The 142,473-nt window shown below is 51.0% G+C and overlaps 2 protein-coding genes and 1 long non-coding RNA gene across 4 annotated transcripts; all 3 read left to right on the forward strand.

Moving 5' to 3' along the window:
* Positions 1–27,176: 27,176 nt before the first annotated feature.
* LOC308641703 (guanylate cyclase D-like) lies at positions 27,177–59,995 on the forward strand (the record flags this gene model as incomplete). The annotated part of the gene is made up of 18 exons (XM_081280318.1): positions 27,177–27,897; positions 31,973–32,268; positions 33,089–33,443; positions 35,952–36,036; positions 36,648–36,744; positions 36,830–36,958; positions 38,098–38,178; positions 40,544–40,720; positions 40,935–41,085; positions 41,363–41,512; positions 44,627–44,775; positions 46,110–46,273; positions 46,920–47,112; positions 51,303–51,477; positions 52,417–52,515; positions 53,830–53,924; positions 55,657–55,742; positions 59,733–59,995. The coding sequence occupies 18 exons, from the start codon at positions 27,177–27,179 to the stop codon at positions 59,839–59,841; spliced, it is 3,312 nt and encodes a 1,103-aa protein (XP_081136444.1). The 3' UTR covers positions 59,842–59,995.
* A 14,191-nt stretch (positions 59,996–74,186) lies between these two features.
* On the forward strand, positions 74,187–85,658 carry LRRC32 (leucine rich repeat containing 32). 2 transcript variants are annotated; one of them, XM_081281569.1, is made up of 3 exons: positions 74,187–74,623; positions 78,936–79,026; positions 81,772–85,658. In XM_081281569.1, the coding sequence occupies exons 2-3, from the start codon at positions 78,940–78,942 to the stop codon at positions 83,674–83,676; spliced, it is 1,992 nt and encodes a 663-aa protein (XP_081137695.1). In that variant the 5' UTR covers positions 74,187–74,623; positions 78,936–78,939; the 3' UTR covers positions 83,677–85,658. The 2 variants fall into 2 exon arrangements, with proteins under 2 accessions (XP_081137695.1, XP_081137696.1); XM_081281570.1 differs by lacking the exon at positions 74,187–74,623 and adding an exon at positions 74,630–75,441.
* Positions 85,659–111,652: 25,994 nt separating this feature from the next.
* LOC308642000 lies at positions 111,653–121,945 on the forward strand. Its single transcript, XR_014020478.1, has 3 exons — positions 111,653–111,780; positions 120,405–120,495; positions 121,437–121,945. It is a non-coding gene; the product is annotated as an uncharacterized lncRNA (long non-coding RNA).
* Positions 121,946–142,473: the final 20,528 nt, after the last annotated feature.

A 142,473-nucleotide genomic window follows, 5' to 3' on the forward strand; every position in this document is an offset into this window, starting at 1 on the left:
GATCCCCACAGAGACAGGCTCCTCCCTGTGATGGGAACACAGCTGTGAGGCTGGCCCTTGGAAGCAGGTGGGGCCCAGCTGGCTGCCTCTGCCTCAAAGAAGGCTCGGAAAGTCACATGTGGCACTCAGATGGTAGAAATCCTGCCACAGCCCAAACCCAGAGAGTGGGCTTCGGCTCCACGACCAAGCCCACCCCGTGTGTGTGGGCACATGTCTCTGCACACACAGCTGGGCACCAGCTCTGGTGGTCAGCTCCCCTCAGGGATTGCTGCTGGCGTTCAGATTCACTGAAAGATGGCTTCCTTTCCTTGGAGCCTACTTCAGCCTTGATCGCGAGCTCCCAGCCCTGGGCTGGCTCTTGGAATGTCTCCATGTGGAGATGATCAACACTCCCAGGGAGAGAGTTCTGGCCCATGCACAGGTGAGGAGTTGCTTTAAACCCCATCAAGCCTGCAGATTCTGTGCCTTGCACTCTCCCCCCTCACCCCGTCCCATGCTTTCTAGAATTCAGACTTAGCAGACATTTGCTGGCATCCACGGGTGCCAGGTGATCCTGTCACTGTACACAAAACTCACAGCCTCCCCAGGAGGTGGGCACAGTTCTCCATTTCATAGGTGATATTTAGGTTCCTGAGGTCACAGGCCAGATAGAGGCACAGTCCAGCACAAGTCCAATCTGCCCATATTGTCCTCTGCCCACTGTGACAACTCAAGGTTGAAGAACTGGCAGTGGGGGTGCCAGGGGGCAGGGAGAAGCTGCTTTGGCCTGCAGAAGCAGACCGTTGGCAGCTGGTCCTGGAAAAGGCACAACAGAAATAAAGTACATCAGACTGCTGTTCCAGCAGGGACCAGGCGGAGTTCAAGGCCCGGCGTTTTCAGGGTGGGGCAGTGTGGCAGGCCTGACTCTGTAGGGTAAGAGTTGGAGGCACAGGCAAATCACAGGTAGCACAGCCCGGAGGAAGTGAGAAAGTCCCAAAGCCTGGTCCAAGAGGAAGCTGTGACAGGCCTCCCTTCTTGGAGGTGGCTGGATGGTGGTTTATCAGCACAGAGAAGGATCTGCCTCCTCCCTGGCTCACAGCCCAGGGCCTCTGGAGCACCACGTCAGGAAAGGCTCCTCTGGTCTCCAAACCCTGGAGTCCGCTCTGTGCCATCGCTCTTGCTCCCGGTCCATGGTGAGTTCTCAAACACTGTGCCAGGCCTCCCCTCGGGGGTCACTGGGGCCATGGAGAGTACTGGATAGCACTTCAGGCTGCAAACTGCCCCCTGAGCCTCCAGGACATTGGCAAGGGCCCATCTGACAAATGTGGCTCCTTTCTTATCACCACTGCTCAGGGTTTCTGGATTCCCCCATCTACTCCTTGCAGTTAGCCATTGACTCGGCGCAGTTGTTGCTTCTGTCTGGCTCCAGTTCCGATGTTCATCCGGGGATGGAGATGAAGTCGCAGAGGGGGTTTCATCCACCTGCACATGCATGAGGGTGGAGGGGCTGGAATTCACCAGACCAGGGATCCCTTCCAAAGCCTGTGACTCTCGTCTCCTGATGTGCCCCATCCTTTCCCGTCTTCAAAATCTCTGCCTTCCCTACCAAATTACAGCAGCACCTCATCTCATTGGCTTGAAAAATGCAGCAGGCACAGAGTAGAAGATCAGAGAATATGGAACCCACAGATGTGCAAAGGTGTGCATGTGACTAGTAAGCAGGATGCCCATCAAGGATGGACGGGAAGATCCTATTGAAGCCCAGGACTAGGAGCCTGGGTGTGAGCTGCTGGCAGAAGAGGCAGACCCTCCTGGTGGCAGAGGTGTTGGTTGGCTCAGTGGGGCTGTCGCAATACAGAGGTCTCAGGCTATAGCCTCTGCAGGAGAGGGTTTAGGCCAGGGCAGGTGTGGTCCTGTTCAACTCTACACTGGCCTGCAGCACCTGGGCATGTTCTGGACACTGACTGATGAGAGAAAAAAGGCTCACTGCAGGTACCTTCCCATGTGGGCCTTGCCCAGGCTGCAGACCTGCGCTCAGCATCCTGGGGACCAGCTCACCCCCGAAGCCTGACTGCTATTCTGTGTTCTGGGCTGGACACTCCTCTGGCTCAGCACAGCCAGTTACTTTGTGGCATCTTGAAGTTGTTTTTTTGTTGTTGTTGTTTATTTTGTTTTTTGAAGTTGTGTCTAATTGGGCTTTGCTTTCTGCAGGGTGCCCCCTGCCAATGAGGGCCCATCGAGGTCCCTCTGAAGCAATTGGACCCAAGCCTTGTCCCTGTGATAAATCCTGGCAGGGGTCAGGAGTGACAGTTATGCATAAAATCACCACCAAAGGGAATACGTGGCCTTTTACTGTCCTGTAAAGTGAGCAAATTCACACCCTGGGGAGGTGCAAGTTCAGTTCACATAAAATCTTCATTTCCCACATTACCAACTTGCACCTGGAGCTCCTCTGGGGCAGGGTGTGTTTGGTGTCTGCCCAGGTGGCAGGATGGTCTCACGTGTCTGCAGCATCTTCCCCAGCCTAAGAACAGCTCCCCAGACTGTCTTCCATCCCCAGGAACTACTTTCACTCAAATAGAGTTTTCTTGGTTCTCGGAAGATGGCGGCGATGGGAGTGCATCACCCCAGTACGCCGCGTCACTGTGCGGGAGAAAGACGAGGTGAAACGGCTGAAGGCTACCTTGTTGGGAATTTCCAGTGAAATTGAGGTGCTCCAGAATCGAGAGGACAGATTTACATCGCGCGGGGTTCGGCTGCAGGGGCTCGGTCGCAGGCGATTTCTCTGCACGGAGGGTAGCAGAGCCTGGTCGGCGGACCGCCCCGCGGATGGAGTCTGCGGCGCGCGCTGAGTAGCGGCGAGGTACAGGAGTGGGAGTACAGTGATGGGGATTCTGGGGGCTCCTGCCAGCGGTGCAATGGCCGTGCTTAGTGCTGAGTTCTGGCTTTGAGACAGAGGAGAGAAGCGGTCCAGTTCGGTTCTCGACACCGGTCGAACCACGGAGGAGGACAGCAACCGCCATCTTGGAGAGCTGATGTAATCATCCCTGTTTTCTACTGATCTCAGCTCATTCAGCTACGGAACAGGTGATTTCAGGCTGGTATTTGCCTGCATCTCGCAGACAGATCGCTCAGGCTCGGGGCTGGAGAACCTGAGGAGAATACTCTTCGGGGCTCGCTCCTGGCAAGGCGTGCGCCGGGCTCTGAGCGGCCGGATTCTGGTTCCCCGGGCTGCTTTGGCCCAGGGCAGGGGAACCTGCGGGGACTGCGTGCTGAGGCCAGCTCCAAGTGGAACGTGCGCTGAGGGGCGGCTGGGCTCTGACTCCCGGAACAGTTTTGGCCCGGGGCTGGGGAGCCCGCGGGGACTGCGTCTTTGGGCCTGCTCCTAGCGGAGCGTGCACCGAGCTGGGAGAGTTTGGAGCAGCCGGGCTCGGGCTCCCGGAGCTGCTTTGGCGTGGGGCTGGGGAACCCGCGGGTGTCGCTCTGTGGAGCCTGCTCCTAGCGGAGCGTGGCCGGGATCGGAGAGGCCGGGTTCTGGCTCCCGAAGCTGCTTTGGCCCAGGGCTGGGGAACCTGTGGGGACTGCTTCTCGGTCCGGGTCCTGCTGGGTGCTGTGGGGGCCTGGGGGGCAGAGTGGAGCTGCCGCCTGTGCCCAGAGCAGGCCAAGTGACCCGCCGGCGTGGTATCACGACACCCCAACTGCAGCTGGGGCCGAGGAGAGTAGCCGCCCACGCCTGGAACAGGACCAGCAACCCCACGGCGCGGTAGCCAAATCACCCCATTTGGAGTGGGGGCTGTGCAGAGCCGCCATCTGAGCCTGCAAGGTAGGCAGACCTGCGACCCACTGGCAGGACAGGCCCGGTAGCCTGCCAGTGTGGTGGACAAGTAGCACCAAGGCAGTCACGTCACACTGGTTGGAGTGGGGGTGGAGCAGAGCCACTGCCCGTGTCCGGAAAAGGCCCAGCGACCCGTTGGAGAGGCAGTCAGGTACCCCCACTGGGAGTGGGGGCTGAGCAGAACTGCTGCCCGAGCCCGCAAGGTAGGCAGAACTGCAACCCACCAGCGGAACAGGCTTAGAGGCCAACCAGCATGGTAGACACGTCACACCAATTGGAGTAGGGGCGGAGCAGAGCTGCCGCCCACATCCGGATCAGGACCAACGACCCGAGGGCGTGGTAGTTACGTCACCACAATTGGAGTGGGGGCAGAGCAGAGCTGCCACCTGCGCCCGCAGGGTGGGCAGACCTGCGACCAGCCAGCGTGGTAGATAGATCACCCTAATTAGAGGAGGAGCACAGCCACTACCCGCCCTGCAAGGGAGATCTCCCAAATATACAAGAACAATATAAATAAATAGGGGGAAAATTTCAAAAACACAACAGTTTCACCAAGCAGAAAGAAACGCGAGCAGTATGACCACAAGCAATGCAGGTCAACTCAACTTTAGAAGAGGTAATAGCTGCAACAGATGGAATGTCAGATAAAGAGTTCAGGATATACATGCTTCAGATGATCTGGAGTCTCAAGGAAGACATGAGACAGCAAAATCAGACAATGAAAGATCACTTTGAGAAGGAACTACATAAACAAATACAGGAAGTAAAAGATCAATTTCACAGGGAGATAGAGGTAATAAAAAACAAACAAATAGAAATCCTAGAAATGCAGGAAGCAATAAACCAACTTAAAAACTCAATTGACAATACTACCAGCAGAGTAGATCACTTAGAAGATAGAACATCAGACAATGAAGACAAAGTATTTCAACTTGAAAAGAACATAGACAGCTCAGCAAGTCTGCTAAGAAACCATGAGCAGAACATCCAAGAAATATGGGATAACATTAAAAGACCAAACTTAAGAGTCATTGGGATACAGGAAGGCACAGAGCTCCAAACCAAAGGAATAAACAATCTATTCAATGACATAATACGAGAAAACTTCCCAGACCTGAAGAATGAAACAGAATCCCAAATCCTAGAACAGGACGCCGAATGTGCAAAATCATAAGAGATCCACACCTAGACACATTATAATGAAGATGCCCAACATACAGAATAAGGAGAGAATTTTAAAAGCTACAAGAGAAAGGAAGCAGATTACATTTAGGGGTAAACCAATCAGGATAACAGCTGATCTCTCAACACAGACTCTGAAAGCTAGAAGATCCTGGAATAACATATTTCAAACACTGAAAGAAAATGGGTTCCAACCAAGAATCGTGTATCCGGCGAAATTAAGCTTCAGGATGGAAGATGAAATTAAAACCTTCCACGATAAACAAAAGTTAAAAGAATTTGCAGCTAGAAAACCATCTCTTCAAAAAATCCTTGGCAAAACATTACAGGAAGAGGAAATGGAAAATAACATTGAAAACCAACAGTGGGAGGTAGGACAGTAAAGGGGGGAAAGTAATCAAAGAGGAAAACAAATCAGGTTTAGTAACATTAATAAACAAATATGGCTGGAGGAACAAACCATATCTCATAATAACCCTAAATGTTAATGGCTTAAACTCACCAATTAAGAGACACAGGCTAGTTGAATGGATCACAAAACAAGACCCAACAATATGCTGCCTACAGGAGACGCATTTGATAGGAAAAGATATACATAGACTGAAGGTGAAAGGTTGGGAAAAATCATTCCACTCATATGGACTGCGGAAACAAGCAGGAGTGTCCATACTCATATCTAATAAAATAGATTTCAAGCCAAAGTTAATCAAAAGGGATAAAGAGGGACACTGCATACTGCTCAAGGGAACCATACACCAACAAGACATAACAATCATAAATATATATGCCCCAAACAATGGTGCAGCTATGTTCATCAAGCAAACTCTTCTCAAGTTCAAGAGTCTAATAGACCACCATACAATAATCATGGGAGACTTCAACACACCTCTCTCACCACTGGACAGATCTTCCAAACAAAAGTTAAATAAGGAAACTATAGAACTCAATAACACAATTAACAACCTAGACTTAATTGACATATATAGAATATACCACCCAACATCAAGTAGTTACACTTTTTTCTCAGCAGCACATGGATCCTTCTCAAAAATAGATCATATATTATGTCACAGGGCAACTCTTAGACAATATAAAGGAGTAGAGATAATACCATGCATCTTATCTGATCATAATGGAATGAAACTGAAAATCAACGATAAAAGAAGGAAGGAAAAATCTTGCATCACTTGGAGAATGAACAATAGGTTACTGAATGATCAATGGGTTATAGAAGACATTAAGGAGGAAATTAAAAACTTCTTAGAGTTAAATGAAAACACAGACACAACATATCGGAATCTATGGGACACATTGAAAGCAGTTCTAAGAGGAAAATTCATTGCTTGGAGCTCATTCCTTAAAAAAAGAAAAAACCAACAAATAAATGATCTCATACTTCATCTCAAAATCCTAGAAAAAGAAGAGCAAAACAACAGCAAAAGAAGTAGAAGGCAAGAAATAATTAAAATCAGAGCTGAAATTAATGAAATCGAAACAAAAGAAACAATTGAAAAAATTGACAAAACTAAAAGTTGGTTCTTTGAAAAAATAAATAAAATCGACAGACCCTTAGCCATGCTAACGAAGAGAAGAATAGAGAGAACCCAAATTACTAGCATACGGGATGAAAAAGGCAATATCACAACAGACACTTCAGAAATACAGAAGATAATCAGAAATTATTTTGAATCCTTATACTCCAATAAAATAGAAGATAGTGAAGGCATAGATAAATTTTTTAAGTCATATGATCTGCCCAGATTGAGTCAGGAAGATATAGACAACCTAAACAGACCAATAACAATAGAGGAAATAGAAGAAACCATCAAAAGACTACCAACTAAGAAAAGCCCAGGACCGGATGGGTATACAGCAGAGTTTTACAAAACCTTTAAAGAGGATCTAACACCAATACTTTTCAAGCTATTTCAGGAAATAGAAAAAGAGGGAGAACTTCCAAATACATTCTAGGAGGCCAACATCACCTTGATGCCTAAACCAGACAGAGACACTTCAAAGAAAGAAAACTACAGACCAATATCTCTAATGAACCTAGATGCAAAAATCCTCAATAAAATTCTGGCAAATCGGATTCAAAAACATATCAAAAAAATTATACACCATGATCAAGTAGGATTCATCCCTGGGATGCAAGGCTGTTTCAATATACAGAAATCAATAAATGTTATTCACCACATCAATAGACTTAAAAATAAGAACCATATGATCATCTCGATAGATGCAGAAAAAGCATTCGACAAAGTACAGCATCCCTTTATGTTCAAAACACTAGAAAAATTAGGGATAACAGGATCATACCTCAACATTGTAAAAGCAATCTATGATAAGCCACAGGCCAGCATCATTCTGAATGGAGAAAAATTGAAGGCATTCCCTCTAAGATCTGGTACAAGACAGGGATGCCCTCTCTCACCACTTCTGTTCAACATAGTCCTCGAAACACTTGCCAGAGCAATTAGACAGACGAAAGAAATTAAAGGCATAAAAATAGGAAAAGAAGAACTTAAATTATCACTATTTGCAGATGATATGATTCTATACCTAACAGACCCAAAAGGGTCTACAAAGAAACTATTAGAGCTAATAAATGAATTCAGCAAAGTGACAGGATATAAAATCAACACGCATAAATCAAATGCATTCCTGTATATCAGCGACAAATCCTCTGAAACGGAAATGAGGACAACTACTCCATTCACAATATCCCCCCAAAAAATAAAATACTTGGGAATCAACCTAACAAAAGAGGTGAAAGACCTATACAATGAAAACTACAGAACCCTAAAGAGAGATATAGAAGAAGACCTCAGAAGATGGAAAAATATACCCTGTTCATGGATAGGCAGAACTAACATCATCAAAATGGCGATATTACCAAAAGTTCTCTATAAGTTCAATGCTATGCCAATCAAAATCCCAACAGCATTTCTTGTAGAAATAGATAAAACAATCATGAAATTCATATGGAATAATAAAAGACCCAGAATAGCAAAAACAATGCTAAGCAGGAAGTGTGAATCAGGCGGTATAGCGATACCAGACTTCAAACTATACTACAGAGCAGTAGTAACAAAAACAGCATGGTACTGGTACCAAAACAGGCGGGTGGACCAATGGTACAGAATAGAGGACACAGTAACCAATCCACAAAACTACAACTATCTTATATTTGATAAAGGGGCTAAAAGCATGCAATGGAGGAAGGATAGCATCTTCAACAAATGGTGTTGGGAAAACTGGAAATTCATTTGCATCAAAATGAAACTGAATCCCTTTCTCTCGCCATGCACAAAAGTTAACTCAAAATGGATCAAGGAGCTTGATATTAAATCAGAGACACGGCGTCTGATAGAAGAAAAAGTTGGCTATGATCTACATACTGTGGGGTCCGGCTCCAAATTCCTCAATAGGACACCCATAGTGCAAGAGTTAACAACTAGAATCAACAAATGGGACTTACTCAAACTAAAAAGTTTTTTCTCAGCAAAAGAAACAATAAGAGAGATAAACAGGGAGCCTACATCCTGGGAACAAATCTTTACTCCACACACTTCAGATAGAGCCCTAATATCCAGAGTATACAAAGAACTCAAAAAATTAGACAATAAGATAACAAATAACCCAATCAACAAATGGGCCAAGGACCTGAACAGACACTTCTCAGAGGAGGACATACAATCAATCAATAAGTACATGAAAAAATGCTCACCATTGCTAGCAGTCAGAGAAATGCAAATCAAAACCACCCTAAGATACCATCTCACTCCAGTAAGATTGGCAGCCATTATGAAGTCCAACAACAACAAGTGCTGGAGAGGATGTGGGGAAAAGGGTACTCTTGTTCATTGTTGGTGGGACTGCAAATTGGTGCAGCCAATTTGGAAAGCAGTATGGAGATTTCTTGGAAAGCTGGGAATGGAACCACCATTTGACCCAGCTATTCCCCTTCTCGGTCTATTCCCTAAAGACCTAATAAGAGCATGCTACAGGGACACTGCTACATCGGTGTTCATAGCAGCACAATTCACGATAGCAAGATTGTGGAACCAACCTAGATGCCCTTCAATAGACGAATGGATAAAAAAAATGTGGCATTTATACACAATGGAGTATTACTCTGCTTTAAAAAATGACAAAATCATAGAATTTGGAGGGAAATGGATGGCATTAGAGCAGATTATGCTAAGTGAAGCTAGCCAATCCTTAAAAAACAAATTCTAAATGACTCATTTGATATAAGGGGAGTAACCAAGGACAGGGTAGGGACGAAGAGCTTGAGAAGAATATTAACATTAAACAGGGATGAGAGGTGGGAGGGAAAGGGAGTGAGAAGGGAAATTGCATGGAAATGGAAGGTGATCCTCAGGGTTATACAAAATTATATATAAGAGGAAAGGAGGGGTAAGAGAAAAATAATGCAAGTGGAAGAAATGATTTACAGTAGAGGGGGTAGAGAGAGAAAAGGGGAGGGGAGAGGAGGGGAGGGGAAGGGGGATAGTAGAGAATAGGATAGACAGCAGAATACATCAGACACTAGAATGGCAATATGTAAATCAATGGAAGTGTAACTGATGTGATACAGCAATCTGTATACGGGGTAAAAATGGGAGTTCATAACCCACTTGAATCAACTGTGAAATATGATATATTAAGAACTATGTAATGTTTTGAACGACCAACAATAAAAAAAAAAAAAAAAAAAAAAAAAAAAAACAAATAGAGTTTTCTTTATTCTCAAAGAAACTTCATTTGGATCCTCAGAGACTGATGCCTTTTCTTCTTACCTCGTGCTTTCTGGGTGCCCTGGGTGATGTCTCTGAGCCCCAAAGGCCTCACCTGTAAGTGTCATGGGCCTCCAGCAGACCAAGCACTGTCTACCATGTGTCCCATTTAGTCCTTGTGAGAACACAGAAGAAGGCGTGCTTATGTCCCTGGGCCCTGGGCAGGGAGTGTGCTCTCTGATGCCCCGAGTACAGGCAGCAGGTGTGGCTGTCTCTGAGCCTGCTTTTGATGACTTGCTCCTACACCCAGCAGACTCTGACTTGGTCTTCTGTGCCTTGAGACTTTCACCTGCCAGAGCTGCCAACAAAGGACAGGAGAAGCCCAGGTGTGCCCTCTTATAGGTAATGCCAAGAGACGCTAGCTGAGGCCAGTTACTTGGAGATTTGGTGCCCTCTGCTGGATAAAGACTAAAATGCTAAGAGGACACAACACTTTTTCAAAAGGGCATTTATTTCATCCATCAGCATCCTTCCATTAATCTTTCCACCTCTCCATCCAGCTACCATCCACACACCCACCCATCAATCCAACCAACCAACCATTTACCCATCCAGCCATTCCCAAGCCTATCCATCCTATTCATCCAAACACACACACACACACACACACACACGCACGCACGCACGCACGCACGCCAGTCTCACTCATGTCCTTTAGGCATCACCCACTTTCACAGGGTCTCCCATCGCAACACTCCCCAGCTCCTCCTCTGCACCAGGCCCTGCATAGGCTTCAGTGACAGAAAAGGAAGAAGGAAGGCCTTCATCTGTGTCTCTTTCCTATTTGCAGATCACCTTTAAACCCATTATATCTTCTGTCCCCGTAGTGTCCTTAAAGAGCCTAAAGATCCCAATTAACTGATGAAGAAACTGAAACCTCAGAGACCAAGTGGTATGGCAGAAACAGTCTGGGGACAGAGGGATCGGTTTCAAATCAGGGCTCTGTCACTTACTAATTCTGCCACCCTGGGCAAGTTTCTTAAGTTCTTCAAACCTTGATTCCTTATCTGTGAAGTAAGCTACTTTGACGTATATTTATTGTGTATATCTTAGATGCCAGACTTGGCTTTGGGGCACAGCAATGAATAAGGAGGGAGGGGCCCCTGCTCTTGTGAGCCTTACACTGGGCCATTATGGTAAAATTTATATGAGATGGGAACATCCTGCATTGTTATAGAAATGCCACTTATGTCATGTCTTTGTTACTACCTCTGTAAAGAACACAATCAGGTTAAGAGATGCTTTTGTGGGAAAAGAAAAGTTCAGGTAATGTTTTTAAAGAGCAGTACAGATAGGGGTCAGGAGCACAGACTTTGGAACCAGGCTGCTTGGTCTGAATCCCAGCTCTGCCCCCTGAGAAGCCTGTGACCTTCAGCTGGTAATAACCTCCTTGTGCTTTGGTTTTCTCATCAGCAGAATGAGGATAACAATTCAGCATGTGCTTTATCACATATCTAGCTTGTGCCAAGCACATAGGGGGGCCCAGTCATGAACAAGACGGGGAAGGCCCTTCCTATCTCAGGAGGGCAGAGAGTCACTGTGTGCCAAGCACCCAGTACAGCCTGAGACTCCCATGACTGTGTGCAAAGGCTCTTGTGGTGAAATTCACTAGTACTTCACTAGTTGCTGTTCCTTGGCTCCCTGGGGCTGATGGGAGGAACAGCAACCAGGGTGCAGAAGTCCCAGTCAACTAACAGATCAGAAGTGTCAACAGCCGAGCAGCCCCACAAGAGGGGCTGGTAAGTGGCTAAGCATGGAGGTGTGTGAGCAGGGTGGACATACAAACAGGCAGTGCTGCTCAGTTGGAGAGCTGGCACAGAGGCCTCTTAAAGCTCCTTCCTCAATCAAGAGGCTCCATTTTTCTGGGGGGACAGATGGAGTTGCTGTTAATACCCATGGGGAAGCCCCCAAGATGGAGAGGAAGCAGCCAGGATGGTACTGCCTCTTGGGGACACTCACCAGAGCATCTGCCTGACACCTTCTGGTCTCAACCCTGAGGCCCTCTGCTGTGGCTCAGTTTCTTCCAGGACCTAGGGAGACTGGTGGACAACCTGGGCACCCTTCCCAGGGACTGCCTCCTAGTCCTAGGCACACCCCCGATGTCAGGTGGATGTATATGACACTGAGACAAACCTTCCCAGCCTCCCCACAAATTGCAGATTCATGAACAAAGTAAATGATCCTTGTGTTAAGCCTTGAAGTTTGGGATGGATAACTAGACAGTTAGAGCATGCCCTGTACTCTGCTTAGCTCTCCAAGAATTCAAGGAGATAATGTGTTTCTAGAATATATGAATTATGTCACCTTGTGAAGTTACTTACCTGCCCTCAGTCTCTGTTTCTCATCTCTAAAATGGTGACAGGAATTGTAACATCTGGAAAAATGCACACAGAGTCACAGCAGTCTGTGTAAACACCCCTGATACCTGCCCCTTGTCTTCAGGGTGAAATCTAAACTGCCAAGCCTGGTATTTAAGGCCCTTTTCCATTTGGTCCTTGAAAATTTCTCCAGTCTCATCCCTTGCCATGTCCCCAGACTCAGGAATCTGGCATTGTCCATGCTCCCAGGCCACCAGACACCTGCTTCTGCTGGTCCCTGTCACCCAGGTGCTGTCTGCTCCTATCTGCCTGGGGAACTGCTGTGGATGCTCGAGGTATAGTCATTGACTGCTCCTCTTGAAGTCTTCCTTGACTCCACCTAGGCTCTGGGTACACCTGGTAGTTCCTTCTGTCAGGGCGGCCATTGCCTAGGACTTTCTGTGGAGACAGACACCAGACAGCAGCCCCTCTGGCTTGGGAGCCACGTCTGACATGGAGAATGGGACACTCAGGGAGAGCTGAGTAAAGGGCCCATTTGGTCAGTTGAGGCCTGGTGAGATCAGGGCCCAAAGGCCTTGGAGACTGGGTGAACAGCAGGGGGAAGTGTTGGGTGGGAGACCCGGCCAGGGTTATCGTCCCTGGGTGGACCACTTGGCTCTGGAGGTCTCTGAGTATCCAAAGGGGACAATGCCAAACCACAGAAATGGACAGATTCAGAAGTGGGATGCCTTTTTGATTAGCCCTGGAGATTTGGGCCCAGAGTCCGAGGCCAGGCCTGCCTGTCAGCTGTGAGTGTCCACATGGTCCTTCGAGGCAAGTAGCTGCCACATCTATGCACCTTGGATGCTCTGGTCTCTGCATGTTTGCTTTATGTCACTCCTTTCTCCTTAGATGTCCTCCTTCCAGCTGCTCCTGGGAAAGACCCCCCCCCTTCTTCAAGGCCTGGACAGACTAAATGCCACCCCTCCCCTGACTGCCACAGGGAAAGGTTATGCTGAGGTCTCCCACCAGCCCATCAATACCCACTCTTCACCTCACCTGCCTTTCCAGGTCCCAGGAGGCTGACCTGTGTGAACAATATCCATGAGGTCTCAAATCTTGAATTCTTGCTGGGTTTGATCAATAAGAAGCTCTAGCAGCTGACCAGAGGGCTGAAGGATGTGGTCTTGGGTTTCTACTTCCCTGAGTTCTCCTAGCAAGGATGCTGCAGATTGGTGTGTCCTTTCGTTGAGAGTCCCTGCTCCTTTCTTGGCAGCCAACTCTCTTCTTCTTGGCTCCTGGATGCCCTCCCTTCCACCCACTGGACCTGGGGAGGTTAACAGGGATGCAACCATTAGCCTTGGGCCGCTGCGATACTGGTACCCTGTTCCATCACAAGCATTTATGCACAAGATCTCCTTGGATGATCCCAATTTGACTGTGCATGGATTCTGACTAGGAGTGACCCTAGAAGGAAGACCCTCCAAACAGAATCGTGGAGTTAGAGTTGGTGCTATAGCTGTGCAATACAGGGATAATCTCTTTACTGGGGGAAGCAGAAAACTATCACTGGTTATAGCACAATGTGAAGTCTAAGCTGAGAGACCACAGTTTGGGATATCATGGGACTGTGGCACTTGGTCCCTGTGGCAATGATGCTGATTATAGAGATAGAGGAGGTATTTTCTGTTTCTTACAGACCCAGAGAGCATATTTACAGTCAGGAGTCACTTAGCAATGGGGACACATTGTGAGAAATGTGCTGTGTGAATCTCCTAGAATGTACTCACCTAGTCCTACATGGTACAGCCTGCTACATGCATAGGCTAGGCGGTATATACTGTTATGTAGGTAGTTTCTCACTGCTCATTATGCAGTGCATACTTGTATATAAGAAATATAAAATTATGACCACATAGGTGAGATCATGTGGACAACAGAAGGTTTCCACGATGCATGACCCAGTCCCTCGTGTCCTGCAGGTGTCGGGAAGATATAATGGGCCCAAACCCACGATCTGCTGGTCAAATTCCAGAGCCCTCTGATCTCCTACAATACAGGAGGGGCCCTGGTGGGGAGAGGGGGACACGGAGACAAGGGGAGGACATGGATGGGACCAAGAATTGTCCCCCTGAACCCCGTGTACCAGCAGAGGCAGCCCCTCTCCTTCTTTCTGAGCACCCCTTCTCTTTGGCATAAAAGCCTTTCAGTGGCTCCTGAACAGTCATTCAGTAGGAGCCAGTACCCATGCCCCTGAGGACACAGGCTGTGCCTTCAGGCCACAGCCAGGGTTCCAGCCCAGTCTGGCCTGGAGAAGTCTAAGGTCTACACCACATGTCAAGTAGATAGTCTGTAGTGCAAGACTCATAAGATCTCGTCAATCTGTATCACCAGGAGTCCAAGGGAGTGGATTAGATAGAGGGTTTAGACACAGTGGGGAGATTCTAAGTCACTCTTGGGCCACCTTCGCTGATATGGTGCTCCAGTGGATTTAGGGACGTTTTGACTTGGTCATTTAGGAGTAGTTTTAATCATCTTCTAGGTTGACTAACTGGAGTTCATACCCAGTGCGGGAGGCCCTCATTGAGTGAAGAGGAAGTGCCAGAATCTCCTTGGAATGGGGAGTGGAAGGCCCTGGAGGCTCAGGAAAGCTGACTAGTCTCTGCATCCTGCTGGCCCCTGGGGAAGCTGGGGATGCTGCCTCCAGCAGAGCAGTAAGGAGTGCACATATGGGTGGGGACTTGGTCATGCTGAAGGACCCTCTAGTGGTGGTCCTCTGCAGGCTAGAGGTGGATGTTGTGGTGGAAGTGTCCTGGTGGGTGACAGGAGTCCAGACTGATGGCAGCACTCGACCATCAAAAACAAACAGCGGGGAGAATTACCAGAGGTGTGGAGTGGTTCTTGAAGGGTCTCAGGGATCCGTGGGGGATCGCTAACTAATTTTTCCCTAAAGGGAAAAATAGCTGGAAGCCTTCTAAGGTTATGCTTGAACATAGGAAGAAAAAATTTTAGGCTTGACACACATAAAAAGAACCCCATCTTGAGTCACTATAGTGCGGTGCACTGCCTCTTAGTTCCTAGTCGAGCGTTCTCAGGTTCTTGACTGGGGTGGTGTGGTGAGCCATTTTGCTGCGCTGCCTTGTGTGGGTGTTGGCTTAGTTCTTGGACAGTGACTCAGTTCCTTGTGGTCGGCCAGTTCCTGCAACAAGCCGATATGATAATGTACTGAGTGTTCTAAGAACCGGTAGAAACTGGTAAGAACCAGTTGACCTGTACTTCCTGGCTCTGGGCGCCAGTGCTGAATTCCTTGCCTTATTGTCTGCTGCTGTGTTGCTATGCGCTTTTGTCCAATCGCGTAAGACTTAGGCCGCGGCTCTAGTATATTAGGGGTGGTCTTTTCGGGCTTGGGGTCCTTTCTCTCAACGAACCATAATGGATGCTCCCAATAAAGCGTGCTAAAGAAGAATCCTGTTTTGTTGTCATCATTCCTGCTGGCGGGTAGACGCGACAGGGTGGGAGGTTCTAAGTCCCTTTGAGCAAAGTGCATGCCATGAATCTTCCTCCAAGGGGGAAATATGGCCTTCACCAGGGTGACCATCAAGTGTCCACACCATCCAGGAGGTTACTAGACACTGGCTCCATTCCCGGTGCCTGAAGAACCAGAATGCCCGGAGGGTCACAGGTAGAGGTAGGAAGTCTAGGTGGGATGTGTAGTCGGCCTGAAGACTTCTAAGAGAGGGTCTAGTGGAATCATGCACCATCCTGTGGTTATTTCTCCAGTTCCAGAGTGAAGGATAGGAGTAGAAATCCACAGAAACTAGTAGCATCCCCATATTTTGCTTCCCTGGCCTGCAGATTGAGGGTTCTATGAGAGAAAATGTCAACAAGAAACCCCCAAAATGCACCCCATAGCTTTCCTCTGCCCAGAGTGTAGCAAAAGCAATACCATGTGCCCTAGAGCACTGCAGAAGTGATCGCCGGCACCAAAGACTTGAGAGATACAGGGACAGTCAGTCCTGTGAAATCTCCATGTAACTTGCCTTCTGACTGGTACAAAAGCCAGATAAGTCCTGGAGAATAAAGCTGATCATCACAAATGCCATCAGAGGGTGACGTCAAGGGAAGCTACCATTTCAGCTATCTTTACTAGATCAAAGCAACACAGCCCCTGACACCTGGTAGGTAGCCACTGGCCTAGCAAATATTTTCTTTTCCATCCTATTGTAAGGGTCCGGCGAAACGTCGGAGAAGGAAAGACCACACGAGACTAGCTTCATGCAATGGCAAGGGGGATTTTTATTAGGGATCCGTTCCAACGCGTTGGGACTCTGTGCTCACTCAAGAAGGGAGAGCAGCCCAGAGCCCAGAGCAGAGGTCAAGCAGAGCTTAAGTACAGTTTTTGGAGAGGGTGGGGGCTTTGCATACATCAGAACAAATCATCATGAGGCGCGGGGAAATTGAACAACAATTCTGATACGTGATTAGCCCATTCATTGGCGGGAACAGTTTGGGTAGGGGTGATTGGTCACTTCTAAGTGGGGGTACACATTCAAACTGATTGGTTCTGGGGCCTGGAGGCCTACGTGCCATGTTACCTGGAGCCCTTAGCTATTAAACAACCAGGGAATCAATGGAGATATTTACTGAGCAGGTCCTGCATTGTCCTAACAAGTTTACAGAGATTGCAGGTTCCGGGGATAGCAGGGGAATTGTAACAATAAACTTTTACCTTTTAGCCCAGGCCTTGTAATCTAGAAGCTTTACAATGCCCTAGTCTTTTACACTTTAACTCAGACTTTTGCAGCTTAGAATCAGCTTAGAAATTTTACCTTTACACTATCAGTGAGGAAAATCAAAAGTGGTATGCAGGAGAAGAGTATGCCCTTACTTGTTTTGTCCCCAGAGCTATATCATTTCTCCCAGTTCCTTGTCATAATAGGGCTCAAAGGGACTTTGGATCAGCTTGATGTGCCACAGAACATCCTGCTGGTTAATTATATTGATGTCATTTTGCTAATTAGACCTGGTGTTTGGGAGATAGCCAGAATCCTAGATGTTGTAGTGATACGTGCTAAAGAAAGGGAAATACTGTCTGCAGAAATTTAGGAGGCTGTCACATTGGGGTCCAGTTAGCCTAGAGTTGTGTTGGAATATTCTTTATAACATGAGAGGCAAATTGTGGTGCTTTGTGCCACCCATCACATAGAAAGGGTATAGTGCTTGGTGAACCTGTTTGGATGTTGGGGGTAATGTATATGACATTTAGATGTATCGCCCTCACCCATCGATCAGATAACCCACACAGCTTCTGCCACAGTCTTGGCTGGGCACAGAATCACGAGCCACCACACACCTTGTAGATTCAAACAGCAATTCTTTATTCCCGAACTCACACTGGCCTCTACACACATTCTGGGGAAATCCAAGTTCTGCTGCCGCCTAATTCACCTACTCCATGAGGCTTTCTTTTCCAATTACTTTCTGAATCTCACGAGAACTCAATGGGAACTCAAGGATCGGGCGTGCCTGAGGCAGCAGGATACGCCCTATTCCCCCCCGCAGGGTACACCTTAAACCTGGAACTTCCCTAAACCCAAGGACGGGATACTCCCTAAAACCTGATCAGCTCTAAACCCGGATCCCCCCTGGTCCTTGAGCAAGGTCACCTTACTAAAGCATACATGCAATGTCCCAGTGAATGTCCTCTAAGAAACATGGGGTACGCTGGCAAGGAAATTTCGATGCGTCATTCCTACTTGGCAATGGCCCTCAGCAAGCTTCTACTCTGGAGTGGAGTCCAGAGCCAAAAAGAGTTATGCAGCAGATTTAGGCAAGCTGCCCTGCCACTCAGCCTGTGACTCAAGAGACCCAGTGGTAATCCATAGCAGGCAGAGATGCCACATGGAGCCTTGTATAAGTTCTGGCAAGAGAATCACCTTGTAGGCCCCTAGGGTTTTGGAGAAGAACCATATTATTTTCTGTGGATCACTTTTATCCATTGGAAAAGCAGCTTGTGACTTTCTCTGAGTCCTGATAGAGAATCAATATTTGACATGAACACCAAATGACCAGGTTACCAGAGATGACAGTTGATCTGGGTATAATATGATCCACTGGGTCACAAGATTAGACGTGCAAAGAAGTCTTCCTTAATAAAATGGAAGTGGCAAATTATGAGACCAAGTATATGGTTTGGTGATACCTAGCCCTATCTTCCCCCTTCTTCTACCCACACCCATAGGAAGTTCCTGATCACCAGCTGTCATGGAGGGACATGATCTGGACATGATGGACATTGCATTCCAACTCAAATCAAGGCTGGTTCTGCAGTCCGAGTGGTGAAGGGAGGCTTTCCAGTGGGCAGAATGTCAGGGGATAAGTACATGAGCAGATGGAGAGACGGCCCAGGGTGCTTCTTTACTGTCACTCCCGAGCATTTGATAATGGGCCATCTGGATGGCCAGCATCCTGATGTCTTGGGCACCATCACTGAGGTGTATGGATGAGCCTCTCAGAATAGTCACAGTGTGTGAAAAGCTACTCATCCCACATAAATGCCCACAGAGGGTATCTATGACAGAGGAAGCCCCAGTCACTTAGGTAGACAAGACAACCCAGCTATCAGCCACTTCCCCAGACACTCCTGTGCGGAATGGGCTGAAATAGCCATGGCAGCCAGGTTGGGGGTTATGTATGGACTCAAAACATGGACACTCACCCAGGCTCATCTGCCTACTGTCACAGTCTAGTGTTCAACCTGTCAACAGCAGAGGTCGCTGCTGAGCCCCTAATCTGGCACCCTTTCCCTGGTTGGGCAGTGTAGTGGTGTGGGGGTCAGTCAGTCAGCTATCTGGTGACAGGTTGATTATATCATATCTCTCCCCTCATGGAGGAGGCAACACTCAATTTGTTTTCCTGGCCCCTGTAATGATCATCCTGTGATCATTATGGTCACACAAGAATGCCTTATCTTTCACTGTGCTGTCCAACATAGCCTCTGATCAGAGGTAGGATTTTATTGCAAAGGAGCCGGGGCGGTCAGCTCACTGGTTTCCCCTCATCTTCCCTCACCCTCTATGTGGGGAGAGATCCGACTGGATAAAACTATGGAATGCTCTGCTACAGGCTCGGTGAGAATGAGGGGGGAGAAAACATCCTGTCCTGACGGGGTGCAGTGTATGCCTCACACCAGGGCCCACTGGGTCATCCCTTTGTCAGGTGCATAGACCACGAACCAAGGCAAATGACAGGAGGAGCCTCTTTCACCATTACCTGATAGACTCACTGGAAGAATGTTTGCCTCACTGTGGTATGCCGAGTTTAAATCCTTTGGCTGCACACTGAGAAGTGGGATAATTGAGTCAAATGGTGGTTCCATTCCAAGTTTTCTAAGGAATCTCCGTACTGCTTTCCAGAGTGATTGCACCAATTTGTAGTCCCACCAGCAATGTATGAGTGTGCCTTCCCACCCCGCCCCCATCCTCGCCAACATTTGCTTGTATTCTTGATAATTGCCATTCTGGCTGGAGTGAGATGAACTCTCAGTGTAGTTTTAATTTGCATTTCCCTAATTGCTAGATATATTGAACATTTTTTTTTCATATATTTGTTGATCGATTATATTTTTTCTTCTGAGAAGTGCCTGTTCATTTCCTTTGCCCACTTACTGATTGGGTTATTTGATTGTTTTGGTGTTAAGTTTTTTGAGTTCTTTATATATTCTAGAGATTTATGCTTGCTCTGAGTTGCAGGTGGCAAGATTTTCTTCCATTCTGTAGGCTCTCTCTTCAAACTCTTAATTATTTCCTTTGCTGTGAAGAAGCTTTTTAGTTTGATACCATCCCATTTATTGATTCTTGATTTTACTTCTTGTGCTTGAGGAGACTTGTTGAGAAAGTCATTTCCTAAGCTGCTGTGATGGAGTGTTGGGCCTACATTTTCTTCTAGTGGGTGGAGGGTTTCTGGTCTGTTGCCTAGGTTCTTTCTTTTTCTTCTTTTTTTTTTTTAAAGATAGACTTTATTCAGAGAGAGAGAGAATTTTTCAATATTTATTTTTTAGTTCTCGGCGGACACAACATCTTTATTTTTTTTTTATTTTTATGTGGTGCTGAGGATTGAACCCAGCACCCTGCACATGCCAGGTGAGCGCATTACCGCTTGAGCCACATCCCCAGCCCCATTGCCTGGGTTCTTGATCCACTTTGAATTGAGTTTCATTCAGGGTGAGAGATAGGGGTTAAATTTCATTCTACTGCATATAGATTTCTAGTTTTGCCAGCACTATTTGTTGAAGAGGCTATATTTTCTCCAATGTATGTTTATGACACCTTTGTCTAGTATGAGATAACCATATTTATGTGGATTTGTCTCTGTGTCTTCTATTCTGTTCCACTGTTTTGATTGGGCTGAGAATTCTGAGTTCTGTAGAGCTGAGTTCCCTCTACCAGAATGAGTTTGACCACCCTAAAATAGCTCCACATCCCCAATGATTTTTAATGACCTCATGTGTCTTCAAGTAAATTTCCCTCTGCTGGAGCAGATCTCTTGGAGATCTTGGAGATGCTCTGGGCCAGGATCCTGGTCAGTTTTTATCCACCATCCATTCTTCAGTTCGAGAATGGATTCTGCATTGACTTTCCCAAGGGATGGTTTTAGATTAGAGAGATAGTCCTGTGGCAGAGCATGGGGAGATGACAGGAATTGGGAGTAGGGGAGGAAAGAAGAAAGCTCTTGCTTTCCCTTTGACAGAACCGTAAGTGGTAATGAAGTTCTTAGGGAGTCTGATCCTGTTTCCTGCAGAATGTGACTCTCATCTTTGAACTTCTCCAGGCTGTCCATTTGTTCTGTCATACATGTGCAGTGGTCAGACCTTAAGGTGCCTCACAATTGCTACATCTCAGTATTCATGCTCCCCATGAGTATGAGTGTGACTTGTCACTGGCTTCTAATCATAGAATATGGCAAATGTTGACATTAAGTTAGGTAAGACTGTCTTGCCAGCAGACTCTATTGCTGAGTTTAAAGAAGCAAGCTGCTGTGGAGCCCAGAGACCTGGGGGAGTTTGGGAGTGGACTTTCCCCTTGCAGAGCCTAGCCCTGGCTCCTGATTGCAGCCTGTAGGACCTCAAGCAGAAGTCCTGGTAAAGCTGTACCCAAACCTGTGGCCTGCAGAAACTGAGAGATAGTTAGGTGTGTCTGAAGTCACTAAATTTGCAGTAATTTATTATGTAGTATAGCAAAGGAATATAATGCAGGATTTTTTTTTAGTTGTTGATGGGCCTTTATTTTATTCATTTATTTATATGTGGTGCTGACAATTGAACCCAGTGCCTCACACATGTGAGGCAAGTGCTCTACCACTGAGCCACAACCCCAGCCCATAATACATGATTTTAAAGTTAGAAAAAAATAGACTACTGGATGCTCAGGGAGAAATGGTAAAATTTATACATCTATGTTGTTAATTGGTAATAACATCACTTTCAGTTGTAAAGGTTTTCAAATATACACAAAAAAATAAGAAGAAAGTAAAATAAACCCAAGTACACCATGGCTTATATTTTAGAAATTAGTTTTTCTCCATACTTCCATTTATTGTTCTCAATTTGTATAATTTTAAAATAAACCCTAGATATCATGGGGCCCCTATATACTTCAGTGTGTGAGCTTGAAAAAATTGGCCAGTTTCTTATATAACCACGTTGCCTTTCTCACACCTAACAAACTTAAGAACAACCTTGAATCAGCTAATGCCTAGTCTATATTCAAACATCCCCAAGTATCTAAAGAATATCTTGATATTAATGCATTGGGGGGCTTCCAATGATATATAACCAGAGCCTTAAAAAATGTTCATTCTCTTTGATTCAGTGTGTCTATTCCTGAGGGTTTATCAAAAGGAGAAAAAATCCAAGATGGCAAAAGCATAATATTCACTAAGGAACTATATATAATGATGAGAGGCTGCAGCAGACTCAGGTCAGAGTGTGTGAGTCAGGATTTACCTGGAAAACAGAGCCCTTACCTACAATCAGTGGTGGGGAGTTAGTCAGGGGAGTGGTTCAGCATGTTGGGATATGAGATTGGCAAGAGCAGGAAACCTCTATCCCTCAAGAGCTGAGGGACAAAAGAAGGAAGAAGGTAGCCCAGAAACTGGGGCCACATAAGGAGATGTCAAAGGGACCCAGGCCAGAGAGGAGACAGGGCCATTGCTGGGATACTGTCCACAGCAGAAAGGATCCAGCCAGAGGCCTATGGCAAGGGGTGCTGGGAAGCAAAGTTTCAGGATCAGCCCCTGTGGTACAGAGTCCCTCCTGCCTCTTGGGAGCCCAGTCAGTCCAGGGAAGTGGTCTGAGAGTAAACAGGCACAGGCATGGTACAACAGCAGGGGCGCTGGAGTCCCTCCAGAAGAAGATTAGGTCTAAATAAAAATATACAGCCAGAAAGTATTTATTTTTTTATGACCTATCCACTCAATATGTGCGTGTATGTGTGTGTGTGTGTGTGTGTGTGTGTGTGTGTGCGCGCGCGCGCACATGCACATCTAGTAGTGGGACTGGAACCCAGGGCTTCAAGCCCACTGGGCAAATGTTCTACCACTGAGTTACATCTCCAACACTATGTGTTTCAAGACTGTTGAGAGTATAATACAAAGACTGAGCAGCAATATGAAAACCACTTACACTGAATTATAATACACATAGCATTATTACCTGTTTTAGTCAGGTTTTTTCACTGCTGTGACTAAAAGATCCGACCAGACAATTGTAGAGGAGGAAAAGTTTATTTGGGGGCTCATGATTTCAGAGGTCTCAATCCATAGGCAGATAGCTCCACTCCCCGGAACTTGAGGTGAGGCAGAATATTGTGTCGGAAGAGTGTGGTGGAGGGAAGCAGCTAGCATGAGCATCAAAAAGCAGAGAGAGAGAGAGAGAGAGAGAGAGAGAACTCACCAGATAAAAAATATATACCCAAATCCACACCCCCAATGCCCACCTCCTCCAGCCATACCCTACCTGCCTTCAGTTACCACTCAGTTTATCTCATCAGGGGATTAATTCACTGATTGGGTAAAGGCTCTCATAACCCAGTCATTTCTCCTCTGAACCTTCTTGCATTGTCTCACTTGTGAGCTTTTGAGGGACACCTCACATCCAAACTATAACATCACCCTTCTCTACCCTTTTAAATACACCCCAGTTTATAACGTGGAGAACTCATCTGCTGCCTGTCATGCTGACTGTGTGTTGGTCTTCACACCCTCCCCACCCCGACTGTAAAGTCGGCTCTGTGAGAGGAAAATGCTCTCTTCCTTTGTTGCTGTATCTGAAGCACAGGGATTAGGCACAGGGCTGAGGGGAGGAAAGTGGCGGCTCTGCCTCTCCCTTGGCAGAACCAGGAAGTGGGTGCTCAATAGATATTAGTTGAATGAATAAAGCGACACAAAGAAAACAACACAACACCCGCTTGATGAGGTTGCTGTGCAGGTTAAGTGAGGCGGGGCGTGAATGATGCTAGCTCACAGTAGTCAGCGAGCTTGGTACAAGTTAATTTCCCCTGGGTAGGAGAGAGGTGGAGGAGGGAGGTCTGTAAGTCCTCTGGACTGAGGTTTCTACCTCCACATAGGTATTTGTCCTAAAGGAAGGTAGAAAAACCTCCTCTCTAGTTCTCCAAGATGCATGTGACACAGTCAGGCCTCCCCACTTAATAGCTCTGGGTCCTGGTCAAACTACCTAACCTCTCTGGGCCATACTTTTCAAAAAAAAAATCTGTGTAGTGAGATAGTAATAACAGCTCTCTCGGTAGGTTGAATGAATAGTACCCAGCACAGGGATGGGCACTTGGTGAATGCCAGCTGGCCTCTATAGTGCTTGTCCCTCCTTCCTGCCTGCTGGGAGCCCTGGCCTGGAGCTGTCCACAGTGCTGAAGACTCACTGCCACGTCTTCTTCTTTCTCTCCTTCCTTTCTGTGTGTGGCTCCCTAGAGTCCTGGGGTCTGAACAGATCTAATTTTCCAAGTGGCTTCTTCAGATTCCTGAGGGGGACAACCATCTATGAGGCCATCCCCAGGCAAGAGTCTCAGGAAGCTGACAGGCAGTGGGAGTGTTGAACATCAACTGTGCTGGGGACAGGAGCCCACGGGCCAGAGGCTACTTGGAAAGCTTGACCTGGGACAGTCTTATCTTGGTGGTGAGTCCTCAGGAATCCCTACTCCCCTTCCGTGGGCGCCCCTCTCCTTCCTTGTTTTGGCCATGTGTCTGTTAATACAGCCAAAGCCTCCTTCACCCTTGGACTATGGTGCTCTGGAGGGACCCAGCTCCAGGAGCTTGGACCTGTGAGCCAAGAAACCAGTGGCCAACCTTCAGGCCCGTCTCCCTGACTCTAAAAATATAAGTGGTCACCCCCAGGAAGGTGGCACGTTGACCTGTTGTGGCTCGGGGTGGAGGCCCCCGATGCTCCCACACTCAGGGGAAGGCTTGGAAAGGAAAAATGCCACCTGGTCATCTTAGAGACCTTGATTTTTATTGACACTTAGAGCATCAGAGCTGAAGGATCTTTGAGACATAGATCTCTAAACCAAGCTGTCCCTGTACACTTGGGGAAACTAGGGTATAAAAAGGAGTACAGAGTCTGTGTCACAAATCAGGGACAAAGCTGGAGTAAGAGCTGGCTCCTGCTTTATCCTGAAGCTGGCCTTGTAAGGACTTGAGCCCTCTGTGAGCCCTTGTAGGCCGTCAGCTGCAGAATTCTTGGGAAAACGTGTGGCCAGCAGGACCTTGGGTCAGGGAAGCTCTTTTGTGGGACCAAGAGAAGCCCACCCTCATTTCTGAGTCTCATTTCCCCCATCTGGACACAGAGAAATTGGTTTGGATGTTTGAGTCTCTGAGGATCCTTCAGCTCTGGTGTTCTAGGTATCAAGGAAAAGAGGGGATTTTTGTCTTTGGGAGATTGGAAGCCAAGCTCTGGTCCTGACTCAGTCCTAATTTTGGTGAGACTTTGGATAAGTTGTTATCCTGCCCAGAGTTGCAATTTCCACCTTTGAAAATGTCTCCTCGGGGCCAAGGAAAGCAGTGGATCACAGGTACTTGGCAAAGTAGAGATTGAGAGGAGAGGCCACTGTCATTATTGGCAGGAGCATATGCTCATACTCCCATCTGGAAATGATCGGCTCTCTGAGTCCAGAGCTCATCCAACAGCCCTGGGGGATTCATCTCAAGGGTAGATGGACCTGTCCCTGTCCCTGCTGCTAGGATCCTTTGAGCATCATAGTAGAAGAGCAAGGAAGAACCAGAGGCACAGAGGCTAATGGAAGAGTCCCCCACCCCAACTCACAGAACCTAGAGCTCAGAGAACCAGAGCATCATAGGCCAGCAGGGTGCAGGGTTGACCAGCCCTGCAAACTGGCTCCTTTTATAGATGGGGAGGCTGAGGTCTAGCAGGGAACTGAGGCCTCCCACCTCCCTGTCCAGCTCTATTTGCACCCCAGTACACCTGACTCCTGACTCCCCCGAGGATCTAAAGATGGTGATGGTGATGATGATGGTGACCATTCCATTTAGTTCATGTCTCCTTATTCAAGTCCCACTGTAGATACTGCACACATTTTAGTTTTCACAATTCTGTAGCTGTTCTCATCTCCTTTTGTAGGTGAAAGAACTGGACCTACAAGGACCTCAGATCCCTCAAGTTTAGGGGACCTAGTAAGCAAAAAAACCAGGGTTGATTCTTCTTTGTGATTCTGAGGCCTTTCTATTCCTCTGCACTGAACTTGATTTCTAAGGAGCTACTCTACACAGGCCATTGCTGCTGGCATTCAGAGGGCTCCTTGCACTCTCCTGATCCACACTTTCAAGTGTTGAGTTGGTTCAAGCTCTGCCTCCTTGAGGAAGCCCCCCATGCCCCTCTCCTCACCCACAGGGCCTCCTCCCTGGTCCTTCTGCCTAGAGTCCAAAATTGTGGTCAGCTCTTCTCTTGCCTGGGACCTGCCTCTCTCCCAATCTGGTAGTTCCCTAAGGTGAGAGTGGATCTGTCCTATGCAGCTCACACACTGGCTGCATACATGGTGGGAAGAAAGAAGGCAGTGTCCATGGATGGAGAGTGTGCAATAGCCGGGAAGCAGGTAGAAGCAGGGACTTCAGTTGCACATCAAGGCCCAGAAACAGTAGGATGAAGTGGGAAATGTCATCATTCAAGTGTCCTGGTAGAGGACATCATGTGTGGGGTGTTTGATGAGCTGAACTGCCTTGGCTCAAATCCTATCTTTCTACTAGCACGTCAGATTTCCTTAGTCTTCTGTCTGCACAGTGGGGAGGGGAAGGCCTCTGCGTCCAGGTCTATGGGGGAGGTCAGAGATGGAAGGAGCACGTGTAGGGTTAACTGACCAGCCACAATTCCCATGTACACACTGAAGGGTGAGGTCCCTGCATCTGGACTTGCATAAGTTGCTAGGGTCTGTGGAGTCCACTAGGGTAAAGGGCTGTAGGATGGTGCTGGGCTTGGAGGGAAAGAGGCAGGAACACTTGAGGGGCACCAGGAGAACCTGTTCTGTTTTAAAGATCAGTACTGGAAGAAACAATTGTATGTTGAAAGAGGGAGGACTTATTGAATACCTAAGTACCAGAGACTATGCTGAGGGTTCCATGGGATGTCAATTAATCATTGCAATCATGCTTTATCAAGTAGGTTTTATTGCCCGTATTTCACAGAGGAGGAAAATAAGGCTCAGAAAGCTTCAAGGTTGGCCCAGGTTTCCAACATTGGAAATAGGGGGTCGGGTCTGGCTAATTGTTTCCATGGCCCATACACAGAGCATTTGAACTGCAGCTCAAAGCTTCATGTGGGCATTATGAGACTATGATCCTGTCCTGGGATGATGTGAGGCCTCCAACTCTTGTGGGGAGTCCTTGGAGTTCATGGGTCTAAGTCCCTTGATTTACCAACGAGGAGACTGAGGTTCTGGGAGGAGGTGTCTGCCTCTCAATCTTGCCCGGAAATGCTGCTAGAAAATACTAGAAAGTAAGCCTTTTCCATATCCCCCTTTCCCCAGGGCCACAGGGAGCTTGTACCCTGAAGGTTGGGACCGGATGCTGCCACACGGGAAGATTGTCCTGCCCTGCCAAGGTCCCCAGGGGCCTACTCTTAGTCATCCAGGAACAACCTCTTCTTTGCCACTTCCCTCTGTGGTGTTTTGGGGTTCCCTCCTGTGGGCTGGCTCCCTTGCTCATCTGGCCTGGGGGACGGGTACCTTCACTGTGGGGGTGCTGGGTCCCTGGGACTGTGACCCCATCTTTGCCCAGGCCCTCCCTGGTGTGGCTGCCCAGCTGGCTGTGGACAGAGTCAACCAGGACCCCTCATTGTTGCCGGGCTCACATCTGGCTTCCGTGGTTCTGCCTACAGGCTGCCACACTCCTCAGGCCCTGGCCACATTCCTGACCCACAAGGACACTGTGGCTGCTTTTGTGGGCCCTGTCAATCCTGGCTACTGCCCAGCAGCCGCCCTGCTGGCACAAAGCTGGGGCAAGACCCTTTTCTCCTGGGCATGTGGGGCTCCAGAGGGAGGCCATGAATCAGTGCCCACCTTGCCTTCTGCTGCCCAGGTGCTGCTGACTATCATGAGATACTTTGGTTGGGCTCGCTTGGCCATTGTGTCCTCCCACCAGGACATCTGGGTGGCCACAGCCCAGCAGCTGGCCATGAGTTTCAGGACACAGGGGCTGCCTGTGGGGCTGGTGACCTCTCTGGGACCTGGGGAACAGGGTGCCACGGAGGTCTTACAGCAGCTCTGCAGTATGGACGGCCTGAAAGGTAAGCACGCAGGTACTCTCCTCTGTGGGCAGCTTGCACTTCCTATGGCCACCATGCGGGCTTCCTCCTCATCAGACATGGTTGCTCTGTGTTTAACTCACGGACAACAACCCGGGGAGCTCGTCCTGTTGCAGTCTCTGACAGCTCAGAGAAGAAACTTGCCCAGGTCACACAGCTGGCATGTAGCACACCTGGATCCTGCGCTCTGGTCCAAGTGTCAGTCTTGGGGTGGGAGCTCAAGGCCTCCTAGGTTCTTGGCCGGTGATGGGAAGGTCATGAAAGGGTGGCAGCATCTGAGCCCAGGAGTGAGTGCCACTCTTGGTCTGGTGGTTAGAATCATAACCTCCATGGGTTTATTGCCTAATGATCCTTCCAGCATTCACTAAGTCCCAGAGGTGCTGGGTCACAGCAGTGAACAGGACAGACATGGCGACGGATCCCCAGGGATGGGGAGACAGATGTGTGAGCAACCAGTTCTGATAGAAGTGGCAGAACCATCTTGAGAGGCCTGCAGAGCCAGAGGAGAAGGGGCTGAGCCAGGGGCTCTGAGAGGCTCCTTGGAGAAGGTGTCCATCCTTAAGGAGGTCACCAGCCAGGGACAGACATGGTGCCTGGGGAAGTGGCAAGCAGATGGGATCTCAGGTGAATCTAAACGGGGTTTGTGGCCCATGTGGGTTAGGAAATCAATTTAGTGAATCATGACTAGTGAGGTGGAACAGAAAAAGAAAGAGAAAAGTAGAATTGAGTATTTTAAAACAGAATAGAACAGACCAGAATGAGACTGCGTCCACTTGAGAGTGCGTTTCAGGCAGCAAGGGTTGGTGGGGGCCCGGGAAACTTCCTCTCAGTAGACTCAGTTCCTAGGCACTCTGCTTTGTGAGTACATCAAGGTGAAGTGTATCCAGACCCTGCTGGGCTCTGGGGACCTGGGAAAGACTAGCTGGGCCCCAGCTGTGAGGAGCTCATATTTGGTGGGGAGACAGGGGTGCAGAGGGGCACACAAGAACCCAAGGTCAGGGAATCTTGATATCCATCTTATTGGTGATTGGTACTGAGTTCGTGTTCCACGGAATCAAAGAATGAAACCGTGAACAGCTGAGGTAAGCAAGTGTAGCCAGATTTATTTAAGAAAGTGATGGAGAACAGACTCCTCCAGAGAGAAGAGGATTGGGGGAGCTGAAAAGCTGAAAAGTGACTTGCCTTTTTGATAGCCTTTGGAACATCTCTCTTTCATTAATCATTGTTTTTCCTTTCTTCCCTGTACATGTGTCTAGGAGCACAAACTCAGAAGTTTTTTTTTTCTTGAAAAATTCCAGTCAGCAACCCTTTGTTTACCGTCTTCTTGACCCTCATTATTTTTACCCCTGTTGACTGATTCGAACCATCATTGGCCAATTTTCTCATTTCCTTCTTTCTTTTGTTTTTTGTTTGAGACTGGAGATCGAACCCATGGGTGCTTAACCATGAAACCACATCCCCAGCCCCTTTTTATATTTTATTTAGACACAGAGTCTCACTAAGTTGCTTAGGGCCTCGCTAAGTTGCCAAGGCTGGATTTGAACTTGGAATCTTCCTGCCTGGCCTCCTGAGCCACTGGGACTCATCATTCTTACCCACACGGACTGCCTGGCCTTTCCCCTGTCTCAATCTGAACTGCTTGGGTGTAAGGAGGTGACATTAGGGCAGGGATGGCAATAAATTGACTGCAGAATGGAGATGAGGGGCAGCTGTATTCTGGGTGAGGGACCAGCTTATGCAAAGGAGTGTAGGTGACACTCTTACAGGGCATTCTCTGGACATACTTGTGGGTATCCCACTGCTGGCCCTTCCAGATGTGTGACTTCAGGCAAGTCACCAAACCTCTCTGTGCTGTGGTTTCTTTATCCATAGCACAAGGATAATCAAAGCCCCTAATTCATAGGATTGTGACGATGAAATGGACCTCTGCAAATAAAGAGTTCAGAACAGCGCAGGTTCACAGTGAGCACCGCTTACAAAGGATGAGGGCTTTTCCACTTAAGTGGCTTCATCCCCAGTTGTGTGAGTCAGCTCCCCCTAGGGGCCAAACATAGAACAGCGCTTCCAACTTGGGCTAAGGGGCGTTTGGGGGACACTGAGCAGAAATCAAACATAGCTGATAGGACACAAAGACTGGTTCCATTTCTGCCCCATCCTGGTGGTCTCTCTAAGGACTTTCCACATTATCTGGTTCCAGAGGGGGTGGCTTGTAGCCACTGGCTCACACAGCATGGCCACTCGGGGATTCAGTTGAGACCAGGGCTCAAGACTCTTACTTCCATGTAATGAGGGGCCTCAAGCCCCAGCAAGAGGACTCCTTAGCCTTACTTGGTGGCTCCACTTTCCTGGGTTTTCTGGAAAAAGAAGAATTTCAATAGGAAACTGGGACACATCCAAACAAGCAGTAGCTGTTTTGTGCTGTGGTTGGAGCCCTGTTTAGGGACCCAAGTGGGGAAGAGAGAAGCAGCTGAGGAAATCTGATGTGGACCTTTATCTTGGGCAGGGTCCTGGTGCCTGGACAGGCAATTGGCTTCCTTATTACCAAAGCTGTTTTACTAAGACAAAGATGAATGTATCCATATCTGCTTAGACCTTTAGGATGCTGCCCATGGCCACAGCTGAGTACAAACTGGCCGGGTGTGGTGGCGCATGCCTGTAATCCCAGCAACTCAGGAGGCTGAGGCAGAAGGATCTAGAATTCAAAGCCAGCCCCAGCAATTTAGTGAGATTTAAGCAATTCAGTAAGAACCTTATCTCTAAATAAAATACAAAAAGGACTGGGGTGTGGCTTAGTGGTTAAGTGCCCCTGGATTCAATCCCTAGTACAAAAAAAAAAAAAGTATAAACTGATGAGGAATGGATAACAAAAACGTGGTCAGCTGCAGAGCGGAATATGATGCAATCATGAAAGGAATGAAGTCCTGATATGTCACAACAAAGATGAGCCCAGAACACTTCACACTAAGATGCCAGACACAAAGAATGCATGTTGTACAAGTCCACTGAGATGAAAGATACAGAAAAAATCCACACAGAGACAGATTAGGAGGGAGGCCAGGAAAATCCACACAGAGACCGATTAGGAGGGAGGAATGGGGAGTGACTACTAATGGAGGTGACGAACATGCTCTTGGATTAAATAATGGCAATGGTTGAACAACCCTTTTGAATGTACTGAAGCCATGGTACACTTTCACACTTGTAAAAGAGCGAGTTTTATGATATGGGAATCTTCTTCATTTGAAAAAAATTTAAAGGATTATAAACTGTGAGCCAGCCCTATGTCCAACTCCAGACTCGAGCACGTTGGTGGTGACGTATTCTGGGGCAATTCCTTAACCACGCTGTGCCTCAGTATCCTCATCTGAGGCTGGACTCAAGTGTCCTTTGCCATCTCTATTTCTTAGTGATAAGAAGACAGTAGTGTCTGGAGCTCGAGATGGGATGCAGGTGCTGATAAACGTACTTCTTAGTGCTGTTGTAGTTGTTTGTTTTTTTTTGTTTTTTTGTTTTTTGTTTTTTTTTGGTGCCAGGGATTAAACCCAGGGATGCTCAACCACTGAGCCAGTCGCTTGTTTTTTATTTTGAGACAGAGTCTAAGTTGCTCACAGCCTCAGTAAATTGCTGAGGCTGGCTTTGAACTTGCAATACTCCTGCCTCAGCCTCCCGAGCAACTGGGATTACAGGCATGCACCACCATGCTTGGCCAGTGCTGTCATATGACCAAAAGCAAGGGTCACATACATTGAAAGCTGTTAATAAATATTAGTAATTGTCAAGGTCAGAGGGTTGAGATAGGGTGGGAAGTTGAACAAAATTATCAGATGGGCATGCAGGGAGGGGAGGCTGGGAGGGCTGGGTTCATACAAATCCAGATTTGGTGGCCATGGCCATAAGGGTTATGGGGAGAAGACAGGGGAAATTCTGCCTTTGCAGCCTGATGTGGGGCAGGGAGTGGAGAAGAGTTCTGAGCAGCTCTTAAGCCAAAGAATTCTGGGCTTCAGGGAAGGCCGCAGTTAGACCAGGCTGCAAAGGTGACCCTGCTGTCTCCCTGCAGTTGTGGTGCTGTGCATGCACTCGGTGCTGCTGGGGGGCTCCGAGCAGACCGCGCTGCTGAGCCGCGCTTGGGCCGAGGGCCTGGCGGGCAGGAGGCTGGTCTTCCTGCCCTACGACACGCTGCTCTTCCCCCTGCCCTACCGCAACCGCTCCTACCAGGCCCTGGGTGCCACCGGGCCCCTGCAGGAGGTCTACGATGCAGTGCTCACTGTCACCCTGGAGTCTGGCCCCAAAGACAAGGCCTTTGCTGCTGCCAGCATGGATGCACAGGCGGCTGCCCATCTGCAGCCAGAGCAGGTAGGTGCGTTAGATTCTCATACACCTGAAGGCTGGGGGTCCCCCCTGCCAAAGGCCTTCCTGGCCTTCTGGAAGTGCCAGGTGGGAATGGGGGTAGGATGGGGTGACATCACGGCACGTCTGAGGACTCGGCAGACAGGATGTGCTGCTGCCTTGGTTGTGGCTTCTAGGACTTGGCTGGACTCAAGTGTCCCTTGGCTTCTCTGTTTCTTAGTGATAAGAAGAAAGTAATGTCTGGAGCTCCTGATGGGATGCAGGTGTTGATGGAGGGTCATTCCATCGGTTATTCATCTGAAAAACATAGACTTATTTCCTAATATGTGCCACCGTGCAGGGAGCCTGGTGATATAGGAGACAGACCTGATCTTCAAGGGCTTCCTTCTGGAGACAGGCAATAACCAAGGGACAAGATAACCAAATTCAAGTGTGAAATGCCATCAAGAAAATAGAAGAGGATCCAGTGATGGGGGAGCCTGGGGTGGAATGGTGCACAGGCAGAATGGGAGGGGGCAGCCCCTGGGGGGGCCTTGGAGTTGAGCTCTGAATACTCAGAAGCAGCTAGAGGAGGATGGATGGAGAACAATGAGCTAGACCAGGAGCTTTGCTTTGGGAAGATTTGAGATACCTGTGAAGCCTCAGAGTTGGTGACAAAGGGGGTGGCTATGGGGACTGAGGGGATCTGATGGCCTCAGAGAGGACTGTATTGAGGACAAGGGGGAGCAGTTATTTAAACAATTGCTATTAGTAGAAAGACCAAGGCCCAGAGATGCCTGGGAGCCTGTATTATGGGGTTTTGCAGTGGGGGGCTTCTCTTCCACAGGTGTCTCCTCTTTTTGGAACCATCTATGATGCTGTTGTCCTGTTGGCCCATGCCCTGAACCACTCTGGGAGCCATGGGGCAGGGCTCTCAGGAGCTCACTTAGGGGACCATACAGGGGCTCTCAATGTGGCAGGCTTTAGCCAGAGGATACGAACAGACAAGAGGGGCAGAAGGCTGGCCCAGTATGTCATCCTGGACACAGATGCTCAAGGAAACCAGCTGGTACCCACCCACATTCTGGACACAGGCACATGGCAAGTGCAGCCACTGGGCAAGGCCATTCACTTTCCAGGAGGGGCACCTCCAGTCCATGACTCCAGCTGCTGGTTTGACCCCAATACGCTGTGTATGAGAGGTAACTAACTCATCATCCACTCGTCCATCCATCTATTCATCCATCTGTCCACCCATCTATTCACAACCCACCCATCCATTCATCCTCCATTCATCTACCCATCCATCACCCAATCCATCTATCCATCCATCTATCCATCCATCACCCATCCATCTATCCATCCTTCCATCCATCCATCCACCCATCACCACCCATCCATCCTTCATTAAAGTTTTCCACATGGGCCATCTTAGGTGAGTAGCAGGAGCAGGTGCAAAGAAAGGATATGAAACTTCATGAGAACACTGAACCAACAGCTGTGGAGCACCAGGGGTGACCGAGCAAGGCCTCCCTCAGATGAGAAGGGTTAAAGCATTTACAGAGATGTTCCTTCTCTTTGATCTAAAATGTTCCACAGCTCCTAACTAGGCTATTTTCCTTCTTCCTTCTAGTTTCCTTCTACCACTAGACATCTGAAGCTCAGAAAAATTTGGTTACTTGCTGGAGGTCACACATAGAGTTGTGACTGAGCTCATGCTGAGCATAAATATTCTGACTAAGTGCAAGATTTCTTTTCCTCATGACCACCAGGGGTGTGAGACCAGGAGGTCCACACTGTTCTGAGTCTTGTCACTCATCCATTCTGAGTATCACCCTTAAGAGACTGCACTGACACACGTGCCTAGGTCTATAGAGATGTGCACACACACGGGTATACACACACGTAGTTATGGTGGTCACCACCACTAGTGGGCAACTCAGGTTTGACTAAGCTTGTGTGCACCCCTACCCTGCCCCAAACCCCCACACTTCTCTTGACCTGGGCTCTCCCTGCCCTCCCAAACTTCGTCCACAGACATTTCCCTCTCGGGCCACCCTTGACTGTGTACCTTTCTCTCCCTGGAGAGCTCGTGACCCTCCATCCCAGGGTCATGAGCTCTCCTTCATCCTCTTTGTCTTTCAAGACCAGCTCTGCAGTCAACCTGGGGCCTCTCCTCTGTGCTCCCATGGCCCCTGAGCACATGGCACTGTAGTGTGTTCACAGGGTGTGTGTCCTATGCTGGGGACGGCTAGTGCCATCTGTCTCCCAGCTAGATGTGAGGTCCAAGGCATCCCCTTGGTGAGGGAGGACCAGGGGAAGTCTTCACCTGATTGTTTATTGGCTTCTCTTTTCTTCCACAAATAATGATTGAGCAGCCGTCCCTGCTGCCCCAGCCACTGTGCTCAGCCCCAGGGTCTGGGAGAGAATCACACACCCTTCCTGCCTCATGGGCTGATTCTCTTGAAGATCAGACCCAGGCCCCTCTTTCCAGTATGTTCAGTCTGGTGGCAGACACAGGGACAGCCAAAAACCACACCACACAGTGTGGTCAGGCCATGACAGGGCAGCCAGGGGCAATGGATCCTGGAGGAGAGCCTCCCCACACCTCCTCCCCCAGCCTGGCTCACTGAGGTGCCCTCTAACAGGCTTTAATCCATCCAGGCGGTAACCAATCAGCATGGACTTACTGACATCCACTCTGTGCTCAGCTCAGACGCTGGCAAAACTCACAGGATAATGGAGGCCGGGGGGCAAAGGCAGGTGGAGTGGCTCTAAGAGGGATCCAGGAGGCAGGATCCTGAGCAGGGACACCAGCCTTGGAGTTTGAATTCTCTCAGGGATCCCATAATGGCCACTCCAATTCTAAGTCAGGATGGCCATGGTTATCATGAGGATACTGTACACAGTTGATACCATAGATTGCAGGACCAGGGAGCAGGGGCTTGGTGTCACATACTTAGGGTTGCAGCTTGACAGTCTGCTGACCAACTGTGTGACCTGACAAGAAAGGAAGGAAGGGATGGTCCCCTCTGCTGGGCAGCAGGGCTCAGTGTCCTCTTTCGCTTAGCTGTCCAGGCAGATGCTTGAGCTGCCCATGCAAGTCGCCCACCCACTCCCTCGGGGGTCTAGCCTCCCCGTGTCTGGCTCCTGGTGTAGGCCTAGAGATCTGGGTTCAGAGTAAGGCTCTTCCAGTCTCCAGTGTCTTCCCACAGTGAAGCTGGCTGCCAAGGCAGGTAGCAAGTGGCCTGTTGCAGGGGGCAAGCAAGAAGAGGCAGTGAATTTCTCCGTTTTATCCAGCAGCTGCCCTGTCCAGGCCTGTGTTAAGTGCCAGGGACACTGAAAGGAGGAAGACACAGGCCCTGCTGTCTGGCAGCTCAGTCTAGTGGGAAGGGGCTTGACAGAGAAAAGACCACTTTTCTCTGAATGTGACCAAGGCTCTCATGGGGTCCTGAGGCAGAGAGCCCAAGGCAAAACCACAGACAGCAGTGCTGGGACTTGACGCTGCCATCTGCCGGTGAAGCTTCCTCTGCCAGCAGGCAGGACTCTCCCAGCTAGAGGCCATTCTGAGCTTCAGCCCTGAGGGCAGGAAGGCTGGGCAGGAATCCACATCCTCACTTCCCAGGGGAGAAACCAAGGAAGAGAGTGAGGGCCAGGGAAGGCAGCTGTCTCCACCGCTGTGACTCTTGTCCATCCCTGTTTCCCCGCAGGTGTGCAGCCTCCAGGCAGCCTCCTCACTCTGGTGCTGGCCTGTGTCCTGGCGCTGGCTGGTGGGGCCCTCGCGTACCTCTTCAGGTAAGAGACTGTCTTGGCTGAGCCTGGCTCTGGCCCACAGGGCCTGCCACTAGCCTCCATCTCCCTAGACCTCAGGGTCCTCAGCACTCCTTTCCATCCACAGTGGGGACTGGTCAAGGCCCTGGATAAGACTCTGTCCCCTGGGGCTGGGGATGTGGCTCAAGCGGTAGCGCGCTCGCCTGGCATGCGTGCGACCCGGGTTCGATCCTCAGCACCACATACCAACAAAGATGTTGTGTCCGCCGAGAACTAAAAAATAAATATTAAAAAAAAAATTCTCTCTCTCTCTCCTCTCTCACTCTCTCTTTAAAAAAAAAAAAAAAAAAAAAAAGACTCTGTCCCCTGAAGCTCCCCATCTGTACAATGCAGTGCTGGCCAGGACCATCCCCAGGGGGCTCTGAACCTCTGGAAACAATTCTCCCTGGAAGACTCCGGGTCTGAGCCCGAGGCTGAGGGTTCTGTGAAGTCAGTGCTCAGTGACCGCCCAGTCCCACTGGGTCTGTTGGGAGATGAAATGGAGCTAATCAGGGAGGACTCTGACTCGGGCAGTTCTACCAGCCAAAGGAGGTGGGGGTGATCTTTGTAATACTCCCACTTTCTCTCCCTTCCAGATTGGGCATCCAGCAGCTGCAATTGGCAAGGGGTCCCCAACAGATCCTGCTGACAGCCCAGGAGCTCACCTTCCTCCATCGGCCTCCGAGTAGATGGGTGTGCGAGGCGGGTGGGACAGGGTGTGGGACAGGCAGTGGACAGAAGACAGGGCTAGATCTTGACCATGCCTGACCCTTTCCAGAGGTTGCAGGTGGACAGTGCAAGTGAATCGAGGAGTGTGACAGATGGCGGGAGCCTGAGGTCAATGGCCCAGGGGTCAGCAAGGAGCCTGTCAGTCCCCCAGGAGCCCACGAATGTAGCTCTGTATCAGGTGAGGGCCTCTGCTATCCACATACCCATTGGGGAGCTCTAATCAGTTTGGGAAAAGCTAAGGAAGCCCACAGCCCTTTGTGCCTCTGTGTTATGCCTCAGTATTATTATGGAACTAGAAACTGACCCAGGTAGGAGCAGTGGGTTTCCTGGGTTCCTTGGCAAGCAGAGCTAGAACCAGGCAGCAGGATCCCAGATCCCAGCCCAGCCTGGTTCATGATCTGACCTTTGGAAACCACCAGTTCCTGGCCACTTGTCCCTGGGTACTGCCTAAGTCACTCTCCTCTCTGCTCAAGGAAAGTGTGGTCCCTGGTCCCCAAGCCCTGATGTGAAGGGCAGCACCCAGCCCAGGACAGCCTCCAGGGAGGCTGGAAGGTTAGAGGTTAGACCAATGAGACTCTAAGGATACCTCAGTCTCTCGGTGGCTGTTATTCTCAAGTTCAATAATTCATTGACACTATATGGTCCTCATGTTCTTGCCTCCCACAGTTGAGGAGCCAGACTAATTGTTTATGTGGGAAGCAACATGAGACTCTTGCTGCTTCTTTTCCACCTGGCCTCCTGGGGGATTCCACTTTTCCTTTCTGTTGAGGAGGTTTCAATGATATACCAAACATGTTTTTTTCTGGTTTTCTGAGAGAACTAGCTGGCTGTGGGTGAGGCCAAATTGGTGCTGGGCAGAGCCTGGGCAAGTTCAGAGTCCAGCCTGAGGCCTCTCCTATGTCCCTGGGTCACAGAGCCCCACCTCTGGCTCACAGGGTTTGGGCATCAAGGGTGCCTGAGGCCTGCAGGGTGAAGCTGACCTGGAGGTGAGAACTAACGTGCTTCATATTCCCATCTCCTGGGCACTGGAGACGTGGGTGGCCGTTAGCCCAGCCTGAGGCCACCTCCTCCCCTCACTTGCAGGAACTTGGATGTGGTAGAGCTAGGACTAGAACTCATGTCCATCAGCCAAAGCCTGGGCCCTAACTCTAGCTGGGTCCCGGTCACTCTAACACTGTCCCCGCTGACCAAGCTCCACCAGGCTCAGATCACGCAGAAGCAGTACACTGATGGGGAAGAGGCCGGGGCTGAGGAGTGGAGGGTTTCCCAAGGTTTATGCAGCGGGAACGGCACAAACTCTTGCTCTTCCTTCTACAGGGAGACTGGGTTTGGCTGAAGAAGTTTGAAGCAGGCACAGCCCCTGACCTGCGCCCAAGCTGCCTCAGCCTCCTGAGAAAGGTAGGGCTGCAGAGGGCATGGGGGGGGGGGTTCTGTGAGGAGATCCTTACTGGTTGGATTGGTTCCTGCTCAGTGTGGAAGCTTCTGCCTCAGAGAAGAAGTCCCCTCTGTCCTCACGATAGCTACCCATGGCCAGCACCTCAGCACAGCATACTCCGTCACTGTCACCCCTGCATGCCAGCATCCCTATACCCCATTGCCACCCCAGTAGGGTCCTCATCATAACCCCAGGGGCACAGTCCCCCAGCAGTGCTATCACATAGCATCTCAACACCATCAAGGGTCCTCATCCTGCACACACACCCCACCCTTTCACACACTCATCCGCTATTTATTAAGCATCATGTGTGTGCCAGTGTGCTGGGCTTTGGAGAAGAGAGGGTCTTTCCCTACAGAGCTTCTAGTCATTTGTCCCCACAAACCACATATACACCTTCACCTGAGATTGGCACTATCCTGAGGGCAGTGTGGGATGGTAGGTAGAGCTCAGGAAGATCCTGGATAAAGATGGAGCCAGACACCCAGTCCTAGGACAGTGGTAAGGAGAGCAGGAATATCCAGAATGCCTAGAACTGTCCCTGGCAAGGGGCATGCCTTCGATGTATTGTGAACTTTATTAGTTTATTAATGTTGTTACTTTTATTATTATTTTCAACATTACCACTGTAAGCAAAAAAAAAAAAAAAAGAAAAAAAGAAAAAGAAAAAAGAAAAGAAAGTAAAGAAAAAAAGAAAGAAAGAAAAGAAACCAAAACAGAAGCAGACTTCAACAGATCAGCAAGCTGTCTTTATTCAGCCGGGGTGGAATGGCACATTTTCAGGGGATAAAATGGCAACTGGTTACAAAGGGGTCTGTGTTTCATAGGTCTTAATGAGAGTGGATCATAGCAGGATGTTTAGTGTGACGTAATCACTAAAGATTGAGGACGTGCTTCTTAGGCAGTGAGGAAACTAATTGTGCAAGTTAAAAATCTAACTCAGGAAAACAGTTGTAAAAGCTTGAAACTCATCTTCGCTGGGATGAAGGTGCAGAACCCAGAGCCCGTTGTTTGCCTTCTCCATAGGACCCATCTTCACTGGGAGAGGATGGGAGCCCAGAGCCCAGGACCCATTGTGGGCCTTCCCCTCCTCCCCTCCCAATCACACTGTCCTCCTTTTCTCCCTGGGGTCTGTTGTTCCCCTTTTCTTGAAGGATGCTATTTTCCATATCCTTCAACCACTATTTGAAATAAAGTTTGGAGAGATTAAGTGACTGGAGGTAAACTTAGGCTTTTCCCAGTGGGCATCTTCCAACCAAAGTGAATAACTGTTTCCTCAAATAAAGGTCCTGCATGTGGTCACATAAGTTTAGAAATTGCTCACTTTGGCCATAGCACTTCTCAGAACCTTCTCTGTGCTGTTCTGGTTGTCTACCACTGTGTAACAGTGTGCCCCCAAAATGTAGTGGCTTAAAACAATGACCATTTTATATCTTGTGGGCAACTCTGTTCTGCTTCTGCACTGGTTGGGGATCACTCAGTGGTGTTTAGCTGGAAAATGGACCAGCAGAGGCCACACCAGGTCCACAACCTGCTTTATAAATAAAGTTTTATAGGAACACAGCCATGTTCTTTCCTTTAGGCATTGTCTGTGAGTTCTTTTGTGCTATAAGAGCAGAGGCGAAGAGTTGTGACAGAGACCCACAATGCCTAAAATATTTACTATCTGGACCTTTACAGAAAACACTGCTGATTCTTGGTCGGGAGAGCCTAACATGGCTTCACTCACACGCTCCCTGCCTGGTTAAGCTGGTCACATCTTCCCTCTCCTGATAGTCTCAGGGCTTCTCCACGTGGTCTCCAGTGGGAGGACTCAGGTGGAAGGACTCCAACACAGAGTGTTCCAAGAGACAGGAAACGGAAGCAGCCAGTCTCCTGAGTCCTGAACACACATATGTAGGAGGCCATTTCCACTGTATTCAGTTGTTCCCAGGAGTCACAGGAGAGGGGACAGAGCTCACCTCTGCATGGCAAGACTGTCAAAGGATTGGAGGCCACTCTTGACTCTCCACACATGCCAATGTGCTTGGGAATCTCTAAGGGGGAAGAGGATGCCAGGGGCCCTGAACTGTGTCTGTGAGGAAGGCCTCGCCAGACAAGGGTCCGTCTGTCCTGCTTTGGTAAATGCTCCCCTGGTGGGGTCTGAAACATCAGGGAGGCTGTTTTCTGCTAATGCAGGATTCCTTCTGTTCCTCTTCCTCCCTCCGCAATCCCTTCATCTGCAGGGAGGTAATTGATGCCTTCCGGGGGCATGGTATGATGTAGGTTGAGAACCAGGCCTGTGTTCCTGTCCAGTGGAGTCGGCTAAGGTCTCCACTGTCCCGGCAGATGTGTGACATGCGGCACGAGAACGTGGCAGCCTGCCTGGGCTTTTTCGTGGGCCCTGGGGTCAGTGCTCTGGTGCTGGAGTACTGTTCCCGGGGCAGCCTGGAGGACCTGCTGCGGAACGAGGCCCTGCAGCTCGACTGGACCTTCAAGGCCTCCCTGCTGCTGGATCTGATCCGCGTAAGGACCCTCCCTGGGAGCCACGGGGTGATGGGAAGTCAGGGAGGCATGAGATGCTCACATTTCCCATGCTGGGGCTCCTTCCACCTTGAGAAATTAGAGCAACAGGCAAAAAGAGAGGCGTGGCAGGAAAGTCTTGGGGGGGGGCGCGGGAACACCCTGGTCCCTCTCACTCATCCTGGAGACCTAGTGGATCCCATCTCGTCCCACCCAGGGCATGCGGTATCTGCATCACCGACATTTCCCTCACGGCCGCCTCAAGTCCCGGAACTGTGTGGTGGATGGACGCTTTGTGCTCAAGGTCACTGACCATGGTTATGCGGAGCTCCTGGATGCCCAGCGGTCTGCCCCGCCAGCCCCAGAAGGTCAGCTCAGGGTGGGTAGGAGGCTGACAGGTCCTGAAACCTTTAAACCAGGTGCTTGTGAAGCAGGGGTAGAGCGGGGATCTCTAGTCCTCGGGGCACTTTTTGTGTTATGTCCTTGAGGGGGATGGCTCCGCCCTTCATCTGTGACTCCTGGAGAGCAGAAGGCTTTATCCCCCAGGGTATGGTGGGGACAGAGGAGACACAGGCCTGAAGCCCCTGGCCTGCTCTGCTTGGGTGCAGTGGGTGATGGCGGTGTGGCCCTGTCCTCTGATTGTAGAGCTACTGTGGACAGCTCCTGAGTTGCTGCGGGAACCCGGGGGCCCCCGGCAGGGCACCCTCAAAGGGGACATCTTCAGCATAGGCATCATCCTGCAGGAGGTGCTGACGCGGAGCCCACCCTACGGCGGCTTGGATCTTCCAGCGGAAGGTAAGAACCCCTGCTGCTCCTTGGCCCGTCCCTGGCTGGAGTCTCCAGGTAGCTGGGGAGCTCTGTGGCCTTCAAGAAACCGGGGCCTGAGAACAACCTCACAGGCAAAGTGACTGTGGAAATGGGGTCTTTCCTTGACTTAGGCGAGGCAGCCCTTGGCAACTCTGCCAAAATGGCAGCTGATCAGCTCTAGGCCAAAGACACTGGTTTCAGGGTAAACTCTCGCCCCTTCCTTTCCCAATGGTACTGCCCAGTCCAAGATACTCATTCCCTCACCAAGGCTTCGCTCCACGCCCAGCTCTGACCTGTGTCCTTACAGACCTCAGTTTTACCATGTGACCTTACACATGGGCTTGCACAAATCACTTCACCTTTCTGAGCGTCCGTTTCCTCATCTTTAAAATGGAGAGAAAATTAAAACATAATCCAGATACCAGGCCCTACGGCTGATGTGGCCAGGCTGCTCAGTGCTGGGGCCGGGTTACTGCCCTGGTGGGACTCCTCCAAGAGCTTCTCTGTGCCCATACTTTTGGGTATAGATGTTTTCTCTCTTCTGGCCCCGGTGGGAGGGACCAACTTCAGAAATTTCCCCTCTCTTCTGTGTTCTCTGTCGGGCCTCTCTGAACCCCAGGCTACTTGTGAAGTTGTCCCCCTGCTGTCTCTGTCCAGTCTCAGGACCTGTCCCCACTCCAGCTTGCAGTGCCAGGCAGAGGCAGGGCTGAGCCCACCATCTGGCCACTCCCGATGGATAATCTTTGAACTCATAGGGGCCTAGTCCCCTCCCCTTTCTCTACCAAATCACTGCCTGGTCAATCATGAGCATTATAGGCCCCAAGTTTCTGAGGTGGGGGAGTGGACAGGAGAAGGGGCTCTATCAGGCCATTTGTCCAACACGATTCAGCTGCCCCCGCCCCCACATCTGCCTGCTGAGAGAGGCAAGGACCAGCCAGACCCTGTCTGCAGGACACGCTCCAGTGCAAGACCCTCCAAGCCAGGCTCCACCAACAGACTTTGGCTGCAGGGACCCAGCCTGGAATGCTCTGGCCAACCTGGAATGGGGCTGTTATTCCAAAGACTTCCCAGCCTCAGGGACTACAGGGTTCAGAGCTTAGACTTGGGGGACACCAACCTAAGGCCAGTTACTCCACCCATTTGCTTTACAACTTCAAATAGATCCCTTTCAGCATTAAGCCTCAGTTTCCTCATCTGTAAGATGGGGCCCATGGTACCTCGTTTGCAGCATAGCTGTAAGAGTCAGTGAAGTGCCCGCTTTAGACCAAGGCCCTGGCACAGGGCTAGCTTGGTAAATACTGCCTGGGTGGTTTGAGGGATGTGGTCATGGGAGTCCCTCATTCTCACCTGTCTCTAATATCATTTTAAGGTCCCATATGTGTACAGCCCCCTGCAGTTTCCAAGGCCCTTGTACCTGCAGTGTCAACTGGCCTGCCCCAAAAATGGGTTTTCAAAGAGGAGTCAGTGAGATGAGAAGGGCAGGGGCTCCTAGGTGAGAAGTAGAAGTGGGATTTGGGAAGTCCCTTGATTCAAGTTTGATAAACCTAAAGTCCCCTAGAGTCATCCCACCAGGCCCCATAGACCTGGGTGATCTTCACAACAGCTGATGGATCCCAGGGGTGCCTGGGGTGTGGAAGCATGTCCCCAATGAGGACAACACAAGATTAGACTAGCCTGAGGTTGCCTGGCCCGGGGCAGCTGTTCCCAGCCTGTTTGCATATGAGAACATTTTAATGTCACAAGTGTAACTACAGGACTCTTTTTAATATTTGCTGACTATGAAAATATCCAAGGACAAAAATCTGTTCTGAAGTCTGTGACTCTTTGAAATGCATTTGTATTTTATTCATCACAGTATCATTTGCATACTTTTGAAAAACAGAGGTGTGTGTGTGTGTGTGTGTGTGTGTGTGTGTGTGGTTAGTGGGTTCTATCTACACACACTCTCCTACAAGCACAGACGGCTCTCCCGACTTGGGGTTTTGTGCCTGCACGGTGGGAACCTCTGGGCAGGCTCGGTGGAAATCAGGCCCAGTTACAGTGTTTGCTTTTTACTGACCCTAGATGGGTGCCCTCCTTCGCCCGAAGGAGCCTTGGTTTCCCTGAATGTAAAATGGGACAATGACTCCTGCACTGTCCCCATCATGGGGGCATCAGTGGAAGTAGAAGGGGAATGAATCCAGAAGGAGGTTTCTCCTCACTGGCTCAGGGCCTCCCACCTCCATCGGAAGAGACTCCCAGGCCTCCTCAGAGGAGGGTGACCTGCTAGTCCCATAACAGTTCTATGGGATATGTAGTATTGCGTTCACATTTAATAGGTGTAGAAACCGAGGCTCAGAGAGGTGACATAACTTGCACCGAATGTAAATGGTAACTGAAGCCCCATTCTGATCTGCTGACCCTGGAGCCCAAACGTGGTGGCCAGCCCTTCTTCCTCCCAGTCTGCTTCAGAGGCAAGGTTCACATTCGTGGGCCTTGCTGGGAACTAAGCAATGGCAGTTGTGGTGCACCTAGAGCTGAGGAAGAGCCTTCCCTGGGCCGTGCACCTGACATCTGTCCCCTCCTCCCTCCCTCAGAACCCCTCTCAAGGAGGCAGTTCGCTGAACTCATTTCCCCCAGTTCTGGGATTGGACCCCGGATGCTCTACCACTGAGCTGCAGCCCAGCCCTTCTGATTTTTCACTTGGAGACAGGGTCTGGCTAAGTTCTTCTGTCTGGCCTCCAACTTTCCATCTTCCTGCCTTGGCCTCCCAAGGAGCCAGGATTACAGGTGTGCGCCTCAGGGCCTTGTTTACTAAGCTCTTTCACAGAAGGAGAAACAGGCTGAGAGCGGTCACTGTCTTCTCCACCACCTCAGAGTGATGGTGGCAGATCTGGAATTCAAACCTAGCTCTCCCAGCTCCTGAGACCTGTTCCCGGCCACACCCTGGGGGCAGACTCAGGAAAGAGCAAAGCTGTGGCCAGCCATGCCCTGGGGCACAGAAGAGGGACATGAGGAACATCCTTGGGGTTCATCCGCACACCTGCCCAGGCCTAGCCTGCCCTCCTGCCACGAGCCCTCAGGGCACCTCAGACCCACGGTTCATGGGGTGGTTTTTTGCAGAAATCATCAGAAAGGTGGCATCTCCCCCTCCCCTGTGCCGGCCGCTGGTGTCCCCTGACCACGGGCCACCCGAGTGTATCCGGCTAATGAAGCAGTGCTGGGAGGAGGCTCCAGATGACAGACCAAGCTTGGACCAGATTTACAGCCAGGTCAGTGCTCCCCAGAAGAGGAGGGCACCCATGAGCAATGGTCCACCCATGGGCTGTGCTTGGCTAAGTGCGAGCCCCAGCCCAGGCCAGTGCTGCCTCCCTGAGCTCCACGCTCTGAAGAGAGCTTTCTCAGAATCACGAGTTTCGGGGACATTCATCAGTGCCTTCCTGCAGCCAGCCCCCACGAGGTGTCACTTCATCCCGTGGCAATTCCCTAAGAAGCACGGAAGTATCTGGGCTCTCTAGGGGAGGAATGAGACACAGAGGGCACAGGCCAGGTGTGTCTGTCTGCAGAGCTGCCCGTGGAGCTCTACCTAGATGGGCCTCCTGGTGACCAGGTGGACAGGCCATTTGTGACTGCAAGATAGCTCTGCTTCCCCAGTCAGGGAGGGGAAGATGAGAGCACCCCGGGTCCCCCAGGCTGCCTTGAGACTGCAGCGGCGAGGCCAGGCAAGTCCTGTGGGTGGGGGTGGAGTGTGCGGGCTTCTCAAGGCCAAGCCATCAAGCCTGGGGCAGCATCTGGGCCTCCCCTTCCCACCCTCCATCCCCAGCCACAGTGGCAAGTTGCCAAGGTGAGGTTCACTGAGTGAGAGGAGCATCCAGAGGGAGGAGGGGACGGATGTCAGGTGCTCGCCCAGGGCAGGCTCTTCCTCAGCTCCAGGTGCACCACAACCGCCAGTATTTGTTTATGTATTTATTTTGGGAATATGAAGAGGAATAGAGGGGTAGAAATAGTTATCTATATTTCATACCTACATATAAAATACATGTAGAGTCTATATAGGTATGTACAAATATGTATATATATATAAAATCTATATATATTCAATCCATCCATTCATCCATGTATCCATCCATCTACCCATCTATCTCTCCATCTTCTTTTTAATATCTATTTTTTAGTTGTGGTTGGACACAATACCTTTATTTCACTTATTTATTTTTTGTGGTGCTGAGGATCAAACCCAGGGTCCCGCACGTGCTAGGCGAGTGCTCTACCACTGAGCCACAACCCCAGCCCCTCTCCATCTTTGAGAAGGGCAAAGAGAGCCCACAGTGTCCCAGGAAGGGTCAGTAGGGTCATGTTTGTTGGTGGCAGTGCTGTGCTCTTCCCGGGCTCCTCTGCAAAATCCTCCCGCTGCCTGTCCCCCCATACCAACTATTTCTCACAGCCATCTGTGCCTTGCCCCCATCAGAACCCCCTCCCCCTGTCTACTTACACGTCCACCTCCCGTAACAGCCCAACTCTTCCAGGCAGGGTTTATGTCCAGTTCCTTCTGGTCACCCCAGACTCCCAAGCTGAGGGAAAATAAAGATTGTTGTTCCATCTTCAGTTCAAAAACATCAATCAAGGCAAGAAGACCAGTGTCGCTGACTCCATGCTGTGGATGCTGGAGAAGTACTCCCAGAACCTGGAGGGCCTGGTCCAGGAGCGGACGGAGGAGCTGGAGCTGGAGAGGCGGAAGACAGAAAGGCTGCTCTCGCAGATGCTCCCTCTGTGAGTGGCCCAGGGACTCCAGTGTGCCTCCACGCATGTACTCTGAGATTTTTTTGTGGGGGGGGGGGCACCAGGGATTGAACTCAGGGACACCCAACCACTGAGCCTCATCCCCAGCCCTATTTTGTATTTTATTTAGAGACAGAGTCTCACTGAGTTGCTTAGTGCCTCGCCATTGCTGAGGTGACTTTGAACTCTCGATCCTCCTGCCTCAGCCTCCCGAGCTGCTGGGATTACAGGTGTGCACCACCATGCCTGGCTCCACACATGTTCTCTGGAACATAGTAGGTGCTCAGAAAAATCAGTGTTCTGTGAACTCATTCAATTCATCCATTCCTGTTTGTTTATCCAACATATTTTGGTAGACACTGGTCGTGTGATGGGCACTGTGCTGAGCACACAGGTGTTGAATTTCTGCTCTCCACACCTCTGGGAACAAGGAGGGGACACAATGCTCTCACTTCACTTCAGAAGAAGCCAAGTTCAGAGAAGGACAGGGACTTGCTGCCAGGGCAGCCAGCACACCAGCAGACCTGTCCCAGGTCCCCTGACGTTCAACCCAACATTTCTTCCTAAACATTCCTCTCTAACCTCCAAACTGTTCAAATTGTTCGAAGTGTGACCCGGGTCCCTCCCATTCCTTCAGGTCTGTGGCCGAAGCTCTGAAGATAGGAGCAACTGTGGAACCAGAGTACTTTGACCAAGTCACCATCTACTTCAGTGACATTGTGGGTTTTACCACCATCTCAGCCCTGAGTGAGCCCATCGAGGTGGTAGGCCTGCTCAATGACCTCTACACATTGTTCGATGCTGTTTTGGGCAGTCACGATGTATATAAGGTGAGAATAGCAGGAGGCTAGCATTCTATTCCTCTCTTTACTACAGTATGTTGTCCATTTCCATTTCCAGTTAGCTATTGCTGTGTAACAAATAACCCCGACGCTAAGTAATGTAAAATGATAAGCATTTGTTGTCGCTCACAAACTTATGGGCCAGCTAGAACCTTCTTCTGGACTCACTCATGCATCTGTGGTCAGCTGTGGGTGAGGTGAGCAGCTCTGCTGATCTTAGCTGGGTTCTCCACATCTCTGTGGCCTTGATGGGGAAGACTTAGTTATGGTCCACAGAGTCTCACCTTCTGACCAGTGAGACTCAGATTGTTTCCATGGTGTGTCCAGGTTCTGGGAGAAGGGCAGAGGCGCAAGCCCTCACCTGGGATGAGGCAACTGCCATTTCTAACATATTCTACTGGTCAAAGGAAAAGATTCAAGAAGGGGAAATAAACTCCACCTCTGGTGGGAGAAACTGCAGAGTCCCACTGGGTGTGGATATAGAGGGGGTGGACAGGGTGGGCCACTTGCATTTATGTAGCCACTGTGTTCCCTTGTCCATCATCCACCCACCCATCCCTTTAGCATCTCCACAGACGGGTCCCTCTGTGCCTGGCCCTGTAGTGGGCAAGGGCACACAGAGGAGTCTGCCCAGTCCCTGCCCTCCAGAAGCCCTCAGGCCTGTAGGTAAATGACAATGTCCACCCAGTGGAAGTGGCAATCGAGGGAGGCTGAGAGCACCCTGTGCCAGATAGGGAGGACTTCCTGGAAGAGGTGCTGTCTTCCCAGCATCACCCCGCCTGGCCGTGGCAGCTCCAGGCTGGACATGGGTATCACCTGTGAAGGCCTGAGGTTTGGGGGTGCTTGGGGAGAGTGTGGTGCTGAGTGGGTTGGCATGGCAGGCCACCAAGGGGCCCCGTGGAGGGGCGAGGCTGGGGAGAGAGCGGCAAGGGCCCAGGCAGGGCCACAACACCCTCTGCAACCCAGTCCCCATGCACCTCTGGATCCGGGGTCTGGGTCTCAGCCTGGCCACCAGTTCCTGTGTAGCTTTATGCAAAGAATCTCCACTTCCCCTTTCTGGTTCCTTGTCCAGTGTCATGACCCCAAACCAGCAGGTTCCTAGATGGTGGGAGGACCCTCTCCCCGCTGGGGAAGAGCTTGTAAACAGACTATGAGAACTAGCCAGAGACACCTCCTGCCCTGTCCTCTCCAGCCCACCCTGCCGTGGGACCAGTCCCACCTCAGCCCTGCCCCACCCCAGCCCTGCCCCTCCCATCCCCAGCCCTGCCCGTCCCCAGCCCTGCCCCTTACACTGACCCAGGAGCTGGGGACCTACGTGCAGCTTCAGATGTGGTGGAGAAGGAGGGGAGGGAGGGCCCAGAGACAGCCACACTTGGCCACTGGCCTTAGTCCCCATCTGTAACCCCCAAGCTCCCTTCCAGCCACAGCCATCCAAGAAGGCAGAGGGTGACACAGGGGCTGAGGGCGGAAGCCAGGCTGAAGGGGATGCTGGGAAGGAGGAGCCAGAGGCCAGCTGTCACCCTGAGTGCGGGGCAGTTGGTGATGTCATTATCTATAGTGTCTCAATGACGATAGTCACCCACACTGACTGAGGGCTTCCTGTGTACTGATGCCGCTACTAATGCTCTGTAGGAGCTGACCCATTAACCAGCACGATTTCTGAGGTACATACTGGCACCCCTAACTTACAGATGAAGAAAATGAGGAGATAGAGTTTAAGTGGCTTGTTTGATATTATATTCTGGGGAATGGGAGGCTCAAATCTGAACTCTAGCATTTGGTCCCCAAGGCCCCTTCTCAGACAGGCTCAGCATTTGCCTGATGTGGACACCCTTGAAGTAAAGCCAGAGGTTCATAGTGGCCCAGGTGCTTCTGCAGCCTCTCCACTTCCTGCTCAGGACTCTGCTCCCCTGGAGTTCGGAGGGTCTGTCCCTCAGGCTGGCTGTCTCCCTCCTGCCTTCTTGGCCGCCCAGCCCCACGGGACTCAGAAAAAGATTCCTCAGGAAAAGATTCCTCATCCATCTGGCTGAGCCCGGCGGCCTTGATGGGCCCTGAGTCACCCCTGGCCTCGACTCTTCCTGGGCTGCTGATCTTTGCACGTGTCCCCTCCTGGCTCTGGCTCACGCTTTCTGATCTGCTCTGGACTTTGGCCAAGAGGCCTGCATCTTTCTGGCAGAGGGAGGTGAATTAAAACAAGGCCCTTGCACCCCTCCAGATGTGGGGCTCGGAGGCGAGTGCGTCACTCCTCACTCCTGCCTTGGCCTCGGGTTCCATCCCCAGCAGGATCTGGTTTCTGCTCTCTAATCCGTCTGGGCTGGGAGGCAGCCAGGCAGCCATTTCCTGGTTCTGCAGGGGTCTGGGATTCCCTGGCTGAGCAAGCACTCCTATGGACCAGGCTCAGAGCAGAGCCCGGTGAGCCCCGCATGGCTACCCAGCCTGGGGTGAGTCCCGGGAAGCCACACTGGGCAAGCCAACCCTGAGCCTGAAGTTCTCCATTTGTAAAGCAGATGGATGAAAGCGCCTGTGGTAACGGATTGAGCTTCAGATTAAGAAATAGAAGACAGTGCTGTCCTTCCTTCATCCACACCACAATGCTACGCATCTACGCATGCGGGAGCCACAGGGCAAGGCCTGGGCAGCTGCGCAGCATCCACAGGGGTCACGGGCCTCGGGATTTTCACCGGGTCTCATTTAATCCTTTTTAAAAAATAACTGTATTTTATTTATTTCTTTTTATGTGTTGCTGAGGCTCAAACCCAGAGCCTCACACCTGTTAGGCAAGTGCTCTGCGCTGAGCCACAAATGCAGCCTCTTATTTAACCCTTTTAATGCCTCTCCGCAGGATGGATTATTATCTCTGCTGTACAAATGAGGACACAGGCTCAGAGGCTGGTGATGGCTCGCTCAGGGTCACCCAGCAAGTCAGTATTAGAGTTAAAATTCACATCTATGGCCAGGTGTGGTGGCGCATGTCTGTAATCCCAGCGGCTCAGGAGGCTGAGGCACGGGAATTGCGAGTTCAAAGCCAGCCTCAGCAATAGTGAGACCCTGTCTCTAAATAAAACATAAAGTGGGGTTGGGGATGTGGCTCAGTGGTCGAGTACCCCTGAGTTCAATCCCTGGTATATAAAAAAAACCCCTTCACATCTATGTGTATTAGTATTGAAGCCTTTGTACTCACCTGTCCTCTGGTTGCGTCCTCCCATCGATGAGAGGGGACAGCTGTGTGCAGGAGCCAGGGCCCTGATTCCAGCCGAGAGTTCACTCTGCTGGCATCTCTGAGTCATCGCCTTTGTGACAGAGGCGGTCACATTTGGCCTCTGGTGTGTGGATGGCTGGGCTGTAGGAGAGTGAGCTGGGTAGGTTGGGGGAAGCGAGTCCTGCTTGGGGGAGTGGTTGCTGGGTGTCCTGACCAGCTCAGGCCTCGGATGGTAGAAGGGGAGGCAGAGAGGGCAGAGAGAACAGCATGCCACCCTTAGGTCCTTGAGACTGGCCTGGGGACCCAGCAGCCAAGAGTCATACGGTAGAGCCCTGGCCAGGGTAGAGTGTGGAGCTTGGGGAGTTGAGGCAGGTGACATTAGAGTCCCTGCCACTTAGGAGATGCTGAGGGCTTATCTTCTCCAACACCAGGAGGAGGAGGAGGGAGCGCAGCCACCACTCAGCATTGACAGGCCTGGCTCCCCAGGTGCCATGTTCCCACATGCTCGCCCTTCCCATGAAGGAAGCGCAGGCTCTGGATGGTGGAAAGTGTGCCCAGGCAGACAGCAGAGCCAGGGCTGGACCCGCATGCGTCTGGTTCCAGAGCCCACTTTCTGTCCATCGCGCCTTGGAAGGCCTGAGGGGTTCAGAACGCAACTGTGGCCTCCAGCTAAGGCCTGGCCTGCCACAGTGGCCTTGTGCAGATGGCACCCCCGGTCTGTCCCCACGTTTATCCCTCGCAGCCCGGGTCTGAGACAAAAAAGCCATGGTCACCTGGGATGCAGACAGAGGTCACTCGGAATGTACAGATCTGGTCATTGCTAAAGTGCCAGGTGGGAGGCCCAGCAGAGGTGGCACTGTGGGCAGGGGACCCACAGGGCTGGGCCAGGGCTCCTGAGTGGTGGCTTCATGTGGATAGGTGTGGGGCAGCCCAGGGAGGGCATGTCCCCGAGCTGGAGCATGAAGACTGTGGTTCCTAGGTGGAGACCATCGGGGACGCCTACATGGTGGCATCGGGGCTGCCCCAGCGCAATGGGGACCGGCACGCAGCCGAGATCGCCAACCTGGCCCTGGACCTCCTGAGCTCTGTGGGGGACTTCCGGATGAGGCACGCGCCCGGTGTGCCTGTACACATCAGGGCTGGCCTGCACTCAGGTATGGGAGGGGACCTGGGTGACACTACGTGCAGGTGGGGTCAGTGTCCCTGGGTCATTGGCTTGGTTCTTTGAGACTGGCCTGGGGACCCAGCAGCCAGTAGCCCCAGTGACTACTTCGAGAGTTCTGAGATTCTAAAATTCTATACTAAAATAATTTGGTTTCTTTTTCCCTTTTATCATCTTCAAGTTCTAATGCATCAGAATCAAAGTGTCTGTGATGATTTGGGTCTTTTGTTTGGGCTTGTCAGTCTCAGCATCTGGCCAAGGGTGTCTGATTCCGTATAGAGGAGCTGACAGTCTGTGGCAGGAGGCGGAACAAGAGTCTGGTGTGCACAACCCGGGAGAGGCCTCAGAGCAGCTGCTCTGCCTTCCCCGCGTCCCCAGTCCTTCCTCCCTTGGTGGCCGCCCTGCAAGATCAAGTCCACACTTACTGCACCCCGTGGCCCCCAGGCCCCTGCTCACCTCCACGACCCCACTGCCCACCACTCCCCGCCTGGGTCCTCGTTCCTGCTGCTTGTGTTTCCCACAGACCCCTGGGCTCTGCCTCTGAGCCTTCGCACTTGCTGTTCCCTGCCAGCTTATTCTCACCCCTTGAGACGCAGCTCAGCATCACCTACTCCAGAAAGCCCCTGGGTGGGGCTGGAGGTGCTTTCCAGGCTGGCACAGTGATCCCTTGCCCCCGCGTTGATGGCAATCATGCAGCTCACCCAGGGGCTAGGACTGGCCCTCCCGTGCCCAGCCCAGGGCCTCACCCAGGTGTCCTCTCTTCTCGGGTGGGTACCGTTGGAGACTGCAGATAGCATTGTCCTCGCCCCCAACCGCAGCCCAGGACATCCAGAGGGAATGGCAGTGGGGGTAGGGATGGGTGCAGCTGGCACAGGGACACACTCTCTGGTCCGGGACCTGCTGGAGCTCACCAGGCACATTCGGGTTCCAGGGCCCTGCGTGGCAGGGGTCGTGGGTCTCACCATGCCTCGGTACTGCCTGTTTGGGGACACTGTCAACACCGCATCCCGGATGGAGTCCACGGGGCTGCGTGAGTATGGCATGCTGCTGTCCTGCGTGGGAGGGGCTCTGCTGCTCTACAGGCTCGGTGCTTAGTCACCAGGTCACCATCTGGTGGCAGTGTGCACTAGTTGTCAAAGCAGTGGGGAGGACATGTCATTGGTCCTTTTAACCTGTGATGATCTCATGAGGGGATTAACAGAGAGAACAGAGACTCCAGATGCGGGAAGCTGGGTCCTAGTCCTGGCCCTGCCATTGGCTTGCTTAGTGTCCTTGAGCAAAATACTCTTCCTGGGGACCTCAGTCTCCTCATTTTCAGTGAGGAGATCCCTTCCAGTTTTGCTTTTTCTTTCTTTCTTTCTCTCTTTTTTTTTTTTTTGGTTTAAATTTCTTATTTGTTTTTTTTAGATATACACACCATAGACTGTATTTTGACATATATCATACATTCCCATTTTTGTGATTGCACATGACGTGGAGTTACAGTTTCCTCTGTGCAAAGGAAAGGTATATCCGGTTCATTCCTCTGTCTTTCCCATTCCCCTCCCCCTCCCTTGTCCCCACTCCACCCTGTCCAATCCAGTGAACCTCCACTCTCCATTCCCCTCAGCCTATTGTGAGTCAGCATCCACATATCAGAGAGAACATTCAGCCTTTGGTTCTTTGGGATTGGCTTATTTCACTTGGCATGATAGAGCTTCCAGTTCCATCCATTTTCCAGCAAATGCCATAATTTCATTCTTCTTATGGCTGAGTAATATTCCATTTTCAAGACTGAACCTGACACCAGTTTTGTTTTTTTTTTCCTGACTGCCTGCCAGCTCCCATTATGTTGGGATAGCCCTCACACTGCCACAAGGGCATCCCTAACCATGCAGGCCCTTGCTGGCAACAGGAGCTACTCTGATAGCATGGTTAGAACAGCTGAAATGTTGAAATCCTCAGGGCCTCTGCTTCTGGCTGAATAGGTTGTGTAATCCCTAATGTTCAGTGCACATGCTATGTAACTGAACATGATAGCCCCACAGGGTATTCCTGCTGTCAGAAAAACAACTGCCTACCTTCTCCGACTCAGCCTTCATAGACTTTCCTACAAGTAAAATTATGGTTCTGAGGCTTCTGACTTCATCCTGAGTTCCCCTAATAGTCAATCTATGCAATTTGCTTCACCTTGGGATTTCTCTTGGTAACCAATCATCTGGAGAGACACAGAACCTGCAGGAGGGTATCACATAAATCATAATTGTGACTGGTTGGGCTGGAGCTGTTGGGGCTTTTTGATGATTGTACCAAATACGGGGCATGCTGCCGCCCGCTGTGACCTGACCACTGCCCTTCTCCTCAGCGTACAGAATTCACGCCAGCCGGAGCACCGTGGAAGCGCTGCTCGGCCTCGATGAGGGCTACGAAGTTGCTGTCCGGGGTCAGACTGAGCTGAAGGTGAGAGGACGTCCTTAGTCCCCAAGGACACAGCTTCTGTGGGCCACGGGACCTGACCTGACCTGGCCGCTGGGAGCTGGGCTGTCTGATGACCGCACATGCACTCTCTGCTCCCCAAATTCCAGTGATGCCTCTCTCCCCTGGAAACCGTTTGGCCAGAGCAGAGCAGTCCCTGTGGGGACAACCTGCAGGGGTAGTGCACTGCTGTGTGATGCACACGACCCATCTGTCACTCACAGCAATAGTGACAGGAGTAATACGGCCCCGTTTTATAGTTGAAGGAATTCAACTAGAGAGGACAAGTGACTTGTCAGAGTGACACGGCTCAAAACCCAGATCCGATGTCCCCAAAGCCTGTGCTTCTCCAGAGCACGGTCAGGCTCCTGGTCACCCCTGGAACCCGGGCTCGGACATTGCCACTCACTGAACCTGCCATGTGCAGAGACGCCTCTGCTTCACCTCCTTCCCCCAGGGACTGTGACACCGTCTCTGTGACCCGCCAGTCCCCTGCCTGGCTCTGCTGTTATGGCACAAAACTGGGCTGCCCGTGCTCAGGAACACCTCAACGGCCAAGGAAGTTCTGTGGCTGATCTCACCTTCTTGTTTTATGTTAACATTCCGAAAAAGGCCATAATACAGTATTCTTTTTCTTTTTCTTTGGTAGTACTGGGGATTAAACCCAGGGCCTCGCCCATGCTAGGCAAATGCTATATCCCCAGTCCTTTTCATTTTAAGATATTTTCATTTTTAATTTTAAGTGTCTGGTTAAGGTGTCAAGGTTGGCCTTGAACTTGTGAGTAGCTGGAATGATACACTGTTCTCACGAATGACTTTTCTTCCTACCCCACCTCCTCTTGTTTCTCCTAATTCCTCCTCCAGTCCTGACAGGGAGCTAGGTTCAAAGGCCCAAAGCTATGCATAGGCCTCAGAAATTGGGTGCTCCATGGGGCTCTCTTCATTACACTACAGAAAGTCAGAGCAGGAGAATGCAGCTCAGAGAGGGGCAGTGACTTGTGCATGGTCACACAGCCTGGAATCCCTGTATGGCTCCCTATGTCTGGGGATATGGCAGAATAGCCTGGATAAGTCAGAGCAGGCATTTCTTGCTTGAGGGAGTGGGCACTGGGTGTCCTGAGAAACAGGACTGTGATGGTAGGAAAGGATGCAGAGAGAGGCGGGGAGGATAGCATGCTGACCTTGGGTTCTTGAAGCTGGCGTGGGACTCCATAGTGCAATACCCACCCCGTGACACCTCGGCCAGGGTGGGTTTAGAACCTCCAGACCAGCCAACCCTGACCTGAGCATCCCTCAGACTCCCTCCCTCCTCACCTCCAGGGCTGCCACTCCTCTCCCAGGAAGGCCATCAGAGGCTTTGGTGGTGGGGGCTGGAGAGAATCACAGATCACAGGAGCCTCAGGTCCCAGCATTCCAGACCTGCTGGCCACCAAGTTCAAGTCCCTTCTTTATTGTTTCACCGATACATATGAACTTTTTAAAAAATCTTCACAAAAGCTGTGTGAGATACAGAGGAGACTAGGCATAGAGAGGCCAAGTAAATTGGCCAACATCACACAGCCAGCAAGCGACAGAGCAAGTGGATCTGGACCCAGGAGGGGCCTCCAGGCTCTAGCTGCTCTCGACAGGCTGGAGGAATTGCCCAGCTGTGCCCTCACTCATTTGAGAAGGTTTGGGGGTGCAGGAGGCCTTTCAGAACCCTTCCTCTCTCTTCCAGGGGAAGGGCATACAGGAGACCTACTGGCTGGTGGGGAAGGCAGGATTCCCCAGACCCCTCCCCACACCGCTGCCCATCAAACCCGGGTGAGTAAGAGGGTTTCCCAAAGGGCCTGGCTCTTCTAAGGTTGATGTTTGTTGTTTTTCTGATTATAAAATTAAGACGTGCCTCGTGCAGAAAACTTGGAAAATATAGAATTCTTCAACTACGTTCAAGCACGTCTTTCCGCATCAGCACTAGCGTGGCGCCTAGTGGGGGTCCTGGCGGGTGGGGGTCCGGCCGCCTGGGGAGCTCCTCATCCCGCCCTGAGCTCCCAACTCTAGCCTGAGCAGCCCCTGTATGGTGCAGAGCACTTCAGACATGTGGTGTTGACACGTCAGGACCACAGCTCGGGGCAGTTGGCTTGGCCCTTCCCTTATTGCTGAGCGTGTGGCTCCTTTCTGGGTGACAATCTGGTAAATATTACACCTTTGCCACTGTTCACAGTTTCCAGACATGGAGTTTGGGGATCCAAAGGGCACCTGCCTTTTAGGGGCCACGTGAAGCAGATTCTCTGAGAGCGCGAGCCTGCTGTGGCTTGGCTCTTCCCTCTGTCCCATCTTTTAGGACCCCTGTCCGTCCCAGGGTCCACCTGGGAGCAGGGCTGTTTTGCTCTGAGGTGCTGATTCCTCTCACTTCCTCCCAGTCAGGAGCAGTCCACAGAGGGCAGAGGGCAAGGGACACAGCTGTCACCCGTGACTGGGAAGGTCCTGGGGCCCCTCAGCATGACAGCAGAACTTGGGCCAGAACCAGGCTTTTCCTCTTCCTGCCCAGAATTTCCCCTTCATTCCAAATCTCCCAGCTCTTGAAGGACGGACCCCTGACCAAGGCCACCCCTTACCATCTCTCAACGAAATGAAATGTGTGGGGCACAGGCAGGCTCCCTGGGACGGACTCGGGCTGACGCAGGCCAGGCCATGCTTCCAAGCAGACAGGACTGGTGTGGACAGGGGCCACTGTAGGCAGCTGGCCAAGCAGCCATTTCTCTCCGTTCCTGTTGTCAGGGAGCCAAGGCCTCAGGACCCAGGGAGCCTGGGACATAGCCCTGCCTGAGGGCAGTCACCTAAGTACTCAGCCACCTGTCACGACACATAGCAGGGTCCTGAGAGGCTCCCAGTGGGGAAGGGAGCACTGACAGGTGGCACTGGCAAAGGGAGACGCCTCGGGGTACGGAACACAGGGCACCTTTTCACTTGGGCACACCAGCCTCCTGGGTGCAGAAGCAGCCCCCACTCATGGAGAGGCTGTGCAGCCCAGGGCCCTTCCTTGGTGCACAGTCTGGGTGTGGATGGCTGCTGGCGCCAGCTTGGTGTGAGGAAGACTCAGGTTTAGGGCCAGAGAGGGCCCCAGCCTGGGTTCTGTATGGCCTCTGGCAGGTCCCTCTCCCCCATCCTGGCTCCCAGGGCCCCGAGGAGATTCCGCTAGGCTGGCTGCATTACCACAGCAGCCCCAGCCCACCCGACCCCTGTGGCAGGGGCCAGGGCCCCCTCCCTGCTCTTCCTGTACCCTGAGGTCTCCCCCTCTGTGCCCCAGGAGCAGGCCCTCTGGCCCACTTCCCCGTAGGCCCACCCACTGCTCCTGCCTCTGGCTTCTCGGAGGGCCGGGTCTGCTGACGGCCTACTTCCTCCCACCCTTTCCCTGGTGCCCCCGCAGTCTGACTTCCACCTGTCCCGCCCACAAGGTTCTCAAGAAGGTCACCCGTGACCTCCATCCATGTCACTTAGAACCGTGGGCAGTTGCAGTTCGTCACTGACAGTCCCACCTCGTCTCCGCGGCCTCCCTCTTCCTAGAAGCCCAGCCTCCACTCCCTTCTCCCCCCCACTGGTCTCTCTCTGCTCCCTGCCAGCTCCTTCCCTCTCCTCTCCCAGCCTGAGTGCTGGGCTCCGTGGAGCCCTTGCTCTCCTCAGCCTGCCTCGGCTCCCCGGGCTGGTGATCTCCCCACCCCAGGCCTTCCTTCTGCGGCTCTCAAGGAACCTCAGACCCCAAAGGTCCAACCGCCCTGGAAACCCAGCCCTCCTCCAGAATCCCCTTCTCACCCACGGCCTCACCCTCCTCAGTCGGAAAGTGGCATACTGTCCCAGGCTCCTCCAGGTCCCAACACGCACCTCCATCTAATCTGTCAGAAGCAAGTCTGCAGCCTCTGGGACCTCCAGGCAGGAGGGCTCCCGCCTAGGCCAGGGACTCAGCTCCCGTGGACCCCCACCCACGTGTAGGCACATGCAGCCCGCCGCCTGGCCTCCATCTTGCCCCCACCTCTGGCTGGCTTCCCCATCCACCCTGGCGCCCTGCAGGGCTCCCAGTCAGCTTCCTCTCGCCCACTGGGTCCCTCCACCCATCTCCACCAAAGTTAAAAGCACAGGCATGATGAACATGGAAGTTCCCTCCAGGGCCATCCTCTTGTTTGGGGGCTCAAGCCCAACTCCCACAAAGCCTCCCAGACTTCACCAGCCCAGCTAGCACCTGCCCCATGGCCACCTCTGTCCACTGGCCACCTGCTGTCACCTTCCAGCCCATTACCCAGTGTGGTGGTCTCCATAGTACCCATAACTACCTGGTATTTCTTGATGACGTGTTTATGGGGCTTTTACCTGCCCTGCAAGTCTCATGAGACCCTGGATGGCCAAGGCGCCTGTACCACCGCCCATTAGTGCCCACCGCTGAGGGAGTGTGGGCTTCTGACCAGCTACCCTCTGGCCCTGTTCCAGCCTAGCTCTGTCCCTGCCGGCACTATGGGAAGCCCAGCCACCCTGGGAACCTGCAGGTCTGGTAGCCATTTGTCATCTCCCACACCCGAGCTCTCCCAGTTGATGATTTTTCCACTCCTAGACAGAAACTTTAGAAAGTGCCAGAAACATTTTCATCGTCTTGGCTCAGGAAAGGAGGGGGGAGAGGAGAGATTAGTTGCAGTGAGCATCTCTCCAGCTTAGGAACCTTTCAGGAGAATCTGCACTCTGGTCCTGCACAAAGCTCACAGGGTCCTTGTGCACGCACATGCACATGAGCGCGCGCGCACACACACACACACACACACAGAATCCATCGTAGGCACTAGGTGTGCACATACTTGGAAACAGCACCACAAGCCCTTCTGCTTGTCTGGGGATGAGATAACAGACAGACACACACAGATCTCTGCTGGAGGGCCCTGGGTGCCAGCTGGACGGGAACTCGACTTGGAGCTGGATTTACAAGGTTGTTACCACATTTTAGTTGAATTCAATGTTACATCTGACTTTTTTTTAAAGCCAAATTTCCCAGATGCTTTTATCTTCACCTTACATATTTCCCCTATCTGCAGAAGTTATTTAGCCTCTCTCAGGGGGTGTTGGAAAGCCTGGCAGAGATCAGGGCAAAGGCATAAAAACTTCTCAACCATATCTGGAGGTAGCCAGCAACCCAAGCAGCAGAGCCCAGAGGAGTGCCTCTGTCACACAACAGGAGGACACTCCACAAAGCGGCTCCTTCTCTCCATGCATGAGGCCTTGGGTTCTATCTCCAGCACTAGGGGAAAAAAAAGTGTCCCTTGTCATGCTGCTGTGATGTCTAGCTGTCACACAGAGCCTCGCTTCCTTCACTGTGTCAAGACAGTAACCTGGGTCCGCCTGCCCCATGTACCCAAGGACAGCAAGTGAGAAAGCAAAAGTAGGTTCTGGTGGGAGACCAGGAACTACTGAGAATTTCATATCACCCGAGAGTCACAGAGCCCCTGCCCCAGGGCCTCAGGCCTCCCAGGTCAGGTCCAGAGAAGGGGACAGAGCTGGGGCTAGCTCCTCATCTCCTGGAGGCCACTGGACTGGAAGACACACATGCAGACGAGGGAGCCTCTGTGTGGCCTTGGAGAAGTCACATCACCTGTCTGAACATTGGGTCCCTACAGTTCAAGGGTGGGGGTCGGGGCATGCCCACGGCAGGGCTTCTGTGGGGTCAGGAGATGGGGACCCGAAAGGAGTGGCCCTTCAGCTCTCAGCGGGGCTCCACTGCCCGTGACTGTTGTTCTTGGTGATCGTTTATGATTCTTGTTTCTCCTTTTTCCTCAGAGACCCCTGGCGGGACCTCATCAACCAAGAAATCAAGGCAGCCTTTGCCAGAGCCCGCCAGGGTGCAGCGGAGCCCTCGAGCTCAGAGGAGGCCCCAGCCCAGCCCTGAGCAGAGGAACAGGCCAGGCCAGGCCCCACCAGCCAAGCCTCTGGTGCTTACCCCCCACCTCACCCCCACTGTCCCACTTCCTGAGAGGACTGGCTTGCTGGGCTCTCTGGTGGCCAACCAGGTGCTCATTAACAAGTGCCCAGGAGCGATATTAAGTGATGCGTTCCTGTATGAATCCTAGGGGCAAATTTGCCTCTTGACATGAAAACAATAAAAATAGAATTATTCCCTTCTGGTCACACAGTGTTTGGTGCTGGACAAATCATTTTGACACAGAGCTTGTTATCACAGGAGCTCATTATTCCTACATGGAGGAACACTGTCCTCCCTGACCCGTGGAAGGACCGGAGGCCCAGAGGGAGGAGGTCACTCACTCCAGGCGGCAAAGCTGCCAGGAACTGGGTCAGGACTGGGGTGAGGAAGGAGCCAGGCGGATAAGGACTCGGGATCAGTTGGGCCACACACTCCGGCCACGCGTCACTTCTTGGAGCCCTGGTGTGGTCCTCTCTGGGAGAGGATATTAAAGTTGCTAACATAGAGTGTGGCCCACAGGACCTGCTCAAGGTGCACTGGCACCTTCCCTGTCTCTCCGGAGCCAGCCTTGACCTTGGGCATCTGTGAGTACGTGCTGGGAGTCCAGGCTTTGGGCCCCCAGAATCTCAGGATGGGAGATGGAGGCTGAGAATTCCTTGGCTCTCAGGAAAATGAGTTTTCTGTCTTACAAAAACAGCAACCACCAAACACCCACAATCCGTGCAGTACACCGGCTTCCACGTCAAAGAGCCCTCGCCAGATCCCGTGGCCATCTCAGAGCAGGCAGATTAGGTGCACGTGGGATTCATTTCCCCACCGAGGGGCAGGGGCCAGGGGCCTGGGAGGCAGGGTAAGCCCTAAACAAACTCGTAAGTCTTCAGAAGACCCCTTGGGAAGGAGGTGCTGACACTAAAACTTTGAACTTTGGGTTGCCGGGAAAATGTTCCATCTGGGGGCTGCTGTGTCTAGAGTCCAGGAAGCTGTGTGTGTGTGTGTGTGTGTGTGTGTGTGTGTGTGTGAGAGAGAGAGAGAGAGAGAGAGAGAGAGAGAGAGAGAGAGAGAGGACGCATGGGGATGTGTATGACGTGTGGACTTGCCTTTGGAACATGCCACTGCCTGTCCCTTCCTGCACAACTTTGGGCCTTATCTTTTCACACCTCAGTTTCCTCAAATGCAAAATGGGGTCAGTCACTCTTACCTCCCTTGTCACTGTGAGGACTTAACACAGGACCATGTCTGGCCCTGCGAGGGCTGTTGAGACAGGAGAACCTATGCACGTGTGTCCGTAGCCCGTGCCCACAGCTCCTGTGAAATCCCGTCTGTGTGTGTGTCACAGCCTTGGGGGTTGTGTGTGTGAACAAACGTGTGACCCTGGCTCCTCCGCGGGTTCTCACTGTGGCCACCCAAGGCCTGCAGAGTTTCTCTCAGGCCTGTTTCTTCATCTGGGACATGAGTGTTTAGACTGGGTGACAGCGAGGCCCCACAGGGCGCCTGGCTGTGTGTTCGCTTATCCATGAGCCTGTGCCTGGGTAAGTGGAGGAGCAGCCTGGTGGGCAGACACAAGAGACCCAACCTCAAACCAGACTTCAGCTTCCCCTCTGTGAGCTATGTGGCCTGGGCCATCAGCTGGCATCTCTAGACCTCATTCCTCACTGCAGACCCCTGCCCTGCCTCCCCTTCCAGCTGCTGTGAGATCAAAGGAGGCAGAGAGCTGAGAGCACACTGAGCAATGAGGGACAGACCTGGCTTGTGTAGGGGGTGGTGTGGATGGTTCTCAGTAGCTGCTGAGCCTCTGACCACCCTCTGCGTTGCCCACTCAGATTGCAGATGGGCTGAGGCAGTTCTGTTCTCAGAGGCACCTGCTCAGATCCTGTGGCCATCAGAGCTCAAAGGACCTTTAGTAGACGGTGGGTGATTGCAAGCCTATGTCTGCACCTGTGGGCATGTGTGGGTTGTCACTTTATCTGCTTGCACATGCTTGTCTGGACGTCTGTGGGTGCTGTCTGTACATATTGCACTCATATGTCCCGTGTGTCTGTGCACCTGTATCACGTGGGCCTCCTCCATGTAAGCGGCGTTAGCTGGGTGTGCTGTCTAAGCCTGTCCGTTTGGGCACCAAAGTTCTGGTGGCAGTGGTACATCATGAATCTGTGTCTGCAGGTGACATGTGTCCGTATGTATGTGTCCATGTATGCATCTTTTATGCATGGAGAGTCTGCCAGGGTGTGCCTGGGTCCAGCTCTTGGGCCCTCCGGATGGGTAGTGTGGAGGACAGCTGCTGAGCCTCTGACCACCCTCTGCATTGCCCACTCAGAGCTGCAGATGGGCTGAGGCAGTTCTGTTCTCAGAGGCACCTGCTCAGATCCCCTGGGAGCTCTGGGAGGGAACCCCAGCTCCAAAGCCCACACGCTGTGTGCTGACTCCCCACTCAGGGATCTTCTGCCCGACCTCTGCCATCAGCCCGGGGTGAGGGAGGCACAATGCCCACCAGGTCCTGCAGCATGCCCCTGCTGGCTGCTTCTGAGCCTCGCTCGTTCCCTGTGTACCTGCTGCCTGCAGTGGGCAGGGGCTTCCATGCTCTGTATTCCGACCACACCCACCTGCTTACAGATGAGGAACCACGGCGGGGGCGGGGGGGGGGGGGGAATGAAGCGCCTTGTCCCCGCCAACCTGTCTGTCTCAGGAAGAACTCAGAGCTTCAGAAGCAGAGAAGTAGCCTTGGTCCCTGAAAGGCTCCAGCAGAGGTAGTCAGGGGCACACAGCTTGCTCCTCTGCAGAATGGGGTGAGGATAACACCTGCCGGGTGAGGCTGAGGAGGCCCTTGGAGCTGGGCTGCCACCCCTGGAGAGGAGACAGCCTGGCATTTGCATGGGCTCCTGAGCACATGCCCAGGTGGGACCTGGAAATGGGCCCCAAGTCATGGCTTTCAGGATGAGCTGGGGCAACTGGTGCCAGGAGGTGTCCCATCAGCCTAGAGCCACCTTTCTGTCTCTTGGGGTGGGTTCCTAACAATGGGACACTATTGGTATCTCTAGGAAAGGGGCCTCACTATGAAAGATGGGGCCACAGGCTTCCAGAGGGTCCTCACAGGGCTAGGCAACCCAGAATCACTTGGTTCCTGGTTCTTTGTGTGGGCCCAGTTTGGGATGGACTCCTTGGAAAAGCCCCAACACATTAGCCATATTCAAGGCCTTCGATGCTGGCCCCCTGACTGCCCCCTGCCCCCAACTCTCTGGCCATGGCTGGCTCCTTACTCTTCCCCAGATCCTCGTCTTGCTGTTCTCCACCTAGAGCACTGTGTCCCCCTTCAACAGCCAGCAAGTGTCACGCCCTCCAAAGTCCACCTAAGGAAACACCTCCTTCTGAGGCCCTTTCCAACTCTCCCCTGAATGATTGAGCTGTCACCAGGCCTGACCCGCACTTGACAGCAGAAAACTCATCCAGTCCGTTCCTTTGGCCCATTGTGCAGGAGGAGGCAGGCGGAGGAGGAGAAATTGAATGGAAGAATAAACGGATCAATTCATCCAAAGGCTTCTGGTAACAATCTCCGTCCCGCAGTGACAGCCCCCAAGGCCATCTGCCTGGTTTTTCTTCTCTGATGAACCCTGCCTCTGACCTTCTTGGTCTAATGCTTAGTTGGGACCTTGCATGCCAGGTGCTGACAGCGTGACAGCCCATGGCCCTTCTTGCTGCTTCTCCCCTACCCCTCATTCCTCAACGGCCACCTCACCCTCAGCCCCTGCTCTTTCCCAGACCCATGCTTCCTACTTTCTGGCCATCCTGCCCCATGTTTCCTCTCCTCTGACTCTTCCTCCAGGAAGTCTTCCCTGATGCCCTCCCTCCCACCCACATGTGCTGTCAGAGGGGCACCTCCTCTGGCCCTGGAGCCTCAGCCACTCTTTCTGGTACTGACCACACTCTGGTATGGTCCTGGGTTGGACTTTGCTGTAGGACCTTCCTACAGGCAAGGCTGGGTCCTCTTTCTCTGACCCCAGAGTCTGGCCAGAAAAGTCACAGAGAAGAAGAAATACAATGGAGCTGAGGAGATGGTGGCAGGTGAGTCTCAATTTAAGGAATCCATATGAATGAAAGTCTGGATTTGCTCAAAAGGGGATGGAAAGCCAACATTCTAGAGGAGGAGGTGAATGGTCAGGGCAGGGCAGGGCCACAGGCCAAGCACCCGTCCTGTGCCGTCACTGGGAGCCACCCTCGAAGCCCTGGGGGATGGTGCCTGCCTCCCCGCTGAGGGTGAGGAGCAAGGCCTCCAAGGGGAGGGTGCAGTGACTGCATGTGTCGCTGGGTTCCCTTGGGGCTAGGCGCCCAAGCCCCTGCTCCTTCTCAAGGCCGAGGTCCCTCACCCTCTCAAGGGCCCGCCCCACCCATCTTCCTGACCTCCTTCAGGAGTCTCTCCTGCTCAGGGCTCCAGTCTTCACCTCAGAGGGGGACAGGGTTGGACTGAGTGGCATAGTCTCTCTCCAAAGGGTTTCCTTGAGTCTGAGACTCTTCCGAGATCCACTAGAGGGCAGGCAAGTTGTGCCAGAGAGAACTGGAGCGGGGCCGTCTGGTTCTCAGCCTGGAGATGCCAGGGCTGGGCTATTCCAGCGCCGGGGAGGGAGAACTGGGTCCACCGAGGGATGGGGGCCACTCCACGGAGGCGTCTTGCTTGGGGAATCTCCCTGATGACTGAAGGACAGTGAGAGGACAGCACATGTGTGTCCTGTTCCCACCCAAAAGGTGTGGCCCAGGTCAACATGTGTCCAAGGGTTTGTCCAACTGCCAGCTATTCACGTTTTTAGGTGATGTTCAGTGTGCTGTCCTGGGCACTGGCTCCCCCTGGCCTACCACACCCTCTCCTGGGAGGCAGGTGAGACCGTCCCCATCTACAGACCAGAGAGCTGTCCTCTTCAACGATGCCTGGGACCTTCCTTCCGAGCTCCAGGCCCAGCAGCATCTCTGATCTGTGGGTACCTTCCCAGTGAGCCCCGGATCTCCCTATGCTCTGCCTGGTCACCTGGGCCAGATGGGGTGATGACCAATCCTCCACCCCACCTTCGCATGACACCTCTCCTCACCCCACAGCCACCCTGAGTTACAGCCAGCCCTGGACTCCGGTTCAGGCCTCATCAGCCGGGTCCTTCACAAGGGCACCGGTGCAGGCAGGTGTCCCTGCAGCATAGGCCTCACAACACTCTGCTGCTCCACTCGGGCTCACTGCAGGGGCCGGAGGTCCCTCATAGGAGCTCTGCCTCTGGCCCTCCCAGCCATTCCCTGACCGCCAGCCCTTCCCCTCTCTGCTCCACCTTGGCTCACCCTGTCCTCACCCCAACCCCGAGGCTATTTATCAAACAAAGTATTTCTGTTAAGAGCTATGACCACCCCTCAAGACCTGGAAGCAGTGGCCAGGAGACGTAGTTAAGGTCTCTGTCACCATGTGTCAGGCGCACGGCTCGAGGACCATCGTGAGATCCACTTTGCTCTTTCCCAGGGTTGTTAATATAAACAGGGCCTGGGGCAAGCTGGCTGTGGGCCCCCCAACCATGTCCACCTTCAGCCCACACTCCCGGCTTTGATATAGCCCTTAAACCAGCGCACCAGAGAGAAATGGAGAGCTGTCGAAGACAGCGGCTGCTCACCCTGCAGTCAGCCTCTTGGTTGGGAGCCCAGAGCTCCCTCCCTCGTGGCCCCCTCCCCTTTCCTTGTCTTCTTCCCATCATCCTCTTTGTTTCCTACCTGGTGCTAGGGATTGAACCCAGGGCCACCCACATGCTAGGTGAGCTCTCCACCATGGAACTACACCCCAACCCACATGCCCCAGGCACTCTTTTCTCCAAACTCCCTGGGTCCCACCAACACGCAGCCTCAGCTTCCTGATTCACTGGTGGTTACCCCAAGAGCAGCTGTAGTATCATCAAAGGCTCAGGAACCCTTTAAAGGGCTGATCCAGGTCTCCCAGGCCCTGGACAAGCTACCTTCAAGGCTCCCCTTGGGCAGCCCATGGAGGCGCTAAATTTCACTAAAAAAAAAGGGAAATAACAAGAATAATATCTCTGCAATTGAGTCCTCACTACGATCACACAAGGTAAGTATTGCTCTCCTCATGTTTTAGATGAAGCTCTTAAGACTCAGCCCAAGGTCATTCAGCAAGCCAGTGGCAGAAATGGACCTCGACTCCAAGCCCCTACCAACTGCTCTACTCTAGCATCCTTTGGGGCCACATGGGAAGAGGTGACACAGACAGTCACCCACTGCAGGGGGGGGGACCCAGTCACAGAAATGGGTGAGTTATGGGGTGAGGTTCAGAGGAGTTAGGCCGGTGAGGGGAGGGTCCCAGGTGAAGCCAGGGCCAACAGCCAGATGTCTGGGTCGCAGATGGAGGAGTTGAGAGGGCAGATGCCAGAGTGTTCTGGGGACAGAGGTCAAGGTCAGAGCCACAGGGTCAGGGGGACTATGGGAAAATGAAGAACAGGGAAGCCCATGACCTGTGGTCATCCAGGGTCAGCCAGGGGAGGGGGCTTTTTCGCCTCTGCTGCCACAGTTCCTGCTCTGGATCCCGGACCCATGGTCCACCAGCATGAGGAGCCCCTTCCAGCAGCGGGCTAGACTTTCTTGTTGTTGGCAAAGAACCCCACAAAAGAGATCCCACAGCACCCGCCTCGGGCAGCCCTCGATGGAGGGAGAGGGGCAGGCAGAGGGGCACGGATGGGAAGAACGAGGGAGAGGGGGAGGAAGGAGAAGGTTTGAGGGGAGAGGGAGTTTGGCAGAGACGCGAGCAGACTGGGAGAGGGCAAGACGGAGAGGGGGTGACGGAGGATGCCTGTGGGTAACACATAGGAGCAGGAAAATGGGAACCGTGGCCCGTGCTTTGATTCCTGGTGCCATCAAAGGCTTTTAGGCAGGGGAGTCACCTGGTCAAGACTGTGTTTCAGAGAAAGTCCACGTGGCTGCCCGTGGAGGATGACCGGGTGGACACGTAAACAGGAAAGGGGGACTCTGGCCCGGGTGCTGTCCTGGGGAGAGGGCGAGGAGGGAGAAATGCTGGGGCCAAGAGGAGCACCAGGAGCAGGTGGTACAGGTGCTAGGGAGGAGGGCGATTAGAGAAGGAGGGAGGGGCGGCTGCGGAAAATGTGACCGTGGCCAGGGGAGGCTGACCACCCACAGCAGTGCTGCCCATGGAGGCCAGCCTCGAGACTGGTGGAATGAGGGGTCTGGATAGCAGTGAAGGCAGAAGTGAGGAGAAGGCGATGCTTCACAGGTTAGGAAGGGACAGGCGGGTCAGGCAGTGGCTGGAGGGGACCAGGGAAGCCTGGAAGGGGGTTATGAACCGGAGCCTGTAGGTGACAGTGGGAGAACCTGCAGGAGTGGGGCTCAGGAGCTCCCAGGGGCCCAGGAGGCAGCACAGCCCGACCCCCAGAAGGCGGGCAGGTCCTGACGAGAGCAAGAGCAAGTTTGTCTTGGGGAATTGCGTTCTGGCCTCCAACCCAGGTCCCCTGCCCCAGTGCACAGGGGAGCAAGGTGACTAGACAAGTCCCATGGTCTGGAAGAGGCCAGATAACCATTTCCAAGCTTCCAGAGCTGGAGAGGGTTCCTGGCAGAGCAGCTGGCTTTGTGGACAGGGCCAGCATCCACCCCTCAGAGGACGGGATCCAGAGCCCTGGGCCAGCCCCCGGCATCCCATCTGCATTCATCTTGGATTCCCAGAGGGGCCACAGCAGTCTCTGACTTATTTAGACCAAACGATGGCCTTTCCCCTCTTTCCTTTTTACATCCCAGGATGTCAGTTGGAGTGAAAGCTACTGGACTCCTGTGTGGTCTGCTTCTGAGAAAATCCGAGTCACGTGCAATCCGAGCTGATAGCCCGGTTCCCAGGAGCACGAGCACCAGCCCGTGCAGATGCACCCTCGTGTCCAGACCAGGGCTTTTCCCTGCTGTCTTGGGGTGTGGGCACTGGATTTGGGGAGCCTGTTCATCTTAAGGCCTTGCTATGTTGTGGGGTGTGCGCTGCGCGGGGTTCGTGTGTGGTGCATGTGGCCTGGTGTTCTTGCAGGCTTTGCAGATCCGCGGCACGCACATTACATACATTTTGGTGCTTCCTGTGCGTATTTGTGAGCTGGACTCATGCAGGGTGTGTGTCTCAGCATGTGTGACTATATGACTTTTGAGGGTGTCTCTAAAAGACTTGGTGTCTGTGACAGTATGCGCCTGTGTGACATTTTTATGTGAGGCCATGCATGCCTGTGGTTCCCGTGAGCTGTGGTCCCGCATCCTGTGTTATTTTGCAGGTACATGTGGAGGCGGATAAGTGTGGGTTCCAGGTGTGCTGTCTGTGGGGCGCGTGTGGCTCCCAGTAGCATATGGAGTGGTGTCATGGGGAGGGAGCAGAGTGTCCAGCAGCAGAGGGTCCACCCCACATTGCCTCCTCCTGGCTGTGTGACCTTGAGCTAGCTACTGCACATCTCAAGCCTCAGCTTCCCCTTGAAGGCAGCACTGCAGCGCCCATGAAGGCCTCAGGGTCCCGAGGAGGAGGGCACCGTGAATAGGACAAGGTCATCAGTCTGTAGCTGAGAGCTGGGAGAGACTGGGTTCCACCCTCACCCTCCCACCCATTTTGGGGGGCCTCCACTTCCCCCTGCAGAATGGGATGGCCACCCCCTTGCACTGCCCAGGAGAAGCTTCACAGACCACTCTAAGAGCTCCCCAAAGGAAATCAGACAGATAACTGAGGCTTTATGGATGCCATCAGTAACCCACTAGGAACCCAAGCAGCTGTGCAACTGACGCCTGAGTGCCGTGGGGGGCAGGCACTGGTCACAAACAAGCTCACTCTTCAGAGTCATACATCCTTGTCCCCACTGCACAGAGATGGGATGAGCTCAGAGAAGAGAGAAGACCAGCCCAAGAGCACACAGCAGAGTGGCACAGCAAGAACAGAATCCCAGGTGGATCTCTTTCCAAAACTTAGGCTTCTCCCTTTCTCCATTCTGCCCTCCTCAGGCCCTCCTCACCCCACCTATGGTGGGAGGGGGAATACAGCTCAACATAGAAATTTTAGATTATCTGCTCTTTTGGCTAATGGCTAATTAATGCTCTATCAAGTGACAATGAGTGGGTAGGCACCAGAGCCTCACTGCCTGGACCCATCTGCACTGGCTGTGCAAGCTTAAGTTAATTACTGAACCTCTCTGGGTTTCTTCATGTGTCATCTGCAAAATGGAGAATATAGTGTAATTGAGTGGAATTGAGTTCTGGCCTCCAACCCAGGTCCCCTGCCCCAGTGCACAGGGGAGCAAGGTGACTGGACATTCATAATAATATGAATGATAATAAAATCCGCCTCACTGGGTACAGTAAGGATCGAATGAGCTGGAACGTGAAAGTTGCCGGGCCCAGCTGGTGAAATCACTCATGATAAGCAAATTCATAACCTGCTCACCGGGACCTTGTACTTCATTCCCTCATTTCTGCACCTCAGCGGGGAGGGGCTACTATTACCCCCATTTCATTAGCAAAGGTTGCCCCACCGTGAGCCCCCAGCCAGGGTTTGTACCAGCCTCCCTGCGGGGGCCCCCTGTTCCCTGGATTTTGTGGTGATAGCACTCCTGGCCCAGCACCTCTCGAAGGGTGGCTGTGGACCCGCTGCCCTGGCACCACTGGAGTTTGCTAGAGATGCAGATTTCAGGCTCCACCTCCAACCTACAGAACCAGCCGGGGGTGGAGCCCAGCAGTCTATTTTAACAAGCCCTAGGGGATTCTGATACTTTCTCAAGTTTGAGAAGAATTGGACTTGGCCTCTGAAGAGGTTATCATGTGAACCTGGCAGTGCCCCATGCGGGGCATGCAGAAGGATCCAGTCTGGGGCAAGAGAATCAGACCTTCGGTGTACTGTGTGACCTTGGGCGACATCCTTACCCTTTCTGAGCCTAGAATCTGTCATCCTCGTTGGAGTGCAAGTAGCATTCTCTGAAACTTTGGAAGGTGACCATTATCTGTGAGGATCACCCAGGGGCATGAGAGCCACTCTCTGGACGCTCTGCTAGGCCCTGGGGATTTGACCACTCTGAGGAAGACAGGAGCTCAGCCCAGTGAGGAACCCGAAACCCTGGTCTGCACCAAGGGAGAGGGGCCGTGGGAACGGCTGGAGGCAGGACGTGCCCACCAGGGGACCTCTGCCAGGGCACAGCCCTCCCAGCTTCACAGGAGTGGAGCTGACTTGGGTGCACTGAGCCTAAGGGGCCAGGGACCTGACATAGCTCCCCCCACAGCCCAGACCAGGCCTCCCAGGACTTCCGGTCATGGTTTTCCGCTACGGGGAGCTTCCTTTGCCATCAGTTCCCTTCAGTCAACCATGGACTGTGGACTTTCCCATGAGGAAGATGGTACCAAGCGTCAGATTTACCCAGCCCATGTGCCCTCCCCCTTCCCACGGCACCATGCCCGCACCCCCTGAACTTGGCAGGATGACCACCTTCCTTTTACAGCTGAGGGAACACCCCAGGGAGAATGGCTCCGGCGGCAGCTCCCTGGGGCAGGGCTGTCCTCAGGCTGCCCACCTCCCCTTGGCCTGCACCCTGTTCCCAGCGGCGCCCTCTTCAGGGACTCATGTGCTGGCAGCTGCCTGGCCCTGGGCGTGGCTCGGTGGCTGTCGGTAGCTTGGAGTAGGTGCTTTCCGGCCTCATGGACCCCAACCCAAGCCCAGGCTGCAGAATCTGGCACCCTCAAAAACAGGATCCACCAGGGTGAACCTGCAGACGAGTAAAACTAGGGGGGCGGGGAGTGGTGAGGCTCAGAGAGACGAGCCCCCAGGCTCCCAGCAGCCCTGGGGCAGAAGAAAGCTGTGGTTTCACGGTCCACGGCTCAGCACAGAGTCAGGCCGCGGAGACGCTTCTAATCCTGCCCTGCCTGGCTCACCCAGTCTCGAATTTTCTCACTGAACATCTCCCAGTCCTGGGGGGCCTCAGGGAGCCTCCAGAGCCCCCAGCCACAGTTACTCACCGATGGGACTCTGAGCCAGAAGTCTCCTGCGTGGAGGCCAAGGGGGGCTCTGGGCCTCACCAGCACGTGCTCCCCTGCCTGGCGCACAATGGCACGGTGAGGGGTGACCTGTGTCCCACGGAGAACAGCCACGCAAATTCTGGCCACGCACCAGGGCTGAGGCCAGTGGAGCCTGAGGACCCAGATGGGAGCACCTGCCGTGCCCTTCCCTGTCCACTGTGTGGGGTGGTCCCTCCTCTGTAAAAGGGGCCAGTGAGGTCCTCGCCTCGTGGATGGCTGGCACCAGGCTCGGTTCTGCAAGCCCTCTTGCTTTCACTGAAACACACCAGCCGTTCCTGAGTCACAGCCCCCCCAGTCCCCACGGCGTCTGTTTCCCACGTACCCTGTGTTGGCGTTTGGCTCACAAAATCCTTGCAGCTGACACCCAGACACATCCGCTGCCTTCTCCCATTGTCCCTTCAGGAGGGGTTCACAAGGGATATGGCTTGAGCCCAGCTGCCTGCGGGCACAAAGGATGGTGGGCAGGGGAAGAACTGGGGAACCCAGGGTTCTGCTCCAGAAGGCAGGACTCAAATAAGGGCTGATGGGGAACTCCCTGACTCCCACGGGCCCACATGGGTGCTGGGCAGGGGCCCAGAGTGAGGACAAGTCACGTTTTTGCATTGAGATGTGGCCTAGGAAGTAAGAGACCCACCCAGGTTCAATTCCTGACTCCAAAACTGTGTGACTTGGGTGAGTTACTTAAATTCTGTGAACTTCAGTTTCCAGCCAATAATTGAGAATAAAGGCACCTAATTGGAAGACTACGGCTGTCTTTCTTCTGATTTGCCACGTGACAGGAAGGACTAGTCTGTAGTGAGTGAGTGGCAAAAAGCAGAGAAAACTGAGTTGGGGTCCAGAGTGCCATAGTCTTTCCCACTCTAGTTCTATAAGGATAGCAAGGCTCGGAGAGGTTTAGCAACTTCTCTAAGGCCACACATAAGATCTTGAGGTTTCAACCTGATCTGTGCAAAACACTCCCAGTGAACCTGACTTGGTGCTTGAGAGGCACTGTCTCAGAATAATAGTCATGAGGATCCAGAAAAAGAAATGTCTCCTGTCTTCACTGACCAATACATGAGAGACTGCAAGAATTTCCACAGAAACATCAACACTGTAGAGTCTGAGCTGTGCATTCACAGGCTGTCTAGGAGAACTCCCCAGAAGTTCTCCTAGAACCTGCATGTGAGCAGGAGCTAAGAGTATTGTGTGGAAAGTTGGCCTCTGTGGCCTTTAACAGATCACTACGTTCCGCATGGTTGCCTGGCAAATCCCACCCCCTACCTCTTGCAGACTCAAGCTCAGCTTCCTGGATGTGGCCTTCAAGGCCTCTGGACTCAGTCATCCTCTGTGTTTGTGGCCGCTCCCATCTGGCCTGGGAGGTCCACAGAGTAGGCACAGACATCAGCATCTCTCCAAAGCCCACCAGGGAAAGGGGGTGATGTTTTCTGAGCAAATACAAGGCCAGGCCCCACCAGGCACTCAGCGCGTTCCACATGCCCTCCCATCAGGGCACGACCTCAGTGATAGAATTAGCCTTGCTCTGCAGATCAACATGCTGAGATCAAAAGATCAAGCAATCTGCCAAAAGTCACACATAAAGTGACAGCTGAAGAAGGGAGGGGGTGAAGGAAGGGTGCCGAGGAGTTCCTGGTCTTTAGCCCCTGGTCCCAAGAGGCATCTGTAGTGGGTGGGCACGCGTGGATGCCCACACATCTCCAACTCTTGGGGAGCCCCATCCGGACAGAGTAAGGTGGAACCCCGTGAACCATCTAACCACAACCACAGCTTCTAGGGGTGCAGGGGGGCTGCTATCCCACCCTGCCCCCACCACCATGGCCCCAGCTCCACCCTGCTGCAGCTCTCCCCAAGCTTCGTAAGCACAGTGGTTTCTGCTCTGCAGCAACCCAGGTAGGGCAAGGCAGGGCTCAGCTAGCCTGGGCCTGAGCGAAAGCTGCAGGTGGCAGAGAACTCAGGACTCCTGGATCTGCTCAAAGCACAGGGAAGCTGCAAAGCACTTTCCTGGACTTTCGCTCCCTTGAATAGAACCTGGAAAAGGAAGCCCTCAGGGTATAACAGAAGTATCAACCAAACACTGTAATAGATATCAGAGTAGTTACCGAACACCTCCTGGGCACAGGCCCTGACCTGGATTCCTTGTCCTTACATATGGCATCAACTCCAAGAGAAACTGAGGTTCTGTTTGACCAGATAGGGTGCTAGCACCAAAGAAGGGCCAGGATGGACCAGCTCAGACTCCTGTGGGCATAGATTAGCCATGTGGGCTGGAGGTGGGTGGGATTGGGCTGGAGGTCTGCGGGGTTGGATGCCCTTCTCTGGACTTGCTGGGTCCCTTCCTGCAACCTCCTAGGCATCTCCTCATGGCAGCTCTGGTTCCCTTCTCTGGGAAGCCTTCCCTGACCTCCGCAAGCCTTGGGGCCACTCCTGTCACAGCATGTCTCTGTGGGTTCCCTCCATCTGCTCAGGTCTGTTTCCACAGTGGAGTGGATGGGCGATGGAGAAGGCAGAAGCTCTGCATGCTTCAGAGAACCCAGCTTCTGAGTCCTATTTCTGCCACAAGCCCTTGGGTAGTGGGTCACTTTCAGGCCTGTAAAACGGGGCATCTGGCCCCACTTTCAGCCCTGGTGAGCATCAGGAAATAGAACCACTGATAAAGAGGAATCTACCCATGGAACAAGATTCTGGAGGGCAGGATCTCCCCCAAGGACCACCCACCTAGGTACCAGTGATCTGGTAGGGCTGGAGCACCTAGAAGAGGGAGAGATTTGGGGAAGATTTGCTCCAACCACAGATGTAAAAGAACACTGTCGCCTCGCTTTGGGACAGCACTTACAGAAACCCTGACAACATGCAAACTATCCTGGACATAGCTTTGTGGGCAAATTGGGCTCACACCCCTGCCTCTTATAAACAGTGTGACTTGGGATATGGCATATAACCTTCCTGAGCCTCAAGTTCCCCAACCATAAATGGGGACCTAACTAGCCTCAGCCAATTTGGGGGGCTGATTTCTACTTATATTAATTGCCCCGATGCCAATCTCAGTTTCTCATCTGAAAACCAGGGACTGGCAGTCCGGGAGATGATGCAGGATGGCCCTGGTGTGGGGGAACCCCCTCTGCCGCCGCCCCAGGGCCAATGAAGGGTCATTTCCTTCCGCGTTCAGCTGCCGTCAGTCACCTCTCCCGTCCGCCCCAGCTTAAGTGCGGCGGCGCCGGATTTCCTCGGTGGACCCGCGGCTCCTGGCGCCCCCGCCGGTCCGAACCCCGCGCGCCTCGGGCGGCGATCGGCACGTGCGGCTGCCCCTGCGCGCCGCTTCCACCGCGCTTCCTTCGAGACCCTCCTCTCTCCGGACTCAGCCGGACCCTTCTCTTCCCGCCCCTTCCCAGCCGGGATTCCGGCGTAAAGAAGATGCTTCACCCCACCCCCGCACCGCCGGTTACCCGTAACCCGTGTCCCAGGGGCCGCCTCTTTGAGCGCTAGGACCCCGCGCGGCCGAGGGGCCGAGGGGGCGTGGCGGGCGGGAGAGCTATTTAAATGGCCAGCGCCGCCCCCTCGCGGCCGGCTCCCGTGGGGCGCAGGAGCGGCCGTGCCTCCTCGGGCCGAGACCCCGGGGTCTGGCGCGGGTGGGACCTGGGGCAGAGTTACGCAAAATGTGCCGAGGCTGCCCGGGAGAGGAGCGGCGGCCGCGCTGAGCCAGGTAGGAGCGCCCCGCGGGCGAGGCCGGGTCCCGGGGAGCCGTGGCCCCACGCCCCTCGAGGGCACGGGCGCCGACCCGGCTGCGGCCGGCCCATGGGGTGCCCCACGCCCCTCCCGCCGCCTGCACTGCGCGCGTGGGGCTGGGATTGATCCTCCCTCGGTCCCCGAGAAATCTCCAAGGCGCCTGCCTGTCTCAGCGGATCTTACCTGCAGAGGGGTGAGGCCGGCATTCCCATTTGACAGCTGGGAAAACTGTGGCGGACAGCCCGGAACTTGTCCAGGAAACCCAGCTAGTGGAGGGACGATCAGGATTTGAATTCAGGTCTCCCGCCCTCCCCTCCAGGCCCGGTGTGGGCTTTCCATCCCACCGCGCTGGAGAGCCTGCTCATCTCTCTGGAAGGGGCGACCACGGTTCTCCCAGGGGCTTGAGCCAGCCTTCTTTATGGGGGTGAGATGTGAAGACCCCCCACCCCCACCCATGGCTGCCTGAGATTCCGCCATCACAGCCGCATTCCTTTGGGTTAAGGTCTAATTCCCCCGTGGGATGCACATGTCTCCAGAACGGGGCTTGCCCTCGGTGATTCACTGCTCGCTGTGAACCTCTGCAGCAGCTCTCCCAGGACCCTCTCTGCCTGTCAGAGGGAGGCCGGGAGCTGTTGAGAGAGCACCTGAGGCGCCTGGACCGTGAGCCGGCTGCTTCCGTGCCTGAGCCTGGGTTCCTTGGCTGGGTTATGGAGGGAGATCTTGCTTGATGTAATGGAAACAGTTGTTTGGGGATTCTGATCCTGATTCTGCTATTTGCTGCCTGTGTGACTTTGAGTAAGTGACCTCTCTGAGCCTCATTTTCCTTGTGGGCAAAAATATGGACGGTTCTCTAGAGGGCAGTGGGCCCAGCACCGTTGGAGAAGAAAGCACTCAGGCCTTTCTGGGCCTCAGTTTTCTGGTCTGTAAAATGGGAATTACAATAACTGCCTCTTTGGGTGGTTTTGAGAATTAAATAAGTGATATTAGGTCAAGTGCTTAGAAGAATATGTAACATCTTTGCTTGGTGGGGGTGGACTTTTGATTGTAGGCATTGTTCCTCACCCCCATTTCTCTCCTCTCCTCTCCTCTCGTCTCCTCTCCTCTCGTTTCCTCTCCTCTCTCTCTCCTCTCTCTCTCTCTCTCTCTCTCTCTCTCTCTCTCTCTCTCTCTCAGCACTTCTCTGAGTCAGAGTCCTGCCGTGTCTGCTGCCTTCTCCTGCCTGGCCACTTGTTTGCAGGCCTGGGGCCTCTTTCCTCAATACCCTTGATCTGGGATGCTTGGCCTTTACACCTCCTGGGAAGGACACTTAAGTGTCCCAGGCAGCTCTACAGCCGTCTCCACCACATTGTCACAATGGCTGTAGGTGGTAGCGGCAGAATGGAAACCAGGCTACTTGCCCTGTAGATGGGACCCTGAAGCCTGGAGAGGTTAAGGGACCTACTGTTGGGAGTGAGGCTGGTGAGCAGTGGAGTTTGGATGTGAGACTGGGTCTAAGTGACATCCATCCTCCCTTGTGTGAGAGAGAGGAGGCCTTGAATGCTACTACGCATTGTGTCTTGGCCACTGCTGAGGGGGGCCCAGGGCTGAGCACCCTCTTCCATCAGAGCCCCCATGTGCTGCAGTGACCTTGCCTTCTGAATGCGCAGATGCCCACACTGGGGTGGGTGGGGTGGGATTTGGTAGAGGAGGGGGAAATAAGGGCCCCTTTTGGCATCTCTACCTTCAAGCTCAGAACTAAACCTCACCTGGCACTCCCCACTCCCCACCCCCTTGTGATTCCCCCACTCTTCCATTTTGTTCATGGGATATTTAGTGAGCACCTACTTAGTAGGTTTCAGTTCCCACAGAATAAGAAATTCTCACAAAATAAGAGATGTAAGGAAAATAGTAAAACGCCTGAGGAGCTGGGGGAAGAGCATTCCAGGCAGAGGGAGCAGCAAGGGCAAAGGCCCCTGGAGGCACTGGGAGAAAGCTGGCACTGAGAGGGGAGGGAAGAATAGCTGGAGATCAGGAGACTCGCGTAGCCTGGGTGTCATGGAAATTTTCAAAGCAGACAATCACAACTTGATCTAGGGTTTACCTCTGCACTCTGGCTGCTCAAGCAGGACCGATCCCAAGAGGTGCGGGTAGAAGCATGGAAACAAATACCAGGGTTGGCTGTTGCCGTGGTCAAGGCCCAGGGTCACAGTGGCACCTGTCTGTGTCTGGCACCTGGCAGTGATGGAGGAAGGAGGTGGCCCATGTGGGCTCTGTTTTCAGGGAGGACAGCAGAATGCAGTGGTGGGGGAGGGAGTGTGGCAGGGAGGTGAAGGAGAGCCAAGGGGAACTGAGGTCACCAGCATCCCCCTGTTGCCCAGACACCCCTCTGCCCTGGGGCACTTCCTAGAGGGGTGGGGAGCAGACCCTGGGGTGCTGGCTGCTGGCTCCCTGCAGCTCCAGGCCTGGAGCACAGGAGAGAGGAGGACCGTAGCCCAGACTTGGGGACCCAAAGAAGGCTTCTCTAGGAGGCCATGGGAGAAGGAGGAGGAAGAAGAACGAGAAGTGAAGAGCAGCATTGGGGGGTGGGGGTGAAGGTCTGGAGTCCTGGGAAAGTGCTCAGGGAAGGAAGGAAATGGGGCATCCAGGACCCAGAGTGGGAGAGGAGAGCTGGCGGGGAGTGACGGTCCTCAGAGCCCCAAAGGCCTCCCAGGGGCTTTCTGAGCCTGCTGTGTGGCAGACTCAGTGGTGGACACTTTTTAACAACAGAACAAAATTTCCAGGGCAACCTGCAGTGCAGGTGAGAGCACCAATGTGGGTGGGGCCTGTGGCCTGAGGAAACCAAGGAAGAGATTGAAAGATGTCACCCTGGCCCCTAGTGTTCCAGCAGGAAAGAACCTCAGCGAGCCATCTTTGTTTAAAACTCATCACCAGTGGGTTCTGACAGAGACAAGCCCTCGAAGGCCCTTTCCCTGCAAAGCCTCCTCAGAGTCGCAGTGCAGCACTCATTGATCAAGCACCCCCAGTGGGAGACTTTTGGCGCAGAGGTTTAGGGCATAGACCCAGGAGCCAAATTTTGCCTGAACCTGCCATTTAGCAGGTTTTGTGACCCTGGTTTTGTGAGTTAACCTGTCTGAGCTTTAGTTTATCCTTACATAAAATGAGAATGGTAATAATGGAACCAAATCATTGAGTTTTGGGGGGACTAAATGAATTACCAATTGTGAAGTATTGAGAAGAGTGCATAAGTGGCATAAAGGCTAAGTGGCACTTTCATGGAATATATCTCATTTGATCCTCAACAAAACTTGGCAGGGCTGTCATTAGCCTCAGAAAAGAAAACAAACTCAAGAGAGGTAAAGTGACTTATGGAAAGTCACACAGCAGGTTAGTAGAGGCATGAGAGAGCAGTGGGTACCTCTGAGCCCAGGGTTCTAGGAGGGCTCTAGACGTCCTTCTGTGTTAACACTCTCCGTTCCCATTACATTCCCTTGTATGCTCTGTTTTGTCCCAACACAGAGCCAGCTATGAGGAAGCAGTCAGTAAAGGTGTGACTCAATGAACAAACTCGTCAAGTGAGCTGGTCGATTTGTGTCTCCCCAACACTTGGCTCAGGTCCTCGTGAGGGAGCTGTGGGATTCCACCCTGCTGGGGGCCTTTGGGTGCCCTCAGTCCCATCCCAGGCTGATGGAGGGGAGGGCAGGCCCAGCAGGCCTGTCGCCCTGCACAGCCGGTGGTGGCCTCAGTGAAAGTGGGGCCTGGCGGCCTGCTCCTGGGGAAGTGTACAGGGACAGTGCCAGGCAGGGCAGGCCCCCGGCAGGGCTTCCTGTTGAGGCCTGAGCCCAGTCCAGGAACAATGGCAGGGGCTCCAGAACCAGAGAATCAAAGAGCAAGAGCAAAATAAAACAGGGGGGTGGCGGGGAGTGGGGTAGGGGGTGGGGGAGGGGAGGAATTCTGTTGGGGGCCTGAGGCTGGAATGGGGGTGCCTGCTTATGGCCTAGGTAGAAACCGAGTCAGAGGCCTCTACCCCCAGCCCTAGCCCAGGGCAGCCCCTGAGGTCCCTCTGTGTCCTGTGCATCCCCTCCAGGTTGTCTCCCACCAGGTAGGGACTTTTGAAAATCCAAATCAGACATGGTCACCCCCTGCTTTAAAATTCTTGCCTCCTCGGGTTGTGGCCCACCTGGCCTGTCTCCCCCGGGCCTTTGCGCAACTGTGTCCGGCACCTTTTTGTAGGCAAGGACAGGTGGGAGGTGGGGCTTGCAGGGGAAGAGCCCGTGGTCTCACCGTGTGGCCTTTCCTCCCGCCCTCCACAGAGCCATGAGCTACCAGATCCTGCTGCTCCTGGCTGTGCTGACCCAAGGCCTGGCTACTTCCCAGCACCGAGACAAGCTGCCCTGTAAGATGGTAAGATGCTCTGCCAGGCAGGGCGAGGGCCACCACACCTCACCCTTGCCCTAGGGTGTCCTGCTGCCCCAGCCCCAGCAGCCGGATATAAGGGAAGTCAGGAGAGGAAAGGGGCTTACCTTGCATTCAATGAGCACTCGCTAGAATGTTTTAATACTGGCTTACTCAGCGATCCTGCCAGGTAAGCCCCCTTATTTCCATCTAACAGAGGTGGAAACCCAGCTTGGAGAAGTTAGGTGACTTGTCAGACTCTAGTCCTTACTGTCCCTGCAGGCCAGTAGCCCAACTGGGGAATCCAGATTATGGATATGTGTAGGGAAGATGGGATGGGCCAGCTGGAAGGGGCTTCTCAGTACAGGTCCCTTCTGGGACCAATCCCTCCCCCTATCTGGCCTCCTTGACTGACTGCTGAAATGCCACTCAAAGCTCAGAACTGCTGCCTCCTCCAGGAAGCCTCCCTGGCTAACCTAGCTTGGTTGTTCTCTCTTTTGGCCTCCTGCCAGCCCCAAGCTTTCCTCCATCTCAATATTGAGCATCCTGAGCATGTGGGGCTGTCCAGGGAGGGTCAGAGCCTTTCTTATCTGCCAGACTAATAAATTCTCTAGGGCAGGGACCAGGTTTGATTCCTTTCTCCTGCTCTAAGCCAGGGAGACTAGCCCTGTGACCCTGCAGGGTGCAGGGAAAAGAGACTACCTAGGTCCACCTGTACGGCAGGGCAGTCACTGAAGTCAGTGGCAGAGCCTGGGTTGGAGAAGGGACAGCCCTCCAGCAGCTCCACCTGGACACAGAATGGGCCACTGCTTCAGGGACAAGAAGGGCTGGTGGCAGCACCTGCCAGTCTTCTGCAAAGCCACCATTCTTCTTGCCCCTGGGTCATTCTGAGATTTTTTTTTTTTTTTGTACCAGGGTTTGAACTCAGGGGCATCAGGGCATTTAATCACTGAACCACATCCTTAGCTCTTTAAAATTTTTTTTTTTTTAAATTTAGAGACAGGGTTTTGCAAAGTTGCTTAGGAGGGTGGGCTGTCCTCTTTCTGCTCTGCTGGTCTCCACCTCTAACCTGAGAATACAGATCATCCCTTTTCTTTCCCAACTGAGAGGTGACCGACTTGGTGTCGGTCACAGTTGTCTGTGACTCTTGTTCATTACAGAAATATCCTAAGTTCTTTCTGTGGGTAAGGTTCAGGCATCCATGTCAATTACACCAGGCCCTCTTTGCTCTGAGTTCACTGATAGCAAATCCTCACACAAAAGGTTGCGGTTCAGTTGGGGCAAAGCCACTATATGGTGCAGTCATGGAAGGCTCCCTAGCGGAGGAGAGGCTGGAGCCCAGCATGAAGAATTCACAATGGATCTGGTCAAGGATGGCACGACCAGCTCGGGGGAGGCCCAGAAGTGGGCATGGAGGGTGTGACCAGGCATGTGGGCTGGACTGGGCTGAGGGAAGAGGTGAGGGGACAGGTTAGTAGTGGCCACAGACAGCCTTGAATGCCTTGCTGAGGATCCTGGATTCCCCCTGGAGGACAAGAGTTTCTGAGTGGAGTCTTGGAGCAGTGTTTTGGCAGGCAGTGGGTTCCAAGGGGTCAGTGGAGGCAGAGACGCTGGGGCAGAAGCAGGCCTGAGCCGGGTGGTGGTGGAAGGCAGACCGTTTGCTGGCAAAGGCTGGGTTTCATGGGGGTCTGCAAGACACCAAAAAGGAAAAGACCCGTGTTTGCACAGAATTCTGGCCCCAGAAGGTACAGGAGTGGGGCCTTTGGTTGTAAAATGGCCTGGGTTAAATGGCAGCTTCCTCCTCACCTGGGGGATCCTGATGTCTCCTTGGCCCTCTCTGGGCCTGGATTTCTATCAGTAAGGGTGATGGTAACAGATCACCCCGTGCTATTCTGAGGATCTATGAGACCACAGGCCCAAAAGTGCAATGTCAAATGTTGAGAGGTGGCTGGGGAGGGATGGGGAACTTGGGATAAGAAACCAGAGTGGCACTGTGACGTGATGGAGGTCACAGAGCAACATTGCAGTCCTATCACCAAAGAATGTTGTTTGGTACCCGGGCCACCATTTGCCCCGTTCCCTCTCCCTACCTTACCTCAGAGCCTGATGCTGCACCAGGCCATGGGAAGCAAGGCACTTAATGGGGTGGGGGCAGGTGACAGCTGCAGAAAGGAGGTCACATCTGGGAGCTCCATGGAACCTGAGCCTGAATGAGATCTGAGGGTGGAAAGCAAAATAAAAACCGAGGAGAGGAGGACACACTGCAGGTTGGAAGCCTCTTTTCCAACATAGCTTCCAGTCTAGCACTGGGAATTTAACCCTCTGGGCTGTAGAGGGGACCCAGGATATGGAACCAGGAAGCCTGGTCCCCCATTGGCCCTGCTGTTCACTGGCTCTAGGTCACACTGAGTGATGACCTGGCTTAGCTTCCTGTGAAATGGAGTAATAATATTCGGTACCTTGCTGCCCTTAGCTCACTTGTTCTCACGTCTGTCATCTCTCCATCCATCTGCCCATCCAACTTCTCTAGTCCCTCCCTTCTGCTCAACACTGTACAGGTGTCAGAGACAGGGCAGGGAGCACAGGGGGGTCATCGGACATTAGGCTGGGTGAGGACAGTCTAGCATCCTGAGAGTCCCTGGGATAGCTGACCCAAGCCTGGGTGGGGGGCATGTGTGTCTTGTAGCTTGTCTGCTTCCACCCGCCACTGCACCCGTTAATTCGAGCTGCTCTCCTCGCCATCACCCTCCTCAGGTGGAGAAGGAGGCCTTGTGCCAGGGCCTTGGCCTGCTCCAGGTCCCCTCATTGCTCCCGTTGGACATCAAGGCCCTTGACCTCTCTGGAAACCAGCTGCAGGACATTGTGGCCTTGCCCCTGGGCTTCTACACAGCACTCCGTCATCTGGACCTGAGTGTCAACGAGATCAGCTTCCTCCCTCCGGGAGTCTTCCAGGCCTTGCCCCACCTGGAGCACCTCAATCTGGCCCACAACCGCCTGGCGGTGGGCACTGCGCTGAACGCCAGTGGTCTGGGCACCTTGCTGCACGTGACCTCCCTGGACCTGTCTGGAAACAGCCTGTACAGTGGCCTGGTGGAGCAGCTCCTGGGGGAGGCGCCCAGCTTGCGCTCGCTCTCCCTGGCGGAGAACAGCCTGACACGCCTGGGCCGCCGCACCTTCTGGGGCATGCCTGCGCTGGAGCGCCTTGACCTGCACAGTAACGTGCTGATGGACATCGAGGACGGGGCTTTTGAGGCCCTGCCCCGCCTGGCCCACCTCAATCTCTCCAGGAATTCTCTCACCTGCATCTCTGACTTTAGCCTCCGGCAGCTACGGGTGCTTGACCTGAGCTGCAACAGCATCGAGGCCTTCCAGACAGCCCCGGAACCCCCGGCTGAGTACCAGCTGGCCTGGCTCGACCTGAGGGAGAACAAGCTGCTGCACTTCCCCGACCTGGCCGCGCTCCCGCATCTCATCTACCTGAACGTGTCCAACAACCTTATCCGGCTCCCCTCGGGGCTGCCCCAGGGCAGCGAGGGCCTCCACGCGCCTTCGGAGGGCTGGTCAGCCCTGCCCCTCTCCAACCCTAGCCGGAACACCAGCACTGCCCCGCTCTCCCAACTCTTGAACCTGGACTTGAGCTACAATGAGATTGAGCTCATCCCGGACAGCTTCCTGGGGCGCCTGACCTCTCTGCGTTTTCTGAACCTCAGCCGGAACTGCCTGCAGGTCTTTAAGGCCCCGCAGGCGGGCTCCCTGCCCTGCCTGGTGCTCCTGGACTTAAGCCACAATGCGCTCCAGGCGCTGGAGCTGGGAGCCAGAGCTCTGGGGTCCCTACGGACGCTGCTCCTCCAGGACAATGCCCTGCGGGACCTGCCGCCCCACACCTTTGCCAGTTTGGCCAGCCTGCAGAGGCTCAACCTGCAGGGGAACCGGGTGAGTCCCTGCGGGGGCGCAGCTGAGCCCAATCCCCCAGGCTGCGTGGCCTTCTCTGGCATCCCCACCCTCCGCGTTCTGAACATGGTAGATAACGAGATGGAGATGCTCAGGGCAGGGGCCTTCCTCCACACCCCGCTTACTGAGCTGGACCTTTCTGCCAACCCTGGGCTGGATGTGGCCACAGGAGCCTTGGCTGGCCTGGAGGCCTCCTTGGAGGTCCTAGAGCTGCAGGGCAACGGGCTGACTGTCCTGCAGGTGGACCTGCCCTGCTTCAGCTGCCTCAAGAGGCTCAATCTTGCTGAGAACCGCCTCAGCCACCTGCCTGCCTGGACGCAGGCTGTGTCCTTGGAGGTGCTGGACCTACGGAACAACAGCTTCAGCCTCCTGCCAGGGAGCGCCATGGGGGGCCTGGAGACCAGCCTCCGGCGCCTCTACCTGCAGGGGAATCCACTCAGCTGCTGTGGCAATGGCTGGCTGGCGGCCCAGCTGCACCAGGGCCGAGTGGATGTGGACGCCACGCAGGACCTGATCTGCCGCTTTGGCTCCCAGGCAGAGGTGTCCCTGAGCCACGTGCGTCCTGAGGACTGTGAGAAGGGCGGGCTCAAGAATATCAACCTCATCATCATCCTCACCTTTGCACTGGTCTCTGCCATCATCCTCACCACGCTGGCCACCTGCTGTTGTGTCCGCCGGCAGAAATTCAACCAACAGTACAAAGCCTAAGGGAGCCAGGGGACCCTTCCAGGTCAGTGCAGGAGCTGGAGGCACAGAGCACAGTGGGGACTGACTGTGAGCCAGTGTCCCAGAACCCTGGTCTCGAGCTCCCAGACTAGGGCTCCTTTGTATGTGTCCTTCTGCATGGGAAGGTGACCCACTTCCCAGGCTGCTCAAGTGGTCCAGCTGTGGAAACTGCAGCTGGGCAGTTTCAGGGACAGCAGAGAATAATGTTGACCCAGGATCAGCAAGTCCTCCCCGAGCATCTGTTTTGGGCCACACCCTGCTCTTGGGGACTGGGGATGCAGTAAGTTGAATGAAACACATGCAGCACTCTGAGGAGGAGAGGTCGTCACAGAGCTGGGCAGGGGCTGGGGTTCAAGATGGGGAAGCCCAGGGCTTCGAGGCTCTGCAACCCCAGCCAGTCCCAGGTGGAGAGTCCTGCCCCTGCCGTACCAGGGCAAGGGGACCACAAGCTCAGGAGGATTGGTCTGAAATGTTTCCAAGTGGACTGTTTTGTCACATCTTCTGATAATGACTTCCAGCCTCTCTGGAAAATGAGGAACTTGTGACCAGAAGAGAGAACTGGAGCCTCATGAGGGTGTCTGGGACCTAGTTAGGCAAGCTGCAGCAGCCCCAGTCTTGTTAAGAGGTGGTTTTCGGGGCTGGGGCCAGGATGTCCCATAGGCCCTTCCCACCCTGGCACTCTCCTGCTGCACACATTGACCCCGATCTTGCCTGAATTCCCCCACCCCCTGCCCAGGCCCCTTCTCCATCCCAGCCCCATCCTGGCTGCTGAGACGAGTTCAAGCCTTAGCTGTCTGGTTCTGTTTTGCACATAGCTTGCCACCTGCAGATGCAGACCCCAGCCTCACCGTCCCCTCTGTGTGACAACTCCCAGAGTCTGGTATTTTATCCTCATTTTACAAAAGGGGAGAAAACTCTCCCAAAGTCTCCCTCCCAGGTCCTGCAACTAAGAAATGCCGTAGTTGAAATTCAAACCCACATCCTCTGTGTCCAGGCCTGAGTGGCTCCGTGTTGCCTGAACAGAGCCTGAGTATCCTGTGCTGTGTGGGCCCTTTCCTCCTCTCTCCCACCAGGTAGGAGAAAGGCAGGCAGCTACAGGCCCTATGCTTCTCCTCTGCCTCAGTTTCCCTCATTCTCTCCTTTGCAGACTGATGTGGCTTCTCCTTTTCCTGTTTTTGCTCCTATGTTTCCTTATTCCCTCACCCTCTGTTGAGCACAGCCTGGATTTTGAGATCATGGAGTCTAACCTCCTCATAGCTGCACAAGTCAATGACACAGCCTGCAAAAAAAGAAAATGTGGCTCAGTGGTAGAAGGCTTGCCTAGCGTGCACAAGGCTTTGAGTTCAACTTCGAGCACTGCCAAAATTCGGGGTTGGACCTGTGTGGTGTCCTTCTCTCTCAGCTGTCACGTCACAAGATAATGCCAGTTCCAAACTTACTTTCTGTTCCTCATCATGCAAGGATTCCCACCCCTTGCCAGGAAAATAGGTAGAAAGGCTCAACTTAGATAAATACCTGTTGCTCATACCATGGAGTCATGAGCTGTCTGGGAAGAAGGAGAGCGCTGGGACCAGCCAGAGTCATCTTCCCTGTGCTTGGTCCGTGGTCTGACCCATGATGGACACTTATGAATGTATGAGAAGATCAGAATGCTGTTCTCTGCACTCTTTTACAGATGAGGAAACCAAGGCCAATGGGCAGATCCAGGGCTGGACCCTTGCTTGAAGCCCTGGTGGTATGAGGGGCAGCCAGGTGCACAAAGTCCTGGCTCGGACCATGACCACAGGTGCTATTGCACATGACACTCTTCTCAGGCCTAGAGGCCATGGCATTGGCCCCTGGGCCTGATCTTTGAAAACACTACACCATGCTGCTGTCACCTCCCAGAAGCCAGGCCACGGCCCAGGCCCTGGGACCAGCTCTGTATAACCACATGAATGTATTAAAATATGACTTTGGGGAAATGTGTGGCCTGCAGCCTCCTTTTTTGCCGTGGGCAATTCACATCAATGTGTGCACTTGAACCCTAACCTCCCGACTTCCCTTCCAGTCTTTCAGTCCTCATGGCATGTCTCTTGGGGTACATGGAGGCTCAGGGCCATCACCACCCTGGACCTTGGGGCCTCAGCTCCCTTTATGATCCCGTTACACCTCTGTCCTCTCACACCCAACACAACCCTGCTCTCTACCCCAACACTGAGAAACCAGTGACAAATTTGTTCTCTTCCTTCTGCAGCCATGTGTCCCCTCCCTACCCCATCTCAGGAGGTCTCAAGTCTTGCTCATCAGACAAAGACCATCACATCTCCACCTCGGCCACCGCCACTCCCATCCCCAGCCCACCCCCTTGCCCTTGCTCAGGCCCCTGGGGTCTCCTTTGCCAACACGGTGTACCTTTCAGACCCTATCTATCTTCTGGACCCCTTCCCCATCCTGACCCCACCCTTGACATCTGAGACCCAACACTCAAAAGTTGTCCCCTCCCTCTTAGGCCACTACTTTCATCCCCTCTATGTGTTCATCTTCCATGAGCCATCTCTAAGTGATGACACCAGGACACCATCCCAGCTGTAGCCACCCCCTTGCTTCAATGCCCACGTCTCTGCCTCCAGCCTCACCTGTCCTGGACATTCGACCCTTTGTCTCCAGCCAGAGGTCTCCCAGGGTCTGGAGAATTCAGTTAGTGAGCATCTGGGCTGCAGATCCAGCTTGAACTTGGAAGAGCATCCCTGGGTCCTGACCAGGAGTTGGAGCTGAGGAGGGGCAGGAGCCACTGGGGAGGCCAAGTCTGTGGGGCAGGGAATGAACCCCCTCCCCTGGCCCTTAAATCTCCCATTCCACAGCCCTTGGAGCTGTCCTCTGGGACCACCTGCCACTCAGCAGCCTGACACCCAGGCACCCCTCCTCTGCAGGAGCCACGCTTCTTCCCCTACCTGCCCCCACCCCACCAAGCCCACCTCGGTGATGCTCCTCTGTCCCCACCCAAGCACCCTGGTCTCCCCCTGGACCCCTGCTGCCACTTGGGCCCTGCTTCTGGCCGCTCTTCCTCCTGATTTCTCCAACCAGCTTCTCTGGCCTGTGACCTCTCACCTCCCAGTTCCTGCTTCCCCTACTCTCCAAAGAACAATTATAAATGCCTATTTCATGGGGTGGTGCTGCGGGGTGAAGGGTGTGGTGCAACCTGTGGGCTCTCAGTGAAGGCCTGGGGATGGGCAGCAGCACAGGCCAAGCTCAGCCCCAGGTCTGTGGGCCTCGCATGCAGCCAGGGGGCACCGGGCCCCTGACCCCTTTTCCTGGCAAACAGGGCAGTTTGCTCACCTGGCCAAGACCCCCTAGTGAGGCAGAAATTCCTGTTTTCAGCCAAACATGGTCACAGCTGCCAACTAGGTCATCAGAGCATCCGGCTTCCCAAGCTTTCAGCAAGTTCCAGGGAGGCCCTCGGGTGCCCAGTGTCACTGGTTCGTTCAATTCAGTGAGCTGTCATGGTGCCCCCCAGCAAGGCCAGGCACACGCCAGCTACCTATCTTCTCATCCCCACGTGCTAAGTCCCCCAGGCCTGGGCTCTGTTGTCTGCTTCCTGTGCCCCTGTCTTTCTGGCAGCTCATAAGGGCCTAGGAGGCCAGGTGCCTGCTGCCCCCAGCTCCCACCACTGCCTCCCACAGTGTGGCCCCCATCTCTGCCTCCTACAGTGTGGCCCCCATCTCTGCCTCCTACAGTGTGCTCAGAGCTGACAATTATTGAGCACAGCTGGGCAGACCTGGTGCTGAACACTTGATGTTCACTGTTGTGTTTGATTCTAAGTTTGGAGAGACTTCCATTGTTATCATTGTCTTTTTACAGAAGCCGACACTCCAGAACTGAGGCTTGAACCCAGGTTTGTCCTGTAGGGAGCCATCAATCTTAACCATTAAGTGGCCCTGCACCCTGACCTCCCCAACGCCAAACTCTCCCCCTCCCTACCTGGAATGTCTCACCCACTGATCTGCCTGCAAACTCCTTTTCCTACCCCTGTCCTACCACCCGCTCCAGGAGGACTGCCCAGATTTACCTCCTGGCCCTCAGCCCAGGCCACCTTAGCCATAGCACACTGGTGCAGCTCTGGGAGGGAGGCCCTCTTCAGGAGTTCTCTCTCTGTGTCCCCAGGGCCTGTGAATAAACACAGGCAGAGAGCTCAGAAAAGATTTCTTGAATGAATGGCTCCTGCCCTCCAGGACTTATAAACTCATGGGATTAAGACCGGCCCTCAGACAGATCCAGGGACCTGGAGAGAACCCAGAGCAGGACTCGGGGTGTGGGCCGTCCAGGGGCAGCAGCAGGCAGTGGGGAAGCAAAGTAAGAATGCGTGCTGGCCACCCTCCCTTCTTTGGTTCTATCTCATTCCTTTTTTCCTTCCTCCCTTGGTCACCCCCCCACACACACACACCCGCTATCTCACTGGAAACAGTTGTGGCTGAGAACGGGGAGGGGTGGTGGGTGGCGGGGAGGGAGGCCCCAGCTGTTTATAGGAACTGGAGCGGCTCCATCCATCAGCTCTGTTTGGAGCTGGAGACCAAGCATAATAAATACCTTGGCTCCTCCCCAGCTGTGCTTTCCCTGAACTTGGCCATCTGAACTCCAAATCTCTCTGGCCTGCTGGTTCTCAGGATCCAGCTTCCAATCCACCCCACCCTGCCCCCACCTCCTTCCAGGCTGGCCTGGAACAAGCCCTGCCTCTGGGACTGGAAACTTGGCAGAGTCTAGGCTCTGCTACTCCTTTGCCCTGGGAGCAAAGGCCATGCCACTCGTCTGTGCTCCCATTTCCCCATCTGTAAAATGGGCTCGTAACCATCACCGTTGCCCTAACTCACAGAGGTGCTCACTTGTCATGGCAAGAGTGACCACACAGTGCTAGATCCTGGGCCTGCAGGACACATGGGAACAGGTAAAACCACAGCCCAAGCTAGGAAGTGGTCACCCTTGAGGCAGGTCCAGAGTTTGCGCTTAGGGAATGTGCAGATGGGAACAGCCCTTGCAGCTGGAGGAGTGAGGGAGACTTGGAGGCTATCTGACTGCCCACAGGAAGGGCGGGATTTCACACATACACACTGGGAGAGGACCAGGCAGACAAGCTGGGCAGAGGGAGATCCTGGGCACAGAAGGGAGCCTGCCTCTGTCCAGCCTCCACCCCATCACTGACAGTGTGTGCCGTCTGATCCTCTAGCATCTTCCTCTCAGATCTTCCAGCCTTCTGGAATTTTCCCTCCTTGCGTGGAGAGCTTCCAGCTCACCCAGCTCTGCTCTCCCAAGTTGTGGATGCATTCCCAGAATTCTGCCATCATGTCCCCACTCCTACCCTTGCCCCAAGAAAAGCCACCTATAAAGTAGAAGACTCAGAGTGGGAAAAGCCATTGGCCAATAGCACATGTTTCTGGTATGAATAAGGGAATAAATGAAGAAAGGAGTGAATGAAAGAGTGAGTCAAGGAAAAAGAGAATGAGTGAGTAAGTTAATGAAAGCAACCAATCTTTCTTGAGCCCTGCCACAGTCCACACTGGGTGCTGGGTGCTAGACGCACAAGGTCCCTCTCTTTGAGGCACTTACAGCTTATTAAAGAAAGACATTAAACACACACACACACATACACACACAAACAAAAAACAATGACAAATTGTGACATGTGCTATGAAAGGAAGTAACAGGGAGACAATTTGGATGGGGAGGGACTCAGAGGAGTCCTCTGAGGATGTGCTCTGAAGGCTGAGACTTGGGAGGATGTGAATTGAGAGAGCAAGGGAACCAGTGTTCTCATAGCCTCTTCCCCTCATTCCCATGAGTTTGTCAAAGTGCTTGGGAAGAGCAGGGACTGAACTCTGAGGTTTGCTGCTCTGCACGGAAGGCAGTCCCCAGCCCGGCGCCTTGGTACCTCGAGTCCCATTCTGGAGTCATAGCAAAAACCATGGAAGGCCACATGCGGGACAGAGGGGGTGGTGGTCAAGGGCCCCAGGAGTCACGTATTGTGGGGCAGAGGGCTAGCTGGGTTGCAAGGGGAGAGAGTGCAGCTCCAAAGGCCCCGGCTTTTAAATGATTATTGTTATTGTTATTTTGGTTGATGATGGTCTGGCCTCCCTCCTCCCTTTCCCCACCACTCTGTCAGCCTGCAGGGTTGGCCCCTTTCACTCCGGGGAACCCATATTAAGATTCTCACATGGGGCTGGGGATGTGGCTCAAGCGGTAACGCGCTTGCCTGGCATGCACACGGCACTGGGTTCAATCCTCAGCACCACATACAAATAAAATAAAGATGTTGTGTCCGCCGAAGACTGAAAAATAAATATTAAAAAATTCTCTCCTCTCTCTCTCTCTCTCTCTTTCTCTCTCTCTCAAAAAAAAAAAAAATTCTCACACATAACCCTTCCTGTTTTCTCCACAATCAAGTAATTGTGGACAGATGCAATACACTGTGTACAAACACACAGTGATATTGGCAAGAATTTTAACACAGGAATAAGGATTTGGTATTAAGCATTTGGGATCATTGTTTTATAAAAGTGAAATTGTTTTCTATACACTCTCTGGCATTTTGCTTTCTTTTAAAAATCCACAGTACTTCAAAGACATTCTGCCCAAGAAACTGATAGAGCTCTGATTCATCTTGGACTGCACATAATAATATTCCATAGTGTTAATATTCCTTTATTTATTCACTCTTGAAAGATACTTCCTTTGTTATCTTTTTCTTACAACTATAAACATGCTGTAATAAAATTCTTTTACATATGCCTGTTTTCTCTGGGGTTGTGTTCTGGTGAGATAAATACCTAGAAGGACACACACACACATATACATATGTTCATATACATATATTCATTGATCTAGAATTATATGTTAAATATGTAGGTTAAATTTATCTCACACACACATATAATTCTAATAAAACATCTTTTTTTAAGTAATGTTTCACATTTCCGCAATATGTGCTAGTTTCTTCTGCTCTGCTTATCTGCCAGAAATGCAGGTTTTAGTTTTGAGTGTAGAGTTCTCTCATTGTTCTTTCTCGTTGGACTTCCCTACTCTGTATCTGAGATTTTTGTCTCTTCGCCATCTGTATTAACTCTTCCATGAACTGCTCAATCTGTCCTTTGCCTAGTTTTGTATTGAGTTCCCTTTTCCTTGTCCATTCATAAAACGTCACTGTACTGTGCAGATATTAAAGTTGGACTAATGTTTCATAGCGCTGGTCTCCACCTCTATCATTTGTCTGCTGACTCTGCTTAGGTCTCTTCTGTTCTACGGTGTTCTCTAGAGCCTCACTTTTCTTTTAAAGTGATTAAGTTTTATGAAGATTGCTCCTACAGTTGTCTAAATTTTCTCATAAGATCTTTTTCTTGTTTTCGTTTTTACATTCAAGTCTTTAAATAATCTGAAATGTATTTTTGGTTATGAAGTTGGGTAGTTATCAAATTTCACTTGCAAATGAACAGCAGCTGTGTATCAGTGCCATTTATTAAATGGTCGCAAGGCCAGCCTATCAAATATTAAATTCTGATACAGATGTTTGTTTATCTACTTCTGAATTTCCTATTCTGCTGTTTTACTGGTTTATTTCTCTATTCCTATACCAATATCCCAATGATTGGTTTTAGAGTTTGTTCTGATACCTGCAAGGCAAGGTAAATCCTCTGGCACTGTTATTTATTATTTTTACATAGGGTGTGTGTGTGTGTGTGTGTGTGTGTGTGTGTGTGTGTTGCTGGGGATTGAACCCAGGGCCTTGTGCATACAAGGCAAGCACTCTACCAACTGAGCTATATCCCCAGCCCACTTTGTGTGTGTGTGTGTGTGTGTGTGTGTGTGTGTGTGTGTTTTAAAGGCATCTATTCTTCCACATAAACATTGAAATCATTGCCCTTTATTTGGAATTAATTTGGGGAGTTTTGACATTTTTATGACAGTATATCTTCCCATCTAAGAGCATGGTTCTGTTTTTCCATTTGTTCAGATCTTGTGTTGCATCCTTTCACAAGATTGTATATCTTTCTTCATATGGACTTTGTCTTTCTTGTTAAATTTATTCCTGTGTTAAAATTCTTGCCAATATCATTTCCTTCCGTTTCTCTGTTGTATAAACTGAAAAAGGTAATTGATTTTTGTATATTTATCTTGTATCCAAGAACCCTATTGATTTTTCTTAATATATAGTTTTTTCTTTTGTTTTGCTAGAGGCCCTGGGTCTTCTGGGCCTATAGTCATTGAATTGCTTTGTTGACAATCCCCCTGACCTTCTCACCACAGTGTCACCTGCCTTTCTCCATTTTTCTCCTTACCCAGCCTGCAGCCAGGTTTCAGGGACTCCCACTGTCCACCACAGAGCTCCTTCTCCCACGACCTTCCTTCCAAGGGTGGCTCCCTGGTTTGCAGAGGCAGGGTAGAGGGCTCCACATCCTTGCTACTTGATTCTGTTGAATGAGTTTGTTCCCCCTCGTTGGAATTCTGTTTTCCTCTTTGACCAAAGGTTGAAGACTGGTGGCCTATGAGCCATATTTAGCCTTCAGACATGCTTTATTTGGCCCACACAGTAGTTTATAAAAATTGTTTTTGATTACTTTCCAACATTTAAAAATTGGAATAGTTGTTTTATATGGGAACACATAAAAATCTGGAGTCCTGATTTTTCTTCAAACTCTGGAAAAACTGAGAATCTGGGTCCTCAGCGGGAACTGTGAAACTGCCTCTCCCACCTGGACAGTGAAAGGGAGGGGGTCAGCCTGTCCCCTCTCCACCCCCAGCACCCGACACACATCCTGGCTCACATAGGGATCAGGAAAGTTTAATTTCTTTCCTTCAGTATCATGAAGAAGTTTTGAAGAAATGTGAGTTAGCCCACACCATAAGCATTCTGAATTTTCTCGTGCCACCGTCCCTTCAGCAGTCTGGTAAAGACAGTGGACCTCTTCTCAGAATAAGAAAATTACCCAAGATAACAAAGGAAACCAATTCTATTGAATGCAGTCATCAAAATATTAAAACATAAGTTAGAATCTAGACATACATGTTTTTTATTAGCATATTCCCAAACAAGATCTAGTGGCAGTTCTAACAACTACTGTAATTGTGCAGTTCTGATGAAAATGAATGATATTTTGAGAGATCTGCCCCAGTCGAAACAAGGCATGAAATCATCTGTGATTTCTGCTGGTGACAGGACTGCTAAAGTCACAGGTACTGCTAATACTCCAGGGACCTGTGGCCTATATTCAAGATGGAGAGAGTGATTACGTTTCAATGAGAGGCTTATGGTGAAGATAAAGATGAAATTTTTCCTCAACCAAATTCACAGACCACAGGAATTCTACCACTGGGGTCCTGTGGATCTCAGATTAAACCTCTCCTTCAGGAGAAGGCGCTAATGGCAGTGAGAACTGAGTCACAAAGAAACACAATTTGGTACAAACTGCCCAGTCCTGGGTGTTCTCATTTAGGGCAGGGTTGGGGTGTAAATTAGATCACCTTTTCTGGAGGTCTCTTTGGCAATATGTTCTAAGAATCTTAAATATGTGCATCTGCCTTAATCCAACAATCTGTTTCTAGGAACTTATCCTAAGGAAATAAAAATGTGGCCAATAAAAAAAAAATTGAGTGTGAGAATTTTTATCATAGCCAAAGAACACATCCAGTTCTTGTGGAGCCTGAAGTTTACACAATTTAGGGCCCCCTTTAACACAGAGGATACAAAATTGTAAATATAGAATTGCTAGATTCTTCCCAAGCATTTGAAAAGGTCTTGTGCAAAGGAAGAGCCTTTCACTGACTTCGCAGAAATGCATTCTTAATAATCATCTAAGGTTAGAAACAACCCAAACAGCTAACACTTGGGGATCGCTATAGTAAGTTATAGAGTATCTGTACAAGGAAAAACAAATCAGTTGTTTAAGATGATATGAACACTCAGGAACTGGGAGGTACTAGCAGCTCAGTGAGACCCTGTCTCTCAATAAAATACAAAATAGGACTGGGGATGTGGTTCAGTGGTTGAGTGCCCCTGAGTTCAATCCCTGGTACCAAGATTAATTAATTAATTAATTAATTAATTAATTTAATTAAATTATATGAACATAGAATCTGTTTGCTGCCATGGAAAGATGCTCAGAATATAGTATAAATGAAAAAAAAAGCAGATTATAATATGATATATGCAGTAAGACCCAAGTTTTTGTTAAAGTAACATTAGTCAATGCGTAATAGTATATTAAATGGGACTTTCATGCCTCAGAATTGTGACTATTTCCAAGAGCCTCAAAAGCAGCACCAGACACAATCCAGCAGGGCATGGCAGAGTGTGACACCCCCCACCCAAAGCAAGCCCTGGCCCAGGAGAGCTGGGGCTTTCCTTGGGGAGAGTGTCTCTGAGCCACACTTCACCCCACACCGCTGAAGCTGAGCACAGGGCTCCCCTGGAGCATGGAGGACACAGAACCTGACCCACCTCTGCCCTAGAAAAGTTGACACAGGAGAGGCTGGGGGCAGCTGGCCCTGGTGGCTGCAAAGGGAGTGGCCTGTGCTTCCAGAGCCTGGCAACAAAGGAATGGAGGGCTTCCTGTAGATGAGCTGGACGCAGGGCCAGGCAGGGAGCATAAGCCAGCCTGAAAGATCCCTGCCCAAGAAGTCTGCTCTGTGGGACAAGGGACTCATAGAAAGACCCTCAGCCTAGTGGAGAGGCAGGGCACAGGTGGTCAGCTAGCAGGTGGGATGCCCAAGCCCAGGAACTAACTGACCCACAAAGGAAGCTCCACACAACCCCAAAGTATTTGACCCTTGAGAGCAGAGCCAGAGTTTGGGTATCTACCATCCAGAGAGGTCTAACTCCAGTTTACAATGATTCCATTCAGAGTCGAATTTGCATGAGCCCCCACCTCCCCTCACCCCACTCATCCTGATCCCTATTCGAAGAAACAGAACAGAAGTCAAGCAAGGCCCTTTCCTCACCACAGGGCTCTGGACTGGGTCTGGCTGAGAGTGGAGGACAGAAGCTCTAAGATAAGTAAGAAATTTCAATTAGTTTGTTTAGCGAGGTATGATTTCCAGAGGGTAAAATTCACCACTACTAATGATCAGTATCACAGTCAAGACAGAAAATACCACCATCACCTTAAAAAGTTTTTGGGTGCCCCTTCATGGTGACCTCCTTTCTCCATCCCCAGACCCTGGCAATCACTGATTGGTTTTCTCCTGTAGTTTTGCCTTTTCCAGAATGTCAGATAAATGCAGTCACAAAATATGTGGCCTTTTGAGTCCCGTCTCTTTCTCTTAGTACACTGCATTTGAGATTCATCATGTTTCCCAAGCATCAGAGCTTCCTTCTTTTTACTGAGCAAGTACTCCATTGTGTGGGTGGCCACGGTTTGTCCATCCATTCACCTACTAAAAAGCATTTGGATTGCTTCCAGGCTTTGGCAATTATAAATTAAGCCACCATAAATATTCACATGCAGATTTTTTGTCTGAACATAAGCTTTTGTTTCTCTTGGGTAAACACCTAGAATAGGAGATTGGGTCAGATGGCAGGTGCATGTTTATCTTTCAAGGACTTTGCCAAAGAAATTTATCGATATCTTCATTATCTTCATATCTTCATTATCTTTATTGGAATATAGGGTTTCAAAATACTTTCTAATTATCTTCTGTATTTCTGTAGTGTCTGTTGTGATATTGCCTTTTTCATCCCGTATGTTAGTAATTTGAGTTCTCTCTCTTCTTCTTTTCGTTAGCATGGCTAAGGGCTTGTCTATCTTATTTATTTTTTCAAAGAACCAACTTTTAGTTTTATCTATCTTTTCAATGGTTTCTTTTGTTTCAATTTCGTTGATTTCTGCTCTAATTTTAATTATTTCTTGTCTTCTACTATATTTGCTGTTGTTTTGCTCTTCCTTTTCTAGGTTTTTGAGGTGTTGTGTGAGTTCATTTATCTGTTGGTTTTTTCTTTTTTTGAGGTAAGAACTCCAAGAAATGAATTTCCCTCTTAAAACTGCTTTCATTGTGTCCCATAGATTCTGGTATGTTGTGTCTGTGTTGTCATTTGACTCTAAGAATTTTTTCATCTCCTCCTTTATGTCTTCTACAACCCATTGATCCTTCAATAATATATTGTTCATTTTCCATGTGATGTAGGATTTTTCCTTCCTTCTTTTATCATTGATTTCCAATTTCATTCCATTATGGTCAGATATGGTGCATGGTATTATCTCCACACCCTTATAATTACTAAGAGTTGCCTTATGGCATAATATATGGTCTATCTTTGAGTAGGATCCATGTGCTGCTGAGAAGAACGTGTATCCACTTGATGATGGTTGATATATTCTATATATGTCGGTTAAGTCTAGGTTATTGATTGTGCTGTTGAGTTCTATAGTTTCTTTATTCAGCTTTTGTCTAGAGGATCTGTCTAATGGCGAGAGCGGTGTGTTGAAGTCACCCATAATTATTGTGTTGTGGTCTATTTGACTCTTGAACTTGAGGAGAGTTTGTTTTATGAACGTTGCAGCTCCATTGTTTGGTGCATACAAATTGATGATTGTTATGTCTTGTTGGTGGATGGTTCCTTTTAACAGTATATAGTGACCTTCTTTATCCTTCTTGATTAACTTAGGTTTGAAGTTGATTTTATTCGATATGAGTATGGCCACTCCTACTTGCTTCCGAGGGCCATATGAGTGGTATGATTTTTCCCAACCCTTTACCTTCAGCCTGTGTATATCTTTTCCTATCATATGAGTCTCCTGAAGGCAGCATATTGTTGGATTTGTTTTTTTGATCCAGGTTACTAGCCTATGTCTCTTGATTGGTGAATTTAGGCCATTAACATTTAAGGTTACAATTGAGATATGATTTGTATTTCCAGTCATGCTTCTTTATTTATTTATTTTAGTTTGGCTAGTTTTGCTTTTTGGTTGTTTTCCTCCCCCTTTACTGAGATACCTCCTGCTGTTAGTTTTGGGCACTATTTATCAAATCCTCTTCTTGTAGTGTTTTGTTCAAAATGCTTTGCAGAGCTGGTTTTCTTGCTGCAAATTCTTTTAATTTCTTAAGGCATATGATTTGCCCAGATTGAGACAGGAAGACACACACAATTTAAACAGACCAATAACAATAGAAGAAATAGAAGAAGCCATCAAAAGACTACCAACTAAGAAAAGCCCTGGACCAGATGGCTATACAGCGGAGTTCTACAAAACCTTCAAAGAAGAATTAATACCAATACTTTTCAAGCTATTTCAAGAAATAGAAAAAGAAGGAGCTCTTCCAAATTCATTCTATGAGGCCAACATCACTTTGATCCCAAAACCAGACAAAGATACTTCAAAGAAAGAAAACTACAGACCAATATCTCTAATGAACTTGGATGCAAAAATTCTCAATAAAATTCTGGCGAATCGAATACAAAAACATATCAGAAAACTTGTGCACCATGATCAAGTAGGATTCATTCCTGGGATGCAAGGATGGTTCAATATACGGAAATCAATAAATGCTATTCACCACATCAATAGACTTAAAGACAAGAACCACATGATCATCTCGATGGATGCAGAAAAAGCATTTGACAAAGTACAGCATCCCTTTATGTTCAAAACACTAGAAAAACTAGGGATAACAGGAACTTACCTCAACATTGTAAAAGCTGTATATGCTAAACCTCAGGCTAGCATCATCCTAAACGGAGAAAAACTGAAGGCATTTCCTCTAAAATCTGGAACAAGACAGGGATGCCCTCTATCACCACTTCTATTCAATTTAGTTCTCGAAGTACTAGCCAGAGCAATTAGACAGACAAAAGAAATTAAAGGCATAAAAATAGGAAAAGAAGAAATTAAACTATCGCTATTTGCGGATGACATGATAATATACTTAACAGACCCAAAAGAGTCTACAAAGAAGCTGCTAGAGTTAATAAATGAATTCAGCAAAGTGGCAGGGTATAAAATCAACACGCATAAATCAAAGGCATTCCTGTATATCAGCAACAAAACCTCGGAAATGGAAATAAGGAAAACCACTCCATTCACAATATCCTCAAAGAAAATAAGATACTTGGGAATCAACCTAACAAAAGAGGTGAAAGATTTATACAATGAAAACTACAGAACCATAAAGAGAGAGATAGAAGAAGATCTCAGAAGATGGAAAAATGTACCCTGTTCATGGATAGGCAGAACTAACATCGTCAAAATGGCAATATTACCCAAACTTCTCTACAGATTTAATGCGATGCCAATCAAAATCCCAATGGCATTTCTTGTAGAAATAGACAAAGCAATCATGAAATTCATATGGAAAAACAAAAGACCCAGAATAGCAAAAGCAATTCTAAGCAGGAAGTGTGAATCTGGAGGCATAGCGATACCAGAGGTCAAACTGTACTACAAAGCAATAGTAACAAAAACAGCATGGTACTGGTACCAAAACAGGTGGGTAGACCAATGGTACAGAATAGAAGACACAGAGACTAATCCACAAAGTTACAACTATCTTATATTTGATAAAGGGGCTAAAAGCATGCAATGGAGGAAGGATAGCATTTTCAACAAATGGTGCTGGGAAAATTGGAAATCCATATGCAACAAAATGAAATTGAATCCCTTTCTCTCGCCATCCACAAAAATTAACTCAAAATGGATCAGGGAGCAAGGTATCAAATCAGAGACACTGCGTCTGATAGAAGAAAAAGTTGGCTACGATCTACAAATTGTGGGGTCAGGCTCCAAATTCCTCAATAGGACACCCATAGCCCAAGAGTTAACAACAAGAATAAACAAATGGGACTTAATTAAACTAAAAAGTTTTTTCTCAGCAAGAGAAACAATAAAAGAGGTAAATAGAGAGCCTACATCCTGGGAACAAATCTTTACCCCCCACACCTCCGATAGAGCCCTAATATCCAGAATGTACAAAGAACTCAAAAAATTAAACAATAAGATAACAAATAACCCAATTAACAAATGGGCCAAGGACCTCAACAGACACTTCTCAGAGGAGGACATACAATCAATCAACAAGTACATGAAAAAATGCTCACCATCTCTAGCAATCAGAGAAATGCAAATCAAAACCACCCTAAGATACCATCTCACTCCAGTAAGATTGGCAGCCATTATGAAGTCAAACAACAACAAGTGTTGGCGGGGATGTGGGGAAAAGGGTACACTTGTACACTGCTGGTGGGACTGCAAAATGGTGAGGCCAATTTGGAAAGCAGTATGGAGATTCCTGGGAAAGCTGGGAATGGAACCACCATTTGACCCAGCTATCGCACTTCTCGGACTATTCCCTGAGGACCTTAAAAGAGCGCACTATAGGGATACGGCTGCATCAATGATTATAGCGGCACAATTCACAATAGCTAGACTGTGGAACCAACCCAGATGCCCTTCAATTGATGAATGGATAAAAAAAATGTGGCATCTATACACAATGGAGTATTATGCAGCACTAAGAAATGACAAAATCATAGAATTTGCGGGGAAATGGATGGCATTAGAGCAGATTATGCTAAGCGAAGCTAGCCAAGCCCTAAAAAACAAATGCCAAATGTCTGCTTTGATATAAAGAGAAAAACTAAGAACAGAACAGGAAGAAAGAGCATGAGGAAAAGACTACAGTAAACAAAGACGAATGGGGGGAGAGAAACGGAGAGAGAAGGGAAAGCATATGGAAATGGTAGGAGACCTTCAAGGATACATAAAATTATAAGAGGTTATGAGGGACAAGGGGGAGGGAAAAAAAAAAGGGAGAGAATTGAACAACAGCAGGGGAGGTAGAGAGGGAAGATGGGAGGGGAGGGGAGGGGAGGGGGGATAGTAGGGGATAGGAAAGGTAGCAGAATACAACAGTCACTAATATGCCATTATGTAAAAATGCGAATATGTAACAGATGTGATTCTGCAATCTGTATTTGGGGTGAAAATGGGAGTTCAAAGCACAATTTGAGTCTAATGTATGAAAGATGATATATCATGAACTATGTAATGCGATAAATAATCAATAAAAAAAAAAAAAAAAAAAAAGGACTTTGCCAAACTGTTCAAAAGTGACTGCTCAGTGTTTAGTTCCAACCAAGAATGCATAAGAGCTGCAGTTGCTTTGCATCCTGGCTAACAATGAGCACTATCAAGCCGGGAGTGTTGGCGTACACCTATAATCCCAGTGGCTTGGGAGGCTGAGGCAGGAGGATCATAAGTTCAAAACCAGCCTCAGCAAAAGTGAGGCCCTAAGCAATTCAGTGAGACCCTGTCTCTCAATAAAATATAAAATAGGGCTGATGTGGCTCAGTGGTCAAGCGCCCCTGAGTTCAATCCCCAGTAACCCTCCCAAAAGAGGGCAGGATTCCACAATTAACACTATCATTTCTTTAACCTGTTTCATGGAGTGTAGTGGGAGATTAAGTGTTGTTCTGTTTTATTTTTTTTTAAATAAAAAATATTTTTGGTTGTTTCCAAGTTTTGACAGTTACGCATAAAGCTTCTAGAAACATCTGTGTATAGGTTTTTATGTAGACATAAGTTTTCAATCTACTTTTATTTTTTAGAGAAGTTTTAGGTTCACAGCAAAATTGAGCAGAATGTATGGAGCTCTGTATGCCCTCTGCTCCCCACCAGCCCAGCATCCTCTGCTGTCAGTGTCCCCCCCGCAGGGTGGTACATCTGTTATAATCAGTTAACCTACCCGGACATGCCATTATCACCATGGGCCCGTTGTCCAGCTCAGGGCTCACTCTCAGTGTCTACAGTCAGATTTTTGACAAATGTCTAATGACATGTATCATGTATCCACCATCATAGCTTCATATAGAACAGTTTCACTATCCTAAAAACTCCTCTGAGTTCTACCTATTTATTCCTCTTTAACCTTTTGTAATGACCGATCTTGCTATCTCCAGAGTTTTGCCTTTCCCAGAATGTCTTATAGTTGGAATCATACAGCCCTTTCAGATGAGTCTCTTTCACTAAGTAACATGTACTTAAGCTTCCTCTGTGTGTGTTTATGTGGCTTGACAACCCATTTCTTTGGAGTGCTGAATAATATTCATTGTTTGGATGGAGCACAATTTATTCACCCAGTCACTTACTGAAGGGTATCTTGGTTGTTTCCAAGTTTTGACAGTTATGCATAAAGCTTCTAGAAACATCTGTGTATAGGTTTTTGTGTAGACATAAGTTTTCAATCTTCTTGGGTAAATACCAAGAAGTGTGATTGCTGGAGCGAATGGTAAGAGTGAGTTCATCTTTGTAAGACCTGCCAGTCTTCCAAGTGGCTGAACTATTTTGCATTCCTACCAGCAGTGATCAAGAGTTCCTGTTGTGCTGTATCCTTGCCAGTATTTGATATTATCATTGTTTTGGATTTTGTTCTACTTGGTGCATAGTGGTATCTCATTGTTTTAATTTGATTATTTTTTTCCACAGTTTTGGGGATTGAACCTAGGGCCTCATGCATGTTAGGCAAGCACTGGACCACTGAGCCACATTCCCAGCCCTTGGTTGTTTTAATTTGCAACTGCCTAATGATATGTGATGTTGAGCATATTTTCATATGCTCATTTGTCATCTGTATGTCTCCTTTGGTGAGATGTCTCTTCAAGTCTTTTGATCATTTGCTGCCCCCCTAAATATATCTTTATTTGTCAGTACTGGGGATTGAACCTGGTACCTTGCACACACTAAGCAAGTACTCTATCACTGAGCTATATTCCCAGTCCTTTTAATTATTTTTTCTTTTTTTGAGACAGGGTCTTACTAAGTTGCCCAGGGTTGGCCTTGAACTTGTGATTCTCCTGCCTCAGTCTCTGGAGTAGTTGGGATTATGGACATGGTACATGCCTGACAGGTTGTTTTCTTATTTTTGAGTTTTAAGAGTTCTTTTTATATTTTAATAGTCCTTTATTAGCTTTGTCTTTCACAAACATTTTGTCCTAAAGACTCAAATAAAGATATTTTACTTGGCCTGGAATTATTTTCTTTAACATTTTTTTCAAACTTTTAGTTTTGAAACAATTTCAAGCTTGCAGAAGAATTGCAAGAACAGTACAAATAACTCCCAAGAGAACTTCAACCACATTCACCAGCTGTTAACATTTTGCTTTGTCATTTGCTGTCTTTACACATACACATTTTTTCCTGAACCATTTGAAAGGAAGTTGCATACATCATTATCCCAAATATTTCAACATGTATTTCCTAAGAAAAACGACATTCTTTTACATAATCACTGTAGTTATCAAATTAGGAAATTTAATATATAATCCCTAGGCAACTTCCAAATTTCATTCAATTTCCCTATAGCATCCTTTACAGCAATTTCCCCTCTGATCAAGGGCCTTGTCTGGGATCCTGCACTCTATTGGTTCTTTATGTCTTCAGTCTCCTTTAATCCAGGACAGTTCTCAGTCTTTCACTGTCTCCTGTGACACTGACACTTTTGATGAGTCTGGACCAATTCTTTTATAAGTAGGATTTCTCTTTTCTTTCTTTTTATTTTACTTTATTTTGCTCCTGAAGATTAAATCCAGGAGTGCTCTACCACTGAACTACATCCCCAGCCCCCCCTTTTTATTTTGAGGCAGGGCCTCATTAAGTTGCCCAGGCTACCCTGGAACTTGTGATCCTCTTGCCTCAGCCTCAGGCTGTGCACCACCATGCCAGGCTCTAGAGAGATTTTCAATTTGGGCTTGTCTGATATTTCCTCTGTCAGATCTGCCTTTTTGGTGGTTATACCACTTTCTAAGAGATAAGAAGAAAAAAAAAGGGGGGGATGAAGTTTTTCCTACTTTCAAACTTAGCGCATAATAATTTACCTCTAATCACCAGACAACCAGTTCTTCTCCAGCAGACACCAGCTGGGTGTCCCCTGTGTCAGCTGGCTTCTGACACCATCTATCTGGAGATAGCATCGGATCTCACATGTTGAGGGCTCAGTCCCCAAGACTATCCCCAATTCAGATGCTGCTCACAAGTCCCAGGGTGTGACCTGGGTTTCTAACTCATCCACTATAAGTTGGGGTTCCCACAATCCCCTCCTCAGGTTTGATTGATTTACTAGAACCGCTCATAGAACTCAGGGAACCACTTAAGTTTACCAGTGTGTCATGAAGGATATTATGAAGGTTACAGATGGAGAGATGTGGGGCGGGAGGCAAGGCACGTGGGAAGGGGTAAAGAGCTTCCATGCCCACTCTGAGAACACCACCTTCCAGAAGCTTCCATGTGTCCAGCCGTCAGGAAGCTCTCTGAGCCCTGTTTTCGGGGTTTTATGGAGGCCTCATTACACAGGCGAGGTTGACTACACCATCAGCATTGGCCATCAACTCAGCATCAGCTTGGCTCAGCCCCCCCGCCCCCCCCCCCGCCCAGAGGTCATGCCTCTGTTTTTCCAGTGAGCAATCCCCATCCTGGGGACCCCCTGAGAGGTCCCCAGCCAACAATCAACTCATTCGCAAAAATCAGATACTCTTAGCACAGCAGAGACGATGAGGGTTTTAGAAGCTGGGCGCCAAGAACTAGCGGCAGAGACCAAATGTGTATGTCTTATCATATCACAGTATCTCACAGATCTCTCCACAGAAGTGATGCGGGGTCTTTCTCGGGAAACCACATCAGGAAGCACACTTTATGCCAGCCCTTTATTTGGCCAACTTTTTAAAAATTCTTAAATAACTGAGCATGAGACTCTTCATTGGAATCTGACATACTTCTCTGAAAAGCTATAAGATATATTCAAAATATCATCATTCAGAACAGAGGAAGGGAGGTCAGTGAATAGGCTTGAAAGATACTCTTGTTAGAAAAATAAGACTGTTACACCATTTACTCCACTGAGTATAGCTTTTAATATGCGTCATGTTGGGGGAAGACTAGAATGAAGACATTCACCAAAAAATAAGAGCAAGAGAGAAAGTTTTCAGGTGATTTTTATTTATTTTATTTTTTATTTTTATATTTTTTGGTACCAGGGATTATTTTTTTAATATTTAATTGTTTATATAGTTGGACACAATACCTTTATTTTATTTACTTATTTTTACGTGGTGCTGAGGATCGAACCCAGGACCTCGCCCGTGCTAGGGGAGCGCTTTACCGCTAGGGTTATGGAGGTCTCATTACACAGGAGTTTTATGGAGTCACAACTGAGTCACAACCACTCTCTACCACTGAGTCACAACCTCAGCCCTGGTACCAGGGATTATTAAACCCAGGAGCATTCAACCACTGAGCCACATCCCTAGCCCTATTTTTAAATTTTATTTAGAGACAGAGTCTTACTGAGTTGCTTAGTGCCTCTCCATTGCTGGGGCTGGCTTTGAACTTGTGATCCTCCTGTTTCAGCCTCCCAAGGTTCTGGGATTACAGGCATGCACCACTGGGCCCAGCTTTTATGTTTTATTTTGAGACAGGGTCTTGCTAAGTTGCTTACGGCCTCCCTAGGTTGCTGAGGTGAACCTTGAATTCACAGTCCTCCTGTCTCAGCCTCCCAAGCCATCAGGACTACAGGTGTGCACCACTATGCCTGGCAATTTTTATTTTCTTCTTTTGCATATCCTTACAGTGTGTTCACACCCAACAATATTTAACTTAGTCACCCATCACCTCCAAACTCAGCCTTCTCATTCTTCTTTAAACTACTTTGGCTTTGATGCTCCAGGGAAAAGAAGGTAACAAACAGGCAAGAAAATTAAAATCATGCAATCTTTTCCTTATCAGTTTTCAAGACCCCAGGTCCCTCTTCTTAAAGGACAAGGTCATATTTTACTGTATGTAATTTTCACTTTATACCCACAAGATTCAACACCATTGCGTTTCAGTTAACTTGTAGAACTCATAAGTGATTATAAAAACTTGATATTTAAAAAGGTGGAAAATGTCTGCTTTCATGCATTGACATTTTGAGTTGTGGACCAGAAACCTTACCAGCTCGAGGTGGGGGTAGCTGGTTCCTTTGCTCTCTCACCAAAAGAGTCACTGTCAGACAGGGGGCGGGATGGTGTGATTTATATGTCATCGCCCGCATCATGGAAATTCTCAGCATGGCATCTTCAGAAGGAGGAGGAGCTTGGGGACTTGCATCTCAAAGGGGAAAATACCTCGAAGTCAGCGGTCGGGCTGGCATTTCTTCCTCTTGTGTCTCATCTTGTCTCCATCCTCACACCCATGAGGGTGTCAGCCTTCATCACCTCTCACCTGGTCTGGGGCCTCAGTCCCTGGGCTCCTATAATGTAAAATAGAATAATCTTCCCAGAGCCCTGCTATTGATACCTCTCCTTCCCATGTGGCTCCCCGCTGCCCCATTGCCCTCCCAAATTAGGTGCACTCTCCAAATTCTGGTGCCCTGACATTACATTCCCCATTTTTCGTCCCTACCTTATTTCTCATTACTACAGCATTTACAGTCCAGCTGGCCATGGGCTGCTCATGCTGTCCCTGGCCTGCCCTTGTCCACGCCTGCCTTGATGGTGCTGTCTATGCTAATGTGAACAACCCCCGAAGGGCAAGCACCAGAGCTACCTGTAGCAAGAAGTCTTCAGCAAACATTGCCTGTACACATCTGTGGGCCAGGCGGTGTGTCAGACCCTGAAAACACCACACTGAGAATGACCCAGGCTCCGCCCCCAGGGTCGACTGTCTCAGGGAGTCAGGAAATGTAAACACGTGAACAGAGCAACAAAGGCTGGAATCAAGGGGGACGATGCAAAAATTATATTTGCAACAGAAAAATAAATTGTCCTTTTACGGGGTGTGTTAGTTTGCTAGCTGCTGTAACAGAATGCTACAGACTGGGTGACTTCACCAACAGGAACCAATCGTCTCGTGGTTCTGGAAGTTGGAAGTTCAAGGTCAAGGTGTCAGATGTACCCACTCCCTGGAAGACACTAGGGAAGGATTTGTTCTGGGCCTTTCTTGGTACTATTGCGGCTTGTAGCAGCATAAATCCAGTCTTCACGTGGCATTCTTCCTGTGTGAGTGACTCTGGGCCCAAATTTCCCTCTTTGTGTAAGAACACCAGTCATATCATATAGGGGCCCCCTACTTCAGTATATACCCAACTAATTACCCTCTGCAATGACCCTGTTTCCATATGAAATCATATTCTCAGGACCTGAGGGTTAGGACTTCAGCGTATGAATTTGGTGGGGGGTCAAACTGCAACCCATAACACATGAATAGAGCCCAGAACCCAAGGGGCAAGAAAAAGTATGGAGGAATTAAACTGGAGGTGCAGAGCTCAGGTGATAAAAATGGTGGGGTAGGAAAAGGGATTCAGGGAAAGATAGTAATAGCTAATGGGAATTTTAAAAATAAACAGATCAATAAATGACTGCTGTGTCGTACGCAATGTAAGTCCTTCCTGCTGTTTCACAAAATCTCTTTTGGCCACCTGCAGTGAAATTGGGGAGTGGATTGCTGATGTACCAGTCCCAAACACTGCACACAGGTTGTCAGGGCTGCTGGATAATTGTAGGTGACCCAGGTGCCACCAGGCATGGAGAAAATGGGGGTGATTCTGGCTGAGGCAGTGAAGTGACAGTCTGCAAAGCCACCTTCCTGTGGGAAGAAAGAAACTGACATACTGATGTCATTCAACAACAGACTCAACATCAGAAAGCCAAATCTATTGCTTTCTTGGGTTGCTCTTGATTCTCGTAAGCATTTCTATGAGGTAGAAATGATTATCCCTATGCTGAGAAGGACACTGTGGCTCTTGGGTGATGTAATTTGCTCAGAGTCCCACAGCTGGTGTAAACTGAAGCAGGGTTTGAACTCATCTGCCTGCAAAGCCCATGCTCATTCCATGATGCCCTGGGTGAACTCTGAGCACAGCCTCTTCTTCAGCAACTTGGGCATCTCATACACAGCTGGCTCCAGCAAGCCACATGGATTTTTCCAATGAAGGAGTGTTTATATGCAGCCACCCTGTCTTGCACTGGATTTCAGCTGCCCCCCCACTCCCAGAGTGAACAATTCCTTGCTAATCCAAGGTCACCTCCCACAGCCAGCATTTACGCCAAGCTTGAGCTACAAGTTTCCAAAGCTGCTGCAGGCTCTTTGGCACCATGGGAACTTGCTTAGGCAGCCATATGGCCCAAATATCTAGAAGCCCTTACCAGAAGGGGCTGGAGTTAGCAGATCAATTTCTAGCTTCCATTTTGCAGGTGGATGATTCCAAGTCCTTCTGTGGGTTCCACAGGGTCCTGGGGGAATGTGCCCTGTTGTCCACAGTGGAGACTGATAAAACACACGCTGGTATGGGGTTTGCTTCCTTCCCTGTCCTCCTCTCCCCATTCTCTTACTCTTGAAATCACCTCCCCAGTGACTACTTGCCCCAAATCTTTGTCTCATGCTCTGCTTCGGAGAAATCTAGGCTAAGACAGTGATGAACTGTTGGGAAGGTGCCTCTTTCCAAGGGGGCTATTCTGTAGTTGACTACAGCACGGTGTACGTGAAGAGGCCAGCAAAGCTGATGGAACATCCGATAGCGTTTCTCTTTAGAGGTAAAGTTGGGAAGGGAGGCCTGGGGCGTATCACACATTTTGAGTTCCATTTAAGAGCCAAAGGGACATGCTTAGATTTGTACTTCTGGAAAGTCACTCCGGCTGCTGAATGGAGGATGGATTGGAAGAGTCCAGCCTGAGATCAGGAAGATCAGGCCTCTGTCATCATTAAGTGTCGATGGTGAGACCCAGCTTGGGGAGATGGCCATGGCCTGGGGAGAATTCAGCAGAGTAGGACTTGGCAAGAGTCCACATAGACTCAAGCCCTGAATGGAGAGGAAAACCAGTCAGGCCTGGTGCCAGCCTTCTGGTGCCTTTCCTTGATGGAGGGTCAATGGGCCAAGGAGCAGGGGAGGAAGGGAATGTGTTGGTGTCAACTTCTCATGGTTACAGAGGTCTCTGGAGCACGTGGAGGTCTGTGTGTGGCGCTCAGGAGGGAGGTGGTGCTTGAGGCAGACTTGAGAAATATTCATCTGGTGACCTCAGCTGCGTCCCTCCCTCCTGGCCTGTTCCCACTGCTAAACCAGAAAATGTTGCCCAGGAAAAAGCATTGCCCAGGGGACTCCTGTGGCCCTGAAGCCCCGCAGAAGGAGCCTCTGCCTCTTCTCCCTGGTTTCTAGCCCCTCCCTTACCCCCAACTTGGGCCTGGGGAGCAGACAAGCCTAGGACCAGATCACTGCTCCCCCAAGACCTCCTGGCAGGGCTCAGTATGGCCCAAATGTCTTCTCAGATTCTCCAGAGAAGAGGGACATAGGAGAACCAAATGCCTGCCCGTGGGAACCTCCCTCTCATTGTCTCCACAGCAGCACCAACAAATTCCAGAGGCTCCAGGGAAGCAGATTTTGTCAGGTCACTGCCCTGTCTCAGGAGAGTGTGGATGGGTGATGCTGGAGACAGGGAGGGAGACAGAATTTTGTGTGTGTGTGTGTGTGTGTGTGTGTGTGTGTGTGGCGCTGGGAATGGAACCCAGGGCCTCACATGTGCTAGGCAGGACTCCCATAGGACATGGGGGGATCCCTTGAGGGAATCTGCAGACCAGGCCAAGGGAAGGCAGGGTGACAGGAACGACAGGGTGAAGGGGCACCTGGAGAGCTGCAGCAGCAGGAAGCCATTACCACAGCAGGTCTGTAGAGCCGAGGGGCAGGCATGTGTGTTGGGCAACCTACCTGGTTCTTGGGGCCACCCAACAGCAGCTGTGGCACCAGAATGCAGCTGCTGCCAGACTGTGGCCATGCAAGGAGGAGCAGGGGGCGAGTGCTCCCACCTCTGTCTGCTGCTCACAGACCCCTTGCTACAGCCTCCTGTGGGCCGAACCTAAGAAAAAGGAGAAGCAACCACAGCAATCAGCACAGAGAGCCCCCCAGCAGGACAGTCCTGGGGGCAAAAGGAGAATGGCCGCAGTAGGATGGGGCTTGAGAGAGCCTCCCAGCTCCCCACTCAGCCCCATGCTCCAAGAGCTCTTCCTGGGGGGCCGCACCTTCTCAACTGCAGAGCAGGAACCAAGATGACTGGGCCTAACACACAGCAGGCTCCCTGCACCTCCCTGCCCTCATCCGGGCTCCACCCATATTTTATTCATCAGCAAGCACCGCACCCCATGGATCCAAGGACCCTCCCTACCTTCTCCAATCTCGAGGGGCCTCCAGTTAGATGGTTGCTTTTTGAAGCATCCTGAAGTGCAAGGTTTGGAATCTAAAGATCCAGGTTAGGTCCCAGCTCCATCCTGTACCTTTCGTATCCAAACTTTGATTTCCTCACCTCTCAAAAAAGTCAACATTAAAAATGTCATCTTTATCATTTTTATTCATGCCCTTAGAATCTCTTCCCCATGGGCCCTGAGACTTCAGTGTGGAGCTGCTTGCACTAGATGACTGGGGACAGATTGAGCTTTTTCAAGGACATGGTAGGATATAGAGCACGTTTAGAGGGTGCATCTTGTGTACATCTGCGTTTCTTGTACCGAGGACAATGCCCTACTCCTGGGTGCAGGATGAATATCTGTAAAATTAGCAAACTCTCCTCAGTTCTCTCTGCATTCTGGGTACCCAGACAAAGCCTGCTGCTTGTGTGTGTGATCAGGACATGAAGGAATGACTGAATTCAGAGGGCCCCAAAGAATACGTCTGGGTGTGGGGTTCCCGGCCTAGTCCCTAAGGACCAGTCCTTCTCCTCTCCTGCACGCAAGGAGTCAGGGCCTTGGCACAGCTGCAGCCAGCTGGCACCAGGTCCTGGTGAGAGTCATTGTTTGGCCAAAACAGGAAGCCGCCCGAGGGGAAGTGTGGACTCGCCTGAGTGAACCCCTGAAGAATGGCCCCCAAGAAACTTGGGGACGTGCTAGCAGGCACGAGTCGTTTTGCAGCTGTCCCTCCTGCACGCAGGCTGGGGAGGGGGGCCCTCACTCAATGCTTAGGGCCTGGTGCAGAAGACGGGGCTAAGAACCAGGGGACTGGGTTCTAGTCCTGTGTGACCTAGAGCAGCTCACCACCCCACTCTGGACTCATTTCTTTATCTGTAAGCACATGCAAACTGTGCATTTGTAGTTAAATGGCTCCAGGTCTGGCCATCTCGGAGAGCCAGGACCCCGACTCCCTCTGACTGCTGGTTTCCCGTGGTCTTCCAGGGCTTGGTGCAGACGAGGCCCATAGATTGAGCCCTTTCCCAGCAGACGGGAAGCTGGATACTTCCACAGCACTTCACAGATATCAAAGCACCTGTCCTCATCTCACTTGACCCTCCCCTCAACAAATATGCCAAGAGGTACTAAAGTGGGGCTCCGGGTTCCATCTGACAGAGAGGACGCAGAAGCTCAAGCCTAGAATCCCAAACCACACCATCGTTCCTGGACCCAGCCAGGCTCTGGCAGCCCTTGGGAAGCCTCAATGATGAGTTCGTTCATGTAGCTCCGGCTGGAGGCTGGCGGTTCTGGTGGTCAGGGCCTGGGAGCCCAGAGGAGGCAGCAGCCCTGACTGAAGGAGCCATTCAGGAGCGTGACAGGCAGCTTGGGCCTGGTTTGTTTGCTGGGCACTTAGTTTTCTCCATTCAGGCGCTGCTGTTTACCTCCTGTGTGGTCCAAGTCACTCCCCTTCTCTGTGCCCGAGTCCTCCCTGGTGATCTAGAGATGGTCCTTGTCCCGCTGACCCCAGGCTGTGTGGGGAGCTGCTGAGGCCCTCAGGTTCATCGTCATATGGATGTGCTGCTCACTACCCAGCAATGGATTCCACTCCTCCTTCCTCAGAGAACCCCGATTCTGTTGGGATAGTCTCCCCACCCCCAGGTTTAGCCCAAGATCCCAGTTAACCTAAGCCAATCAGCGCATGGCATGCCTGGAGGGGCCCTGATTGGCTGGAAACATGACCCCACTTGTTCTATTTAGACCAAAGAAAAGGACTTATAAGTAAGGGCTGGGAGAGATGTCCTCTGTGCCTCAGTCCTGCTGAATAAGCACAGAGCCCCCCACTGCCACTGGCCACCATCTTTCAAGCCCAAAGAGACTGACAGCCATCTTGGGGCCGCAGGAGAATCAGCTGAAGGTGGGAGAGAATAGCAGGCCTTGTTGTTGAGGACCCCAGGGCTGCTCTGGACCTGCTCTGGACCTGCAGCAGGCAGAGACGCTTTCCTCATGTAGCCCGTTGGAGGCAGGGTTTGCTTTTCCTTGCAGCCAAAGTCATCTGTGTGGCCACCATCACCCCACAGTCTCTGATGCGCAGAGCAGGACGAGTCCGCCCTCCCCCACGTCCTCTCACTGGAGGGCAGTTGCGAAACCCCTGGGCACCCTGCCAGGGCTGAAGAAGACTCGTTCATGGCTTTTTGGAAGCTCTGCATTCTTTCCTTTCTGCTCCTCCAGCCAGAGACAACTCTTCCCTCCCAACAGCTGGCCCCTGGCCGGGGCCCAGGCCACCCCACTGACATTAATGCTGCAAGATTGATGGAGTGGGGAGACGGAGAGCCAGGACCCCGAGACCCGCCCTGGCTGCTCCCTCTGCTCAGCCTCTGTTTCTCCCTCTCCTCTTCCCTCCAGGACCTCGGTCTCTTCACAGCCTCAGGATCACAAAGGGCCGTGGAGATGACCTAACGCAACTTCCATGGGGTACGAAAATAGAAACCGAGACCTGTCCCAGGTCACACTGAGCAGGGACTGGAACCCAGGTGTTCTGAGTTCTGGTTCAGGACTCATCCCCGCCCACCACAGAGAGGTTGTAAGTTGCCATGGCTTTTTCTGTTTTGTATCCCACACGTCTCTGATCTCTTATCTGTCTTTTGTCTCTATTGCCACTGTGCTGATTCAGGAGTCCTGGTCTCCTGACTGGGTGGTGGCCTTTCTAAATTTGTCCAGTTCTCAACTGCAGCCCTGCCTCCCACACAGCAGCCAGAGGGACTGTCCTTAATGTGGACCTGTCATTCCCCTACTTAGCCGTCTAAGGACAAGATCTAGGGTCCCTAACCCAGCTTAGAGGGCCTCATCTGTGAAGTGAAACCTGTGTGCCCACCACTGCACTCAACTGTTGACTCCTCCAGGAAGCCTTCCCAGGTCTCACCGTCTACTACGGGCCTATCATGGAGCCGTTCACAAGGTGAGGGGGTCTGGCCCCGGCATTGCCCCACAAGGGCTTCCAAAGCCAGATCACATCCCTCAGCATCCCCGCCTGCCCTACCTCCCCCAGGTTTCCCCCTGCCTGTTACGCAGTTTCCTCTTGTTGGCTACATGTGATCTGTCCACAGCCTGGGCAGTGACAAACTGAGGGAGAATGAGAGGGGGTTCCGATGCCACGTCCTGAGCGGGCTCTGGCCACCCAGCTCAGCCTGCCCTCTGATCTCACTCGGGTGTGAGCCTGTCTCCTCTGAAGATCACAGACACTGAGAACCAGGCTAGGGCAGGGGCTCTGCGCAGTCCTGGGGGCAAAGCTTAACGAACACTCCCCTCCGAGTGTGGCCAAGAAAAACCCTGAACTTGGAGTGCAGTGCTGGGATTCCAGGAGCTCCATTTCCAGGAATCAATCCTAAGGGGGGGAAATCCTGAATGGGAACAAAGATGAACATGGTAGAATTAATTTACAATAGCAAATCTGGAAACAATCTAGAAGTCTAGCAGTAACTCAGAAGTAAAACACACTAGTATATATTAGAACAGTGAAGTGGTGTCTAGCCATTAAAGTTATGTTTGCAAAGAGTTGTCATGAGTGTGGCGCTATGGTGGGGATGCCGCTTGTCCCCTCAAAGGTTCACGTATTGGCATTTATTTCCTGGGGTGGTGATGTGGAACCTTTTAGAGATGGGGCCTAGTGCGAGGTCCTTAGGTCAGCTGGGGGTGTGTCTTCAAAAGGGGTGAAGATAGCTGTCCTGGGACCCCTTGGTAGTCTCATGACAGGTTTGTGATGAAAGCCGGATCCTGGTCCCACCCAGCTCGCTGGCTTCCTTTTGTCCTCCGCCAGCCACTGCGGGACCCTCACAAGACACTGACCCATGCTGTGTAGATTTTAAGCCTTCAAAGCTGTGAGCTAGTAACCTCTTTTTCTTCATAAATAGCCTACTTAAGTTATTTTATTATAGCAACAAAAAGCTAACACAAGTGGAAGAGTGTAAGAAAGAACACCATACAAAAATCGTATGCGTGGTGTGATCAAAACGGAAAGAAGTGCATGAAGACCAGTGAGAAATACAAAAATGCTAAAAATGGTTGATATTTGGTAGAAAGATTAAAAATTTCCTCATGTTTATACTTTCTTGTGCTTTCTAAACTTTCTGCTATAAAACATCTATTCATTTTACAGTCAGAAAAATTAGACAAGGAGAAAAAGCCAGATCAGGGCTGGGGATGTGGCTCAAGCGGTAGCGCGCTCGCCTGGCATGTGTGCGGCCCGGGTTCGATCCTCAGCACCACATACAAAGATGTTGTCTGCCGAAAACTAAAAAAAAATAAATAAATAAATAAAATTAAAATTCTCTCTCTCTCTCTCTCTCTCTCTCTCTCTCTCTCTCTCTCGATCTCTCTCTCTCGATCTCTCTCTCTCTCTCAAAAAACAGTATTATTAAAAAAAAAAAAAAAAAGAAAAAGCCAGATCAATTTTAGTTCCAACTCTGATGATAACTGGACACATGACCTTGGGCAAGTCAGCCATCGCCTTTAAGACTTCATTTCCTCATTTGTTTATCTGTTCTTCCATTCCTTCATTCCAGAAATCTCTCCTGAGAGCTTCTTCTGTGTCAGGCCCTGTGCTGGGCACTGGAGACCCAAAAATGAATCAAAATCTAAACATATGAAAAGTTGTTTAACCTTGTTCCTTCCTAATCAGAGAAATGCTGATTAAAACTAAGCCAAGATTCTTATTTTTCCATCTTACAAAAATCCAGAAGTTTAAGAATGTACCCCATTGGAAAAACTGTGGGAAAACAGGCCCTCTTGTATATTGTCTGGTGGGAATGTGAAATGGTGCAAGCCCTACATGGAGAGGAATTTGATGAGTTCTAGCAAATTTACATATGTACCCTTGGACCTGATAATCTTGTCTCTAGAAATCTATTCCAAAGACTCACTGGCAAAAAGAAGACATATTCACAAAGCTATTCGTGGCAACACCATTTGTGATAGTAAAAATCTAGAGACCGCTCAAGTATCCACTAGTAGGGAATTGTTGACCACACAATGGCACTCTGTGACCAGCCAAGGGAAGGTGGCAGATCTCTGTCGGTCACAATAGCATCGTCTCTAGAGTTCAATGTTAAGTGAAAAAGGAAAGTGGAATAAAATGTATTAAAAAGTGCATTATTACTTATCAAAGAAATGGAAAGGGATACGTAAAGGCATGCATATTTTCTTTAATTAAAAATCCGCTAAGATAAAATAAATAAAATTTTAAAATTACTGTCCATGAGAAGAAGGAAGAAATGGGGTCAAGAGAATGGAGATTGAAGTTAGATTTCTCTGAAAATACCTCATTTTGTAGAACAATTTTAGAGCCAGGTAAATGTTTTGTATAACAATAAAACAAAATCAAATCAGAATAAAAACCAGAAGCATTCCTTCCAAATCAAAAGCAAAATGAGATAAGTTAATGTGTATATTAAGTTGGTTGCTTCATCATGCAAAGTTGACTTACTTCAAGTGATTTAGAAATCTGGTAATTTGACTGTAACTTGATTTGTAGGAAATTATACATGCATATACACATAAACACATACATATATACATAGAGATATATTTATCTATCTGTAGTCACTAGTATGTTGTACATGTAGCATATGTACCTATACTAGACTAAAAAAGTCTAGAAGTAAGACAAACCAAATAGTTTTGAGCACCCTTAGCACCAGATGTAGAGAGAGATACGTGATCTCTAAATACCATTTCTCACTAAAAAGAACCAGGGCTTCTTGGGCTTCTTGGAAAAATAGCTGGTTACATATGCTGGCAGAGAATGCACAAGACAATTCTGAACATTTTGTCATACCAGAAAGTGAAGAAGTTATAATACTACTAGGGTCTGATCAAAAGGACTCAGAAGCCAATTAAAAAAGAGATCCTCACGGGTCAAAGATGGAATAACATGGGTAATAACAAATATAATAACTACAAAGGATAGAAACCTTTCAAATGAATTAAAATACAAGATAATGGTTCAAAACCCCAAACAAAACCTACCAACAAAAAAATCTTAGCTGGTCGTGTTGGAGAATGTTAGAGAATCAACTCATTGTTTGGGCAAATGATAAGCAAGGGGAGAGCAGGAAGTGTTTATCCTGCCTGAACAACTGTACCTCAGAGAAACCAAAGAGTGGAGGAGAGAAGTTTTTCCTCTATAGAAATATTCCAACTAATAAATGAAGAAGTAATATAAAATAAAAATACTGTTGCTTACAGATGCCTAATGAAATAATAAATATAGGCAGAGATCATCAAAGATGGAAAGCACAATATACAACCAGACATTCCGAATACCACTTCTGAGGGAGACACATGCACCTCCTGTGGAATATTCTTGCTGAAACTTCAAACCTGAATCTAATCAAGTCATTAGATCTCACTACTGATTTATAGGAAACACAGGGGGCTGAAGGACATGCCAAATAATGGTGACGCAGACAGAAAAGTCAAAAAAACTGCATGAGACAAACAACCTAGTTTATTTAACAAATAATTTCAAAGAAGAGTAGGAAAAACTTGAAAGAGATCATTGCAACAACCAAATGCACTGTACTGACCCTCTTTGGATCTTAAGTTTAAAAAAAAAAAAAACCCAACTTTAAAAGACCTTTTTAGCCAGGTGCGGTGGCTCACACCTGTAATCCCAGCGGCTCAGGAGGCTGACGCAGGAGGATCACGAGTTCAAAGCCAGCCTCAGCAATAGTGAGATGCTAAGCAACTCAGTAAGACCCTGTCACTAAATAAAATACAGGGGATGTGGGGATGTGGCTCAGTGGTTAGTGCCCCCCCCAGTTCAATTTTTCTGGTACCCCCCGCCCCCCCAAAAAATACCTTTTTATCTTGAAGCGTTGTTTTAAAATCTGAGATCGTATGGTTACATTGCTTTGGAGCTTACTCATTTATGATGGTGATCTTGGTTCATTTTAAACATCTGGACTTGGCAAAGTGAAAATTAGCAATCCTATGTTGGTCTCAAAAAGTTTTTGAAATTTTAATGGTTTGTTCAATTCAAAAGTCTGTGAACCATTGTGCCAGACACCAGCCATTTAATAAAATATATCAAAAAAGAAAAAAATAATAAATAAATAAGAGACCTTTTTATGAGGTAGTTGGTAAAATACTACTGGATATTTGATCATAAAATTCTATTATTCAAAACTTTGGCAGGATACTGGTAATCTGATCACAGCTTTATCTTTTAGAAATACAGATTACAATATTTATGGATGAAATGACTTGATGTTTGGGATTTGCCCCAAATAATCCAACCAGGGGAGACTTTGAATGGGTGCAAGTCAGAGCTGGGAACACATGGATTCTTGTACTATTCTATTTTTGTTGTATGTTTGAAAATTTTCCACCATAACCTGTCCTCACTGCTTTCCTGGCACTAGGGGAAGACAGACATACAGGCCAAAGAGATTCTTTCCCTCCAAGGTAGGAGGCTGGGAAGGGAGATCTGAAGTGCTGAGCCTTCCCTGAGGGAGAGTAAGAGGGGATGTGCAGGGGAGGGAGGGGCTCCCAGCAGAGGGAAGAGCAAGAGCAGATACACAAAGGCTGTGTGGTCAGGGGACACAGTCATCTCTGCCCGAGGGAGCAAAGGGACAATCAGGGGGAGCACCTGAGATGAAGGTGGGCATGCAAAAGGCCCCAAACTCCCAGCCAAGGAGCCTGAAAAGGTTGCAACCAGGGAGGGACATTGTGGACTCTGCCTTAGCAATGTCACCTAGGCAGCTGGGCAGAAGTTGGACAGAGAAAGAGACCTGAGTGTGTGAGTGAGGAGACCAGAGCCCCAGCTAGGTATCTCCTGGAGAGGGATGAGGAAGCCCAAGCTGGGAAGTGGCCCAGAACAGAGGCAGGACACAAGTAAGCATGTTGCCACAAGGAGGAGGCCAGAGAAGGAGGAGGCCTCATGGAGGCCAGTTTCTGGCTTGGGCAACTTGGTGGGTGCCAAGGGTTTGTTTTTATTTTGCTTTTTTGTTGGTTGGTTGGTTGGTTGGTATCAAGAATTTAAACCAGGGGCACTTAACCTATTTAAAGACAGGGTCTCTTGAGTTGCTGAGGCTGGCTTTGAACTTGTGATCCTCATGCGTCAGCCTCCTTAACTTAGTAGATGTTAGTACTGTTATTAACAAGGGTATAGGGGGCCAGATTAGGCCCCTCTATCTAGTGCCTTGGTAGAAGGCAGGGGCCTGGGTTCTGACCCTAGCTCTGCTGTCTGGCTGTGAAGCCAGGCCATGACTCTGCCCCTCTCTGATCCCATGTGTAAAGCAGAGGGTAGAAACCTCAGATTAGGGTTTCTGCAAATTCATCCTGGGACAAATGCGCGTCTAGCCCGCGTATGCATCCTTCTTGCCTGAGCAGGGATCACGAGGTCTCATTCAGCCTCACTGAAAATCCAGTTGTGTGATGTCAATGGCATTTCCCTTCAGAAAAAGGAAATGAGGTTAGAGAGCACATTACCAGGAAAGGAAAGTGAGCTGGGCCCCACCCTCTCTAGCCCCGTGCCCCACCCACAGCACGCCAGGCCTCTCTGCCTGGGGCCAGGGAAAGGACCTAGAAACGTCCTGGTTCAGACCCAGGCAGCTGTCTGACAGCTTTTTGTTCTGAGCAAGGCTGAGCTGCTCCCAACAGAGTCAGCACCTTCTCTGGTGCCTGTGGCCCAGATCCAGATCCCCTCAGGGGTCTGAAGTCACAGGAAGCTCCAGGGTCTCATTAAATGTCAGCAAGGCCTAAAGATGAGTTCTTCGTTCATGCAGAGATAGAGGCCATGAGAGAAGGGACTTGGCCAAGGTCACGGGGCAAGTCGGAGGAGAATCCAGGTACAGGGCATCTGGCACCTGAGTCAGGTGATCCCAGAAAGCCTGTCATGCTATAGGTTTCCCAAATGGCCCTGTTGCTGGTGGATGTCCCCAGAAAGTCCCTCTCCAGTTCTAACCATCAAGTGCCTTTGTTAACGCAACCACCCTTGGGCCCTTAGCTTGGGGCCAAAGGAACATTCCTTAAAGTACTGTAGTGCACTAAAACGAAAACGAATAGCAATCTACCCAACATAATTGCTATATGCATTTGAGTTTTTAAAAAATTAAGTATAAATTTGGTATACTCAGCAAACTGGTCACTTGAAAAATCGATCAGTTGACAAGTTGGTCATCAAGTGAATATACCTCAAGGAACTTGACCTAGCGTTCCTGTGGACCCCACCCCTACCCTCCTCCCAATTGTGACCCCGTGGTGCAGCCCAGAGGCCAGCTCTTCTCCCTATCCTAGCCCTCAGCACAGGGCCTACACGCAGCAGGGACCAGGCCTTGGCTTAATCATTGCTGAGTAAACTGTAATTTTGTGTTAGACCTTACTGTCCTAGAGTCAGAGGGGCCATTAGCAAAGGGAGCCCTGGTCACCCTGACACAGTGAAGTGACAGGGTGGGAAAAACCCTCATCTTTATTCTTGCAAAAGTCAGCTCGGATCATACTTTCCACTGTGCCCCCTGCAGGGAGGGCGGCTGGTTCACCCTCCCACGCGCAGGGGCTGGGGGTTTTCAGGTGAAGTGGAACTAGGTATTTGTGTCTCTGCACCTTTGCAAGGTGGCTCTGCAACAAGAGAGCCAGAAAAGTAGTGTGTGTCATGGTGTGCAGCGGCGGTGAGCTTGTACAGGTGGAGGTGAGGGTGCGATTGTGCATGCAGGCATGTGTGTGTGGATTTGCACACACATGAGCAAATGACTGTGGTGTGTGCTGCTATTATATATGCACGGATACTTATGTTTCTGTGTTGATTCTTGTTGGGTATGAACATATGTAAATCAAGAAAATAGGGATACTCACGTTTATACCTGCACACCCATGCTTGTGTGAGCGTCTGTATACAAGCTTCCACGGTGTGAATATATTATGTACCTGCTTTTCCATGGAAGTGGGTAAGGGTTGGGTGTATGTAAATATGCATATATTTGTGCATGTTTGTACTTTTTGTAGAAATCGTGGTTTTGTATTTATGCTAATCCATTTAAATACATGGGGCGTGTGAGTGTTTTGCAAGGTATATGTGTACTGGTATATGGACAGGAGTGGTGTGTGTGTGTGTGTGGCGGGGGGGGGCGTGTGTGCTGGAGATCTGTGAATGTGTATATAGAGGCGTATTTGTGTGTGGGAAATGTGCTACATCAAACGCAGTACATGTGGTGTTTGAGCACATGTGTGTGAGCAGATAGCTGTGTACACACACACGGACACACTCTCACTCACTGACACAAACATATTCTGGTTGTGCTTTTCTTCCTTTTCCCCTTGGGGAATTACAGAGCGTCTGAGTCCTAACCATGGCTGGTGGCTCTTCCAGGAACATGGTTTCCTGGGCCCAAAAAGTAAGAATGGCAGAGGGTCCCATGTGAGCCAAGGAGAGGGTAGGCCTGAGGCTTGGGCTCCTCTAAGGACTGGGTGGAGGTCCCCAGGGCCACTGCTGTGGAACGGACTGGTGTCAAGGGCTCGGACACTTAGGGCCTCTGTCCCCAAAGTGTGCCCTGGGTGAGTGACTTGATTTTCAGTATGACCCTCAGTGGCTTTCAAAGCCTTTTAAAAAAAAAGAAGTCGTCAAAATAAAATCTTACAAGTCTCCCTTTGTGGAAAGCAGGTGACAATGGGAAGAACTCTGGCCAAAGCTGGCTTGGGGTGGACTCAGAGGGGTCTCCATGGACTTACTTCTCCCTGGCCTGGGCAGTTTCCATTCTAGTTTCCAGTGTACAAACACCCACACCCACAGTCTTGACTAACCCTGTGACCCTCCTTCTGTCTGGGGAGGACGAGGGCACAGTGATCAAAAGCTCCAGCCCTGGTTCCATTCCTGCCCACTTTTCCAGCCAAGTCACTTCCGCCTCTTCCAACCTGCCTCACAGACTCACCCGAGAAGATGCCCAGGAGGGGTTCAAGCAGCATCGGGCGGGAAGCCAGCAGCCTACAGGTGTGGGCTACTGTCTTACTGTCATCCCCAGCTTATAAATGGGGAAACTCAGGCTCTTCGGCTTTGTCCAATGTCAACCTGGCGACGCTGGAGGGAAGAGAGGTTCATCGTCATTTCAGAGGCCCAAGTTTCGCCATCAGAAGTGCTCACTTGCTCTTTGAGGCTTGGCCAGGCCATGGTAAGCCCCACGTGTGGTTCTGTGGTTGGCCACACAAGCCTAAAAGTAGCCAACAGGAACCAGGGAGTCCCCGTGGTAATGGCAGAGGCCCATTCTGCTTCAGCTTGCTCTGCCCCCTATACCTGAGGAGGTCCTGTCTCCTGAGGACCTGGGTGATCTGGGTCCAGAGCACGGTGCGCCAGAGACAGTGCTGAGCTCCCAACTGAGCGTTTTATTTCATTATTTTCTTTATTTTATTGTTGTGTTTCTTAAAGTCTGTTATATATAGGTGCATCACTTGGCCCGGCTTCCCTAGGCTCTTTTTTTTTATGATTTTGCTGAACAGATGAGGAAACTGAGGCTCAGAGAGATGCAGAGATCTGCCCAGGGTCAAGGAGCTTCAAGCCCTCACCCCATCGTGCCTTCCTTATCTTACCCCCAGGAAAAGTGGGTTTGTGGGCAACAGAAGGGCCTTCGGAGCTACGCAGACCTGGTTTGAAACCCAAGCATTCCTGATGACTCCTGTGACTTTGGTAAGTCACCTCACCTCTCCCAGCCTCAGTTTCCCCACATGGTGGGGATCCAAGGACTTAAGACCTGTCGTGCCCCATGTAGGACCTGGCACGCACTAAGTGCTCAGTACACAGCCATCCAGTCCCGCCCCGTCACCATCTACAGCCATGCTTTCAAAGGTGGGTGAAAGGGGAAGTACTGGTCAAGCCCCCAGAAGAATCTTGCCAGGACAGTGACGGAGGACCACTAACAGCCTGGAGAGGAGGTCCCTGTGGGCAGATGGTAGTTTCCCCAAAACAGCCTCATGAATATTTCCAGTTCTACGCTGGAAACTTGTCATTCCCTGTCAAGAGATAAGCCCATCCCCTTCCCCTTGAAACTGGGCACACCTCTGTGACTGCCTCAATGAACAGGATGTGGCAGGTGTGACACTGCACAGTTCCCTAGGCTAACTCTTTTTTTTTTGGTGGGGAGTCGGGGGTTGGTAGAGGGCTACCAAGGACTGAACTCAGGGGCACTCGACCACGAGCCACATCCCCAGCCCTATTTTTGTATTTTATTTAGAGACAGAGTCTCACTGAGTTGCTTAGCACCTCACCATTGCTAAGGCTGGCTTTGAACCCGTGATCCTCCTGCCTCAGCCTCCTGAGCTACTGGGATTACTGGTGTGCATTACCTTGCCCAGCTTCCCTTGGCTCTCTCTCTCTCTCTCTCTCTCTCTCTCTCTCTATATATATATATATATATATATATATATATATATATATATATATATATTAGATGTTGATGGACCTTTATTTTATTCATTTATTTATATGTGGTGTTGAGAATCAAACCCAGTGTCTCACACATGCAAAGCAAGCACTCTACCACTGAGCCACCACTCCAGCCCCAAGGCTAACTCTTAAAAGTTGATGTAGCTTCCAACTGTCTATCTGTTGATCTTTCTCCTCTCTCACAGGATGCTGGCCCTTGGGATCCAGGCACCCGATTGTGAGGATGCACAAGCCACGTGAGATAAAGCATAAGCCCTGTAGATGTCCCGCAGCCCAGCTAAGCCAACAGCTCTGAACAGCTGCTGAACATCTCTGCAGGCAATTGCAGCTCCATAGTCCCACCATGTCCAGGAAGGTCAACTGGAGCAGAGGCAACCTAGCCCCCAGGAGTCCCGCCCAAATGCAGATTAGAGAACAAAATAAACGTCATCGCTTCAAGCCACTCAGTTTCAGGTGGCTTGTTACACATTGCCAGGCAACAGGAATATCCTCTTCTTCCTCTGCAGCCCTTTTACTGTCACCCCTCAGCCAGGTACAGGTGAGCTCCTCCTCATGCCCCACCCCAGGCCATAGGTAAAACCTGGGGTCAGTCCTCGCATCCACTCTGTGCCCTCGGTACTGACCCTCAGAGCCCAGCTCTGCCCTCTATACACATCCTTCTATGTCAAACGGGCATCATACCAGTCTCTCTCAAGAGTTGGGGTTTTAATCAACTGCCTCTCACATAGTAAGTGCTCATTGAATAAATACAGGGATGTGAGGCTTGGGAGGAAGGAAGAGGAGGAAAACACTGCCTGTCTCTGACTGGGAGGGAGGGGGAGGGAAGAAAGGAGGAGCTCTGAGTAGGTATGAAGTATCAGGCGCTCAGCTCTGAGGGATCCGAGGAGGACCTGCCCTCCAGCTGCTCACAGACTGACCAAGATATGAAGGAAATAGTCTAGGCGGTTCCTGGCTGACTCTGGTCAAGGGTGAGTGGGAGGGGAGAGGAGAGGACAGCAGGCAGGAGCCAGGCCCAGGAGGACTCTAGGGAAACCACACCAGAGCTAGTGGGCTTGCAGCACCTGGGCGTCTGGCTCTGAGACATCTTAGAAACCAGAAGATTCCCTTCCCTCCCCCAGCCTGGGCCAGCCAGCCCTATCTAGAGAGATAAAGCCACTGCCAGGCTCCCAGAGCAGAGACGTTCTTATCATGCAGCTGTCTGGGGTACTTGGGAATGTAAACTCTCCTGCTGAGCCTCCCTTGATGTGAGGAGGGACCGTCCTGGGAAGACACAAAGCAGACACCAGGGGATGGACCTTCCCCACCCCCTCAGGGCCCTGCAGCCCTGGGCCAGCACTGAGAGGGGAGGACGGGCTCCACTTCACTTGGGGTCCTCTTCCTCTACACCCAGGATGTGTGCTTTCCCCCTTCAACACATCCCTTCAAGTCACAAGATTTGGAAGGGCTTCAAGGACCCTTTCTGTCAATGTCCTATGGCCTGAGATGCCCTGTCAGAGCGCAGCACGGAGCCCACCGTGCCAGCTGATATACCTGTGTGACCTAAAAGCAAAGTCCCTTCACACCAGCAAGCACTTCCCACATGCCAGGCACTCTTCTGCACGATTTAATTCTCCCAGCAACTCTACCATCTAACAAACATGGACGTTACTTCTGTTTCGCAGAGAAGGAAACTGAGGTACCAGGATGTTAGAGCACTTGCACGAGTTCCCAAGTGGGTGAGTGGCAGAGCTGAGGAGGCTGAGAGCAGGGGTTGTCAAATCCCAGGGCCACCTCTGCCCAGCTGAGCTACAGCGAGCTTTAAAGATCCAAGGATGGAGCTGGGTGTGGTGGTGCAGGCCTGTGATCCCGGGGACTCCAGGGCTTATGCAGGAGGATCGTGAGTTCAAAGGCAGCCTGGGCAAAAATAGAATGAAATGGGCTCAGGGTGTAGCTCAGTGGTAGAGTACTTGCCTAGCATATTCAAGGGCCTGGGTTTAAGTGCTGGGGAGCAATTTTTACACACACACACACTAGCAGGGGAAGGGCTGGGTGCTCAGGGGTGTGCCACAAAGACTGAGGTCCAACCTATTCAGAGCCCCATGAGAGCTTCAAATCACCTCTAAATGACCTCCTCTTTGCTCTCACCCCCTGTCACCCTTGGCATGGGGACCATCACACTTAGGCCCTGCTGCTGCTCATGGGCCTGTGGCTTGGGGGTCCCCTTGGTAAGTGAGCTCCTTCTGGCCTGGTTGCCCCAAAGGCTGCCCCCATGATGTGCTTCTGGGATCAAGAGGCCCAGCAGGAGGCCTGGGGAGCAGGCCTTGCCCTGCCCTGCTCATAGATGGAGGCAGCAGACTCAGAGAGTGGACTCGAGTCCCCTTCAGAGGAACTTGAGCTTCGGTCTTGAATCTTGTATGCTCTGGTCTACAGTGTGACACTCAGCAGTGCCTGCTCCTCGCCAGTCTCCACTTTCCCATCTGTGAATCCAAGTGCAGCCTCAAGGGCCTTCAGCTCCGACATTCAGCTCCAGGGCCTGTGTGAACACGAGTGGTTGACATGAGCCACCTACAGCTGTGCCACAAAGACATGCAAGCCAAGGGCCTAGGTGGCAGTAACAGGGTCTGTCTGGGGGAAACCATGGGGGAGGAGGTGCTTGAGCACACACTTAAAATAAATTTCTTCCTCCTCTTCCCTCTTCCTTCCTTCCACTTTTTTTCCTGAACCCAGTTAGACCTGGTTCTGGGCTGAGGTGCTGGCAGGCTGGGGAGGGGGCTGTGTGTTCAGTGTCACAGGCATGTAGTCAAGGTCTACACGGGGTACCATTGAGGGGTCTGGGGGCACAGGAAGGGCTCGGTGCCACTATCTAGGGGACATCATGGAGGGATGTGGTCCTTGAGGAGTGAGAGCAGAGAGAGGAGGAAAAAGAGCCTTGGGCAGGGATCTGGGGGACAAAGGCCTGAGGAGGGACCCAGAAGCTGATTGGTGTGGAGAATGGCACCCAATGGAACTGGCGGGATCATGGCAGGAGCCAGCACAACATTAAGAAGGGCCTTCAACCCCAGATGGAGGAGTCTGGGCTTTCCCCTGAGGACATCAATCAGAACTGTGCGTCCAAAAGAGGTCTCCGGCTACTGCGAGGAGGTTCCCATCAAGATGGGTGGGATGCTGGGAAGCCATGGGGGTGAACCTGACCAAGGGCAAGAAGCAGGGAAGATCTATTTCAGAGATGAAGGAATGCCTTGGGATCAAGAAGTTGTCAGGAGAAGGGGGCAGGGGACAGGTGTCTAGCTGGCTGGGGCACAGAGCAGGCGATGCCGTCCCTCACTGATGGGTACCCCAGGGTGGTGAGTAGAACTGGGGTCCAGTGACAGGCTCTGTCTAGGACACACCAAGCATGGTTGTATGGTCGCTGGATCCTGGGCTGAGGGCCAGCAAAAGCCCAGGCTTGACCCTGACTCTGGGAATGCAGGAAGCGGGGCTGGCCTGGAGAGAGGGTAAGAGGGACTTTTACAGGGGAGTGTTGGGGAGGGTGACTAGGACAAGGAGTGGGATGTTGGGGAAATGTCCAAGGTCTCTGAATAAGAGTCCCTGAGGTTGGGCAATAGAGACCTTATGGCCACTGCCTGTCACCCGTCTGTCCAGCGTCTGCAGGCTGGCCTGTCCCTGTAACTGTGGGAGGTCTGAGCTTTTATGGCTTCTGTTCTGTGTGCATGGTGTGGAGGTTGGACCAGAAGACCTCCCCCCTCCTCCCCACTGACTTCTGCTGGCTTCTGTTTGCTCTGCCCCTCAGCAACTGCATGATCTTAGGTGGGCTCCTCGCTCCAGGCTTTGGCCCCCTCTCCCAGCCCAGCACCAGTACTCCCTGGGCTGACTCTGAGCCTGCGCAGGAAGTGGGTGTCTGATCAACCAACAGGAACAACTCCAGCTGAGGAGACCCCAGACCCCACCCCCTCCGCTCCCTGCCTCCCTGCCTCCCTGCGGTGAGTCAGCTCCAGGACCATGGAGCCTGCCTTCAGCTCCCAGCGCCTCCTCCCTGACCTCCCCACAGTGCCCAGGCGCTGGGGAGGAGCAGCCCAGGTCTGGGAGTCTTCCTCTCCAATCTCAGGATCCAAGCCAGCTCCATCTGCAGAAAACCCCGTCAGCCACAGAGAGGGGCTGCGGCAGCCCTGCCCACACAGGCCCTGGACCCCAGAAAGAAGGCAGCCTGTGGCAGAGAGATCATGACCTTTTAACCTTTCTTCACAAAGCGTTGGACACATGGCACCTCCTCTCCATGGCCCTCTGAGGAAGGGAGAGCAGGAAGGGCCATCTGAATACACTCTGCAGGAAAGAAAAGCACCTGCCAATCACATAGTGAGCGGCAGAGCTGGCACCTGAACCACCACAGAGACTTCTGACAATTCCTTCTGCAGTTAGTTCCTCCAGATCCCACATCCTGTCCTAGGGTCCTCCAGGCGGATGGGTGAAGCCAGAAAGAAGGAAGTGCAAGACAGCCTGAGTGACAGTAGCAAGCTCTGTGCCATCCCCAGCATCGCTGTGAGAGTCCCACGGTGCTTGCCTGCGTCTATATACCTGCAGTCTTGCTGCAGTCCTTCAGGCCAAGGCCCTGGACACCAGCTGCTGACTCACCAGCTCTCCTCTCACATTTTTTAATTTTACCTGATTAGCTGCTGCTGCATGATCTCCTTTTCTGTTTTAAACATACTGGGCTCCCAGCCACAGAGCCTTTGCACATGTAGTTCCCTTAGTTTAGAAAGTACTCCAAAACCCCAACCCCTTCCATAGCTTTAGTTAACACGTCTTCATCAATCCATCTGTTTATTATTTAGTTAATTAGTTATTACAGTACTGGGGATTGAACTCAGGGGTACTCTCCCACTGAGCTACAATCCCAGCCCTTCTTTATTTTTTTATTTTGAGACCTGGTCTTGCTAAATTGCCCAGGTTGGCCTCAAACTTGCAATTCTCCAGCCTCAGCACCCTAAGTAGCTGGGATTACAAACTTGTGCCACACCCAGCTCATCCATTTTTTTTTAAATTCTAATTTGTTATATATGACAGCAGAATGCATTACAATTCATATTACACATATAGAGCACAATTTTTTATATCTCTGGTTGTATACAAAATATATTCACACCATTCGTGTCTTCAAACATGGATTTAGGGTAATGATGTCCATCTCATTCCACCATCTTTTCTACCCCCTTGCTCCCTCCCTTCCCTTCCCACCCCTCTGCCTTATCTAGAGTTTGTCTATTCCTCCCATGCTCCCCCTCCCTACCCCACTATGAGTCAGCCTCCTTATATCAGAGAAAACATTCAGCATTTGGTTTTTAGGGATTGGTTAACTTCACTTAGCATGATATTCTCCAACTCCAACCATTTACCTGCAAATACCATGATTTTATTCTCTTTTTTTGCTGAGTAAAATTCTATTGTGTATATATGCTACATTTTTTAATCCATTCATCTACTGAAGCCACTGAAGGGCATCTACAGTTTAGCTATTGTGAATTGTGCTCTATAAACATCGATGTGGCTGTGTCCCTGTAGTATGCTGTTTTTAAGTCCTTTGGTATAGACCGAGGAGAGGGATAGCTGGGTCAAATGGTGGTTCCATTCCCAGTTTTCCAAGGAATCTGCATCCCATCCATCTTTTAAAAATAACAACTTTATTATATAATTACCATCTACTTCAAATATACAATTCGATTATTTTTACCGTATTTGCAAAGTTGGAAAACCATCACCACAATCAATTTTAGAATATTTGCACACCCCCGGACACACACACACAAACTCCATGCTCACTAGCAGTAATTCCCCTGACCCCAAGTGGGCAGCCACTAATCTAATCTTCGTCTCTATGGATTTGTCTATTCTGGACATTTCATATAAATGGAATCATACAACATGTGGCCTTTTGTGACTGAGTTCTTTCACTTAGCATAATGTTCTCAGGGTCCATCCACCTTGTACTCTGCCTAGTAGTATTTTATTGCCTGATGACATCATATTTTATTTATCCATTCACCAGTTGATGGACTTTTAGGTTGCTTCCACACTTTAGTTTCTATGAATAATGCTGCTATAATTTTTTGTGCGGGCATATGTTTTCATTTCTCTTGGGAAAATTCCTAGGAGTGTAATTCTGGATCATATGATACTACTGTGTTTAAGCTTTTGAGGAACTGACACATTACTTACCACAGAGACTGTACATTGTACACCGTCACCACGCTTGTGTTGGGGTTCCAATTTCCACACATCCTCATCAACACTTTTTACTTTCTTTTTAGTCATTGCTGTCTTAGTGGGTGTGAGGTGGTACCCATCATGGTTTGGGTGGTGCCTGCCCCATGATGAGTGATGAGCATCTTGCATGTGCTCATTGGCCACCATTTGTACCACCTTCTTTGGAGAAATGTCTTTCCAGATCCTTTGCTCATTTTTTAAATGAGATTTTCTTTTTTATTATTGAGTTGTAAGTGTTTTTTTATATATCTATGTTAGATACAAGTCTCTTATCAGATACATGATTTTCAAGATTTTTTTCTCATTCTGTGCATTCTGACTTTACTCTCCGGATGGCTTTTTTAGCTAATTTGTGTGTGTGTTACTAGCAATTGAACCCAGGGCTTCACACATGCTAAGTTAGTGCTGTACCACTGAACTACATCCTCAGCCCTTTTTATTTTATTTCATTTTGAGACAAGGTCACAGTAATTTGTCCAGTCTGGCCTTGAACTTGCAATTCTCCTGCTTCATCCTTTGGAATTCATCCCCTGGAAAGCTGGAATTGCAGGTATGTGCCACCATGCCCAATACATAAGTATTTAATTTTGATGAAGTCCAATGTATCTACTTTTCTTTTATTGCTTGTGCTTTTGGTTTGATATCCAAGGAACCATTGTCTAATTCAAGGTCACAAAAATTTACAACTGTATTTTCTCCTATGAGTATTATAGTTATAGCCCTTACAGTGAGATCTTTAATACGTTTTGAGTTCATTTTTGCATACGGTATGAGATAGAGGTTTGACTTCATTCTTTTACATGTGTTTATCGGGTTGTCCCAGCAACATTTGTTGAGAAGGCTGCTGAATGACGTTGGAAACACTGTTTAAAATCAATTGCCTGTAAACATTGTCCTTCCACTTTAATTGAAGCACTCCTCAGGGTAGCCTTGGCCCACACCCTCACGGCCCTGATCTATCATTCCCAGGTTCCCTGTGTGTAAGTAAAACTCATAGATAGTACCATGAACTGTAAACTATATTTATCTATGTAATGGAGTACAAAATAGCTTGAACTCTGGAGCCTTACAGTCAAGATTCAATTCCCAGCTCTACCACTCACCAACTGCTGGGCCATAGGCACATTGTTTCACCTATTTGCACCTCAGTTTCCTCACCTGTAAATTGGGGATCTAGTTACTGCACGGGGTTGTCATAAGAATTGATACATGTAAAATATATGGCACATGGAAATATGTGCTAATATGTGGACTGTCATTAATCATGTCATTCCTTAGACTTTAAGCTCTGTGGACAGGGGTTCTTTCTCTTTTGGCTTCCACTGAATCCTCCTGGTTGCCACCATGCCTGGCACAGTGGGGACATTTGGTGTGTGCTTGTTGAATTGATTAGTGAACGAAGGTATGCACTAATGAGCCCAGCAGACAGGGCTCCAATCCCACCCGCCCACTGTCTGGCTTGTGACTTCTCCAGAACTCTGTAAAATGAGAACATGGGATACAGGAGTGGTTTTTCTCCCTTTCTCTATTTGGATGCAGACTCCTCTCTTCTCTTGAAATAAAAGGAATCCAATTTATAATGCAGATACAGGGAGCTGCTGTGAGGGAAGTCAGGGTGAGGTCCAGAGCCCTCTCCTTCCAGGCACCCCAAAGTTCCCCAGAGCCTGCTGAACACAGTATAAAAACCACCCTCCAGGATATGATCCCGGAGTGCTCCCTGGGCTCGGAGAAGCCTGTGATTCAGAGGCAGCTGACGTCTGAAGTTCTTAATTCAGCCCAAATGCTAGAGGTCTGTGTCTTGCGGTACCGAGGAGGCAGGGGCACATTCCAAAGGAGAGCGCTCTCTCTTCCTGCTGCCCACAGGAAGGGAGCAAAGCTCACTCAAGTTTCCTGTCCCCACACAGGGGTGGCATCTCTTGCTCTCATGCCCTCCTTCCTTGGCCTTCTGACCCACCTGATGGACCTGGTCTTGTGGGTCAGGCTTCCTTCTACCCAGCCCTCCACCCCACCTCTGACAGGGCTCACTTCCAGTAAGGCCACTAAGTGCCTGCTCATGTCACCTCCACACCCTCTGTGAGACAGTCTCCAGGAGGCCCAGAGAACTGAGTAACTAAGATCACTGAATAGTAAATAACAAAGTGAAGACCTGAACCCCAGCTCCTTCCTCAATAAAAACTTCCAACAGTCCATGGAGCTCCACAGTCCGTGTGAGTAGGGGCGGGACCAGACCAGGAGGTGCAAAGGGCCTGCCAAGCTCTAGGCCCCTGGAAGACAGGAAGCCCTGAGGGAGGCTCCAGGCAGGTCCCTGACCAGAGACCCATACTTCCCCCACACAGCGTCCCCTGGCCATGGCAGAGGCCCTGCCCTTTGAAAGGAAGTGTGGGGAAGTCCCTGGTGAGGCGGTTAAGAACATGAACTTTGGAGTTAGGTGGATCTGTCCAGGTCACAGACAACCTCTCTATGCTATCCCCTTTGGTCCCTGGCCCAGTGACAGAGGATAATAGTACCCATATTGCTGAGTTGTGATGAAATGAGACAAAGACCTTAGTGCTTTGCCTGGCATTGGAGTTACCCAGTGACCACAGATGTCACTGCAGTCCTCATGCTGGTAAATTTGTCATCTAGGCCAACAGGCAGTCCCAAGAGGACCTGAGGAGACCAAGGACTTCCACATTCCTCGCAGGCCTTTGGGTGCACTGAAAGTGTTTTGTTTGGGGAAACGTTTCTATCAGAAGTTTCTAGTGCTGGTAGTTTGGAGAAAAGAACTTTGGAGAGACCCTGGTAACTTCTGGTTAATTTTTTTATTTTTTAAACTCACCCTGGAAGACATTAACTTCATTTGACCTCAGGGACACTATGGAAGTGGAATGTGTGGGCATGCGAGAAGGGCAGGGGTCTTCACATCACCTTGCTTAGAATCGTAGGTGTTCGGTGTCAAATTATTAAACCTTCCTGAGCCCCAGCTTCCTGGTCCATGAAATAGAGGGAAATGAGAGGACAACTGTGAAGGGTCGGCCGCTGTCCCAGCAGCACACCCTGAGCTGGATTCTTATTTGGGACTTTTAAAGGGATGCCTGCAAGGTGCTGAGAAACGTCCCTTCCAGGTAAGTTAACTGGAGACACTTCCTAGAGGCAGTGACTGGGCCCAGAGGAACAGAGAAGGCAGTCCAGGTAGAGGGAAAGCTTTGAACCAGGATGTGGCGCTGGGAAACCACAGCATCCGGCAAGACGTTGGGATTTGGGACAGTAAGATTCACAGTGGGAGGCCAGGAGAGGCAGTAAGGATGATGCTGTGGCTCAGGAAGCTCAGGTGACCTGCTCAGGATGACTGAGGCCAGGTTCTCCTGGGGGCCTGCTGCCTCTGCCCGCCCAGCTGCTTCTTGGAAGGTTCCTGTACTATTCTCGAGGCCCGGAGGGATGGGAGGGCCTGCTGATTCAGGTCTGCCCTGCTGTTGACGCTGGGCTTCCTGACATTCATGTGAAGAAGCGGGTTCCTGGAGGGCGTGGCTCCCCAAGCCCCCCAGTCTCCCGAGCCCACAGGAGGGGTGAGGGAAGTGGGCGTGGCCCGCGCCTAGGACTGTTCGTCACTGCGCCCGCGCTCCAGTCGCCCACGTTGGGAATAAAAATAACCATTCTAAAAATGTGACCAGGAGCGCAGGAGCCAGCTCTGCCGTGGGCCCGTGAGGTCACTCGACACCATCTCTGTACCCATGAGGAAACTAAGACGCAGGGAGGGGAAGTGGCTCCCGGAGCCACACTTTGAGACCAGCACCTTCAGCCCGGGATTCCCTGGGGACAGCATTTGAGAGTGGCTAAGGGTGGGGTGGGCACAGGGACCACTGTGTGGGGACATTAACCTCAGAGTGAAGGAGGTTTGTTCATGGGTCCTGGGCCGGGACCTCTCACTGCCTTTAGTCACAGGTCCTGCAGTAACAGGAGCAACAGGAGATTCAGATGAGTAGGATGAGGCCAGCCAGCCTGTGGGAGACAGACCTGGGGGCAGTGGGGGCCGTGGGAGGCCTGGGCAGCAAGGCTCTGTGGGTGGGGTGGGCTCAGGGGCAGATGGGGTCAGGTCTCCTGGGCACCTGCCGGCAGATAGTGAGGAGACTGAGGCCCAGGAAAAGAGGGGATGGCTATCCTAGGTGCCGGATACCAGACCCATCTGAAGGGAGTGGCCTTTCCTCTGTAGCTTTGAGTTGACCTGAGAAGGGGTCTTGAGAGGTGGAACCACAGTGGCCTCCCTGAGGCAAGGGTGGGAACCTCCCCAGGGGCAGTTTCAGGGCTGAGGCTGTCTGCAAGTTCTCCTTGTACCCTGAAGTCATCTTACTTGAGAGGCAGGGACCCCCCACATACACACAGAGCTAGGGTCTGACTTGCCTGCTACCCCGTCCCAGTGTGTGAAGGCCCCACAGAGTGATGGTGGCACAGGTCCCTGAGGGGAGTCTCTGAGGGACCAGGCTCTTCCCATTGACTGCTGCTCTATGCCCCGTTGACAGCCACGACCCAGTCAGACAATGATCTGTCCCTGGACCACTCCCAGGCGTGTCCAGATTTGGCCCTCCAGGCTTTCCAGGGCCAGAGGGGACATGATGACCTCTTCCTGCCTAGCTCTGACTAACAGACCCCTGGCTCTGGGAAGTATCATAACAGAGCCTGTTACCAGGGCAACCTGCAGACCCGGTGGCCTGGGACCTGGGACCTTGGCTGCCCCACACAGACTGCTGGCACAAAGCCCTCCCTGCTCAGCTGGGCTGTGAGGGGACAGTTAGTCAGGAGGAGACCATGTCTGGTCTTTGGGGACATTTTAACCCTGACTGCTTTAGCTGACCTTGGGCCCTGGTCTCTGATTGCTCCCAGGGGCCCTACTTGGACAGGGACACTTAAAAATGAACTGCCCCCAAATCTGCTCCTCCCCTTCCACTGCATCCCCCACTTCAGTAAAGACACTACCACCACCCTGAGACACGGGACAGTGTCCCTGGGCAGCAGTAGGGCACCTCCCAGTTCTCCCCAATGCCTCACCCCCTCAGTTGCCATAAGGGGCATTTCTGCCTCCTCTGAAAAACCTGTGCAGCCCACCCCAACCCACCTGCTCTCAGCCCAGCCCAGCTCAGCTCCTCCTGAGCAGGGTCATGATCATTGCCCATCCTCCCCTCAGACTCCTGCCTGCAGTTTCCAAAGTGGCCTCAAATGTTACTGTCTTCTTCCCAAATTGCTCCCTAGCTTCTCTCATCACTCTCAGCCAAGGAAGAATCCCATCCTCCTACAAGGAAGGAAGGAAGGAAGGAAGGAAAGAAGGAAGGAAGGAGGGAAGGAAGGAAGGAAGGAAGGAAGTTAGGAAGTTTTTATAATCAACCCAATATATACATTTATTTATATAGAAGTTATATACATATGCTGCCATACAAACAGATATGTTGGATAAATTTTTTAAAAACAGTGTATATACCAAAATTGCCACTGAAGACCTAAAATTTCAACATTTTAAAAGTTTCGTTTTCACTTTATTGAATGGTATTAATAATCTTTTTGCTGTGTCTAAATATATACTCAAAATAGTGATTAAGCATGCTTTCTTTCTTAAATAAAATCTTGGCTTAAAGATGTGGTACAGTCATTTGAGAATCTGGGACTAGATTCCATTATCTTTTCACTTGGTTAAGTGCCCGATGTAGTGGGGAAGACAACTCCCCAGGGGCCAGAGGGCCACCTGGAAGACCACACACTCCCTGCTGTGCTTACTAAATCACATGGGCCACCGTCAATTCCGGGCACAGGCTTTTTGTTGAAATTTGATTCAACTGATGTCAATCCAGTTCCTGGAAGCTACTCAGAGGTGTTACTTTTTGAATATTTTTGACTCTCTTGTTCACAACACACTGAAACTCTTCACTTGGAAGACTTTTAAGTGTGTTATAAAATTTGATCTCCCTGTTTTTCAACATGCTGATGTGACACGTGGTGATACACATGGCCACTACAACAGTCTCATCCCAGAGCCTCACTCCGCAGACTGCGCTCTGTAATGCGGGCTTCTCTCCAAAAGCAGCACCTTTCTTCTTCAGTCTTGAAACAACGCCTTTCCCTGGGTGCCATGTATTTATTTGTTTTAAGATCTGCTGGATGGGATCAGCTATCATCACAGAAAGAGCCAGCACAATTGTATCATTTGCCTTTTCAAAAAGGTCTACCTTTGGGCTGGGGTGGTGGCTCAGTGGGAGAGCACTGGCCTAGCATGTGTGAAGCGCTGGGTTCAATTCTCAGCACCGCATATCAATAAATAAAATAAAGGTCCATCAACAACTATATATATCTCATCTAAGGTGGGTAAGTCTTTGATGGGTTTTGCTGTGAGATAACCAGTAAATCTCTATGTGATGCAGAGGATTTTGGTGGCCACTGCTTCTATCAATAATAAATTTCATAGAGATTCTACCATTTGTCTTTACAAAATTAAACACCTCGATGACATCTTATGGCAGACTCACAGGGCAGAGATGCCATGGTCAAGCCAAACCCACACTGCTTTTCTCACAAGCCTGTGAGAAGGGGACACGTGACCTATGGTGTGGACAAGGTGAGGCACCGATGTCCATCTATTTGTTGAACATTAGTAGAGCTTGAAACTTTCTTTTTAAGAAAGTAAAAATAAATATGACTAAAAGTTCCAGAATTTTCTCTCTGTAAGAATGGATCACCTTTTATGTCCCATTTTGACCCCTCCGGCCTACACAGCAGGGCCCTTGGCCAGGTCCACAGCCCCACGGGATCTCTTCAGTCTTTCTTCCATCTGGGTTCTCACATCAACTAGAGCCAGTGTCCTGCATGCACCACACGTTGTTGTGTCTTTCAGTTATTTGTGCCTGATACGCATGTCTCTGATGGACTGACTCAGTATTCAGTCCTTTCTTCAAGAGCCCACCCCAGGCCACCCCTTCATAAAGCCTGTTCTATGCTCTGGGTAAAGTTACTCATTCAGCTATTCAACAAATATTTACTGAGGACCTACTGGAGGCAGGCGCTGATCTAAGGGCTGCCGGGTTCATATCAGTGCACCAGATAGGACCCCTCCCTCTGGGACCTTGCATTCCCATCAGGGAGACCTCGATGTTCGGGAGTGAGTCATTCCAGTTACCCAGGGGTCAGCCAGTGACAAACTTGTCTCCCAGAGAAAACATTTGCTCCTAAGAGCAGGGACTTCTGAGTCTCAGCTCCAAGCACAAGTTCCCAGAGGAGGGGACGATGGATAACGGTTGGAATTCAAGAATAACACAGGAGATAACATAAGCCTTGACCCAGCCATAGACCAAGACCTAACGCCAAGTCCAGACTGAAGTCCTCTCAGCACCTGATCCAGCCCCAGGCTGGGCCTGGCACAGGGAGCTCACTCAGTGTCACACATGCTGTCCCAGAGAGCTTCATCCCGCTGAGAGAAGGAACTGGACGGCCCCCTGCGGCTGGCAGGAACCACTTCCACCTCTGAGTGTCCCTATTTTTAGCCATCTGCTGTGACCCTGCAGCCCTCCGCTCCCCGTGGCTGGAGGGACTTGCCCAGGCAGCTTTGATGGACTGTTTTCCCAGGCCCTGCGCCTGCCTCCAGCCCCCAGCCCCCAGCATCCCTGCAGGAGGGGGCCACTCCACTGGTAGCTTCTGCATCCCAAAATAGCATTAGCATTTGGCAAGGAGATGCAGCCACCTGTAAGTAGGGACAGCGCTGCCTGAGGCAGTGGGGGAGAGGAGCAGCTCCCATCATGGGGGGGGGGGCGGGGACGGGGCTTGGATAGAAACTTCCAGGTAACGCTGGGACTGCTGGAATAAGACCCTGGGCCTCACCTGGCTCTTGTCCAGGACCCTTACCCACCAGATCTGGACATCAGCCATAGCATGACGTCATGTCCCACATGGACTGCCCTCTTCTGAAATAGTTTAATCCACCCCACCCCTGCCACCCCACAAAGTCTTTCTTTATCTGTTGAAATCTAACCAGTTGGTGTTAACAAAGAGTCCATGGAGTGCCACCTTGGCCACAAAGGCCCTCCTCCTGCCCCAGGCTCAAGTGGCCACCTGGGATTGGCCAGCTCATCCTGGGACTGCTGCTCGGTTCCAAACGTCGCAGACTGAGGGCTGGAGGGGTGGGTCACAGCTTCAGCTCACTGTGTGACTTGGTGCTCATGTGTGTCCTCCGAGTCTCCGCCCAAGGAATGGAGCCGCAGTGCGCGATCCCCGTGGGCTCTCCCAGCCGTCTGAGTGGCCCAATATGAGGGGAATCAGAACATCTTGGTAGCTGGGACTTTCCCTGACCCTCAAGCCATCGGGCTGGTCCTCTCCTCTTGCCCTGCCCCACATCCACAGTGTCAGTCATGCTGAGGCTGGCATGAGCCCCCGAGGGGTTCTCTGGCTGTCACCGGTGGGATAGGAGGCTATGGCAAGGCCAGCTTCCAAACAGAGGGGCAGCCTCCGGCGCGAGACGCCTCCCTCTCGCCCGTGCCACCCACCATCTGGCTTGGGCTTCCCTCTTCTGCCTCAGCTGGGGCGATCCGCCCATGAGTCCTGCCGACTGGAACAGACTGTCCCCACCGCAGCAGCCCCATGCTGTCTACTCCAGCAGGGCACAGGCCCAGGAGTCTGTGGGGACCTCGAGGGTCCAGCACACCAGGAACTTCCAGGAAGGTTTTGGAGGACAGAAAAGCCAGGTCACGACGGGGTTCCAGTGAGCAGCAGAGACGCCAGAGGAGATTGCGGCGGCCAGGAGCCCCACCGACCCTCAAGGCTGCCCTCTCTCCTTCCCGGGAGTGGAGGCAGCTGCAGGAACAGCCCACGGCAGAGGCCATCTTAGCCACATCCCACTTTCCTTTAGGGCAAGGACAGTCCTGATTCGCTAAGTGTCCACTGTGGGCCACGCACTGTTCTAGGCACTTGAGTACAACAGTGAAGAAAACTGGCACTACCCCGGCACACAGAGCTGACATTTAGTGGAGGGAAGTGGCCAGATCAAGTGCATGGCATCTCAAGTAGCCATAAGTGCCACAAAGAAAAATGATGTAAAACAAGTGAACTACAGGAAAACCGGGAGTGGGGGCCATTTCAAACATGCCAGTCTGGAAGGCCTCTCTCTGGAGGTTGATGTTGGAGCCAAAGAAGTGAAGGAAGTCAAAGAGAGAGACATACAAAGATCTGGGGGAGGAATATTCTAGGCAGAATAATAATGAGCCAGTGCAAAGGCCCTGAGGCAGCAGGTCAGTAAGTCTGAAGCAGAGTGAGGGTAAGAGATGGAGTAAGGAGGTGATAAGGTCTGGGGGCAGCCCGTACTGAGCAGTGACTTAACTTTTATTTATTTCAACCTAATATATGAATTAAGTTTTATGCAATCTAATACAAATACACATTTATAAAATAAAACTGAAATAACTGTATTACATACTCTAACGTGTTGTATCCTGTTCAATTTTTAAATATAATGCTAGTCAAGATCTTAAATTGATTTCCTGACCTACTAAATGGTCGTGGCCCAGTATTTGCAAAGGGCCCACAGACCATCACAGAGTGGGACAGGAGCCCTTCAGCCCGTGTGGAAGAGTGTTCTGGTCTGTTTTATTTTTTGTTCCATTTTTTAAATGAATGTATAGTTTATAAGTAGTAAAACACACCTTGCTAGTGTACAGTTCTTTGACAAATGCATGGTCACATACACATCACATTTTGCTGTTGAAAAGGGTCCCACAGGAGGCTGGGGTGGGACAGTAGCAGCGGGGACCTGCAGGGCTTTTGCAGCAGCCTCTGAAGTGGAGAGCGCCGGGTGCATTTCTGAAGGCTGGGCCAAGACACTCTGCTGACATTTCCCACGTGGCGTCTGAGAGAAAGACACAGCTCAGCCACGCCTGCCAGACTCCTGGCCTGAGGGGTGAGCGGCTGGAAAGCCAGCCAGGGGAAGGTTGGGGGACAGTGACACACTCCATTAAGGGTCGAGAGAACAGGCTAGAAGTGAGGAGGGGTCCAGGGTGAGGTCCAGCTAGAGGCAGGGGTCTTCCCACAACCTGGAGACCCTCAGCCTGCCCTGGGACATAGCCACGCTAAAGGGTGGAGAGGAGGCTGCAGGTGGAGTGGGCAGAGACACAGGGGCCCCAGGTTTAAGAGGAAGCCCTGGCTGGACCAACTTGAATAAGACGAGGACAGAAAATTGACCCTGAGAGCTTACTTCACTTCAGCAGGCCATGGAGAGCCATGGTGGGTTTCTGAGCCCAGCTGGGCTTTAGAAAGATTAGTGATAATCATTTCCCTATTCGTCTGTGTATCATGGATGGGACCCTCCCTCTGGCCGGGCCCTGGGCCAGTGCTGGGAAGACGGGCCCTCCATCAGCCTGGAGGCAATGCGCTGTTGTTTCTGATTTATAGGCAAAGACACTAAGAAGTCCAGTGACTTGCCCAAGTTCACACAGCCAGGACATGGTGGAGCTGGGCACGGAAGCCAAACCATTCAGACTCCAGCCTTATGGCCTATTTCCCTGTCACTGATGACCTTGGGAGGGTCACTGGTGAGGTATGGAGATTTCTAGCCTATAAATCAGAGCAGGAGGACTTGATCTTCAGAGGCCCTTGTCCACCATCTTTGGCTGCCCCTGATCTGCGTCCTGGGGGCCAGCCTCCGTTGGGTCTCTCAATCCAGGGAACAGAGCAGTCCCCACTGCCACACAAGATGCTCCTGGCAGGTTTGTCCCTAGGGCAGCCACGGGGCCTCTCTGTTCTCGGACTGGTTGGCCCGCTCCAGGGGCTCCCACTTCTTTGCCCACAGTGTTTAGTTTCTTGAGGAATCAGTTTCCATCTGGTCCCCATGTGCAGCCTGTGGGTCTGAATGGAGGATTCCATCCTAGCCCAAAGTAATTGTTACCAGAGGAGGGCAGGACGGGGTGGGCGGGGAGGAGGGCAGGACGGGGAGGGCGGGGGGGGGCTGTCCAGAGCTGCCTGCTGGGGCCCTGGGCCCTTGAAAAGAGGGAGGACTAGGTGGAGGCAGAAAGAATAACAGAAGGTGACAGAGGCAGGACAAGAGTAAAGACTGGAGATGAGTAAAAGCAAGAAGGGGACGGGCTGAAGTGACCACAGGAGGCGGGGTCAGTGACATCCACTGAAAACCAGACAGGTACAAAGAGGCACTGAGAGAGGACCCTCGGCAAAAGGGCAGAGACTGCCAGAGAGGCCAGATGCCAAGAAGAAACTCAGCAGAGAGGAGGAGAGACGGCAGAGGGAAGGGACAGAGAAGAGAGAAAAGTGGGCCCAGGGAGGGATGGCGTCGTGGGGAGAGGACAGGGAAATGCTGAGCCAGCCGGAGCTGGGGCAGCTGGAGCCCTCGGGGCCCAAGTGGTCCCCACCGCAGCCAGCAGTTTTGGGCAGCCCCAGTCACCATCAGAAGAAGAGGTCAGCTCCTGCCCACTGGCCCGGGCCAGGCCTCAGCAGCCTCATCTCAGAGCATGGCCCAAGGACCCCTCTGTCAGCCTCCTGCCTGAGCCTGGGGGTCTCTGAGTCCCTGGTCTCCTCTCAGGGCCTGTCTCCAGTCACCCCCGACCTGGTTCTAGGAGACAGCTCTCTGAGCGTGGTCTTGGGAAGTGGGAGGAGCCCTGGGCCAAGAGCAGGGGATGGGAGCCCACCCTGGGAGCCCACCCCCAACCCCTGCCTCTATCCTCCTGCAACCTCGAGCCTCCTGCTTGCCTCCCAGAGCTCAGACCCCTCCTCTGTGGAAGGACTGGGCTTGGACAACACTGGGGACCATCCAGCTGCACATCCTGAGCCAGTAGCAGAACTGGACTGCTCCTCACACAGCCCTGCCTCCCGCCTAGGTCCCCCATCCCTCTGTCACTCACTCTCCACCTGCCCCTTCAGGCCCTGTCCTTTCCCCATCTGGTCCTCCCTCCCTTCCAGCCTTCCCATCTCTCTCTTTGTCTCCTTCTGTCCTCCCTCCCTTCCTCCCTCCCTTCCTCTCCCTCTCTAAGGGGGTCCTCTAGGATATCTGGGCCCGTGGGCCCAGCACAAGGCCTGGGGCCAGCAGGGAAAGGTCAGGCTCATGCATGAACACACTTTCCAGGCAGCTGCCCCACCCCGTGCCACCCAGCCCCACCCCAGTCTGCACACCCTCTGTGTCCTCACGTTCCACTCCAGGTCCTACTGCAAGATACACGGGCTAACACGGGGGCTGTGGTCTGAATATTTGTGCCTCCAAAATTTTTGTGTTGAAACCCTAACTCCCAAGGTGATGGATACTATCAGGAAGTGTGACCTTTGGGGGCGATGAGATTAGACTGGGATTAGTGCCCTTATAGAAGACACCGCAGAGAGCCAGCTACCCCTTCCACCACCGGAGGCCACAGCCACAAGGCACCCTCTGTCAGAACGCAGCCCTCACCAGACACCAGATCTCAGGCACCTTTATCTTGGACTTCCCGACCTCCAGAACTCTGAGAGAGAAATGTCCATTGTTTATAAACCACCCGGGTGATGGCATTTTATTATAACAGCCTGAGTGGACTGAGACTATTGGCACAACCAAACGCTTCCCATGTCAGAGTCAGTGGGGGTCAGAGAACTCCAAAGGGGGCTGGGACTTGACCAAGGCCACACAGCCAACCAGGCTGACTCACCCCCTGCTGTACCTCAGCCCTTCTCGGGGCAGGAGGCTGTGTAGATTCAGACCCACGGGGAGGTTTCCCCACCAGGCCAGGGAAAGTCTGGTAAGGGCCAGTCAGCATGAGCTCACTGATAGGATCCATGTGTCGGGCCTTGTCCCTGGACAGTCCTTCCCACCCAGTCCCAGGGGGCCTAGGAGAGGCTCCAGCACATTGTCTTGGCACCGTGCGCAGCAGTGACAAACACTGGGGCCGAAACCCCAGGAGAAAGTGCCCTCCTACCTCACATCTGCTGGGGGGGGAGCCTGAAGGATCAGGCCTCAGACTGGGGTGGACCAGCGACACCGACGGATGCTTAACCTCTGCTCTGTGGCCTCTGGCAGGTCCACACCCTGCTCCACAGGTGACTCTGGTCACCAGCACCCAACAGTGTCCTCACATACCTTTCATAGTGCCCAGTTCTGTGTCAGCTCGGTGTGGCCACCGTCCTGCTATCAAATAAGGTGTTTTTGTAGGCTTTCAGGCATAGACTCCAAATCAGTGGGTAGCATTACTTTGGATGACCCAAGTGGACAGCCTCAGTGCGGAGAAGGATCTAAGAGCGGAGCTGAGGTTTTCCCAAAGAGGAAGACCCTCGGCTTGTGGACAGCAGCTTTAGCTGGTGCCTGAGGGTCCCAGTCCACCTTCCCAACGGCTGGTGCTTCAGCTTTTGGGCTTGTCTCACGGGCCCCCCATCACGGGGCAAGCCAGGTCCTGGCAACACATCTTTTACTAAAGCTTGACCATCTGCTTCCCTGGAGGAGGCCTGACTGCCCACACCTTCCACGGTGGGGCTAGAGTGCACACGCCATGTTTTCCTTGACCTCTCTTCTGGAACATTCTTCCACCTGTTGCAACAGTCTTTGTTTTTGGCTGAAGAATAGTCTGTCTTGTTGATGCACCATAATTTACTAAGCCAATCTCCTCTTGCTGGAGACATCTAGAAGGAAAGATGGATTGGATGGCAGATACACACTGTACACATACTATATGGGCATACATATTTGTAAAAGCTGCAATGAACATGTTTGGTGGGTTGAATGTGTTTCTCAAGAGGACTCCAAGAGCTGGGCTGAGGCTGATCCCGGGGACACCGGCCCGCACCAGCACAGCTTCCAGCCTCAAGTCCCCATCTGTCCCCAAAGGCTTCCTCTAGCACCCGGCACCAGCAGCACATCACCCTGAGCAGGGACATGCCAAAGGCTCAACACCCCAGGCGCAGTCCAAGGGTGGCTGTTGGAGGAGCGGCCAACTGCTGGGTTTGGGGGCTCACTGTTCTCTCCACAGCTCAGCAGCCACCAGGACTGAGCCCGGCTGCCCACGGCAGGAACCTGCTCAAGGAAGTTCAGATCGTGGGGCTTCTCCCTCCCTGTCTCTCTTGTCCACTCTTTGCTGAGTTTCCTGGTGTCACCTCCTGAGCGAACAATCTGCCCCCAGTCCTTGGCTCAGGGTCTGTCTGGGGAGACCGAGTTTAGGACAGGAGTCATGGAAACTTTCTTTCAAAGGCTGGAAACCATCTCCAGTTTCTCCTCACACCACCCTGAACCCATTTCCTCTGAGCGCCCCCTCAGTCTTCCTGAGAGTGTGGGGGGGAGAGACAGGCCTGAAGACAAATACCCCCAAACCAAGCTCTGGGCTAGCCTTGGGCCTCCAAGGGCCCGTAAGAGGCTCCACCTCCTCAACTGAACAGGGCTGCTGGACAGGTACAGCCCAGGCCTGAGAGGGAACCGAGAGCCCCGTCCTGCTCCACTGTCATCTGCCTCTTCACGACTGGCCTGAGCAAGGCTGGGACCAAAAGCCTCATCCCTCTCTTTCAGATCCTTCAACAACTGCAAGCACTAGAGGGTCACGGCTCAATGATGTCATTTAACCCCCAAAGCTCTACGGGGCAAATGCAATGATTATACCATTTCATAAGTGAGCAAACTGGGGTGCAGAGGGCAGGGGCTTCTGCAGCCACAGGGCTGATGCGAGGCAGACCCTGGATCCACTCTGAGGTCTCTGACTCGCTGACCAAGTCATGCTTATAGGCATGGTGGGTCAGCCCCTCTCAAGAGGAGAGGAGATTCCTCGCAGCTGACTCAGGCCCTGGGGCAAGGAAGCCACCTCCCTGGAGTCAGCTGGGAGGGAGAAAGTGACACTGGGGAAATTCCCACACAGCCTTGAGTTCTTACCAGCTGGGAAGCCGGGCTTTGCCGGGTTGTGGGCTTCACTGGCGACACTCATGACAGGCAGGGGGGTAGGGACAACAGCTCCAGCTGTCCCTCTGTTCCCTGGGAGGCTGCATGCTGTGGGGGAAGGGAAGGCAGCCACAGGGAGCGGGTCTGCAGCCCTG

Source organism: Spermophilus citellus, assembly GCF_964194105.1.
Source record: "Spermophilus citellus genome assembly, chromosome: 2".
Lineage (NCBI taxonomy): Eukaryota > Metazoa > Chordata > Mammalia > Rodentia > Sciuridae > Spermophilus > Spermophilus citellus.

What these genes read in the sequence shown, in the direction of transcription:
- LRRC32 (XM_081281569.1), top strand. Translation starts at nt 78,940, where the DNA reads ATGAGCTACCAGATCCTGCTGCTCCTGGCTGTGCTGACCCAAGGCCTG. An exon ending in ACAAGCTGCCCTGTAAGATG is followed by an intron (nt 79,027 to 81,771) that starts GTAAGATGCTCT and finishes CACCCTCCTCAG; the next exon opens with GTGGAGAAGGAGGCCTTGTG.